The following is a 144,179-nucleotide window of genomic DNA, read 5'->3' on the forward strand; positions in this document are numbered from 1 at the left end:
TAAAAATTCCATTACCATGAAGGAAGAGGTTTTTAGAAATATGGGAGCAACTACTAGACCCTATAGTAATGTACCCAATGTCTCTCCTACAATTCTTTTGTAAAACTTCTTTTCTCCTTTCATTGGTATCAATTTTTTCTTTTTTGTATTTGTTTAATACATTTTGATTGAAATAGTTAATTTACAATGTTGTGCTATTAATAGATTCAGACATGAAGTAAAATGATTCAGTCATACATATGTTTAGATTCTTTTCCTTTATAGGTTATTACAAGATATTGAATATAGTTCCCTGTGCTGTACAGTAGATCCTCTTTGGTTACCTATTTTATATATAGAAGTGTGTATATTTTAATCCCAAACTCCTAATTTATTCCTTCTCCCCTTCTCCTTTGGTAACCATAAATTTGTTTTCTATATCAGAGAGTATACTTGTGTTTTGTAAATAAGTTTATTTGTATCATTTTTTTTAAATTTCACATAAGGGATATTATACAATATTTGTCTTTGTCTGACTTTCTTCACTTAGTAAGATAATCTCTAAAGTTTTTGCACAGCAAAGGAAACTATAAACAACAAGACAGCTTAAGGAATGGGAGAAAATATTTGCAAAGAATGCGACTTTCAAGAGCTTAATTTCCAAAATATACTGAAAAATCATAACTCAACATCAAAAAAGAAACAACCAGATGAAAAATTGGGAAGATATAAATAGATATTTCTCCAAAGAAATACAGATGGCCAACAGGCACATGGAAAGATGCTCAACATTTCTAATTATTAGAGGAAGGCAAATGTGAGGTGAAGTTATCACCTTACACCAGTCAGGATGGCCATCATCAAAAGTCTGCAAATAAAAAATGCTGGAGAGGGTGTGTTAAAAAAGGAATACTCCTCAACTGTTGGTGGCAATATAAACTAATATGTCCACTTTGGAGAACAGTATGGAGGTTCCTTAAAAAACTAAAATATTTTTACCATATGATTCAGCAGTAGCATTCATGGCATCTAGCTGGAGAAAACTATAATTTGAAAAGATACATGCACTCCAATGTCTATAGAAACACTATTTATGATAATCAAGACTTGAAAGCCACCTAAGTGTTCATCAATAGATGAATGGATAAAAAACACTGTGGTATATATACATAATAGAATATTACTCAGCCATAAATAAGAATGAAATAATGCCATTTGCAGCAACATGGCTAGATCTAGATATCATGGTTTTTTTATATTTGTCATAGAAGAATGTACCAGAAATTCTTTTCTTTTCTTTTTTATTTTTTACTGTCCCTAGGATTCTCTCTATATCCTCCTCAGAGGCAACCACTATCAAATCTTTTAGTATTACATTCAAAACATATTTTTACAAAACATTAGGTTTATGCTGCCATTTAAAAAATGTTCCTTTTTGCTATAAATGATAAGGATTTAGTGTTTTTCGCCACCACTCTCCCCCAACCACATATTTTCCATCCATCTAGGATCCAATTTACTCTTAGTTATATCGGCTTATATCAGTAATTATCAGCTTAGTTATATCAGGAATTATAATTCTTAGTTATATCAGCATTCATTTTTCATGTAATTATGAATCGGTAAATATTAAAAGCTGAGCCATGTAGTGTAAAATGATTTCATTTTTCTTTTATAACTTCTCACAACTAATTGTTTAGTTTTACTTAGTTTTCTAGTTTTTCTCAATATTATCTGCTGTCAGTCATTCTCTCAATTTCATCTTCTTAGACCTCTCTATATACCTCGGCCCCAATCTGCATTGATATATTGCTAGCACACATCTTTCATCCTTTTATTTCCCTTAATTATCACTAAGAGAACTCTTCTTACCTCTCTCCTGTGTAATACCCTCTGATTCCTGATCCTAGGTTCCTCTCTTTGGTTCAATCCCACTTTTTTGATGGGAGTAAAATCTGTCAGTAGGTAATGAAGATTTTGTTTGTGGGGAAGGATGGGGAAGGTTTTCAGAACCTTCCCTTTTGAAAGTATGATAGAAATTTGTTCTTAATCTATTTCGTGTTTGAAATTATATGTTGAAACTTTTGATATCTAAGTGATAGAAATAACTTCTGGACTTGTCATATGCTATGAACTACTTATAAGTCTCTCTTTTTTTTTTTTTTTTAGTCACTAAGTCATGTCTGGCTCTTTGCAATCTCATGAACTGTAGCCTGCCAGGCTCTTCTCTGTCCATAAGATTTCCCAGGCAAAAATACTGGAGTGGGTTTCAATTTCCATCTCCAGGGAATCTTCCCAAACCAGGGATAGAACCTACATCTCCTGCTTTGGCAGGCGGATTCTCTACTGCTGAGTCACAGCAGTGTTATTTACCATTGTTTTAGTCTATGGCAAGAGTGAACGTAAACATTCTAGGAAGCAGCGAACTAAAAATGGACTAGAATGGGTGAATTTAACTCAGATGACCATTATATCTACTACTGCGGGCAGGAATCCCTCAGAAGAAATGGAGTAGCCATCATGGTCAACAAAAGAGTCTGAAATGCAGTACTTGGATGGAGTCTCAAAAACGACAGAATGATCTCTGTTCATCTCCAAGGCAAACCATTCAATATCACAGTAATCCAAGTCTATGCCCAAACCAGTAATGCTGAAGAAGCTAAAGTTGAATGGTTCTATGAAGACCTACAAGACCTTTTAGAACTAATTCCCCAAAAAGATGTCCTTTTCATTATAGGGGACTGGAATGGAAAGGTAGGAAGTCAAGAAACACCTGGAGTAACAGGCAAATTTGGCCTTGGAATGCAGAATGAAGCAGGGCAAAGACTAATAGAGTTTTGCCAAGAAAATGCACTGGTCATAGCAAACACCCTCTTCCAACAACACAAGAGAAGACTCTACACGTGGACATCACCAGATGGTCAACACTGAAATCAGATTGATTATATTCTTTGCAGCCAAAGATGGAGAAGCTCTATACAGTCAACAAAAACAAGACCGGGAGCTGACTGTGGCTCAGATCATGAACTCCTTATTACCAAATTCAGACTCAAATTGAAGAAAGTAGGGAAAAACCACTAGACCATTCAGGTATGACCTAAATCAAATCCCTTATGATTATACAGTGGAAGTGAGAAATAGATTTAAGGGCCTAGATCTGATAGATAGAGTGCCAGATGAACTATGGAATGAGGTTCATGACATTGTACAGGAGACAGGGATCAAGACCATCCCGATGGAAAAGAAATGCAAAAAGCCAAAATAGCTATCTGAGGAGGCTTAACAAATAGCTGCAAAAAGAAGAGAAGCAAAAAGCAAAGGAGAAAAGGAAAGATAAAAGCATCTGAATGCAGAGTTCCAAAGAATAGCAAGAACAGATAAGAAAGCCTTCTTAGTGATTAATGCAAAGAAATAGAGGAGAAGAACAGAATGGGAAAGACTAGAGATCTCTTCAAGAAAATTAGAGATACCAAGGGAACATTTCATGCAAAGATGGGCTTGATAAAGGACAGAAATGGTATGGACCTAACAGAAGCAGAAGATATTAAGAAGAGGGGCAAGAATACACAGAACTGTACAAAAAAGATCTTCATGACCCGGATAATCACAACGGTGTGATCACTTACCTAGAGCCAGACATCCTGGAATGTGAAGTCAAGTGGGCCTTAGAAAGCATCACTATGAACAAAGCTAGTGGAGGTGATGGCATTCCAGTTGAGCTATTTCAAATCCTGAAAGATGATGCTGTGAAAGTGCTGCACTCAATATGCCAACATATTTGGAAAACTCAGCAGTGGCCACAAGACTGGAAAAGGTCAGTTTTCATTCCAATCCCAAAGAAAAGCAATGCCAAAGAATGCTCAAACTACTGCACAATTGCACTCATCTCACATGCTGGCAAAGTAATGCTCAAAATTCTCCAAGCCAGGCTTCAGCAATACGTGAACTATGAATTTCCTGATGTTCAAGCTGGTTTTAGAAAAGGTGGAGGAACCAGAGATCAAATTGCCAACATCTGCTGGATCATGGAAAACGCAAGAGAGTTCCAGAAAAACATCTATTTCTGCTTTATTGACTATGCCAAAGCCTTTGACTGTGTGGATCACAGTAAACTGTGGAAAATTCTGAGAGATGGGAATACCAGACCACCTGACCTGCTTCTTGTGAAATCTGTATGCAGGTCAGGAAGCAACAGTTAGAACTGGACATGGAACACCAGACTGGTTCCAAATAGAGAAGGAGTACTTCAAGGCTGTCTATTGTCACCCTGCTTATTTAACTCATATGCAGAGTCCATCATGAGAAATGCTGGACTGGAAGAAACACAAGCTGGAATCAAGATTGCTGGGAGAAATATCAATAACCTCAGATATGCAGATGACACCACCCTTATGGCAGAAAGCAAAGAGGAACTAGAAACCCTCTTGATGAAAGTGAAAGAGGAGAGTGAAAAAGTTGGCTTAAAGCTCAACATTCAGAAAACGAAGATCATGGCATCTGGTCCCATCGCTTCATGGGAAATAGATGGGGAAACAGTGGAAACAGTGTCAGACTTTATTTTTTGAGGCTCCAAAATCACTGCAGATGGTGACTGCCACCATGAAATTAAAAGGTGCTTACTCCTTGGAAGAAAAGTTATGACCAACCTAGATAGCATATTCAAAAGCCGAGGCATTACTTTGCCGACTAAGGTCCATCTAGTCAAGGCTATGGTTTTTCCAGTGGTCATGTATGGATGTGACAGTTGGACTGTGAAGAAGGCTGAGTGCTGAAGAATTGATGCTTTTGAAATGTGGTGTTGGAGAAGACTCTTGAGAGTCCCTTGGACTGCAAGCAGAGCCAACCAGTCCATTCTGAAGGAGATCAGCCCTGCGATTTCTTTGGAGGGAATGATGCTAAAGCTGAAATTCCAGTACTTTGGCCACCTCATGCGAAGAGTTGACTCATTGGAAAAGACTCTGATGCTGGGAGGGATTGGGGGCAGGAGGAGAAGGGGACGACCAAGAATGAGATGGCTGGATGGCATCACTGACTCGATGGACATGAATCTGAGTGAACTCCGGGAGTTGATGATGGACAGGGAGGCCTGGCATGTTGCGATTCATGGGGTCGCAAAGAGTCAGACACGACTAAGTGACTGAACTGAACTGAACCAAACCATCTGGCAGTGTTCAGGAAAAAGTTGGGAAATGTTAGGTTTGAAGCTCCAATTGAATCCAGTAAGATCAATACATCTCTGCCATGCAGTTGCCATATATAGCAATCTGTGTATATATATGTGTGTGAGTATATAGATATATATAAATATATATATATAATTATGTAGTCTTGTTCCATGACTAAGTTGTGCCCAACTCTTGCAACCCCATGAAATACAGTACACCAGGCTGTCCCATCCTTCACCAAGTCTTTGGAGAGAGATCCTTTAGATTCAGGAAGCATTTTCCTATATTCAGGTGAACCAACCATCGAGAAAAAAAAAAAAAAACAAAAACAAAAAAACAGAAAAGCCCACCATTAACAGGCTTTCTATTTGGATTAGCTATGTATTTGGTCTTTTCCTACTGAAAAATCTGAGTGAGTGCTGTTGTGGACTTTTGACAGGATGAGGGTTTACACTAGAGGGCTTTTATCCCTCCTATGGACTCTATGCACCTTTCCATGTACAGAGGTTGCTTAGATTTCCATTTCTTACCTCTCACAACAGCACATGGCTGTATCTGGAAGAAGAACTGGAGTTAAGCTGGTTTCACCTGTAATTACTTAGCCATATTAAAGTTTACAATGCAATATTAGTGGGGTTTTTTTGCTTCCTTCAGTAATTAGTTTCAATTAATATTGTTTACAGTGCCCTCCCCACCACTTTGATAATTGTAATCTTTTATTAGAGGAAACTTTTAGAAATTAGCTCCCCTTAGACTTCCCATTATTTCTGCAATTTTTAATTGTCTAGAGTAAAGACAAAATAATAGCTGTACATTAAGTTAGAATTTCATCATTTTGATTTGAAATTTTGAAGAGAAAATACAGCACTATTTTTAGAAATTAACAAAATGGTGATCTTGTTCTTTCTTTCTTTTTTTTTTTTTTTTTACTATTTCACCAGAACTGGTTACAAAAATCCATAATTGAGGACAAAACTTTGCCAAGTATCTGACATTCTGAAGATAGCAAAATTAGGGATGAAAAAAGAAAGACACTTCTGAATTCATTAGAAGACAGCCAAACAATTTCTATGACCTTCTACTCTTACCCCTGAGCTTTCTAACCCCAGTCTATATACACTGAAAACTAAATAGGAGAGAGTTGTGAGAGAGGAGGAATCACAAGAGTCCTGAGGCATTGATTGTGTTCAGAGGAAGAGTCCACAGAGAATCAAGGGGAAAGAGATCCTGAAGAATCCCTCATAACAGCTGAGGATGCCAGTGAATAAATGAGACCAGCATTTCATTCCTCTATTAGAATACTTCTGCAGCATCAAATTTTCTGATCTTCTCTCTGCATTTATTTGAACTAGAGAGAAAAGAAATAGAGACAGCAGGGCAGTGAAGAGTTCAACCATATAGCAATCTTCACTTCCATCACTTGACATGTCTAGTCTGTGGCTCAATTAGATACAAAGAAAGTTAGCCTGACCTTTACCCAAGATTATCACCTGCTGGAAAAATAACCCGAGTAACAAGTAGTTATGGGTACTCTGCTGGGGTATATATGAAAAAGCAGAAGTGAAAAAATCTTGGCAGTAATGAGGATGTCTCCATAGGGCAGCTGAAGAACTCAACCATGCCTTCAATGAAAATGATAGCATTTGTATTTCTTCTGGCAAGAGAATATCAATGGCCAGTCAGGACTCTCCAGAAGAGCAGCAATAGCAGAGAGAAGACCACAATACCACCTAAGAAAGAGACATTTGTCCTTTTCCACCTTTCATATTCCCTCTTACCAGACTCCAGCTTCAAAGAGATATTAATCTAGAAGGGAGAGTGGGAAAATGAATGGAGAAGACTGTTCCTCCTTTCCACTTCAAGATGAAGTTCAGGTATTCTTGGGAAGAGGGGAAGAGATGATAATGAAATTGAATATGAGGTGGATGCTTTTAAACTGGGTTCAACCAAAAATAACTTTTTAAGTAATGATCAAAGAGTTATAGGATCTATCTGAGATAGATTTGGGGGATGATAGCAGGTAAGTCTGCATGGTCCACTTGGGACAACAACTGGAGGAAAAGATTAAACAAGTATTATTATGTTCATATCCTCTTAGGTTTATCCTACTATGAAGAATAAATGTAGAATAATAATATAACTTGATAAGGCCAAAGAGAAAAGAATATAGATGAATTTGAGTTTTATTAGGAATAATAAGGATGTAGGCAAGGATGTCAAAAGAGGTACTGAAGAATTTTAACAATTTAAAATTGCCAATGAAGAATTTTATATCATGATTCTTAGAAATCAGCTTTTGGTTGTCATAAATTGAAACAAGTCTCAGAAATATTTTCATATTCTTTTTTCCAAATGATTGAACATCTCATGTACCAAACACCGACTAATGCACTGAGACATACCACATCTCCTCCTGTTCTCCTGAAACTTTTTTTCTTTCTTCGAGATGTGCAAAAGAAAAAACTTCTCAAGACACTTAGCAAGGGCAAAGAAATCTCTAGGATTGATGATCTTTCATGTGAGAGAGGAAAGAATGTCTAAGCACTTGCTATGTACTAGATATTTTTATGATCAATGCATAATTTAATCTTTGGTTTATAAGTATTTGTTCCCATGTAGGGAATGAACAGATTGAGGCTCAGAATTAAGTAACTTGCCCAAGTTCACTCAGCCATATAAATGCCAGATCAGTAATAAGACACCACATTTATCTGGTTCCAAACCCTGTGTTTTTTTCCACTACAATCAAGTGGCTTCTCTATGAAATAGCAACATAGAAGTAAACTAAATATGCAGAAGAGATATCTAATAATTTATAATTTGGGGATCAGAGCATTATGGGACCACATTTCTTTTGAGCCTTATAGAGAAAATTCCATATAGTATGAGGTCGTTTGGGATTTTATCCTTAAGGTATAATTCCCTACTACGTGTGTATGTTATCACTCAGCCAAGTCTACTCTTCGTGACCCCATGGACTGTAGCCCACCTGGCTCCTCTCTTCATGGAATTCTCCAGGCAAGAATACTAGAGTGGATTGCCATATCCTTCTCCAAAAATTCCTACTGAAGACCCATACAAAAATGAGTGCCTGTGTGAAAATGAAAGTGTTAGTCACAAAGTCGTGTCCAACTCTCTGCAACCTCATGGACTGCGGCCTGCCAGGCTCCTCTCTTCATGGGATTCTCCAGGTAAGGACTGGGATGCCATTTCCTACTTCAGGGTATCTTCCCAACCCATTGATTGAACCCGAGTCTCCTACATTGTAGGAAGATTCTTTACCCTCTGAGCCACCAGGGTATAGTTACACATGTACATGGGGTAAGTACTTACCAGGGTAAGTACATGTACATGTGTAACTAAAATTATATGAGGTAATTTTAATAAAGCATTTTGAATTATTTAGAGGAAATGTAATTATTTTAATGAGAACTTCCATTTACTATAGAATTTTCTAGTATAACTTTTATAACCATAATTTTCAAATACTTACAGAAATTAATTTCCTTTGTTGATTATCATATTGCCTAGAAAATGTACAAAATATTGCCTAGAATTTACAAACGTGAAAAAGAAAAAAAAGGCAAAAATAATATTCCCAGGGTAAATATTGCTGTAACTCTCATCACAGAGTAACACACACCATGGTTTTGTATTGAGGGCTTCCCTTGTGGCTTAGCTGGGGAAGAATCTGCCTGCAGTGTCGGAGACCTGGGTTTGATCCCTGGGTTGCGAAGATGCCCTGGAGAAGGGAAAGGCTACCCACTCCAGCATTCTGGCCAGGAGAATTCCATGGACTATATAGTCCATGGGGTGACAAAGAGTCAGGCACAATTGGGTGACTTTCACTTCACTTTGTATTGAGAAGTATTATAAAGACAAAGTAGTTAAAAAGGCTACATTCTGACCTTTGGTATGTACTGATGTTCCCAATTATTATATGATATCATAAGAAAATGCTTATACAGTAATTTTTATTCTTATCTATATACATCCTGGCATTTATAACTTTAATTAGGATGTACCTAATTTCAAACATTTATTTATTTGTCAAGCCTTTTTAAGGAAGCTACTCTCAGTTTCTATGAGAAATGAGAAATAAGAACAAATAGAATCTCTACCAGTAGGTGATTAGTATGGAGTAAACCACATGGAATGTATACATAATTTCCATAATACAGGATTATGTCTGAAAAGCGCAAGAAATAAATGCAGATATGAAAGTTCAAAGCAGCGGTTACTTTCAGCCAAAGGAATCAAGCACGACTTTTTGAAAGAGGCAGCATTTCAACTAGGCTTAAAAATGGACTTTTAAATATGCCCGTTTAGTATTTAAGTGAGGTTAAAACAATGTTTTTTCTGTTTTGATAAATTTATATAGCTTATTTAATAATTTCTTATTAGTGAGTCATCTGTATATATCCCTGTAAGGAAAAATACATTTTAAAATATGCTGGATTCAACTTACTCTTATTTTATTTTGAACGTCTGTACAACATTTATGTATATTCCAGGAGACTGATGGAGTTTTCTTTCTATGTACCATCTTTATCAAATGTTATTATCAGGTTAACATAAATCATGTAACATCCCATCATTTTCCATGCACTGGAAGAATTTATCATCGGGATCATAGTCCCTTGGAAAATAAGAAATGATTCTGGTAAACACATCCTGCTTTGGACCCATTTTCCTTTAGAAAACTCTTACAGAGTTTTCAGTTTCCTCCATTGCTACAGGCACATCAATAACACTGTTATTGTTTGTTATTTTTTTTCTAAGTTCATTGCAGTAATCAACATTCTATAGCAAATTGTCCATTTCATTAAGATTTTAGATTTCTCAATTTCACTGAGATTTTAGAATTCATTTTCATAGAATTTTAGTTTTCTTCCCCCTTGCAGTCTTTTAACAGACTTCTTTTCTGTCTCTGTAACTCTGTTCTTTCTCTAATTTTGTTAACTGAGTCTTTTAAAAAGTTATCTATTTTCACCAGAAGGGCTAGTCCTCTAGATGGCTAGATTGCAAGGTACAAACATGGGCAGGAAAGGATATGCTAATTGCATTGTAATAAAGACATTAGAGGTAGCAAAAAGAAAAATATTTTTAAAATGTATTTATTTTAATTGGAGGGTAATTACTTATAATATTGTGTTGGTTTTTGCCATACATTGACATGAATCAGCCATGGGTATACATGGGTCCCCCATCTAGAACACCCTCCCCCTTTCCGCCCCATCCCCTCCCTCTGGGTTGTCCCAGTGCACCAGCTTTGAGTGCCCTGTTTCATGCATCAAACTTGGACTGGTCATCTATTCACATATGGTAATATACACATTTCAGTGCTATTCTCTCAAATCATCCCACCCTCCCCTTCTCCCAGAGTCCAAAAGTCTGTTCTTTATATCTATGTCTCTTTTGCTGTCTTGCATATAAGGTCGTCATTACATTCTTTTGAATCCCGTATATATGCATTGGTATACTGTATTGGCAGAGAAGGCAATGGCACCCCACTCCAGTACTCTTGCCTGGAAAATCCCATGGACAGAGGAGCCTGGAAGGCTGCCGTCCATGGGGTCACTGAGGGTTGGACACGATTGAGAGACTTCACTTTCACGCATTGGAGAAGGAACTGGCAACCCACTCCAGTGTTCTTGCCTGGAGAATCCCAGGGACGGGGGAGCCTGGTAGGCTGCCGTCTCTGGGGTAGCACAGAGTCGGACACGACTGAAGCGACTTAGCAGCAGCAGCAGCAGCAGCATACTGTATTGGTGTTTTTCTTTCTGGCTTACTCCACTCTGTATAACAGGCTCCAGTTTCACCCACCTCATTAGGACTGATTCAAATGTATTCTTTTTAATAGCTGAGTAAGAAATGATTCATTGGAAAAGACCCTGATGCTGGGAAAGATTGAAGGACAGAGGAGAAGGGGATGACAGAGGATGAGATGGTTGGATGGCATCACTGACTCAATGGACATGAGTTTGGGTAAACTCTGGGAGTTGGTGATGGACAGGGAGGCCTGGTGTGTTGCAGTCCATGGGGTTGCAAACAGTCAGACATGATTGAGCAAATGAACTGAACTGGATATTCCATTCTGTATATGTACCACAACTTTCTTATCCATTCTTCTGCTGATGGACATCTAGATTGCTTCCATGTCCTAGCTATTGTAAACAGCACTCTGTTGAAAAAGAAAAATAGTACTTTTATTAAATGAAATACTTCTTTAGTAGTAAGAGAAAAACAAGATTGGTTTTCTGTGGATGAGCAATATTGTCTGTATTGGTAACATAATGTTTTTAATATTCTATTATCCCCGTTTAAATAACTATTGTATCTCAATAGGCAAGTATATTTATCAAAGAAAATATCTTCAAATATAGGCAGTATGGACTAAGGCTTATATTTATCCAGAAAAAAGTACACTGAAAATCAAGAAATGTGTTGGCTGGTCATGATACAAGTCTGGGAAAACTGTTTTAAGCATTTTAGCTTCTTCTTGTTCCTCCTGTACCAATACAGGATGATCCTGGCCCCATCTTCAGCCTCCAAGGGTATTTTGACAATGAGTAAGGAAATATACAAAGTATTTTGAATTTTTATAAATGGGTGGTTAATAAGAAAATGCTAAGTTGTTTAAAAAATATATATTTAAAGATATATCTTTCCTGGGTAACATTAATATATTTGGATCTTTACCAGAATATTTATCATGTGCTTTAATTTATCATGTGCTTTAATTTGTTTTTGACCAAGCTAAGTGAAATCAAGGTTATTAAAGAACTGCAGCCTCTCATCTCAAAGCAGCATTGTAATTCCTCCCTTAGGTACAGGGAACTGGCAATGTTCAACATCAGACTGTCTCCATATTGAAATAGCTAGAGCTGTTTCCCGAGGAAGCCTCCCTTATTTATATTGTTGGCCCTCTCTTCTTCTATCAGCAAGCACAAGTACAATGAGATCCCAGAACAAATGAGCTTATTAAGATCATGCTTAGACATATCGTTTTTCAAATCACACTCTACAAGACAGATATGCTGGCAAAGCTGTAATAAATGTCAAGGCTCAAGGCATCCACCATTCTTTTCAGCAGCCGATGGCTTGGCTAGAAAAGCTTTTCATAAATTTTAGTGCACACCTGTCAACTGGCAGGTGTGATAGTCTGCTATCACAGAGCCTTAGCTGTGATTTCTGGGCTGGCAAAGCCGTCATCGATTTCAGAGCAATCATGTGCTTTTCTCTGTCTGTGACCAATGAAATCTATGTGATCACACTGAGAATCGGTGCGTCTTGGCAGACCCGCAAGTGCTACTCATCACATAGAGATTATTTTAGATCGGCTGTCATGAAGTGTTATTTCCCATTTGTTAACACAATGGGGTTTCATGACAACAACTGAAATACATTCATTTGTGTATGGGTTTTGTATTCACAGTTACCAAACCCATTCCACCTTTCAAGTACTCTTTTAACCTTTCACAATCAATCTTCTACCTGAAACAACTGCGTGCTAATTATGTCACATTTTACATTAGGGGAAAAAAAAACTTTTATTTTAATAAGGTAAATTTGTGAGTTAGAAGTAAACCTTTGATCCAAATCACGTGAACTAAAATTGTATGTCATAGCATGCATATAGGTGTGTGTGTGTATGTACATGTGTATGTTTAGAAAGTTTCTGAAAGGAAATTCAAACTGTTAATTATCTTTAGTGCCACCACTAAAGATAAAAGGAGATTTGGAGATAGGTAAGTCAAGGATCTTCCATTTTCTTTTCTATATATTATGATAATACTTGGATTTCCATGATAATATATTCATATATTCCTGTGTAATAAAAAAGTAAATTTTAAAACAGAGAAACCTAAATATTGATATCAAGAAGAAAATAGGGCCCCAAAGGCCACAGTTAGATCAACAACGCCATGTATTTATGGAGTGCTTTCATATATATCGTATCGCTAAACCCTCACAGACACTTGGTGGGATGACTGAATGAGACACTAGCATTCTCACTTACATAGGTAAAGTCTGAAAGTTAATGAGGCTCAGAGACATGGCTAAGTTTTCAGTTAAGTTCCTAAGTTAGGACTAAGAACCTGAGTCTTCCAGGATGATTGAAGCTCCCATTGCCTTAAGTAAGCCCTACTCTCCTCTTCATTTTCTCCTCTGAAAATATCAACAGCAAGTATATTCTTACTGTCCTTATGTTTGTTATAAAACTCTTTTTTTATTTTACGTACTTCTGACATATATATATGTATATATATACACAGTATATATTTCAAGTTATCAATATAGTCACAGTTTTACATTAATCAAAACAGATCAATCACTTCATAGAATTGCTTAGACATAAAAAAATACAGGAACATGCACAAAAATTTTAATACTAAGCTTTCCACTTAAGAAAAAAATAACTGTAATTATGTTTAGCAAAACTTTTTTTTCAAAATCATGGCAAGTGCAAGACCTCTGATTTTTCTAATGGATGCTTGCCATAAATACCATTCAAGAAAATAGCTCCTAAGTGAATATATTAATTTCCATTAATGGCATAGTCCATCAGAATTAATAGCAATTCAGCAGTTGAGCACAGGTACACTTACAAAAAAGTAATCTATTAACCAATAATTACTTAAGACAAAAGTTTCATGTGAAAATTTTAGGAAAATAATCACCTTCCCACTCCTTCTATATCTCCAGGTCTCTACACCTTTATAGTAAAAAAAAAATTTATAATTATCTTCCTTTTCTCAATGCCTTTTGCAAATGATTTAGAGGAGAGAATAGATATCGGGAAAGGGTTCATATTTGTTTTGACACAAAACATAACAAATATGCCAATTTACATGCACAAAGACTGCGTTCGCATACTAAAGATTCCCTATATAGCCCATGGAATTCTCCAGGCCAGAACACTGGGGTGGGTAGTCATTCCCTTCTCTAGATGATCTTCCTAACCCAGGGATCGAACCAGGTCTCCTGCATTGCAGGCAGATTCTTTACCAGTTGAACCACCAGGGAAGCCCAAAGATTCCCTGGTGACCTACAAATCACACCTGTAGCCTTGGTAAGGAGTCTGCTACTGCTGCTGCTAAGTCGCTCCAGTCGTGTCCAACTCTGTGTGACCCCATATCCAGCAGCCCACTAGGCTTCCCCGTCCCTGGGATTCTCCAGGCAAGAACACTGGAGTGGGTTGCCATTTCCTTCTCCAATGCATGAAAGTGAAAAGTGAAAGTGAAGTTGCTCAGTAATACCAAACCCTTAGCAACCCCATGGACTGTAGCCAACCAGGCTCCTCCGTCCATGGGATTTTCCAGGCAAGAGTACTCCTGGCAAGGAGTCTGGTGATTGCTAACTCTGTTCCTGGCCCTCTGAGGAACTACAGTTGAGGGTGTGGATGAGGGGGAAATGTTTTGGAGGGGGATTCAAAATTTCCAAAGTCAACCACAGTGAACCATCACAACTACCAGATAGCTAGATCTAACATGCTTTATGAAAGCACCATGCTGTTCTTCAGCTCTGTCACTGTTTGAAACTGGCCCCCTTTAAGCTTTCCTCAGAAGACCAGGTACAAGCAACTAGCTGACCTCCCTTTGGGGCTGCTACCTGCACCTCTGAACGGGAAACATCAGCTCTGCTCTCTACCAGGTCATAGGGTACTCTCAGCCCCACACTCACTCTGGCAGACATTGACCAAAGCCATTATCGATTGAACACAAAGACATGTCACACTGTCATTTTGGAAACACAATTGTAAAGGGGAGATGGTAAGCAATGGCCACAAAACAAGGATTGAGAACTACTGGTGCATTCCTTCCCCAGTTGAGCCCACCTCTGCTGCTTGCCCAGTGACTTTTGGGAATGGGCAAGCATTTCCCATGACTACCTATTGAACTGAAACATCCAGGCCCTGGAGATGACTATGATTTTTACATCCTGTACCTTCTTCTGATGTCCCTAAATCTGTACTAGCAGTTAGCCAACTAGGGTCTTCCTGAATGGAAGAGCTACAAGAGTCCTGTCTTTTTGTTATGTGAATTTAGAGGCAACACAAATTCATCACATTTAACAAGTGATAGTCATTTGGATATTAGTCTTTATTTCTGACATTTTTATGTCTTCCAATAATTGCTACAATGTATTTAATGTGTATGAGGTATATTTTTAACAGCTTTACATTGGTTAATTAAATAATTTAATCCTGAAAACAACTCTAAGAAGATACTACTATTATCCATATTTTATAAATGAGCAAATCAAGCCCTAGAGAGACTGGGGAATTTTTAAATAGCAGATATATGGTAAGTATCATCTTGCTCTAGAGTCTGGGATCTGAACTGCCATGTGATGCTATTTCATTTCCTAATCTCTCTGCCCACTTGTTCTTCCTCTGCCTGTATTTCCATCTGGACCAGGACACTAAAAATTTCTAGGTTCCCTAGACATCTTATATAGTTAGCCTCATGTACTGAAAAATAAACTAATTAAAGAATTTATCCTGAAATTAAAAGCCTTGAGATTTTATCTTACTATATTTGAAAATCTGAAAGAGTAACTAAAAGCTGGCCTTAGCAGATGAATGGATAAGAAAGCTGTGGTACATATACACAACGGAGTATTACTCAGCCATTAAAAAGAATACATTTGAATCAGTTCTAATGAGATGGATGAAACTGGAGCCAATTAAGTAAACCAGAAAGAAAAACACCAATACAGTATATTAACACATATATATGGAATTTAGAAAGATGGTAATGATGACCCTGTATGCGAGACAGCAAAAGAGACACAGATGTGTAGAGCGGACTTTTGGACTCTGAGGGAGAGGGAGAGGGTGGGATGATTTGGGAGAATGGCATTGAAACATGTATAATATCATGTAAGAAACGAATCACCAGTCTGTTTGATGCAGGATACAGGATGCTTGGGGCTGGTGCACGGGGATGATCTAGAGAGATGATATGGGATGGGAGGTGGGAGGGGGGATTCATGTTTGGGAACTCATGTACACCTGTGGTGGATTCATGTCAATGTATGGCAAAACCAATACAGTATTGTAAAGTAAAATAAAGTAAAAATAAAAAATTTTTAAAAATAGTTAAAATATTTTCCCTTAGAATGCTTAGGTGGTATACTCCCAAAGCCAAGCAATTTATTGAGAAGTGTTATAGTTTATAAATTACTTTCTACCTCAGGGTCCTAAGAAAATGGGAGAAGGCACATCTAACCTTGAAATCCCTGCTGACCTTCTTAGCTCCTTGTAAGAAATGTTCTAGTTCTGTGCACATGCAACTTTCCTTTCAATAGCTATTCAAGTTGTCACTTGATGAGGGATTGAGAAGGCTTCTGAATAAAACAGAAAGGACACTTGCACTAATTCCATCCCCAGACAGTGACATTCTATCTCAGATGAAATAAAGCATCAAACGTGTTGGTTTTAGAAAAAGTTTAAAGGAAGCTCTGGCACTTAAATGAATCTACAGCTTGCTTTCCAGCATGAAAGGGATGTTTTAATTAATGTCTTACTCTGCTACATTTTGGTTGGGCATTTTCCTCTTTCCTTCTTCTCCCCTGGCACTAGGAGCCCAGCACTGGTCTGGGTACCAACAGCACAGAGACAGTGCCTATGGTATCATCCCTGCTCTCCAGGATTTCAATTGGTTTCTGCAACAATTTCAGCTCCCTGAGACACATCGTTTGCAGGGGCAGATTTATTTTCATATTTTAGGCTGCCAGCTTCCCAAGCTCAAATTTTAAGTCACATTAATTGTTCCATTGTTCTCTCTAACTGTCATCCCAATGGCCTCGGAAACAAATACCTACAATCTTGGCCTAAACTGGTGATCAAAAATTGTAGGTAAATGAATGAAGCAGTGGAGACTATCAATCCAAAGGAAATGCTCATTAAATGCTGACATGGAAACCATTAATGCTTGATTAGATGCAGGGAGTGTAATCAGACTCCTGATTAGTTCATAACTGTGTTCTGCAGGCAGACTATGCAATCCTGAACAAAACGAGGCTTTTCCCAATCGAGCTAGATTCCTATGAGGTAAAGATTTAAAGGAGACATAGGATCTATAAATAGCTTCTCTGCTGCAAGGATCGATAGTTGAGAAATTTAAGCAGACAGTAAATAGCTCAGCTGGTTCATTTCTCTGATGTTCTTGCAATAAAGACTTGGCTGACTGCCTTTTAACATTTTTCTAGGGCTTTGTTGCATTCAGTTTGATATGAAATGGTAGCTTTTACCGAAGGAAGGTGTGGGGCAACTTTTTTTTTTTCATTTGTAAAATATAACCACTGTGTTAGTTGTCAAATTGTAAACAAGCTAATGTTTCCCTAGCTGCACTGCTAGAGGTTTTCCTCACACGTTAGGTCATCTGCTGGCTGCAGTTCTAATATCCTTCACTGAAGGTAGGCTAACGCAACATACACACAGCTTTATGATCACCCCAAGGCTCTGATTCCATTATTATTTGGCCAGGCTGGTGTGAAGAAATAATATAAAAATCTGAAGTACCTTTATAGACGACTAGGTGAGGAAAATGCTATTTAAAAAAGGCAAGAGAAAAAGAAAAACAAAACAAACAGGTGCCATGAACTGAGCCCAGTCACATAGTAAATGCTCAGTAAGTGTGTGATTTCATTGTAAACACCATTACTGACTCTAACAGAACTGTGCTACTACATTATAGACTTTACAAAAATCACTTTTTACAAATATGTGAGATAAGTACTATTGTTGGTTCCATTTACAGATAAAAAAACTGAGTCTAAGAAAGACCAAATGATATAAGTTCACTCAGCTAGTCAGCTATCCAAACAAAATGGGAACTCCAGTCTGTTTGATTCCAAAGCAAAACTCTAATCTGGATCAGGCTGCTATTGACAATGAGATACTAAGTCAGTATAAGTTGTTAGTTTCTTGCATAGCATAGAAAGTCAATTTGCAGTTACTTTGGGGTTAAATAATACACCCAAGAAAATTAGAAATCCAATACATCCAAGAAAATTAGAGATACTAAGGGAACATTTCAAGCAAAGACGGGCACAGTAAAGGACGGAAATGGTATGGACCTAACAGAAGCAGAAGATATACACAGAAGAACTTTACAAAAATATCTTCATGATCACTCACCTAGAGCCAGACATCCTAGAATGTGAAGTCAAGTGGGCCTTAGGAAGCACCACTATGAACAAAGCTAGTGGAGGTGATGGAACTCCAGTTAAGCTATTTCAACTCCTAAAAGATGATGTTGTGAAAGTGATGCATTCAATATGCCAGCAAATTTGGAAAACTCAAAAATGGACCCAGGACTGGAAAAGGTCAGTTATTATTCCAATCCCAAAGAAAGGCAATGCCAAAGAATGTTCAAACTACTGCACGATTGCACTCATCTCACAAAGTAATGCTCAAAATTCTCCAAGCCAGGCTTCAACAGTACATGAGCCATGAAATTCCAGATGTTCAGTTTGGATTTAGAGAAGGCAGAGAAACCAGAGATCGAATTGCCAACATCCACTGGATCACTGAAAAAGCAAGAAAGTTCCAGAAAAACATCTTCTTCTGCTTTATTGACTATGCCAAAAAGCCTTTGACTGTGTGGATCACAACAAACTGTGGAAAATTCTAAAGAGATGGGACAGACCACCTGACCTGCCTCCTGAGAAATCTGTATGCAGCTCAAGAAGCAACAGTTAGAACTGGACATGAAACAACAGACTGGTTCCAAATAGGAAAAGGAGTACGTCAAGGCTATATATTGTCACCCTGCTTATTTAACTTATATGCAGGGTACATCATGTGAAATGTCAGGCTGGATGGAGCACAGGCTGGAATCAAGATTGCCAGGAGAAATATCAATAATATCAGATATGCAGATGATACCACTCTTGTGGCAGAAATGGAAGAAGAACTAGACAGCCTCTTAATGAAGTGAAAGAGGAGAGTGAAAAAGTTGGCTTAAAGCTCAACATTCAGAAAACTAAGAACATGGCATCCAGTGCCATCACATCATGGCAAATAGATAAGGAAATAGTGGAAACAGTGACAGACATTATTTTTAGGGGCTCCAAAATCACTGTAGATGGTAATTGCAGCCACGAATTTAAAAGACTCTTGCTTCTTGGAAGAAATGCTATGACCAATCTAGTCAGCCTATTAAAATGCAGAGTCATTACTTTGTCAACAAAGTAATGGTGTGAAGAATGGTTTTTCCTATAGTCATGTATGGATGTGAGAGTAGGACTATAGAGAAAGCTGAGCACCAAAGAATAGATGCTTTTGAAATGTGGTGTTGGAAAAGACTCTTAAGAGTCCCTTGGACTGCAAGGAGTTCCAACAAGTCCATCCTAAAGGAGATCAGTCCTGAATATTCATTGGAAAGAATGATGCTGAAGCTGAAACTCCAATAGTTTGGCCACCTGATGCGAAGAACTAACTCACTGGAAAAGACACTGATGCTGGGAAAGATTGAAGGCAGGATGAGAAGGGGACAACAGAGTATAAGATGGTTGGATGGCATCACCAACTAGATGACATGAATCTGAGTAAGCTCCAGGAATTGGTGATGGGCAGGGAATCCTGGCGTGCTTCAGTCATGGGGTCACAAAGAGTTGGACACGACTGAGTGACTAAACTGAACTGAATACACTTAAACCCTACTTGCCCATTGTGGCAGCTCACAATAGAGTAATTGTATGCGTGTATATATATTTTTTAAATAAAAATGGGGTTGCTTTTTATATTACATATGTAATTTTTCTTCTTATAACAGTATTTCAGTGCATTCTTTCAAGTTAGCACATACTGATCAATGTATTTTCCTCATAACTTCATTCCACTTCATAGTAGAATAAACTATTTGCATCTGAACATTCCTCTATTAGAGAGCATCCAGGTTGATTTCAGACTTTACTTTGACAAACAATGCTACTATAAAGAGTATCTATATGTGTATACAAGATATACACACACACGCACAAACAGACACACATATACATATATTTTTATTTATTTATATGTGTTTGTGTGTGTGTGTATATGCAAACACACATAGACAAATACATTCGAGACTGTATTCCCATTGATAGCTTCCAAATGTAGAATGACTGGCCAAATAGGTACAATTTTTTCTGAACTATTTAATTACATTTTACATCCACCATAAATGCAGGTATGTTTCTCCATTTCTTCTCTATATCTGACTTATTCTTATTTTTGGTTTTTGACAATCTGGTTGTTAAAAAGTGACTTCAATATTATTTTTATATTTCCTGATTAGTCAAGATGTTCCCAGGTGGCTCTGTGATAAAGAATCCTCCTGTCAACGCAGCAGAGGCAGGTTTGATCCCTGGGCCGGGAAAATCCACTGGAGGAGATAATGGCAATCCACTCCAGTATTCTTGCCTGGGGAATCACATACACAGAGGAGCCTGGTGGGCTACAGTCCATGGGGTCGCAAAGAATCAGACTCAGCTGACAAACGGAGCACACAAAGATATTCAAGTACAGCTACATTTTACTATTTCTACTAAGTATTCATTATAAAGTTGTCCCTTTTTATATTTGGCTGTGTTTTTATTTAAGTTGTATAAACTCACAGTGTGGTACTGTTAAGGGCTGTGAAGATCTGAGATTTTGTCCTATTTTCAAGCAAACAATTAGTCTACTGTAGTTTTGTGGGTGCTAGAAGAAGACACAAGATACCTAGATCAGAGACCAAGGGCACTATTTCTCATATCACAGGAGGCCTCATGAGTGTCAGCATATTTGTGTCAGTTCCCTGCCTCCAAATCCTTTCAGGGTACCAGATGATGTCTGCACACACAGTGGGTTGTACCACAGGAAAGAAACCCGGCCATAAGCATGCCTGTTCTTTGCCTTGGAGGGAGATACTATCTCTATCTTCCAAGGATATTTGCTAGTCATACATCTTTGAAAAAATTAGTCCTGAACAAAACACAGTTAATGCCTCATTCATAAGACTGGCAGAAACACAAAAGACCCAAGGAAAATAGGCTCCCAGCTATTAGTGAAATCAGCCTTTGATCAAATATATTGCACACTTTTTCTCTCAGTCACCACCTATAATAGCATTTCTATTTTGTCAATGTCTCTCCTCCTCCCTGTGGTCCTTGGTCTGCTATGCATACTATTTTCATGTTAGATTTAAAGGTGTTCTTGTTCAGTCACTCAGTTGTGTCCAAATCTCTGCAACCCCATGGACTGCAGCACACCAGGCTTTCGTGTCCTTCATCATCTCCCAGAGTTTGCTCAAACTCATGGACATTGGGTCAGTAATGCCATCCAACCATCTTATCCTCCTTTGTCCCCTTCTCTTCCTGCCTATAATGTTTCCCAGCATCAGAGTCTTTTCCAATGAATCAGCTCTTTGCATCAGGTGGCCAAAGTATTGGAGATGCAGCTTCACCATCAGTCCTTCCAATGAATATTCAAGGTTGATTTCCTTTAGGATTGACTGGTTGGATCTCCTTGCAGTCAAAGGGAGAAGATTCTCAAGAGTCTTCTCAACACCACAATTCGAAAGCGTTAATTCTTTAGCATTTAGCCTTCTTTATGGTCCAACTCTCACATCCATAGATGACTACTGGAAAAACCATAGCTTTGATTATATGGACCTATGTCAGCAAAGCAATGTCTCTGCTTTTTAATACCCTGTCTAGGTTTGTCATAGCTTTCTTTCAAGGAGCAAACGTCTTTTAATTTCATGGCTACCATTACCATCCACAGTGATTTTGGAGCCCAAGAATATAAAGTCTGTCACTCTTTCCATTGTTTCCCCGTCTATTTGCTGTGAAGTGATGGGACTGGATGCCATGATTTTAGGTGTTTTTTAAAATATAAATTTATTTATTTTAATTGGAGGTTAATTACTTTACAATATTAAGTCAGCTTTTTCACTCTCCTCTTTCACCTTCATCAAGAGGCTCTTTAGCTCCTCTTCACTTTCTGCCATTAAGGTGGTGTCATCTGCATATTGAAATATCCCTAATTTTGGCACAAATTATTGCTTTCTTCCTGGTTTAAATGAAAACAGGTTATTTTCTAATTGCCACTTTATGAAAGCTGCCAATTTATGTGTCCATTATTTCTGTTTTTTGCACTGATAAATGTGGAATAAAAGGCATAGAAAGGGAAGCCCATGTGGACTTTTGCCCCATCAAAATAAAGACCTAAGGTTACTAACTCCTTTCTATCAGCTAAATTGCCACAGATTCAAATGATTAGCAAAATTAGAATCATGCACAGAAGAAGATATAGATACCGAAGCAGATCAATGTTTTGTGACACTTGATGTGGTGTTTGAAGTATGAAAACACAAAATTACAAATACAACATCTCTCTGGCCTGTACAAATGTGAAGTTATGAAGTGTCAGCCAAGCTCGTTCAGATTCACAGTAAATCTGCTCTATCTGGTAAAGGATATGAAAAAGAAAGTTGAAGCCAATTACAAGATGATGTTTTTGCTTTTCTGGGCCATAGTACTGCTTTATAGCTCAGCTAAGTATATAGCTTTGATCCCTCATGGAAAATTTTCCACAGTCTCTGCCCTTTCTGACCTCATATTATGGTGAACGTCAGTTCAAGGTGAATGATGTTTTGTGGAGTATATTCACTGGGTACAAGAGTAATCACATCAGATCCAGCAGGATTACCTTAGTACTGGGGGGCAGGGGGGACAGGAGTGGATCCTAAAGCAATTTATCCTACAGGTGCCTTCCCGTGACCTCTCAACAGTTTGTAAGGATGCTAGGATCTGTGCTAAATGGATTTAGCAAGATTCAAATGGATTTGGAAGGCAAGCAGAGAGTTTCAGAAGTACCAGAATATATGGAATGATCTTTAAGAATGTGCATGAAATGAACTGGGATGAAGTATTTTCAGACAACCTTAGTTCTTCCTATATATCTTTATGTCTCCATATATAAATGTATATAAATATGTGTGTGTGTATATATATATATATGTGTGTGTGTATATATATATAATCTTAATACAACAGCAATTGGCCTAGCTGTCTCTTTTTCTCTGAGTTGCTCCAGTCACTTGGTTCATGTTTTACAGTTAGCTGTAAAACATAAATAATACTGGTTGAGTGCCTAATATGTACATGGTATTCTATAAACCATAAACACATAAAAATTATTACAACACTCCCAAATGGCAACCCACTTCAATATTCTTGCCTAGAGAATCCCATGACAGAGGAACCTGACTGGCTATAGTCCATAGAGTTGCACAGGGTTGGACATGACTAAAGCAACTCAGCATGCATGCCCAAGTTTTATAAAGCTTACAGTCTTCTTACAGAAATAAGGGCTTCCCTGGTGGCTCAGTTGGTAAAGAATCCACCTGCAATGTGGGAGACCTGGGTTCAATCCCTGGGTTGGGAAGATCTCCTGGAGAAGGGAATGGATACCTACTCCAGTATCCTGGCCTGGAGAATTCCATGGACTGTATAGTTCATGGGGTCACAAAGAGTCAGACACGACTGAGCAACTTTCATTTCACTTCACTTATAGAAATAAAGCCAGTACACAGATATCTCCAGTATTGGTTAGACTATGCCTAGTGGCATGAGAGAGTAATGGACAGTTCTTTCAGTTTAAAGTAGAAATGTTTCTTAGAGGGAGTAGCATTTAAGATGATATCTGAACAATGAGGTTGCCTACAATGTAGACACAGGGAAACTGTTCCAGCCAGATTAAAAGGGCAAAGCCCCGGGGAAAAGAAACTTGCCAGGAACAGTAAGTAGTCCAACTTTACTTGGAAGATACAGTAAAATTAAAGAGAGTGAGCAAGTGGTGGCATGACATCACTGAGATCTTTGCACTCCTGCCAAGTGTAAAAACATTAAGGCAATATAGTCAATGGGGAGACATTCTTCAGGGGAATAGACTGAACAGAGAAGTAATGTTGGGAAGTTACCCTGAAAGAAGTATGTAGAATAAGGGAAAGAGATGGGAAAGTACTTTGAGGCCAGGTTAGGACTTCAGTAGAGTACACAAAGCATCGTGTTAGGTATGGAGGTGAAAAGGTCACTTTCAGATCTCCTTAGAGGATTTAAAGTCATGACAGGAATGGGAGGTCCAGGGAGAAAGAAGATGAAAATTTTCTGGGAATCTTGCAGCTTTGAGATCCGAAAGGGCAAATTATTTTATTTGTAGGATGTTATCATGTTGACTTATACATTCTCTCTCTTTTTTTTATCATATTATATTTACCACTGCCCTAGTGCTCTCTCTCCCCGCTTCTTCTGTGACTTTACAAGTCAAGTGTGTCTGCCAGCTTACGTAGCTTTGATAGTTCAGTTCAGTTCAGTCGCGCAGTTGTGTCTGAGTCTTTGCGACCCCATGAACCGCAGCATGCCAGGCCTCCCTGTCCATCACCAAACTCCCAGAGTCCACCCAAACCCATGTCCATTGAGTCAGTGATGCCATCCAACCGTCTGTCATCCCCTTCTCCTCCTGCCCTCAATCTTTCCCAGCATCAGGGTCTTTTCAAATGAGTCAGCTCTTTGTGTCAGGTGGCCAAAGTATTGGAGTTTCAACTTCAACATTAGTCCTTCCAATGAACACCCAGGACTGATCTCCTTTAGAATGGACTGGTTGGATCTCCTTACAGTCCAAGGGACTCTCAAGAGTCTTCTCCAACACCACAGTTCAAAAGAAACAATTCTTTGGTGCTCAGCTTTCTTTATAGTAGCAGGTGGATTAAAGCCCCATAAAATCATAGACACTGCACAATTTCACCAAAGCAAAGGAAAGTCAATTAATTTTAAGGGGCATGCAACTTCCTTGAGATATCAAAATAAGGAAGTACAAGTGACCAAACATGCAAACAAAGTTACCACCAACTACCTCCGTGTGTGTGTGTGTGTGTGTGTGTGTGTGTGTGTGTGTGTGTGTGAAGAGCACCAAGGGATAGCTCCCCAGAGAGTAAGGGAAACAAATCATAAGTGTGCAGAGAATGATGAGGTGGCTGATGTCAAGTGGTGATGCTGTGCAGTATCTTCATGCCCAAAGAGAGTCAAAAGGCTACAGAATTACTATGAGGTTTGGGAAGATAGTAGGGTATTAAAGACAGACACCTTGGTAGGGAGCATGGTTTACTGAGGGGTTTCATATCAACTATGAATTTCTTGGTCCCCTACTTTCACTTCCATCTTGCTATTATTGTCATAGTCATTCTTAATTAGAAGTGATGGATTCAACAGGAAAGATAATCTAGCATGAAATATTACTCAACGCCATATCCCGATATGTGCTCAGAAGCTCAGTCATGTCCAACTCTTTTGCAACCCCATGGAATGTAGCCCTCCAGGCTCCTCTGTCCATTGGATTCTCCCAGCAAGAATCCTGGAGTAGGGTGCCATTTGTCCTCCAAGGGATCTTCCCAACCCAGGGATCAAATTTGTGTCTCTTACATATTATGTGTTGACAAGGAGATTCTTTACCACTGTGGCAAGCTCTCATATCCCTATGAAGTACATCTTTTCATGCATTTTCATACCTCTCAGTTCTTTAAGGCAGAATCATGTAATTTTGATGTTGCCTACAAAAATATCAACAGATTCACTTATAATTAGAGATAGAATGTGAGTCAAGAGTTCACAGTAATTTATTTTTGTGCCAGGAAAGTAGATCACACACTGAGAAGTAGGTCTATCTGGAATCATTTAGAAAGGACTTAATAAATGTTGCCACTAAAACTGGCACATTTGTTCAAAATTTCAGTGCGCCCCTTACCAGATAATGTGGTGGGAATAGTCACTTAGGCTAGAAATCAGGATTCTAGGAGTGGTCTCTATATTACTGAGTTTGTGATATCCTGCAGAACTGTTTTGAATATGTAGTGTAGCAAGGTAAATACAAATATCCATAAACTACAAAGGCATATATAAATGAAAACTCTTATACTATTATTACAAAATATTTCATAATTTCCTATGGCACTTGAGTTCTAGTGTTGGTGAACTCTGGCGAAGGATATTAGAAATGGCTGTAATCCCTGAGGCATCCAGACCTTCTCTATGACCCAGTCCCTATTTACCAAATGCACAGTGACCATCCAGGGACAGCAGGTAGTTTTCCCTCACAAGAAACTAAGTCTGAAAACCGTTAGAAAATATATCCAAAGGACACACCCGGGTTTTATCTGATCTAATGACCTTTTATAAGAAAAATAGATAAATAATAAATACATAATTTGGCAGAAAAGAGTGAACATGCACTTAGAACGAGGAAAGAAATAACAATCACAAATTTTAAAAGACTGACGAATAGCTCAAAAATGCAAGTTCTAGGATAATAATAAAAATTTAATAAACATCTGACATACAATCTACAGAGTTTTTCATAAAATTTTCAGCTTATACTTTTATTACCTTTTCATATAACCATAATTTTGTGATACCATTTTCGATAGAGAAAACAAAATGACAATTTAGTCTTTAATATAATAGATTGAAAACTATTTTTTTTTACTATTGATAATTGAAATGTATAAAATATGGCTCTTCACACTTCAGTTCACTTCAGTCTCTCAGTCGTGTCCGACTCTTTGCGACCCCATGAACTGCAGCACGCCAGGCCTCCCTGTCCATCACCAATTCCCAGAGTTCACCCAAACTCATATCCATCGAGTCAGTGATACCACCCAGCCATCTCATCCTCTGTCATCCCCTTCTCTTCCTGCCCCCAATCCCTCCCAGCATCAGAGTCTTTTCCAATGAGTCAGCTCTCCACATGAAGTGGCCAAAGTACTGGAATTTCAGCTTCAACATCAGTCCTTCCAATGAACATCCAGGACTGATCTCCTTTAGGATGGACTGGTTGGATCTCCTTGCAGTCCAAGGCACTCTCAAGAGTCTTCTCCAATACCACAGTTCAAACGCATCAATTCTTCAGCACTCAGCTTTCTTCACAGTCCAACTCTCACATCCATACATCATCACTGGAAAAACTATGGCCTTGACTACACGGACTTTTGTTGACAAAGTAATGTCTCTGCTTTTTGAATATGCTATCTAGGTTGGTCATAACTTTCCTCCCAAGGAGTAAGTGTCTTTGAATTTCATGGCTGCAGTCACCATCTGCAGTGATTTTGGAGCCCCCCAAAAATAAAGTCTGACACTGTTTCCACTGTTTCCCCATCTATTTCCCATGAAGCGATGGGACCAGATGCCATGATCTTCGTTTTCTGAATGTTGAGCTTTAAGCCACTTTTTCACTCTCCTCTTCCACTTTCATCAAGAGGGTTTTAAGTTCCTCTTCACTTTCTGCCATAAGGGTGGTGTCATCTGCATATCTGAGATTATTGCTATTTCTCCTGGCAATCTTGATTCCAGCTTGTGCTTCTTCCAGCCCAGCGTTTCTCATGATGTACTCTGCGTAGAAGTTAAATAAGCAGGGTGACAATAGACAGCCTTGACGTACTCTTTTTCCTTTTTGGAACCAGTCTATTATTTCATCTCCAGTTCTAACTTGATTCCTGACCTGCATACAGGGTTCTCAAGAAGCAGGTCAGGTGATCTGGTATTCCCATCTCTTTCAGAATTTTCCACAGTTTATTGTGATCCACACAGTCAAAGGCTTTGGCATAGTCAATAAAGCAGAAATAGGTGTTTTTCTGGAACTCTCTTGCTTTTTCCATGGTCCAGCAGATGTTGGCAATTTGATCTCTGGTTTCACTGCCTTTTATAAAACCAACTTGAACATCTGGAAGTTCACAGTTCACGTATTGCTGAAGCCTGGCTTGGAGAATTTTGAGGATTACTTTACTAGTGTGAGATGAGTGCAATTGTGTGGTAGTTAGAGCATTCTTTGGCATTACCTTTCTTTGGGATCAAATGAAAACTGACCTTTTCCAGGCCTGTGGCCACTGCTGAGTTTTACAAATTTGCTGGCATATTGAGTGCAGCACTTTCACAGCATCATCTTTCAGGATTTGAAAGAGCTCAACTGGAATTCCATTACCTCCACTAGCTTTGTTCGTAGTGATGCTTTCTAAGGCCCACTTGACTTCACATTCCAGGATGTCTGGCTCTAGGTGAGCAATCACACCATCGTGATTATCTTATCTTCATCCTTATATGTACCCTTTTTGATACCTCAGGTTTGTGCTTCCTATACTAGCAATTGTAATAAATTTAGTGGTCTCTTTAAATTATTGTATGCATAGTACATGTGTGCATGGTAAGTCACTTCAGTTATGTCCAACTCTTTATGACTCCATGGACTATAGACCACCAGGCTCTTCTGTCCATGGGATTCTTCGGGCAAGAATACTGGAATGGGTTGCCATGCCTACATCCAGGGGATCTTCCCAATCAAGGGATTAAAGCTATGCCACTTATGTCTCTTGCACTGGCAGGTGGATTCTTTATCTCTAAAGCCACCTGGGAAGGCCAATATGCATAGTACATTTGTAATTATTGATACTCATTATTGAAAATATTTCTGATGGGAGAGAAACTTCTGTTTAGACATGATATCAGTAAGAGCTGTATCTTCTGCTTACAATTGCACACATCAGCTTTTTGGAAGGATTTACCACAGATAACTCTGACTCTATACATTTCTACCCTTGTTTCTCTTGTCTTCCGCATATATCCCACAACAGGATCTCTGGGACAAGTTCATATCAAGATATGACCTCAAATCCTACACATTTCTGAGAAGACACCAGGTGAGGTGGTACAGTGGAAAACTTCTAGAAGCAAACCCTACTTTGATTCACATATGTGAAAGCATACCTCATAAATATATCTCCTAAACTACAAACAGAAATATGTCTACCCAAACTAAATGTATCCATGAGTTTACTTCCCTTGCCTACATCCTCAAAATTTCTGTAGTCATACAAATCTTTTCATACAGGACAGGAGAGAATTAGGATCCGAGTAGGATATAGAATTCTCACTGGGAATAGTCAAAATGCCTTTGTCTGCAAATATTTTTAAAGCATATGCCATATGAATACACTACTAAGGTCATCTCTGGTCCTTGGAAGCAACCCAAGCAAAAGAGGGATCTGAGCTTATGATCAACTAGCCTCATAATCAGTCTGTCTCTAAATCAATGATGCATGAAGCCAAGGAACAAATATTCACTTTGTTGGCCTTTATCATGAGTATCACTGGAGAATAATACAGGTGTAGATTAGTGATAGTCAAATTATACTTCTTCAGGCTTGAGCAAGGATTAGGGTGTGAAATCAAGCAGATACAAAAAAGGAATTTTAACAAGAAAATAGGATGACAGAGTTGAGATTCTGATGAAGAGGTAGGAAGTATCAGATGAAAGAGATGAGAATATGAAAATGAGTATCAGAGTTCAGGATTACCAAATGAAACCACAGATGCCACTACACCCGGAGATGCCTTCTCCACTGAATGCTAGTTTTCTGGTAATACCTGGATACAGCCAGAGACATTCAATGTAAGAACCTGTCCACTCCCAGAATATGAAAGAGAAGGTGTTAGTCTAAGTGGTTAAAGAGTGACATACATCTCTAATCTCCCTGGTTTGGTTGACACTCTAGTGGTTTTAGAGGAGTTTCTTTCAGATGTGTTACTCTGAATGAGTAATCCAGCTGAGGAGATTAGTGCTTATATGGGTCTATTAGTAATGGCACTGACATGTTAAGAATTTCTAAACATTATCTTTTAGAATTATCAGATGTTTTTGAGCTTGGGAATTTATAGTCACCAGATATGGAGGGTTAGGGTTAGCACCATCAGAGAGAATCTTTTTATTACCAAAATGTAAGCAATCTTCCCTAACCACTCTCCCCCCCCAAAAAAACACCTGACATTTCCAGAAAAACATCACCATACTCTTTGAGTTTAATGTCAAATCTGTGAAGGGAATACCAGTAGTGAAGTTTAGATTACAGGCCCAATACTTAGTGTGGGTAATCTAACTGCTCTTCTTAAAATAATCTTTCCTGGGAAAACTACAAAAATTTACAGGGTTCAGGCAGGAGTCAGATAGCAAACTGAACTACACACCCCCTTCCACTGAAACAATGTTGTTCAAAGGGATGACCCTAGGTTCACTTGTATTGGAATTTCTAAGGGTGCTAGTTTAAAATGAATAAATCACCAGCTCACAGAGACTTAAGGAAATGCAAACTCTGCATATGGGTCTCACAAACATGCATGGCTGAAAAGCATCCCAGTGAATTTCACAACCTTGCACTAACACCTGAAAAGTGGCAAAGGCTGCCATTAAGGAGTGAGGATGGATTGAAGGAAGGATCCTTAGCCACCATTAAACAGTTCAAGGAATTGCCTCAAATTACATGGCCAGAGTCACAGAGAATTCCAAAGTGGAGACACTCACTTTGAATTGTTGAATTGTTGAATACTTTGAATTGTATTTGAATTGTCTCTTCCCTCCTCCCTGAGCTATGCTTGCTGAAGATTAATGCCTTACTCGTTGCAACACCAATTTGACTTTGCTGTTTCCCATTATTGCTTTCATTCTCTACCTCTTTTGTCAGATACAACTTCATTTGGATGTTCCCATGGTCCTCCTGTGGAGAAGGAAATGGCAACCCATTCCAGTGTCCTTGCCTGGAGAATCCCAGGGACAGAGGAGCCCGGTGGGCTGCCATCTATGGGGTCGCACAGAGTCGGACACGACTGAAGCGACTTAGCAGCAGCAGCAGCAGCAGCAGCAGCATGGTCCTCCTGTGCTTTCTGGACTCCCTAGATTGAATGGAATCTCAAATCCAACCAATGCTCAGTGATATTCTCTCCCTCTGTGACATTCCTAAAATGTTACCATGTGATTTTGGCTTGATTGGAAATTGAAAGGGAACTCTGGGACACTTCTCTCTTTTTAAACACTGCTAATCATCAAAACCATGGTCCTTATCACATATCAAACTATCTCTCTCTATAATTAGCACCATTCCTCATAGGTCTGCCTTCTGGTAATATCCTTCAGGCAATTGAGTTCCTCTTCCACATGACAGCTATGGCTATATTCTAACTGATGAGTCTTTAGCTTTGCATGTTTTATAATGTATTCTGTGTACATGAAATGAGAATTGTCTCAATTGCCATCCCTATGATTATACATTCCTAACCATGCCGTCATTAAATAAAAACTCCAACAAAACTGTCCTCAGAAGAGTTTTTGTTTGTGCTGTTTCAATGTGTGCATGCTCAATCAGTTTAGTCATGTCCGAATCTTGGCCACCCCATGGACTGTAGCCCACCAGGCTCCTCTGTCCATGGAATTCTCCAGGCAAGAATACTGGCGTGGATTGTCGTGCCCTCCTCCAGGGAATCTTCCTGACCCAGTGATCAAACCTGCATCTCTGTGTCTCCTGCATTGCAGGCAGATTTACTAGCTGAGCCGTCGTTGCTTCAACAGTGGTTCTCAAACCAGGGCAATTTTCTCCCCCACTTCCCACTCTGACTACAGGGAACATTTGACAATGTCTAGAGACACTGACAGTGCCTACACTTGAGAGGGGTGCCACTGTCTTTCGTGGACAGATGCCAAACATACAAACATCCTGCAATGCCCAGAATGTTGCCCCAACTTCCCCTTTCATCCCTACAACAAAGAATTAAAGAATTATCCAGACTAAACTGTTAAGTGTTGAGGCTAAGAAAACTTTGTTAGAAAACCTCAAGTCAATATAGAAAAATGTGTACAATGATTTACTTGCTATTCACTCTTCTTTGAGATTCCTTTCAAAACAGGCAAAATTTTCATGTTCCATGTCACCTTCACCTGGAAAATTGTTAAAGCATATTTTTACAAGTTAGGATCATCACTGACAATGTTATAAGCTACTTACAGGTTTATCTCAGTGGAAAGGGGGAAGATTCTGGTTCTTTGGACATACTCCGTTGAATGTTTTGTCTATACATAGTCTCCAACTGGTCTGAGAGAATCATTTGCCCTTGACTTCTAAAACAAAGCAAACAAACAAAAAGAACAAAAATGAAACAAATGCCAGCACATGAGAATCTGGCTTGGAGATAAGATATTCAAAATCAGCCTTCTGTAAACACTATCTTTAACTCTACTCCAATAAAATAGACATTAAACACGTTTAAATTGCCCATGAAGTAAAGATGAAACCCACTTTAATTCATTTACATTTTACAATCATTCATGAGGTATTTAATGTGTGCTGGGTGTTGGGTCAGATGCTAATGATAGAGAAAACAAAATCTCTAACTTTGACAAAGAGTCTGCTGAGGGAGAGAGAAATATAAACTGTTCTCAGAGCAGATGACATTCCTGTTCCATCAAAAAGATGAATTAGAAGAGTCGTTCTTCATCTTCTGCCACCAAATCTTCCAACCCACCAGCATCTCTAAAACTGTATGCTTTGCCTCTGCGGTGACTCAGTGGATTCACTGTCCATGTTCTACATAGACCAACCTCTCTCACACACCGTGTCCCAGCTCTGTCTAGTCAACAAGTTTCCTCAGGCAATTATCTCCTTTCTCTTCTCTCTCATTACGCCATGGTTTGCTCCTCTTTTCTGTATCACTGCTGCTGCTAAGTTGCTTCAGTCGTGTCAGACTCTGTGCGACCCCATAGACATCAGCCCACCAGGCTCCCCCGTCCCTGGGATTCTCCAGGCAAGAACACTGGAGTGGGTTGCCATTTCCTTCTCCAGTGCATGAAAGTGAAAAGTGAAAGTGAAGTCGCTCAGTCGTGTTCACCCCTCAGTGACCCCATGGACTGCAGCCTACCAGGCTCCACCGTCCATGGGATTTTCCAGGCAAGAGTACTGGAGTGGGGTGCCATTGCCTTCTCTGTCTGTATCACTGACATCATCAGAAAAGCATGCTACACTATCTATCAGGCCCAGCCTCATCTCTCTACCCTCACCTCTTTCTGCTCTCCTTTCACTCTCTTAGCTCAAACTATCAGTGTCATTTGATACAGATCATCTCTGTCTCCTCCTTTAAATATATATATATATATTTTAAACTTGGAATTTTGTACACCATATATTTCTGATTTTTTTTCTTACCTATATGGTTGCTACTTCTCAGTCTTCTCTGCTGGAACTTCATCTCCTCAACCTTGAAATGCTATAGACCCCTTACTCTTAGATGATCCTATCCACTCCAATGGCCTTCAACATGTTCTATGTGCTGATGACCCTCAGATTTCTATTTACAGAATGAATCTTTCCTCTGAATAGTAATACTTTGTACTAGAATGTCTAATGGGTGTTTCAATCCTTGCAAATCTGAAACTGGGCTCTTGATTCACCTGCCTACCCCTTGTCAAACATGTTTTTCCTCTAGAGATTCTTATCACAGTAGTTACTGCCATAAAGCATCTTATGTCCAAAATCTGGTGTCATAACTTTTCTTCAAACCCATCAAATGAATATTGATAGAATTAGATTTGAATAATACCCTGCCCTAACCTAATGTCTCTCTCTTGGTTTCATCACCTGGTACTCCAAGAAGTCTTCAGCCTCTGCTCTGGTAAATCAACAGCCAGGTCTCCCCATAGTAGCCAGAGAAAAATATTTTTAAATGAAAATTATATCACATCACCCAGATCCTTATGACAGAACACAAAGAATAACTAAAGAGCCTCTTGATGAAAGTGAAAGAGGAGAGTAAAAAAGTTAGCTTAAAACTCAACAGTCAGAAAACTAAGATCATGGCATCTAGTCCCATTGCTTCATGGCAAATAGGTTGGGAAACAGTGGAAACAGTGACAGACTTTATTTTCTTGGGCTCCAAAATCACTGCTACTGCAGCCATGAAATTAAAAGATGCTTGCTCCTTGAAAGAAAAGTTGTGACCAAACTAGACAGCATATTAAAAAGCAGAGACATTACTTTGCCAACAAAGATCCAGCTAGTCAAAGCTATGGTTTACCAGTAGTCATGTATGGATGTGATTGTTGGACTATAAAAAAAGCTGAGCACCAAAGAATTGATGCTTTTGAACTGTGGTGTTGGAGAAGACTCTTGAGAGTCCCTTGGACTGCAAGGAGATCCAACCAGTCCATCCTAAAGGAAATCAGTCCTGAATGTTCATTGGAAGGACTGATGCTGAAGCTGAAACTCCAATACTTTGGCCACCTGATGGGAAGAACTGACTCATTGGAAAAGACCCTGATGCTGGGAAAGATTGAAGGCAGGAGGAGAAGGGGACAACAGAGGGTGAGGTGGTTGGATGGCATCACTGACTCAATGGACATGAGTTTGAACAAACTTTGGGAGTTGGTGATGGACAGGGAAGACCGACATGCTGCAGTTCATGGGGTCACAGAGTTGGACACGACTAAGTGGCTGAACTGAACCCAGCTCCTGGACACTGTGTGGTAGTTTTCCAACACTCAGAATAAAATCTTAGTCTTTACTTTATCGGGCTCAATTTAAATTCTCACTTCCATTTCCTGTCATTTTCTCCTTGCTCGTGACACTCTGTTGGCCTTCTTACCCATTTTACTTTTTTACCTCAGAATCTTTATAATCACTGTAACTACTTCCTGAAACAATCTTTCTCCAGGAAATCACATGGCTCATTCCCTTACTATGTTCATTTACTACCCAAATATCATTTCCTAAGAGACAACCCTCTTAATACCGACTCTTCTCTAACCCCATAACTTGTTATAATTTTTTCTAGCATTTATCACCACCGATTTTGCATTCTAAATTACTTGCTTGTATATTTACTGTTTATTCCACTATTATAGAAATGCCATAGCCACAGGATTTTTGTTTTGCTCTCAACTCTATCCCTAGAGCTAAGAACTGTCATTGGAATATCTTGGGCACTCAAATATTCATTTGACTACTGAATGAACTAGTCTCCATATTCAGCAAGATAGCACCTGGTACATGTTTTCCTAATTTTGGAAGCTTTATTCATTTCTCTTATTTACCAATCTTATACTTTTGGAAGCAGTATATTAACCCTATGTTGTTTATAGGTAACTGGAATTAAGCATTCATTTGTAATACTTTCTATATTTGGGCACATCTTACCCTGAGGTGGAAATCAAACAATATATGACTCAGTGAATAAAACATACCACAGCACATCAATTAAGTAAAAATAAGTGATTTAAATAATTACCAATACAATCACATTATTTTAAATAATCTAATTTTTAATAATTTTAGTAATTAGCAAAAATATATTTAGTAATTAGGAAAAATTATATTTATATATATATTAGGAGTTTGTATATTTAAGGGATGAAACAAGATGACCCAAGATGTCATTCTAGAGATGGGTGCAATTTGAGCTCTTCAAAGAGGAGGGCATGGCAACCCACCTAGTATTCTTGCTTGGACACTTCCATGGACAGAGGAGCCTGGTGGGCTACAGTCACAAACAAATGGACAGGGCTGAGCAACTAACACTTTCTCTTTCAAAGAGAATTGTAGTATATCTTGTGGCTGGTCTTAAATATTTGATATAAAATCAATGTCTGTCTTTCCTGAATTAGGTTTTGATGTGTTCCCTAACATGTAGGATTTGAAGTGCGATGAGCTGACAATACTAGAACTTTGCTTTCTTAGTAACAAATGAAACATGTACTTGAAAAGTAGCCTAACAACTGTGTAACCTAAAAAGAATCTGAATAGTGGTAACGAGTCATAACCTGCAGAGATAAAGAGATTGAGCTCCCACTGTTCCTGAGCAGACTTAGATTAATTGTCAAACTTCCAATGAAGGAGTGAAGAGCTGCTTGCCTCAATCTTGTTGAGAATAAAGATTCTGACTGACACTTCTTATTTCACATTACAAAGGTAAATAAACATATTTAATGCAGTATATTAAAGCACAGGGTTGGGAGGAAAGAGGAACTGGCTTCTAATTTTTGCTCATCCCGGGAGAAGTAGTATGGCCTTGAGCCTCAATTTCCCCATTTTTATCATTAATAACAGGTGAGGGGAGTGAGATAAAATAATTATTTGTGTCTTCTACTTGAGGCCAATCTGCAATGTAAACCAAAAATCCACTTATTGGCAGTTCTACAGATTATACTGAATGTGAGATTATTTTTGTGCCTTTTAACATGGATGAAGATATAAAATATATCCATGGCATAAAATTGTTCATAATATCAATTAGAACAATAGGAAAATCCCCCAAAATCAGCTCCTTCAAAACTCAGAAAATTAACCAATGGTCTGTAATAATCCAAGGAATATTCATTCAATAAAACTGGCTCAATCTTGATTAAAAGCAGTGAACTTTGTGGTGTCTTAACTTGCTCTGTCCCCATCTGCTCTTACCACCCTCTGTGATATCCTTGAAAACCAAGAGCTTTGCAATCTACTGTGAAAATCTTCAGTTTAGCAGTCACTTGGTGGAGCAGAATGAATTCAGGGCTCCCCACAAAGTCAGAGAATTATTGTTAGTTGATCTGCCTGACAGCTGCCTGAAAACCACCACTTAAAGGACTTGTATTTATTTCACCTGATTTACAACTTACTTGATTAGAAAAGCCCTTTGGGAGGGGTGGTATTTGTCTAAAATAATTAGGGGCAATTGTTTAAGATTGCAGCTACCTGAAGTATTGAAAACAGCTAGGGAAATCAAGAGGCTTACCAGAAAATATAAAAGGAAACACTAGAAATTAGATGTACATATGGGACTAACCTAGATAGCATATTCAAAAGCAGAGATATTACTCTGCCAACAAAGGTCCATCTAGTCAAGCTATGGTTTTTCCAGTGGTCATGTATGGATGTGAGAGTTGGTCTGTGAAGAAAGCTGACCGCCAAGAATTGATGCTTTTGAACTGTGGTGTTGAAGAAGACTCTTGAGAGTCCCTTGAACAGCAAGGAGATCCAACCAGTCCATTCTAAAGGAGATTGGTCCTGGGTGTTCATTGGAAGGACTGATGCTAAAGCTGAAACTCCAATATTTTGGCCACCTCATTTGAAGAGCTGACTCATTGGAAAAGACTCTGAAGCTGGGAGGGATTGGGGACAGGAGGAGAAGGGGACAACAGAGGATGAGATGGCTGGATGGCATCACTGACTCAATGGATGTGAGTTTGTGAACTCCGGGAGTTGGTGATCGACAGGGAGGCCTGGTATGCTGCAATTCATGGGGTTGCAAAGAGTCAGACACGACTTAGTGACTGAACTGAATTGAACTGATGGGGCTTTTAAAAGTTCTGACATTTTCTTGGAAAAGAAGGTCATTTATGTGCAGAGCTGCACTCAGGAAAGACTATATTCAGGACTGTGTAAGTACTGAGGAAAGCCTCAAAAAAGTCCTAAGCTCTCACTGATAGCTCTGCATAATCAGGAAGTGAAAGTTAAGACATGGTGTAATTTGCCAGAGCATTTGTGTCCAAACATGCACACAAATCCCCTTAGAAAATACTGGGAGAATTATTGATTCATTATATTTGAGGAAATCTCTATCCAATCATCAGCTGACCACTGAGGTAACTAAACAGACATTAGAGGCTACACGTGACAAAGAGTACAGAATTGGTTCAGTTCAAACAGAAAGACAGTTCTTTGTGAAGATGGCAAGAGTGGGTGGGATGTGATTTCTAGAGTAACCGCATATTAGTAAAGATGCCCAGTTTTCAATAAAAAAATCATGAGACATGAAATGAAACAGTAAAGTATATTGCATATGGAGGAGAAATTAATAGAAACTGTCCCTAAAGACCAGATGTTACTTAATAGAAGAAGAGATTAAACCGTTCATTATACATATGTTGAAAGAACTAAAGGAAACAATATCTAAAAAGTGAATGGAAAAAAGAGGAAGATGTCCCAAATAGAAAATAACAAAAAAAGAGATGGTTTTTTTTTTTTTTAAAGAGTGAAATAGAAATACTGGCATTAAAGTCAAACAATTTAAGTGAGGAAAAAAAAAAAAAAGTACCAGAAAGTATCAATAACAGCTATGAGCTGAACAAAGGAAAAATTAGCAAACCTGAAGATAGGTCAGTTAAGAATATATAGTCTGAGGTACCGAAAATAAAAAAGAATGAAGAAAAATGAGCAGAAACTCAGACTTGTGGGATAACACGTAAAAAAATGAGAGTTCTGAAGGAGTGAAGAGAAAGAAAGGGGGCAGAAAGAATATGTGAAGAATCAATGGTATAAAACTCCTAAAATGACACAAAAATATTCCTCTACCTATACAAGAAGCTCAATAAATTCCAAGTAATAAACTCAAAGAGATCCACAGCTGCACACATAACAGTAAACATTTTGAAAGCCTAAGACAATAATCTTCAGTGTAGCAAGAAAGACATGACCAAACATGTACAAGGGACACTCAATAAAATTAACAGATGATTTTTCATCTTCAGCTATGAAGTCCAAAAGGCAGTGTGATGATGTTTTCAAAGCGCAGAAATCAATAATTCCATACTCAGCAAAACTATTCAAGAATGAAGATATTAAGATATATTATGGATAAATAAAAACAGAATTAATTGATAACAGAGGTGTCCCACAAGAATTAACACAAGGAGTATTTCAGACTGAAATAAAGGACACTAGCAAGAAATTCGGAGAAGGCAGTGGCAACCCACTCCAGTAGTCTTGCCTGGAAAATCCCATGGACGGAGGAGCCTGGTAGGCTGCAGTCCATGGGGTCTCTAAGAGTCGGGCACGACTGAGCGACTTCACTTTCACTTTTCACTTTCATGCATTGGAGAAGGAAATGGCAACCCACTCCAGTGTTCTTGCCTGGAGAATCCCAGGGACGGGGGAGCCAAGTGGGCTGCTGTCTATGGTGTCTCACAGAGTCAGACACGACTGGAGCTACTTAGCAGCTGCAGCAGCAAGAAATTTGAATCCACAAAAATAAGAAAGAAGTTAACTATACAGGTATAGAAAAAAGAGACTAAGTATGTTTTATATTCTCTTACTTTGTTTAACAACAGTTGAATAAAGCAATAATTATAAAACTATGTTGATGCTTGTAAGCACAAATATGTAATATAAGAATATTAATGTATAAAGATTATAATAATAGCATAATAAGGGAGAGGAAATATAGATATGTTGGTGCAAAATTCCTGCCTTCAATTGAATTTAAGCAGGTATGAATTTGAACTAGATCATTGGTGTCAACATGTTGATTGTAACACTCAGGGGTACTTGGGGGCCACCATCACCCTAATACCAAAACCTGACAAAGATGTCACAAAAAAAGAAAACTACAGGCCAATATCTCTGATGAACATAGATGCAAAAATCCTCAACAAAATTCTAGCAATCAGAATCCAACAACACATTAAAAAGATCATACACCATGACCAAGTGGGCTTTATCCCAGGGATGCAAGGATTCTTCAATATCCGCAAATCAATCAATGTAATTCACCACATTAACAAATTGAAAAATAAAAACCATATGATTATTGCAATAGATGCAGAGAAGGCCTTTGACAAAATTCAACATCCATTTATGATAAAAACTCTCCAGAAAGCAGGAATAGAAGGAACATACCTCAACATAATAAAAGCTATCTATGACAAACCCACAGCAAACATTATCCTCAATGGTGAAAAATTGAAAGCATTTCCCCTAAAGTCAGGAACAAGACAAGGGTGTCCACTTTCACCGCTACTATTCAACATAGTTCTGGAAGTTTTGGCCACAGCAATCAGAGCACAAAAAGAAATAAGAGGAATCCAAATTGGAAAAGAAGAAGTAAAACTCTCACTGTTTGCAGATGACATGATCCTCTACATGGAAAACCCTAAAGACTCCACCAGAAAATTACTAGAGCTAATCAATGAATATAGTAAAGTTGCAGGATATAAAATCAACACACAGAAATCCCTTGCACTCCTATACACGAATAATGAGAAAGTAGAAAAAGAAATTAAGGAAACAATTCCATTCACCATTGCAACAAAAAGAATAAAATACTTAGGAATATATCTACCTAAAGAAACTAAAGACCTATATATAGAAAACTATAAAACACTGATGAAAGAAATCAAAGAGGACACTAATAGATGGAGAAATATACCATGTTCATGGATTGGAAGAATCAATATAGTGAAAATGAGTATACTACCCAAAGCAATTTACAAATTCAATGCAATCCCTATCAAGCTACCAGCCACATTTTTCACAGAACTAGAACAAATAATTTCAAGATTTGTATGGAAATACAAAAAACCTCGAATAGCCAAAGCAATCTTGAGAAAGAAGAATGGAACTGGAGGAATCAACTTGCCTGACTTCAGGCTCTACTACAAAGCCACAGTCATCAAGACAGTATGGTACTGGCACAAAGACAGACATATAGATCAATGGAACAAAATAGAAAGCCCAGAGATAAATCCACACACATATGGACACCTTATCTTTGACAAAGGAGGCAAGAATATACAATGGAGTAAAGACAATCTCTTTAACAAGTGGTGCTGGGAAAACTGGTCAACCACTTGTAAAAGAATGAAACTAGATCACTTTCTAACACCGCACACAAAAATAAACTCAAAATGGATTAAAGATCTAAATGTAAGATCAGAAACTATAAAACTCCTAGAGGAGAACATAGGCAAAACACTCTCAGACATAAATCACAGCAGGATCCTCTATGATCCACCTCCCAGAATACTGGAAATAAAAGCAAAAATAAACAAATGGGATCTAATTAAAATTAAAAGCTTCTGCACAACAAAGGAAAATATAAGCAAGGTGAAAAGACAGCCTTCTGAATGGGAGAAAATAATAGCAAATGAAGCAACTGACAAACAACTAATCTCAAACATATACAAGCAACTTCTGCAGCTCAACTCCAGAAAAATAAACGACCCTATCAAAAAATGGGCCAAAGAACTAAATAGACATTTCTCCAAAGAAGACATACGGATGGCTAACAAACACATGAAAAGATGCTCAACATCACTCATTATTAGAGAAATGCAAATCAAAACCACAATGAGGTACCACTTCACACCAGTCAGAATGGCTGCGATCCAAAAATCTGCAAGCAATAAATGCTGGAGAGGGTGTGGAGAAAAGGGAACCCTCCTACACTGTTGGTGGGAATGCAAACTAGTACAGCCACTATGGAGAACAGTGTGGAGATTCCTTAAAAAATTGCAAATAGAACTACCTTATGACCCAGCAATCCCACTTCTGGGCATACACACCGAGGAAACCAGAATTGAAAGAGACACATGTACCCCAATGTTCATCGCAGCACTGTTTATAATAGCCAGGACATGGAAACAACCTAGATGTCCATCAGCAGATGAATGGATAAGAAAGCAGTGGTACATATACACAATGGAGTATTACTCAGCCGTTAAAAAGAATTCATTTGAATCAGTTCTGATGAGATGGATGAAACTGGAGCCGATTATACAGAGTGAAGTAAGCCAGAAAGAAAAACACCAATACAGTATACTAACACATATATATGGAATTTAGGAAGATGGCAATGACGACCCTGTATGCAAGACAGGGAAAGAGACACAGATGTGTATAACGGACTTTTGGACTCAGAGGGAGAGGGAGAGGGTGGGATGATTTGGGAGAATGACATTCTAACATGTATACTATCATGTGAATTGAATCGCCAGTCTATGTCTGACGCAGGATGCAGCATGCTTGGGGCTGGTGCATGGGGATGACCCAGAAAGATGTTCTGGGGAGGGAGGTGGGAGGGGGGTTCATGTTTGGGAATGCATGTAAGAATTAAAGATTTTAAAATTAAAAAAATAAAAAACTAAAAATAAAAAAAAAATAAATAAATAAATAAAAAGTTAAAATGAAAAAATATATATATATATATTAAAACAAATGAAGTGAAGTGACGTTACTCAGTCATGTCCTTACTCTTTGTGACCCCATGAACTGTAGCCTAACAGGCTTTTCTGTCCATAAAATAAATGAGGGAATGAAAATGAAATATTAGAAAATATTTAACACAAAAGAAGAATGGATGAGCGAAGGAAGAAAAAATATACAAATGACATATGAAAAATCAAAAAACAAGTTAGCAAAGTGGATAAGAAACAATTTCCAGCTACATGCTGTTTAAAAGAAACACACTTTAAAAGACAAGTTAAAATTATGAAAATTAAAAGGATGGAAAAATATATACCATGCAAATAGCAAAAGAGGTATCATAGCTATGTTAATATCAAACGAAACTTAAAGACAAAAGTCGTTACTACAGAAAAAGGAGGATATTTTATAATAAGATGGTCAATATATTAGGAAGGCATAATTATAACCAATATATATCAAACAACAGAAACTCAAAATATATGTTAACAAAAACATATGAACTTGATAAGAGAAATAGAAAATTCAACAGGAATAGAGAATTCAAGACTCCATTTCAAGTAAGTCTTCTACTGCATGATTATATCAGAAGAAATACGGGATGTAAAACTTGAACAACCCTACAAATCAACTAAACTTAACGGGTATATATGTATTTAAAATATTCCACATAGCAACAAAAGAGTACACATTTTTCTCAAGCCCACATGGCTATACTCCAGTAAAGAATGTTTATGAGGCCATAAAAAAGCCATAATAAATGTAAACTGTTCAGAATCATTTAAAATATGTTATTTAATATCCGACTACAAAAATAGAATCAAACTAGAAATCACTATCCAATGAGAACCTAGGAAAGTCACAAATGTTTGAAAATTAACACTCAGTGGGGCAAAGAGAAAGTCACAATTAGAAAATATGTAGGTATGATTGAAAACAAAAACACAACATGCTAAATTAAGAGCAGACTGTGAAAGCAGCATTTAGTGGGAAACTTACAGCTGTAATATTCATATTTAAAAATAAGAAAGATGCAAAACAAAGAATATACATTGTATAGTCCTTCTGTTTCTGTCATTTCTCAAGGATTTATACACCACATTCATTGTTCTTCATAAATCTGACTTCATTTCAGTTACTGACCCTTCATTTGAGAGAGTACCAGCAATTGTGATTAACTCTGTTAACTCCTGTACTAGATCCTGAATAAAGCATAGACTCATCAGATCAATTTCTTTTATCATGAATATTTGTGATGTTATAATTCAACAATTTCATATGCAAGTGCTAGCTTCACTGCTCAAAATTTAGAAGAAGAATAAAAAATTTTAAATGAATTTTTAAAGGCAAAACTGACACATGTATGAGGTGCATTTTGCTGTTGTATAATTGCAAGCACGCCCATAGGGATAGCCACTTTTTATTTACTGCACTACACTCATAAGAACCCTTTAGGTTAGCTGTCTTAAAATTTAAATCAAGACTATTTATTTGAAATATATAGTATCTTCCCATTCTATTTCATTGCAAATATTGAGATTTGTCTTCTCTACCTACTTAACTGATATTTCATATTTGATTCTCAAATACTTTGACATGGTGATTAATCATACCTGAGAAATTGTACTTCATTCTTTCAATAATATAACCTGTTTTCTAAACCCCCTTTAGCAGATTAAAATGAGCACACTTTCAGTTATTTAATGTTAAAAATTGGTGTACTTACATGAGGTCTTTTATGGCCATAGGTGATGCAATAATCAATTCTACTCCTGTATCATTCACAGTTACTATATATACTGCCATGATGAATATGTGGAGGAAAAAATATTCAGGTTTATACACTTGTACAATTTTGTATATTCTGATTCTGTAACAATTGATGTATTTTTTACAGGAAAGAAAAAAAGATGGCTGTGATAAAGCAGCAAGAAGACTGAGAGTTTTATCATCAGTGCTCAAGGTCATTGAAACTTTGCTAGCTTACCAATTCACACGGCTGACTTAATATACTAAAGTAATAATTTTTTAAAAGCCATTCTTTTCTGCAGCTTTGGTATTAAAGTGCCAATACTATTAATAATAAAGGGAGAATCATAAAGGTGAGAACCAGAAAGTTTCAGTTGTGTTTGTGTTACCTAAAGAAGCAAAGGGGAGGCAGACGTAACCAGCCAACTATCACTTGGGTAGTATTGATTTATAACCATCCATGCTTGCATTTTGTGTTTTTTCATACATAAATGTATTACCAAAGGTGAACTATTTTACTATTTACTTAAATAATACCATCCCAGATATACCAGAAATTTCTGTAATAGATATAACTGAGTTGCACCTATCAAAGAAAAGAAGAAAAATCTTACATCAATAACCTAAATTTATATCTTAAGAATCTAGAAAAGGCAGAGGAAACAAAATCCAAAGCAAGCAGAAGGAATGAGGTAATAAAACTTAGAGCAGAGTAAACAAAATAGAGAATAATGAAATAACAGAGAAAAATCACCAAAACCAAAATATTTTGCTTTGAAAAATCAAAATTAACAGTTAACACATTACACGACAAATGAAATTTAGAAGTTCTCATTAAGAAATAGCTACTGACAGATGCAAGAGGAAAAAGGAAACCTCAATTGATGTATTAACAAGTAAAGAGATTAAATAAGATAAAAAATATATCACAAAGAAAACCTGAGCCCAGATGGCTTTAGCAATGACTACCAAACATGTAAGGAATAAATAAAATGAATCCTTCACAAATTCTTCTCAAAAGTAGGAAAAAAGGGACTACTCCCCAATTCACTTTTAGAAGGCCAGTATTACAATGATAACAAAAACAAAAACATAACCAGAAAACTATAGACCAGTATCTGTTATAGATGCAACAGATAACTGAATTCAGACACATGAAAAAGATTATACATGATGACCTAATGGGATTTATCCCTGGGAGGCAACATTGAGCTGACATTCAAGAACTATTAATGTAAGTCACCATAGCAAAAGACTAAAAACAAAAGTATATGATAATTTCAGTTAGTAGAAAACATACTGATAAGTATTCAAGATCTAAATAAATGGTAAGATATCCCATTTTCACAGATCAGAAGAATTAATACTGCGAAGAAGGCAATACCTGCCAAATACAGATTCAATACAATCCCTCCAAAATTCCATCTGGCTTATTTATAGACATTGACAAGTTGATCCTAAAATTCACAGAGAAATTCAAGGGTCAAAGGTAGCCAAAACCATCTTGAAAAATAGAAAAAAAAAATTGGAGAAATCACATATCCTGATTTCAAACCTGACTCTAGATTAACTTCCAGTTTTCAGTTCTGCATGTAAAGAACTTGAAGTCACCAGTCAATGCTAACGAGTAAAATGCTAACCAGAATGAAAAATCAGTAACTCTCCTGTGATCTATAAGAGAGGGCAGTACACAACAAACAGCTGCTCTCAAGACAGGAGAGGTGAGCAGGGAAGTACAGAGATTTGCGGCTTGTTAGAACAGTACCTGATGAGTAATACCTACCACAGGAACCAGTGCTGGGGTAGGACAAGCTGAACAATAACTTACGAATTACTTGAACAAGTCTCAGAGTTAAAAACTCCAGAAGCAGAGAGTCATGGGGACAGGTAGGGGTGCTCCACAATATGGTGAGATTTAGCTTCAGTAAATCAACTAGATACCCACAATAAATAAAAAATAATAAATAAATAAATTTTAAAAAATAAATAAAAAATAATAAATAAATAAATTCTGTCTTGCCTCTGGAAGGATGAGGGGAAAAGGGAAATATTTTTAAATGGGCCAGAGCACTCTGCTTTTCTTAACAAGGCCTGCCTTCAGGCAAAGCTATTTAACCAAAGTCTAACTTACTGGGGTTTTATCACAGTCTAACTGAACCAGGAAAGGAAAACACCCAAATTACACTCACTATTGCTGTCCTGTCCCATCTAAGCTGTGAAAAAGAAACTGAGAAACACATGTTAAATTCACAGTTCTAAGGCGCAGACATTAAAAGACTGACCTAATCAAAGACCAGAGAATGTTTTCCCTATTCCCATATCTCACCACCATACTAGTAAAGGCTTATCTAAAGAGGTTTCTTTTACCCAGTACATAATGCCTAGCTATTCAGAAACAATTTTAAGACACACCGAAAGGCAAACAACAACAAGAAAAAATAATTTAAAGAGACAGTGTCATAGGGAAGAACAAATCTGACTCCATCGTGGATGTTTCTTTTACCTTAACCTTTGTACTCTATTGCTTTTGGTGCAAGTTAAGAATGTTGCCTCAAAACACTCTCCGATATAAATCACAGCAGGATCCTCAATGACCCACCTCCCAGAATACTGGAAATAAAAGCAAAAATAAATAAATGGGATCTAATTAAAATTAAAAGCTTCTGCACAACAAAGGAAACTATAAGCAAGGTGAAAAGACAGCCTTCTGAATGGGAGAAAATAATAGCTAATGAAGCGACTGACAAAGAATTAATCTCAAAAATATACAAGCAACTCCTGCAGCTCAATTCCAGAAAAATAAGTGACCCAATCAAAACATGGGCCAAAGAACTAAACAGACATTTCTCCAAAGAAGACGTACAGATGGCTAACAAACACATGAAAAGATGCTCAACATCACTCATTATCAGAGAAATGCAAATCAAAACCACAAGGAGGTACCATTTCACGCCAGTCAGAATGGCTGCTATCCAAAGTCTACAAGCAATAAATGCTGGAGAGGGTGTGGAAAAAAGGGAACCCTCTTACACTGTTGGTAGGAATGCAAATTAGTACAGCCACTATGGAGAACAGTGTGGAGATTCCTTAAAAAACTGGAAATAGAAGTACCTTATGACCCAGCAATCCCACTGCTGGGCATACACACTGAGGAAACCAGAATTGAAAGAGACACATGTACCCCAGTGTTCATCGCAAGACTGTTTATAATAGCCAGGACATGGAAGCAACCTACATGTCCATCAGCAGTTGAATGGATAAGAAAGCTGTGGTACATATACATAATGGAGTATTACTCAGTCATTAAAAAGAATACATTTGAATCAGTTCTAATGAGGTGGATGAAACTGGAGCCTATTATACAGAGTGAAGTAAGCCAGAAAGAAAAACACCAATACAGTATACTAAGGCATATATATGGAATTTAGAAAGATGGTAACAAAAACCCTGTATGCGAGACAGCAAAAGAGATACAGATATATAGAACAGTCTTTTGGACTCTGTGGGAGAGGGCAAGTGTTGGATGATTTGGGCGAATGGCATTGAAGCATGTATAATATCATATGTGAAATGAATCACCAGTCCAGGCTCAATGCATGATACAGGATGCTCAGGGCTGGTGCACTGGGATGACCCAGAGGAATGGTATGGGGAGGGAGGTGGGAGGGCGGTTCAGGATGGGGAACATGTGTACACCCATGGCGGATTCATGTTAATGTATGGCAAAACCAATACAATATTGTAAAGTAATTAACCTCCAATTAAAATAAATAAATTTATTATTTTTTTTAAAAAGAATGTTACCTCAATATGTAAGAAAATTTGGAAAACTCAGCAGAGGCCACTGAACTAGAAAAGGTTAGTTTTTATCTCAATCCCAAAGAAGGGCAATGTCAAAGAATGTTCAAAGTACCACACAACTGCTCTCACTTCACAGGCTAGCAAGGTAATGCTCAAGATCCTTTAGGCTAGGCTCCAACACAGTATGTGAACTGAGAACCTCCAGATGTACAAGCTAAAATTAGAAAGGGAAGAGATAGCAGAGATCAAATTGCCAACATCCATTGGATCATAGAAAAGCAAGGGAATTCCAGAAAACCATCTACTTCTGCTTCATTGACTACACTAAAGCCTTTGACTGTGTAGATCACAACTGTGGAAAATTCTTAAAGAGATAGGAATACCAGACAACTTACCTGCCTCCTGAGAAACCTGCAGGCAGGTTAGAAGCAACAGTTAGAACAAAAAGCTGCAAGAAGCAACAGTTAAAACCAGACATGGAACAATATACTGGTTGGAAATTGGGAAAGGAGTACTTCAAGCATGTATATTGTCATCCTGCTTATTTAACATATACGCAGAGTTCATTATAGGAAATGCCAGGCTGGATGAAGCACAAGGTGGCATCAAGATTGTTGGGAGAAATATCAATAACCTCATATAAGTAGATGATACCACCCTAATGTCAGAAAGTGAAGAGCAACTAAAGAGCCTCTTGACGAATGTGAAAGAGGAGAGTGAAACAGCTGGCTTAAAACTTGACATTCAAAAAAGCAAGATCATGGCAACCAGTCCCATGACTTCATGGCAAGTAGACGGGACAAAAATGGAAACAATGGTAGATTTTATTTTCTTGGGCTCCAAAATCACTGCAGATGGTGACTGCAGCCATGAAATTAAGAGGCTTGCTCCTTGGAAGAAAAGCTAAGAAAAACCTAGACAGGGTATTAAAAAGCAGAGACATCATTTTGCTGACAAAGGTCCCTACAGTCAAAGATATGGTTTTTCCAGTAGTCATGTACAGATGTGAGAGCTGGACCATAAAGAAAACTGAGCAATGAAGAACTGATGCTTTTGAACTGGTGCTGCAGAAGACTCTTGAGAGTCTCTTGGACTGCAAGGAGATTAAACCAGTCAATCCTAAAGGAAATTAACCTTGAATATTCATTGGAAGGACTGATGCTGAAGCTGAAGCTCCAGTACTTAGGCAGCTGCTACTGCTGCTGCTAAGTCGCTTCCGTCGTGTCCGACCCTGTGCGATCTCATAGACTGCAGCCCACTAGGCTCCTCCGTCCCTGGGATTCCCCAGGCAAGAACACTGGAGTGGGTTGCCATTTCCTTCTCCAGTGCATGAAAGGGAAAAGTGAAAGTGAAGATGCTCAGTTGTCAGAGTCTTAGCGATCCCATGGACTGCAGCCTACCAGGCTCCTCCATCCATGGGGTTTTCCAGGCAAGAGTACTGGACTGGATTGCCATTGCCTTCTCCCATAATTTGGCTGCCTGATGTGAAAACCCAACTCATTGAAAAAGACCCTGGTGCTGGGAAAGATTGAGGGCAGGAGAAGAAGGGGATGACAGTGGATGAGATGGTTGGGTGACATCATTGACTCAGTGGGCATAAGTTTGAGCAAACTCCAGAAAATAATAAAGGATAGGGAATCCTGGTGTACTACAGTCCACGGAATTCCAAAGAGTCAGACACAATTGAGTGACTGAACGACAAGAATGTTGCCTATAGCCTGAAATATACAGGATAGCCAAGGCTCTGACCCTTAAAGATATAACATTTTCCCATTCAAATAGATGCAAAAAGTTTCATAACAGGGAATAACATTTGTCTTGGAGGTTTATAGGAACACTGTGACTGGACCTACATGGACAGATGCAAGAACGAAGGATTCTGGCACCAAGAAGTTTGCAACAACCAATTGCAGCCATTCTCTCTTACCATTAAAGAAAAGCCTGAATTCTAACTCAGGTAAGATGGTTCTTTGGGACCCTAGTCCACCGTCTTCTCTGTCTATGTGCTTTCAGAATTAAATTGCTCTTTCTTGCTCCAACAACTAATCTCTTGATTTATTGGCAGTGAATGGTACAAGCCTGGACTCAGTAACAGTGGCAAGCACTAGAACCAAACATTGCAGGGCTGGTGGAATTATCAAACTGGAATTTTAAACAACTGTGATTAATATTCTAAAGACTCTAGTGGATAATGTATACAGAAGGCAAGAAAATATGGGCAATGTAGGCAGAGAGAATGAAGACACTAAGAACACACCAAAAAGAAAGTCTAGTGATTGAAAAGAAAAACAAACAAAAACTGTAGCAGAAAAGAAGAATGCCTCTAATGGACTTAGTACTCTGCGCATGACTAAAGAAAGACTCTTTCAACTAAAAAGGATATATCAATAGGATCCTCAAAGAAAAAAGAAAAGGCAGGAAAAAAGAAAACCCACAATAGATTATCCATGGACTATGGGACTGTGGAATGTCTAACAAAAAATGTGACGTAATTTGTGATGGGATGACCAGAGAAGAAGAGAGAAAAGGAGTATTTGAAGCAAATTTAATTTCAACATTAAAAAATCAATTAATGTAATCCATCACATCAACAGCCTAAAAACTAAAAACCATATGATCTTATTAATAGATGTGGAAAAGCAATCAACAAAATGTAACACCCATTAATGATTAAAAAAAAAAAACTTCAAATTAACAATGAATAGAGGAGAATTTTCTCAGTTTGATAAAAACTATCTACAAAAAAATCTACAGCTAACATCGTATCAATGGTGGAAGACTAGAAGTCTTCCCATTATGATAGGGTACAGGACAAGGAGGTCTCCTTTCATAGCTCCTTTTAACATTGAACCAGAAGTTTTTACTAATGCAACAGTGTAAGAAAAGGAAATAAAAGGTATACAGATAGAGAAAGAAGACACAAACTGTCTCACTTCACAGATGGCATAGATAGAAAATACAAAATAACTGACAAAAAACCCTTGGAAGGAATAAACAGTTATAGCAAGACTGCAGGATACAAGGTTAGTATAGAGAAGTCAGTTGCTATGCACCAACAAACAAGCAGAAATTGGGTGCTAATATAAATACTATTGTTTTAAATTCAATTCAATTGTTTTAAAACAATAGTATTTATATTAGCACCCAGAATGAAGTACTTACATATAAATATAAATATATATGTGTGATTTATATAGGGAAAGTTACAAAACTCCAATGAATGAAATCAAAGAAGAATTAATTGGTAAGACATTCCATGTTCATGGATAGGAAGAATCAATATGGTCAAGATGTTAGCTGTACCCAACTTGTCTATAAATTCAGTGAAATCCCAATAAAAATCCCAGCAAGTAATTTTATAAATAATGACACACCAAATTTAAAGTTTCAGTGTGGAGGCAATAAAAAAACAACTCAGAACCAACACAGTCTGGAAAGAAAAGAACAAAGTTAGAGAACTGACAGTACCCAATTTCAAGACATATTATAAAGCGACAGTGATGAAGACAGCTGGGCACTGGTGAAAGGACAAATACATCAGTGGAAAAAAATTTAAAAGAGCCCAGAAATATACCCCATAAATGCAATCTACAGATATTTGACAAAAGAGCAAATGTGATACAATGAAGTAAAGATAGTCTCTTCAACAAATTATGCTGACATTCATATTTTGTATATGAATATAGAGACAGATGTTAATGCCTTCACAAAAATTAATTCAGAATGGATCATATACCTAAGCTAAAAAACCCTCAGAAGACAACATAGGAGGAAATCTGGATGAGCTTTCTTTTATTATACAAAAAAAGATACTTTGCATGAAAAAAAAACTAATTTATAAGCTGGTCTTCATTAAAACTAAACTTCTTTCTCTGTTAAAAAAAAAAACTGAAAGAAAGAGAAGACAAATCAAATACTGAGAGGAAGTACACCTGCCAACACACGTTATATCTTTTTTATTACAGCCATTCAAACAGATGAAGCCAGATATAGAAAAGCAAATACTGTATTATACCACTTATATGTGGACTCTGAAAAAAAGAAATCAAACTCACTTAGAGACAGCAGATTGGTGGCTGTCAGAGGTAGGGGTAGGGGTGGGCAAAATGAGTAAAGGGGATCAAAAGATCCAAACTTCCAGTTATAAATATGTCCTGGGAATGTAATATACATCATGGTGACAATAGCTAAAAATTCTCTTCCGTATATTTGAAAGGTTCAAAGGGAATAAATCTTAAAATTATTTTTTTCTTGTGATGAGAACTTTTAACTCTTTGGGAAAAGAAAAGAAAGAAAAACAGTGAGACACTTTTGAGTGAAAAGTGTGAAATAGTGTGAACAGTTACTAGCCATTTAATTTAACTCTGGCTCTTAGAACTTTTCTGAAATATATGGAAACTTCCAACATGAGAAATAGTTGTAATTAACCACTGACAAAGGAAAACACAGACAATGGAAGTAATCAACTCTGTCTGCTAAATAAAGCAGTTAAAACTACTAGAATCATCATAGACACTATTAGGCTGGACAACATTAAGTAAGAATGGAGCTAATGTTTCCAGGAGTGAAGAAGCAGACCTCTAGATTTGATCTTCACTGTTTACTTTTTGGGGATATTTCAGGTACTTCTGCAAATATGTTAACTCCTTCTTACAACAGGAGACAGCATGATTTGAAAGAAAAAGTAAGTATTAGAAGTGTCCCCTCCCCCTACTCAAGTTCCAGTTATCAAAAACTTACCCTGAGGCAAGTCACTTAACCTCTCAGAGGCTTAGATTTTTCATCTGCAAAATACATCTAATAATATATTATTGAACAATATGTGAGGATTAAATGAGACTTTTAGGGTACGTTAACAGAACCTGGCATATAGTAAGGATTAAATAAATGCATGTCAAACAGATTAATGTATCAAATTAAATAAATGGCCTGTAATTTGGGATATTTTTCAAGATATAGAATTTATTTTAGAAATTCCAGTTCTTATACCAGTTCTTACGCTAAACTCTAGTGATCTGAAAGAGTACATGCTTAATGCAGAGATGTCCAAAGTAGTTTACCTATTGGGAGAACCTAGTTCAGTGACCTGTAAAAGTATTCCACACTCCTTGCTGAGCTTTAATGGATTTTATATCTGTACCTTCATACGGAAAAGGTTCTTGAGATTGTCAGGTTTATAGTGCACAGTCTCCTTCTTGAGGATAAAATGTCCATTTACAGCCCTAAGTTAAGGATTCTCCACAATAATGCTGTTTCTTCTTAAAAAGAGAGGAACAAAGAGAGTATTTACCTATCTTAAATAGGCCTTTTTTGAAATATGCTCAAAGCTTAAGTAGATCTGTCAGAAGCTGAACCTATGTCCACTTGAGGTTTTTTTTCATTATGTGACTGTCTATTTCAATCTCCCAGATATATTAATATTTCAAATAAAAATAATACAGAGAATGAAATATTGTCACTTGCAGCAACAGGGATGAACCTAGAGATTATTAAGTAAGTCAGACAGGGAAAGACAAATATCATATGATATCACTTACATGCAGAATCTAAAAAAAGTTTTACAATTCAACTTATTTACAAAACAGAAACAGACTTACAGGCATAGAAAACAAATTTATGATTACCAAAGGGGGAAGGGGAGGGGGAGAGATAAACTAGGAGTTTGGGATTAACAGATACAAACCATTATAAAGAAAATAGGTGATCAGCAAGAATTTAGAGTATAATCAATATGGTAACCTATAAAGGAATAGCCTCTAATGGAAAAGAATCTGAAGCTGTACACTTGAAACTAGCATAATACCAACTATTGCTAAATTAAAAAAAAAAAACAACAGAAAGAAAAGCTCTAATTTAATATAATTTATTTTTGAAATTATTTCAAAATGACCAAATATATCAAAGAAAGCTACATGAATGAAAGAGAAGAGGAATTTTAAAATATAGAGGTGTTAATCAGAGGGAACTAGGTCAACTAATAGAAGTCAGTTAAAAGTTAAGCTTATCAAAGTTTAACCTAATTTTCATCCAGTCCTAGAGATGTAATATGATCCTCAATTGCAAGTTATTTCAGTTTAACAATGTAGTGCTTACTATGTACATGGCACTATTGCTAGCTACCTGACTTCTCTCATTCCCTACTCTGAGTATTGTTAGATGTGGTCCTTTTAAAAATCCATTGCTACTTTCTAAAGAAAAATAAATAAACAAATGGGACCTAATTAAACATAAAACTATTTGCATTGCAAATCATTGACAAAATGAAAAGACAATCTACTGAATGGGAAAAAATATTTGCCAATGATATGATCTATAAGGGGGTAATATTTTTTAATTAATTAGTTTAGTTAATTGAAGGATACTTAACTTTACAACTTTGTGATAGGTTTTCTCTTTCAACATGACTCCATCATGGGTACACATGCGTCCTCCCATCCTGAACCCCCTCTCATCTCCCTCTGCACCCCATCCCTCTGGGTTGTCCCAGAGCACCAGCTTTGAGTACCCTGCTTCATGCATCAAACTTGCCTTGGTCATCTATTTTACATATGGTAATATACATGTTTCAGTGGTATTCTCTCAAATCATCCCACCCTTGCCTTCTCCCACAGAGTCCAAAAGTCTGTTCTTTACATCTCTGTCTCTTTTGCTGTCTTGCAGATAAGATCATCATTACCATGTTTCTAAATTCCATATGTATGTGTTAATATGCAGTATTGGTGCAGCTCTTTCTGACTTACTTCACTCTGTATAATAGGCTCCAGTTTCATCCACCTCATTAGAACTGACTCAAATGCATTCCTTTCTATAGCTGAGTAATATTCTATTGTGTACATGTACTATCAATTCCTTAGCCATTCATCTGCCGATGGACAGTCTAGCTTCCTTCCATGTTTTAAGGGGGTAATATTAAAAATATATAAATACCTCATGCAACTCAACATTAGAAATATACTCTGATTAAAAATGTGCAGAAGACCTGAAAAGACATTTTCCCAAAAACATACAGATAGCCAACAAGCATGAAAAGATACTCAACATCACTAATCAGAGAAAAAAAATTAAGACAAATAACAAATGTGGTAAGGATGGTGAAAAAAGGGAACCCTTGTACATTGTTAGAAGGAATTTACATTAGTGCAGCCACTGTGAAAAACAGTATGGAGATTTCTCAAAAAACTGAAAATAGAGCTACAATATTACCAAGGAATTTCACTCCTGGGTATATACCCAAACACCACAAAAACACTAACTCAAAAGGATACATGTACTCCAATTTTCATAACAGCATTGTTTACAGTAGTCAAATTATGGAAGCAACCTAAGTGGCCATCAGCAGATGAATGGATAAAAAATGTGATATATTTATAGTGTATATTCCATATAATAGAATACCACTCAGTCATAGAATGAATTTTGCCATTTGTAACAATATAGATGGATTTGAAGGGCATTATGGGATCACCAATTCAATGGACATGAATTTGAGTGGACTCTGGGAGTTGGTGATGGACAGGGAGGCCTGGTGTGCTGTGGTTCATGGGGTCACAAACAGTTGGACACATCTGAGTGACTGAACTGAACTGAACTGATGCCAAGAGAAATAAATCTGAGAATGACAAGTACTGTATGATATCACTTATATGTGGGATCTAAAAGACAAACTAGTGAATATAATCCAAAAAGGAGAGGGAGAGAGACTCACAGATATAAAGAACAGAGTGTGGTTACCAGTAGGGAGAAGGAAAAGGGTAGGTGCAAGACAAGGGTAGAGAATTAAGAGGTACAAACTAGTGGGTTGGCCAAAAAGTCATTCAGGCTTTTTGTAGCATTGTAGGAAAAGCTGAATGAACTTCTTGGCCAACTCAATACTATGTATAAAATAAATGAGCTACAGGGATATATTGTACAGCATAGGGAATACAGTCAATACTCTATAGTAGCTATAACTGGAGTACATAACCTTTAAAAATTGTGAATCGCTAGGTTGTACACCTGAAGCTTCTGTAATATTGTACATCAACTACACCTCAATAGCTTTTTTAATTTAAAAAACCACTATTGCTTTTCACTTGCCTCTCAGAGTATTAAAAACAATGAATCATGATATTAAAAAAAAAAAAAACTTCGGGGTTTCAAAAAATAACTTCAAGTAAATGATAAAAACTATATCTGATAAGGGACAGCATATAAATCACATTCTGTAAAGCAGTTTGTATCCATAAAATATAGAGGACTCTTAAAAACACTAAAAAAGACAGCCTAATTAAAATATAGGCAAAAGGTTTACACTGACATTTCTCCAAAGTAGACATATAAATGGCCAATGAGCATATGAACAAATGTTCATCATTTATCACTTAGGCAATACAAAAGAAACATAATGAGATACAAGGTCACAATCAGTAAGATGACTAACATACAAAAGATAGAGAATATCCAGTGTTGGCAAGGATATGGAGAAATTGGAACCCTCAATAAATCTCTATAAATGTAAAATGCTACAACCAGTTTGGTGGTTAGTTAAAATACTGAACAAAAAGTTACTTATTACCTATCAATTCCAAGAGAACGGGAAAACAGAAAAATATCTCTACACAAAAATTTATACATGAGGGTTCATAGCAACATTATTCACAAGAGCCAAAAGGTGATAACAACCCAAATGTCTACAAATTGTTGAATGGATAAACAAAATTGTGTATACATAAACACAGTATCATTCAGTCATAAAAATAAATGAAGTTCTGGTATACATGCCATAACATAGATAAATTTTAAAAATGTGCTAAATGAAAAAAGTCAGACAGAAATGGGCGTACGCCTATGATTCCATTTATATGAAATTTCAGAATAGACAAATACACAGAAATAGAAAATAGAATAGCTTTTGCCAGGGCCTGGGATAAACAAGGAATGAGTTATTGTTAATGGATACACGAGTTCTTTTTTAGGGTGATGAAATGTTTTAAAGTTAGTGGCAATGGTTGTTCAACTCTGTGAATATCTGAGTTACACGCTTCAAAAGCATGAATTTTATGCTATGAGAATTATATTTCAATAAAGCTGTTATTATGGAAAGCAGTCTGAGTCATCTTTCATTTCAGATCTACTCTGTTAAAAAATGGACATTTTCACTCATCACCACACAAATACGTGAACAACCAAGTTCATGGTTTATGAAGATTTGGAAATGTGTATATCTGACTTTTCCATAATTGATGAAAAAATATCCTGGTGTTAAAAATCAGCCAGTCATTTCTGTGTACATCTATAGATCCTTGGACTGTCATAAAACTTATTTGACTATTTCCAGTATTCATCCAACATAGTATCATGCATATGTATCATTCATGGAAAGGCTTCCTATACCTTCAAAACTAAGAAGACATTAATAAGTTACATTGAATTTTAATAGGCCAAGGTTGTTGTTCAGTAGTTCAGTCATATCCAACTCTTTGTGACCCCATGGACTGCAGCACATCAGGCTTCCCTGTTCTTCACTGTCCCCCAAAGTTTGCTCAAACTCATGTCTATTGAGTTGATGATGTCATGCAACCATCTCATCCTCTGTTGCCATCTTCTCCTCCTGTCCTCAATCTTTTACCAGCGTCAGGGTTTTTTCCAAAGGGTCAGCTCTTCACATCAGGTAGTCAAAGTTTTGGAGCTTCACTATTCAGGACTGATTTCCTTTAGGATTGACTGATTTCATCTCCTTGTTGCCGAAGGGACTCTCAAGAGTCTTCTCCAGCACCACAATTAAAAAGCCATCAATTCTTTGGTGCTCAACCTTCTTTATGGTCCAACTCTCACATCCATACATGACTACCAGAAAAACCATAGCTTTGACTAGATGGACCTTTGTTGGCAATGTAATGTCTCTGCTTTTAATATGCTGTCTAGGTTGGTCACAGCTTTTCTTCCAAGATACCGGCATCTTCTAGTTTCATGGCTGCAGAAACCATCTGCCGTGATTTTGGAGCCCAGAGAAATAAAGTCTGTGATTGTTTCCTTTTTTCCCCCATCTATTTGCCATGAAGTGATGGGACCAGATGCCATGATCTTAGTTTCCTGAATGCTGAGCTTTAAGCCAACTTTTTCACTCTCCTCTCACCTTCATCAGGAGGCTCTTTAGTTCTTCTTCACTTTCTGCCATTAGGGTGGTATCATCTGCATGTCTGAGGTTACTGACACTTCTTTGAGCAATCTTGATTCTACCTTGAGCTATATCCAGTTTGGCATTTTGCATAATGTACTTTGATATAAGTTAAATACGCAGGGTGTCAATATGCAGGTTTGATGTACTCTTTTCCCACTTTTGAACCAGTCCATTGTTCCATGTGGGGCTTCCCTGGTGGCTCAGATGGTAAAGAGTCTTCCTACAATATTGGAGACCCGAGTTCAATCCCTGGGTTGGGAAGATCTGCTGGAGAAGGAAATAGCAACCCACTCCAGCGTTCTTGCCTGGGAAATCCCATGGACGAAGGAGCCTGGTGGGCTACAGTCCATGGGGTTGCAAAAAGTCGGCTATGACTGAACGACTAACACATGTTCTTCCATGTATGGTTCTAACTGTTGCTTCTCGACCTGCATGCAGGTTTCTCAGGAGGCAGGTAAGGTGCTCTGCTATTAGCTCAATGCCATTTTATGAAAAATTTAAGTATTTAAACTTTGTCAGCCAAAAGCATATCTTTATATCATTTAACATATGCCACTAGTTATACAGCTATGAGAGGTAGAAAAAAGTTCAAATTAAAATATTTGCAGTTATTCTTTCCCCCCAAATTAATTCAATCTGGACAGCATTATCACTTCTGCTGAGCAGTAAATTCATCCACTTTTATAGGTCATGCTTATTTTTCTCTTCTACAAATTTCTTATCTATTTCACACAGGCTCTCTCTGAGAAACCACTAGTATGAAACGAGCAACAGATGTGTGAATTTTCTAACACCTCTTTCTGTCCACATTTTCTTTTAAATTTTCCCTTGTTCAATTACCACTTGGAGCTCAAGTCATTTTCTAGTCAATAGCTTTTTGTAGCTTTTGACTGAACCAAGAAATAAGGAGACCCTGTAAGGAAAATCAAGTCATGACTGGACATTTACAAAAGAATCAATTATAGTCAGAAATATACCAGTTTGTTTTACTTGACAATTAAACTAGTGCAAGAAAACTAGCTTGTAAATACTGGGATTGACATAGTACACACTGAAGACAACAAATTGTCAGTTTCGTATGAGAAAATAGTACACAACTAATTAATATTTAGGATATTGTGATGCATGTCATATAATCAGCAATGTATAGTGGAATAATTTAAAATTTATTTTAATATTAACTCTAAAGAATTATTATAAGTGTTAGAATAAACTATCAACTTTATTCTAATATTTCAATCATATTCCATAATATTAAGACTCATTATTATATTAGTGGCAAATCATAAACTTTATAATAATAAAGATCACTTTGGGAAATTTTTATATATAAAATTTTTATGAATAGGATTATTATAAAAGTAAATGCATTTAGGGCTAGTATCATTAGCTAAACTTTTATAAAAGGAAAGTAAAATATTAAAATTATTACCTTAATTTCAATATACAATCAATTATGTAAGTCAATGACTTTAAATATATTTCATCTAAATCATTCATTATAAATGAAATCAATTGACTTATTAGTTGGATATCCTGATTTCCTCCATGTCTAATTATTGAGACTCCTATCTTTTTCCAATAAGATTGAGCCCTTTTGTGTATGAAGAGTAAAATTCCTTTTTTGACCCTTTGAGGTGTTTGAAAGACAAAAATAATTGATTGCCAAAAAAGGGATTTAAGTTGACATTACAATTTTAAGGTTGACCAGCTGCATGCTAGCATACTTGGAAAGTATACCACAACAGTCTGAATATCTTTTATTCCCCCTATGCGCAATGCCTTTTAGTTAGTTAAGGGTGAGGTGTGTCAAACTAAAACTGGCTTAAAAAAATATAACAATAAACTCATCAGAAAAGTGAACACTTCAATAAACAAAAGTCAAAATTTAGAACAGAAGTCATAGACTGAATCTATAAAGGCAAATATTCTCCATAAAAGTATGTTTTTTTCTTATAAAATTTTTCCACAATTTTAATTTATCTATGATTAAGAATTGGGATTTTCACAAAAATTTTTGAATATCTGGATTTTGTTTAAAAAAATTACTACTTGGCAACTACAGTCCCATTTTTCACACATAGCAAGAAATTAGAAAAAAGTAAAACATGCTTTTTTAGAGGTGGGCACATCAGAAGCATCTCTGATTCAAAGGACATGGACTTGGGCAAACTCCAGGAGATGGTGAGGGATAGGGAGGACTGGCTTGCTGCAGTCCATGGGGTCTCGAAGAGTCAGACACGACTTGCAACTGAACAGCAACAACATCAGAAGCATTGTTTTCAGTCTGTTTATAGGATTTGCAGCACTCATAATTTCTTAGCTTTCCTGATTTATATGACCTATACCTCTAAGCATCTAAATTTATGCCTCTCTCACCAAAATAGAAATAAATGTATCTATTAAAAGAATAAATAATTTGGTTTCAAAAAGTTTAAAATCCTAAAAGTATATCTTCAATGCACTTATTTTGGCATAAGTAATGATTCTGATCACTTTTTAGAAGTACTGTACACATTTCTGGACATACGTCTAGCTTTCAAAGCACAATGGAAAGGAAGCCTTAAAGCCTTAGGTACATTGTGCTCCCTGCTTGCTAAAAACTATCTCTGGAATCCACACTATGACTGACGACCAAACACACATGGAAAAGACTGGGGTTAGAGAAGGCAGAAAGGGAAGCAGTCCTTTCAGATTAGTCATATACAATATTTGCCCAAAGTTGAAACTACCTATTCCAAGATCTAACCTGGAACATAAACTACTCATAGCATTAATATATTAAATATTGATGTAAATATTGACAAGATGACATGCTGGAAGTTTAATAAAATTTTTCCTAGAACTAAGTTCTTTTCAAAAAGACATAAACACAGTCTATGGACCTGCAATTCAGAATATCAGATGGTGTAAGCTGAATATTATTAAAATGTCTTGGAAAAAATATATATTCTTGGACCAAGCAATTGTATATGTAGCATAGGACTTCATATCACAGGAAACAATCACTGATTTATCCAAAGATTTAAATACAAGCAAGTTCTCATAACCTCATTTATAATAGCAAAAAGGAGGGGGCAATATACCACCTAATTCATCAATAGAGTATTGGTTGATACTTGGTACACTGGAAATGTGAAGTGTAGATAATTAATTAACACCACAGTACCAATTCACAATATCAAATGAAGTAAGCAGATCCAAAGTGGTATGTGTACCAAGATCCCAGTTTCAAAATAGACCTGAACGAAATAAAAATGAAAGTATGTGTATCAAAATATTTTATACACCTAAAATTAGATTTTAGGTATAATAGGTTGAATAGAGTCCCCTCAAATGCCGTATACATGTGAAACCACAGAATGTGGCTTTATTTGGATATAGAGCCTTGGCATATATTATTGGAGAGGGAAATGGCAACCCACTCCAGTATTCTTGCCTGGGGAATCCTGTGGAGAGAGGAGCCTGGCAGGCCATGATCCATAGGGTTGCAGAGAGTCAGACACTACTGAGGTGACTAAGCACTCACGCATATGTAATTAGCTAAGATGAGGCCAGGCTGGATTAGGGTGGGCTCTAAATCCAATGGCTAGTGCCCTTATAAGAAGAGATGATACACAAAGACAAAGCAGAAGAAGGCCATGTGAAGACAAAGGCAGAGATGGGGGTGATACAGCCACAAAGGAATGCCAATGATTGCTGGGAGCTTCCAGAAGCTAGGAAGAAGCAAGGCAGGACTCTTCCCAGTGTTCAGAGGAAGCATAGCCTTGCTGACACCTTGATTTTGGATTTCTTGTCTACAGAACTGTGAGAGAACACATTTTTTTTTGTTGTTTTAAGTCACCAAATCTGAGGTCACGTGTTCAGGCGGCCCTGGGCAACTAAAACAATAAGTGATATTTATTTTCCTCTTCAAGCGTATGATTTTTATTCTATTTTATAAATTTAATATTAACTTTCATAATAATAAAAGCCAAAGATATATTGTGACCTAATAATTAAATATCTAATAACTGATAATTATATATTCTTTTGAACTGAAAAGTTCTAATCCACATATTTTGCAGAGAAAAATCTGTGTTCAAACATACTCTATAATACTAACGAGTATCGGAAGCCCCAATACTATCTTCTACATTTACAAGATTTGGGGATATGCAAGGAAAATCTAAGAATGAACAAACATCACTAAAATTTATTTATAATAAAGTCAAAGTAAACTAAGCAGCTCTGTAAAAGCGATAAAGAACTTCTGGAACAGCAATCATGTTTGGTTCATATAATATTGATTTGGTTTTAGTAAACAGAGTAATTTTTCGGGTGGGCATTGAGAGAATTCAATATGGAACAAATAAGATAAAATTCACTTGGACACAAGACAGACACAATACAAATAAACTTTAGAACTGGAAACCTTAGATTTCAACTAGTACATCTTCCAAAATTTCAAGAATCCTTGAAACAACAATCCTAACAGGAGATAATTCATTCAATGGAATGAAATTTTCTAGGTACCCATCACTTGCCAAGAATAAATAACTACACCATTCAGTGAACAGTTCCAAACGTAGAAGCTCACTTTGTCAGAAAGCTGTCTGTACTTCAACAATTCTAGTTGTTAGAAAATTCTTATGTTGAGATAAAATCTTCTTTCTGGGGTAACTAAAATATTTTTATTCTCCTTTTATACTCTTTCTTCATTTTTCTATTCATTATTCATAGACAACTTGGATCATAACTTGAAATTACACATTTAAAGAGTTTTAGAAAGGAAATAAAGAGATTACTAACTTCTCACCAATGACAACATTCCCTTTACAGCATTCTTTACCCAACTGCTACACCCTCTGGTTTTGAACACAACTTAAAAAGAACAAGTTCCCAAGTCTGTAAGCAGGTAGATCTATTTTAGGCATGTTTTATGTAGAGCTGAACTTCGCCTTTCTATGAATTTCACTGATTGGTTCTATTCCTTCCTGCCAGAGCACAGTCAACTCATCCGTATGAAAGCTAGCCAGGCATTAGAAAATCACCATCAGCTCTCACTTAGGTCTCTGCTTAACTCAGCAAAACATGCCTGGTTACCCTTCCCGGTTTCAAGAAACTTCAGTATTCACTCTCCTTCACAGTGTTCTGAATAAATCTAATACATCCATGTGTCTATCTACAGCCTAGTGCTTGGTACTCAATATATTTCAGGTGTGATATGCCCACTGGGAGTGATAGCACCAACATGGCCACTGTGTCAGAAATCCTATCAACCATAGTTAGCGGCAATAGCACATTTCCTATTGACTGTTTAGCTAAAATCCTGGAGTATTTTTCACTAGAATCCCCTTATTTCTTGTTTTCCCCCCATTTCTATAAACAGGTTGTTTTTTAAATAGAATAACTAAAATGCAGAACTTGGTATTTATCCCTATCGAATATCATTGTATTAGTTCCTGCCTCTCTTGCTGGTTTTTCAGCATCTCTCTGATCCTTAATTCTTCAATCCAAATGATATTCTTTAGAGACTTGCACAATTCACAAATTTAGCAAGGTCTTCCACATCTTCCCTTAAGCAGAGAATTTTAAACATTTTAACTAAAATTCTGAAGTTCCTCCAAAGCTCTTCAACTATTAGTCATAACGCTGCTGCTGCTACTGCTGTTGATAGACAATGAGTATCTCTTTCTACCAAACATTGTCCTAAGTGCTTTATTTATATTATCACATCTAATACTCATAAAAATGAGTGAGATAATGACTACTGCTACTGCTCATTTTACAGATAAAAACATGGCTAGTGGAGAGGCAGAGCCAGAGTTGGTTACAAGCTGGTGCAGCCATCTCAGGTCTTCACCGCCTCCATCCATTCTGACTGGACAATGCCCTCATTACCAGTTGTTAAATATTTATAAAATAACTGTTGTGTGGAGCCAGGATTTGGAATCCAGTTCTCTGATTCCACAGTCCATCATTGTAAGCAGATTCCATTCTGGTTCCACATTAATGGATAAAGGTACGGCCAAATAATCCCATCTCCCAAGTGTGATTCAGCTATAGATGCTCTTAATTTTATCTCATTGAGCATTTTCCCTAAGCATTTGATGATAAGTTAACTTTAAAAAATATCTGTTGCCAGAAGATTTAAAGAACTAAAGGATAAATAAAAACAGTAAATAACTGAACATAAAATGTATATAGCTCATCCTATACTACTATAAATTAATATCAAATAAGTCATTTAAAATAATACTGAAAGTACATGCAATATATATATTGTGTGTGTGTGTGTGTGTGTGTGTGTGTGTGAGAAAGCATTGCTTCTCCCTTGTGATATGTAACTTTTATTAGATGGGTTGCTGCTGCTGCTGCTAAGCTGCTTCAGTCATGTCCAACTCTGTGCGACCCCATAGATGGCAGCCCACCAGGCTCCCCCATCCCTGAGATTCTCCAGGCAAGAACACTGGAGTGGGTTGCCATTTCCTTCTCCAATGCATGAAAGTGAAAAGTGAAAGTGAAGTCGCTCAGTCGTGTCTGACTCTTAGCGACTCCATGGACTGCAGCCTACCAGGCTCCTCCATCCATGGGATTTTCCAGGCAAGAGTACTGGAATGGGGTGCCATTGCCTTCTTCCTTAGATGGGTTACAGATACACAAAAAGACGGCATTGTATAGGATCACCTATGATGAATTGTATACCGAAATTTGTCCTTTATTTCCAAGGACATGAGATAATAGAAAAATTCCTTGTTGAAATCAGATGAAGTGTGATCATAATTCTCAAGTTCAAGAATTTGATCTTGAGTAAATTTCTTGTTGCTTCTGAGTCTCAGTTATGCATCTGTGAAACTGGGAGAAAAGTACCTATCTCAGATCATTACAAGAACAAAATGAACTAATATATGTGAAGTAACTGGAACTATTTCTGACAGGCAGTTGGTATTAAGTATATATTAGTAAATTTTTATAAGGAATGTAGTGTGGCAGAATTATCAAAGCTAAGGGATGAACAAGGCGTATCTTCCTGTATGAATTATACTTGAATTGGGGAATTATTTATGTAGTAAAATAAATCATTTATTATTAATAATATAAAAAATCATTTGTTTGAATATTCAAAAACAAAATTGGGGACCTGGAAATCCCTTCATAAAGCAGATCTCTTCTGTTGGAACACATTAGTAGTAACTTCTGATAAGTACTAGAGTGGGAATTCTCTGACAGCAGTTTAATAACAATCTCAAAAAAGGGGAAACCTTTTCAGTCTAATAATAAAAGGAACTATTTAAGAGTGATAAATTCTACTGTATAGTTTTGGAATTATTTGTGGCACATATTTTCAGAATACAGTTCTCCATCAGTCCTAATATTTTTGCATGTTTTGGGAACCAAGACACTGAAAAGCTTTTCTGAATTAGCTTTTTAAGAATGTTTATTCAGCAACAGCCTTGGGAAATAGAGATAGGGTATGTTTGTCTGCTCTCCAACATGTATGTCTCCTTCTAGGGCAAATACCGATCAGAGTTCTTGCTTTATAAAATATTGGGGTTTTCTAAGCTTGGGGTTGCTGCCAAGTCACTTCAGTCGTGTCCGACTCTGTGCAACCCCATGGATGGCAGCCCACCAGGCTCCCCCGCCCCTGGGATTCTCCAGGCAAGAACACTGGAGTGGGTTGCCATTTCCTTCTCCAATGCATGAAAGTGAAAAATGAAAGTGAAGTTATTCAGTCATGTCCAACTCTTAGTGACCCCATGGACTGCAGCCCACCAGGCTTCTCCATCCATGGGATTTTCCAGGCAAGAGTACTGGAGTGGGGTGCGATTGTCTTCTCCAAGCTTGGGGTTACTATCCTGTAAAACAAGGATGTTACATGTGCAAACATCACCTGGTCCTTGTCATGTTGCCCTGTGAGAACTGGGGCTTGTAAAATCAGCTTAAGAAAATGCTGACATTCTGTCGACTACTATTGCTTTAAGTATTCAACTATACATTTTCTCTGATCTAGAATTCTTGAGTCTTTTGCCAGTGTCCGTGAAACTGTGACAAGCTAACTCATTAGCTTCCAAGTAGGATAAAATCTTAGATCCATCAGTTATTGATATATGTGCATGTATCACAAATAAGCTTGAAATATAAATGATAAACAAGAAGACATATTTAACCATATGAAGACAATGGGCTAATAGCCTAAAAAAAATTCCTGAAAATAAGAAAAAGATGAATATCTAAAAATATCAGCTAAACATATGAACTTACATTTATTTAAAAAGTAAATATAAATGTAAAATGCTAAAAATATACAAAATTTTAAATAATAAATATATATATATAACTACAGAAAAATTTAAACTTGGAAAAAAATTTTAAATTCAATGTTAACATTGAATTTAATATAAATGTTCAGAAAATATCTCCATCATTATCAGCTGGTAGGAGTATAAATTTTGAAATATTTTTTTAGGAATACTTGTATGTCACAGTCCCTAAAAAGCATGCGTACACTTTGATACTATCATCTCACTTGAGAATTATATCCTATAGACATAATTCTATATTTCATAATTTTTCATAACTTGTCACAATAGGAAACAGTATAGATTTCCAATGACAAATGAATTTTTAACTTTTAAATACTATATAGAAATATAGCATAATAAAACATGCTACTGGTAATTTAAATACACACATAAATGTGAAAGAAGAAGGCATTTATGTATTTTGAAGTGGCAAAAGAAACACCACTTGGGACTTCCCTGGCAATTCTGTGGGTAACGCTCACCCTTCCACTGCTGGGGCGGTTAGGTTCAATCTCCAGTGTGGAAACTAAGATCCCACATATTGTGTGGCAAAAAAAAAAAAAAAAAAATTTAAATAAACAACATCTTCAAAAAAAGACACCACTACAGGAAAATGTCTATACTAGAATCTCAATTTGATAAAGAATTTTTTATAAATAATATCTTATAAGGAATTTGAAAGCCTATAACCAAAATTGCTAATAGTCTTTATCTAATTGATAGGACTCAAAGTAGTTTTTCAGTTCAGTTCAGTCGCTCAGTCGTGTCCGACTCTTTGCGACCCCATGAATTGCAGCACGCCAGGCCTCCCTGTCCATCACCAAACTCCCAGAGTTCACTCAGACTCACGTCCATCAAGTCAGTGACGCCATCCAGCCATCTCATCCTCTGTCGTCCCCTTCTCCTCCTGCCCTCAATCCCTCCCAGCATCAGAGTCTTTACCAATGAGTCAACTGTTCACATGAGGTGGCCAAAGTACTGGAGTTTCAGCTTTAGCATCATTCCTTCCAAAGAACACCCAGGGCTGATCTCCTTCAGAATGGACTGGTTGGGTCTCCTTGCAGTCCAAGGCACTCTCAAGAGTCTTCTCCAACACCACAGTTCAAAAGCATCAATTCTTCACCGCTCAGCTTTCTTCACAGTCCAACTCTCACATCCATACATGACCACAGGAAAAACCATAGCCTTGACTAGACGGACCTTAGTTGGCAAAGTAATGTCTCTGCTTTTGAATATGCTATCTAGGTTGGTCATAATTTTTCTTCCAAGGAGTAAGCGTCTTTTAATTTCATGGCTGCAGTCACCATCTGCAGTGATTTTGGAGCCTCAAAAAATAAAGTCTGACACTGTTTCCACTGTTTCCCCATCTATTTCTCATGAAGTGATGGGACCAGATGCCATGATCTTCATTTTCTGAATGTTGAGCTTTAAGCCAACTTTTTCACTCTCCTCTTTTACTTTCATCAAGAGGCTTTTCAGTTCCTCTTCACTTTCTGCCTTAAGGGTGGTGTCATCTGCATATCTAAGGTTATTGATATTTCTTCCAGCAATCTTGATTCCAGCTTGTGTTTCTTCCAGTCCAGCATTTCTCATGATGTACTCTGCATATAAGTTAAATAAGCACGGTGACAATATACAGCCTTGATGTACTCCTTTTCCTATTTGGAACCAGTCTGGTGTTCCATGTCCAGTTCTTAACTGTTGCTTCCTGACCTGCATACAGATTTCTCAAGAGGCAGGTCAGGTGGTCTGGTATTCCCATCTCTCTCAGAATTTTCCACAGTTTATTGTGATCCACACAGTCAAAGGCTTTGGCATAGTCAATGAAGCAGAAATAGATGTTTTTCTGGAACTCTCTTGCTTTTTCCATGATCCAGAAGATGTTGGCAATTTGATGTCTGGTTCCTCCGCCTTTTCTAAAACCAGCTTGAACATCAGCAAGTTCACAGTTGACATGTTGCTGAAGCCTGGCTTGGAGAATTGTGAGTATTACTTTACTAGTGTGTGAGATGACTGCAATTGTGTGGTAGTTTGAGCATTCTTTGGCATTACTTTTCTTTGGGGTTGGAATGAAAACTGACCTTTTCCAGTCCTGTGGCCACTGCTGAGTTTTCCAAATTCACTGGCATATTGAGTGCAGCACTTTCACAGCATCATCTTTCAGGATTTGAAAGAGCTCAGCTGGAATGCCATCACCTCCACTAGCTTTGTTCGTAGTGATGTTTTCTAAGGCCCACTTGACTTCACATTCCAGGATGTCTGGCTCTAGATGAGTGATCACACCATCGTGATTATCTGGGTCATTAAGATCTTTTTTGTACAGTTCTGTGTATTCTTGCCAACTCTTCTTAATATCTTCTGCTTCTGTTAGGTCCATACCATCTGTGCTTTATCGAGCCCATCTTTGCATGAAATGTTCCCATGGTATCTCTAATTTCCTTGAAGAGATCTCTAGTCTTTCCCATTCTATTCTTTTCCTCTATTTCTTTGCATTGATCGCTGAAGAAGGCTTTCTTATCTCTTCTTGCTATTCTTTGGAACTCTGCATTCAGATATTTATATCTTTCCTTTTCCCCTTTGCTCTTTGCCTCTCTTCTTTTCACAGCTATTTGTAAGGCCTCCCCAGACAGCCATTTTGCTTTTTTGCATTTCTTTTCCATGGGGATGGTATTGATCCCTGTCTCCTGAACAATGTCACAAACCTCAGTCCATAGTTCATCAGGCACTGTATCTATCAGATCTAGGCCCTTAAATCTATTTCTCACTTCCACTGTATAATCATAAGGGATTTTAATTAGGTCATACCTGAATGGTCTAGCTGTTTTCCCCACTTTCATCAACTTAAGTCTGAATTTGGCAATAAGGAGTTCATGATCTGAGCCACAGTCAGCTCCTGGTCTTGTTTTTGTTGACTGTATAGAGCTTTTCCATCTTTAGTTTTAATTAGGCTTTTTTCTGTCTGATGTCTTTGTAACTTTTATGAACTTCTACAATTCTAATAAAAAAGAAAATTACATTTCAACACTCTGTTTTGTCTTTCTTGGCCCTTGTATCATGTTGTCTTTACCAAGTGGTCCAAATCCATCTGTTAACATGGAATTTTTAGTTCTCAATACACAGTCTTCAGTGTTACTTGTCTGAACAATCTGTAGTTTGCCTTCTCCCACACTTTAAAAACTACATGAGTCTTTCTCATTTTCTCCTCCTTGGAGTCATAGAGTATAAGTATACACCCTCATTTGTATAACAGCTCTTCAAATATTTAAAGGCCTTGCCTATTTTCCCTAACCTTTTCCCATTTTCTCTGATTAAAACCTATGGCTTTGTCAATCATTCCTTATATGACGTAATGCTAGATTTTTCTCCATCTCAGTCACCTGTTCTCACATTTCCTGAAACTCTGTGGTCAATGTCTTCTGAATACTTCAGAGAAAACATCCCTCTATATCCAGTTTCCAAATACAGAGTCCAAAGACCAATTTCCATCCCTTGTACATTTCTCTTAAAACGACTCTTTTTGCAACCTTTTAAAAGTAGTCATATCACTCTACTAATGTACATTGAACTTTTCACTTACTGATACTATCTTCATAAAAATACTGTCAAATTATATAGCAGTAGAAGAAGAAGAAGGGAAAGGCTACCCACTCCAGTATTCTGGCCTGGATAATTCCATGGACTGTATAGTCCATGGGGGTAGCAAAGAGTCAGACATGACTGAGTGACTTTCACTTTTCTTTCTGTCTTCTTAACTGAGCATTAATTCCAAAAGAATTTACTGAACTCCTTCTATAGTTTTTAATATTAGCAGTTAAAAAATTCAACATAATCAACTTAGTAGCATCTACTTAGAATATATTATAATTTCAAGAAAGTCCAATTCACAGTTTCAAGTATGAGTCCCTCTAAAAGCCTCCATAAAAATCTTAGGATCAGGATTTAGCATGAAAAATGTTTACTTAGTATCTCCTAATTACCATAAGGAATATTAAACTCATAATATGAGAATTTCATAATCAAGAGATATTTCAGTGCTTTAGAATTTTTTGTGAGACTTTCTGGGAACCTCACTTTGTTAAATATAACTAGTTATACAACCCTTGACACAATGTCAAAATTCCAAGAGGAAAAACACTCTCTTCTTTGACCCATAGCAACTGTACAATTCTATTTCATGCCTGACAGCTGATTCTCACAAGGCCTCTGACATGCCTAACATAATCCATGACAGCTGATTCTAGCAAACAGCAATCATAGCAGACAAATGACTTTTTTTGACTAGTTGTCTGAAAGAAGCAAGAATAAATAATATATTTGATCTGATCATGTATAGAGATAGCCTTTTATTAGATCCAAATCTGGAATTATTAAGCACATTTTTACTTGGTAAATTAACATGCACAAGAAATGCACACGAGTAATTTGATGCTTTATATTCCAATACCATTGTTTAGCTTTTTCTCCATCCTTCTCTAGTAGTCATTCTTTAAAATAAAGGGAATTCTGTTTAACATGCAGGTTCAGAAGTCAAAAACCCGAGTTTCAGTCTTAATCTAGAAGTGGCCCAGGAATCTTCATTTCATTAGACTCTCTAGGGGATTAGGAAACAAAACATCCTCAAAGTATATTTTGAGAGGCACTACCTAATCCCATCAATTCACTAAGTGTACTCACATTAAAACTGTGCCTACCCTCAATTCCCCAACCCTCTGATTTGAAAATTACATATTATTCATATCACTTTCAGAAAGCATAATATAAGAAAGACTTGGACAAGACAGGTACCAAATTGTCTAGCAACTGACAGTCTCTACTAGATTACCTCAACTCCTTCTCTCACCTCAGAAACTGTCTCCAAAAAACCGGCCAAACTTTGACTTCTTCCAGTATATAAGAGATTTTTAATAATGTGTAGAGATACACAATGAAGGTTACTACTCTCTCCTATATGAGTGACTTTAAAGCTAGCCCAGCTTCAGCTCCCAGCATACCTGATGGTACAAACTGCTCAATTCTGTCAGCCTCCATGACCAAATGACACATTGCCAAGAATCTAAGAAAGACAGGTCTGAAATATAAGAGTTTTGGCCCTAAACTAAAAGACCAATAGAGCAAGGTCAGACTTCAGGCATGAGTTTGTCTGGCACATAGTATTTACCAGCTGTGGATAGTGAAATTTGATGGAATATCCAGGCCCTTTTGATTGACTTTCTCAAAAGAAGTTTCAGCACTGGGAATAAGCACCTCTAAGTGGAGATGTGGGCTTATCTGCTGGTAAACAGAAAAAAGAATCAACTTTGTAGGTAAGGACATGAACATTGAGCATTACAAATTTCTCTGAAAAATAAGTAACCCAGTTGTGATACTTACTAGCCATTTTACCTAAGCAAGTATTGCTGCTGCTGCTGCTGCTGCTGCTGCTGCTAAGTCACTTCAGTAGTGTCTGACTCTGTGCAATCCCATAGATGGCAGCCCACCAGGCTCCCCCGTCCCTGGGATTCTCCAGGCAACAACTCTGGGGTGGATTGCCATTTCCTTCTCCAATGAATGAAAGGGAAAGGGAAAGTGAAGTCGCTCAGTCTGACTCTTCATAACCCCATGGACTGCAGCCTACCAGGCTCCTCCACCCATGGGATTTTCCAGGCAAGAGTACTGGAGTGGGGTGCCATTGCCTAGGTTGGTGTAAAAGCAGTTGCGGTTTTGCATTGTTGAAATTTGCCATTTGAAATTGGAATACATTCTTAAATAAATGTGGTTGTGCTATACACAGTTTTAATGTGCATTTCTTTGTTCATGGTTTTTGCTAATGGCCTTATTACTTGCTGTTTATTTTGTATGTATTTTAGACTATGGAAATGATATTAGACAAAAAGCAAATTCAAGTGATCTTTTTTTTTTAATTTTTATTTTTACTTTATTTTACTTTACAATACTGTATTGGTTTTGCCATACATTGACATGAATCCACCACAGGTGTACATGCAATCCCAAACATGAACCCCCCTCTCACCTCCCTTCCCACAACATCCCTCTGGGTCATCCCCGTGCACCAGCCCCCAGCATGCTGTATCCTGGATCGGACATAGGCTGGTGATTCGATTCTTACATGATAGTATACATGTTTCAATGCCATTCTCCCAAATCATCCCACCCTCTCCCTCTCCCTCTGAGTCCAAAAGTCCGTTATACACATCTGTGTCTTTTTTACTGTCTTGCATACAGGGTCGTCATTGCCATCTTTCTAAATTCCATATATATGTGTTAGTATACTGTATTGGTGTTTTTCTTTCTGGCTTACTTCACTCTGTATAATCGACTCCAGTTTCATCCATCTCATCAGAACTGATTCAAATGTATTCTTTTTAACGGCTGAGTAATACTCCATTGTGTATATGTACCACCGCTTTCTTATCCATTCATCTGCTGATGGACATCTAGGTTGTTTCCATGTCCTGGCTATTATAAACAGTGCTGCGATGAACATTGGGGTACATGTGTCTCTTTCAATTCTGGTTTCCTCGGTGTGCATGCCCACCAGTGGGATTGCTGTGTCATATGGCAGTTCTATTTGCAATTTTTTAAGGACTCTCCACACTGTTTTCCATAGCAGTTGTACTAGTTTGCATTCCCACCAACAGTGTAGGAGGGTTCCCTTTCCTCCACACCCTCTCCAGCATTTATTGCTCGCAGATTTTTGGATCGCAGACATTCTGACTGGTGTGAAGTGGTACCTCATTGTGGTTTTGATTTGCATTTCTCTAGTAATGAGTGATGTTGAGCATCTTTTCATGTGTTTGTTAGCCATCCATATGTCTTCTTTGGAGAAATGTCTATTTAGTTCTTTGGCCCATTTTTTGATTGGGTGGTTTATTTTTCTGGAATTGAGTTGCATAAGTTGCTTGTATATTTTTGAGATTAGTTGTTTGTCAGTTGTTTCATTTGCTATTATTTTCTCCCATTCAGAAGGCTGTCTTTTCACCTTGCTTTCTTATTCAAGTTCAGAAAGGTCATAAAGCCACAGAGACAACTTGCAATATCAACAATGCATTTGGCCCAGGAAAGACTAATGAACATACAGCATAGTGGTGGTTCAAGAAGCTCTGCAAAGGAGATGAGAGTCTTGAAGTTGAGGAGTGCAGTGACCATCCATTGGAAGTTGACAACAGCCAAGAGCATCATTGAAGCTGATCCTCCTACAAGTAAACAAGAAGTTGCCCAAGAACTCCACATTGATCATTCTATAGTCATTTGGCATTTGAAGCAATTTGGAAAGGTGAAAAGGCTCAGTAAGGAGGGGCCTCATGAGCTGACTGGAAATTTTAAAAAAAAATCATCATTGTGAAGTGTCATCTTACTTTGTGCAACAACAAAGGACCATTTCTCAATCAGATTGTGATGTGTGATGAAAAGTGGATTTTATACGACAACCAGCAATGATCATCTCAGAGGCTGGACCAAGAAGAAACTCCAAAGCACTTCCCAAAGTCAAACTTTCACCAAAAAAAGGGTCATGGTCACTGTTGGTGGTCTGCAGCCAGTCTGAGCCACTACAGCTTTCTGAATCCTGGTGAAACCATTATATCTGGAATGCTCAGGGAGAAGATGAGATGCTCTGAAAACTGCAATGCCTGCAGCAAGCATTGGTCAACAGAAAGGGTCCGCTTCTCCATGGCAATGCCCGACTGCACATCACACAACCAATGCTTCAAAACTTTAATGAATTGGACTACAAAGTTTTGCCTCATCTACCGTATTCCCCTGACCTCTCACAAACCGGCTACCACTTCTTCAAGCATCTCAACAGCATTTTTGCAGGGAAAATGCTTTCACAACTATCAGGTGACAGAAAAACGCTTTTCAAGTGTTTGTAGAATCTCAAAACAAGGATTTTTATGCTACACAAATAAACAAACTTAGTTCTCATTGGCAGAAATGTGTTGATTGTAATGGTTCCTATTTTGATTAATAAAGATGTGTTTAAGCCTAGTTATAATGATTTAAAATTCAGGATCTGAAACCACTATTACTTTTGCATCAACTTAATGGTGACTCCAGCCATGAAATTAAAAGACGCTTACTCCTTGGAAGAAAAGCTATGACTCACCTAGATAGCATATTCAAAAGCACAGACATTACTTTGCCAACTAAGGTCCGTCTAGTCAAGGCTATGGTTTTTCCTGTGGTCATGTATGGATGTGAGAGTTGGACTGTGAAAAAGGCTGAGCGCCGAAGAATTGATGCTTTTGAACTGTGGTGTTCGAGAAGACTCTTGAGAGTCCCTTGGACTGCAAGGAGATCCAACCAGTCCATTCTGAAGGAGATCAGCCCTGGGTGTTCTTTGGAAGGAATGATGCTAAAGCTGAAACTCCAGTACTTTGGCCACCTCATGCGGAGAGTTGACTCATTGGTAAAGACTCTGATGCTGGGAGGGATTGGGGGCAGGAGGAGAAGGGGACGACCGAGGATGAGATGGCTGGATGGCATCACGGACTCGATGGACATGAGTCTGAGGGAACTCCGGGAGATGGTGATGGACATGGAGGCCTGGCGTGCTGCGATCCATGGGGTCGCAAAGAGTCGGACACGACTGAGTGACTGAACTGAACTGAATACTTTTATAAGAGTGCCCACTATCACTCCTCTTATTAATCATAGTACTGGAAGTCCTAGCTAGAGACATCAATCAAGAAAATAAAGGCAATCAAATCAGAAAGGAAGAAGTAAAGTTGCCTTTGTTTGAAGATGATATGATCTTATATATAGAAGATCCTAAAGACTCCACTAGAAAACTGTTGGAATTAATCAATAAAATCAGCTGAGTTGCACAATATAAAATCAATATACAGGACTCAATTATAGTTCTATAAACTAACATGAAATATCATCAAAAGAAATAAAACAATCTCACTCTCAAAAGCAAAGAAGACAATAAAATACGTAAGAATAAATTTACCCAAGGAAGTGAAAAATCTATACAATAAAAACTATAAGACTCTGATTTTAAAAAAATTAAAGACACAAACAAATGGAAAGATATCCCATTTTCCTGGATCACAAAAACTTGGACTTTTTGTTTTTTAAATAAAGAATGGGATTATATTCAATGATGGTAAAAGATTTCTCCTCTGATACTCTCTTTCCTTCAAAGACAGATTGCCTTGCAGTATTATTTAAATATTTCATTAGCATATTTCACCAACAAAACTGTAAGTTTCATGATGATATTATGTCTTATACTTGTTTTCCTTATCACATCTGAAAGCACATGTTCTTTTCATTCACAGATTTTGGTAGATGGTTGAAAGTTATTCTCCTCCTTGGAACACACAACTAAATTCTATTTTCTGTCCCCACCCCCTCTTGATCATGTGACTGAATTGTGAACAACAGACTGTGAGCTGAAGTTAAGTTCTGGAAAAGAACTGAGCTGTAAGATGAACAGTACTCTGTTCCTGAGTTGTTGCCCATAAAGAGCTACCTAGATGGCTGCATAATATAGGAACAACCATGCTGAACTATAGAATGAGTAAGAAATCAACTCTTTATCATGTAAACACTCTGAAATGTGGAGATTTTAAAATATGAGCATTTAGGTACCCATTAATAATACTAGCACTTATCTCAATTGCAATTATACACTATTTATTTACTTATCTCCCTAAATAGTCTCAAAGCTCCCCTGAGCCTGAAACTGTGCCTACTTTTGCTCACCAGCAAGTGTCTAGCTCCTGGCCCTGTGCCTTGTATGTAGCAATGTCTCAGTAAATCCCATGGAATGTACAAATGACAGAAAACATGTTCAACAGGTATAAATTAATAAATGCTTGTTTTTTATTTTAATTTTTTATCTTATGTTAACTATAACAATGTTGTGTTAGTTGAAGGTATACAAAGTGATTCAGTTATATATATATATGTATATGTGTGTGTGTGTATATATATAAACAGATGTATATATTCTTTTTCAGTTTCTTTTCCCATATAGATGATTACAAGGCATTGAGTAGAGTTCCCTATGCTATTATACAGTAGGTCCCTGTTGATTATATATTGTATATATAGTGGTGTGTATGTTAATCCCAACCTCTTAATTTATCCCTTTCCCCCACTTTTCCCTTTGGTAACCAGAAATTTGTTTTCAAACTCTGAGTGTCTGTTTCTGTTTTGTAAATAAGTTCATTTGTATCAGGTTTTTAGATTTCATATGCAGGTAATATCGTATGATATTTGTCTTTCTCTGTCTGATTTACTTAGTATGGTAATCTCTAGGTCCGGCCATGTTGCTGCAAATGGCATGACTTCGTTGTTTTTGATGGTTGAGTGATAGTCCACTGTCTACATGTACCACATGTCTTCTATCCATTCATCTGTTGATAGACATTTAGGCTGCTTCCATGTATTGGCTATTGTGAATAGTGCTACAGTGAACACTGCGAGTGCATGTATCTTTTCAAAGTATGATATTCTCCAGGTACATAGCCAGGGGTGGAATCGCTGGATCATATGACTGTTTTATTTTTAGTTTTTAAGGAACCTCCATACTGTTTTCCATGGCGTCTGTACCAATTTATGTTCCCATTAGCAGTGTAGGAAGTTTCCCAGTAAATGCTTATTGAATTGAAGTGCACACAGAAGCAGAAAAAGAAATTCCAAAGTAAAATTTAGAAACTACATTTCACTTATCATTCTGTCTCTCCTCTTCTGACCCAAAATGTTTCAAAATACTTAGAAATGTATCTCGGTAGGTTTTGTAAGTGCTTGAATAAATTCAACCCTATCATGGTTACTTAGTGAGTAAGTGAAGTCGCTCAGTCGTGTCCGACTCTTTGTGACCCCGTGGACTATAGCCCACCAAGCTCCTCCATCCATGGGATTCTCCAGGCAAGAATACTGGAGTGGGTTGCCATTTCCTTCTCCAGGGGATCTTCTCAACCCAAGGATCGAACCCAGGTCTCTTGCATTGCAGGCAGGTGCTTTAACCTCTGAGCCACCAGGGAAGCCCACTACTTCATCAGTAGTCTATGATATTTCCTGTTCTAACACCATCCCTATGTACCTTTTTCTTCTTTTACTGAGTGTGATTGTGTTGCCATGTGACATATTCTAGCAGTCAGCCAATATTGCACCTGTATTGGTGCCATTTAACTGCTATGCTAATTTTGCCTGATGTGTTCTGATTTCCAATAACTTTCATTCAGCCAGACAGTTCCAGATGCCTGCCTAACACAACTTGCATCATTATATGAGCCCCTGTATAGATCAGATTAGATCAACAGCCCCAGCACACGATGCTGAAAGATGGTCTCTTTTGGTCTTCTGACTGTAAAGCCAAATCAGTGCCAAAAGTCATCTTTCATGTTACTGCACTTGCTGTCAGTAAGTGCGAAAACAACCACCTTAACAGGGTTAGGAGAAGCACTGAGGTACTTCAAGTTTGTGTGCTGCCAGGACAACAGGGTGTATTGCATCTGTTGCCTGGGATACACATCTACAACATTCAGCAAATAAACTATAGAATTTAGTGTTTGAGAAAAGCAAAGAACATGAATATCAAGCAAACAGTTGAGGAGGAATTGCCTTAGAAGCCAAGCAGAACCCAAGAGCTCACAAAAGGAACAGAGGTCAAGGTACCAGTGAAACAGCAGTTCAGTATGTGAGATTTTCATAGGGAGAACTCTATAATGATCTACTTTTTAAAATGTTATTTGAACCAGTGGTAATCTTCTCTAGACAGCCCTTGTTCAGCAGGACTGCACTTGTGCTCTGAGGTGAAAGAGTAGTTTGACCATAAGTAATAATTTTCCAGTGACCTGAAAAGGTCATGCAACTATACATATTCACAGTTTGGGATTTTTGGAAGATTTCTTTCCTTAGTATATTCTGTTTGTACGTGAAAGGAGCCAGATGCTTGGAAATCCTCATCAAGATATATAATTATATTTACCTTCCTTTTCAATTTGAGCTGGCTTATGACTATTTTAACCAAAAATGCACAGTGGAAGTCATGCTATTCCAGCCTTAGATCTAATCTTTAGGATGACTGGCAGTTCTCACATTGATCTCTTGGAGACCCGAGCCTCCTTGTAAGAGTTTGAAATCCCACTGAAGAGACTACATAAAGAGGTCCTACAGCTTCATGGAGAAAAAGGGGAGCCCAGTTGAGCCCAGACTTTCAACTGCTACCATCAAAACGCCAAACCTGTGAGTAAAGCAGTCTGGATTCCTTCAGAATGTCTAAGACAGCAACTGGGTACCACCAAGGGACCCCACATAATACCATACAAAGCAGAAGAATCAGACAGCTAAGCCCTGATAGAATCCTGATGTACAAACTTCTTATATATAAAGTTTCTATGTTTTGAAGAATTTTTCTGTACAGCAACACGGTAGATAACTGAAACATATGGACATCAAACACACAAATTTGGTGGCGTGGCTTTTATATGAATTTAGGATCTATACATTGATGATTACACAGGAAAATTACTCCATCAGGAGAATGAGGAAAGAATCTAGACAGACAGTTAATTGCTGCAGGGGTAGGTCACATCAGAGTTGGCCACCAGAAACAGCTAACAGTCCTAACAGTCAGCTCAGTCACCGTTCCTTAGCTTCTGCTGACTGGCCAAGGGGATTTTATTCCAAAAGCCATAAGCTTAAATTAGAATTCACTGCTTAAGCATAATGACTTCCCACTGTTTATGCTGGTTATCATTTACAACCAACTGGCATTTAATCAACCACTATTTTTTCTCAGGACCAGAGACCACAACATTGCGCTTTTTCTCTTCCTCCCTGTTGAGCTAAGTAGCTCCATCCAAGTTATGAAGGGATATCAAATTGCTTATGAAAAAAATCAGCATGCAATATTGTTTTCAAACATATTTATGATTTCACACCAACCTAGGAATGATTTAATTCATTTCATTGATGTCCTCAATTTTATATTTACATATATAATAATATCAAAATCTCCTGGAGGAAAAGAATTAAAGGATTAAAGGAATACAACCATATTCTGATATAAACTTACCTATAGAACTAGTTTTGTCTCCAGATTCACATTCTTCCCTAAATTGGAGATGTTGAGAATATGCACGTCATTGCCTCACCCAAGTGAACAATGTGTATTCTCACCTAAAGCCTCCCAAGCCCATACTCTTGCCCCTACCACTCTTTTGCCCAGATTCCCTCCCTCCCTCTGTATTTCTGCCTCTTAAAATCATCCAGAACCAGCTAAATACAAGGTCTGCTATGCCTACCCATGGGCTTATCTGCCCTGAACACCTCCTTGTAATTCTGAGGAATACTGCTCACTTTCTATCCAAGCTCTGTCCTCCTCCTCACACTGACCCCCAAATATCTGAACAACTCCAGCAAAACAAATCACATTTCTTGTTTTAAACTAACCAGGGTTTATTTCTGTCATCACTTGCATTCACACAAGTCCCAGCTTCTTCATTTGGAAGCTTTTCCTATCTCAAATGGAAAACTGTCATTTCTGAATGCCTATAGTTATATGTTTATTCCAGTCTCAAAGTTCTTATTTCAAGTTAACATGTAATAAATTAATGTTCCGTGTGGTAGGCACCTGATTGATTTTACTTTCCCCAAGTCTTCCTTGCACTTAGTATGTATTTATTTAGCAAATGATGTTAAATAATACAAAATCTGCCAAAATTTAACAAGTGAACTGTGGATGTTCTTTCCATTAATAAACTGTAATGGCAGTTGAAATGCAAAGTTGGTAATGTGCTAGTTGGTTATTATGAAAATTACCTATGCAACCCCACTCTCCTACTATCATCACTTAATAGTACTAACGCTGGGGGAAGGGAAAAATTCTGCCTATTGAATAACTGTTAATAATAGGTTTGCAGTGTCTGTATAATTTCAGCCATGGAATAACCAATATCATCTAACTATATTATGACAAGCCCTATTAATTTATTTACTAAAAATAATTCATTGGCTTCATAATTTCTTCAGAGCTCAAAAGAGAAAAGTTTTGAAAATGTATAAAGCTTGATGGTGTTTCAAGTACATCACTAGTTTAATAAAGCAGCTACAATAAGAAGGGTATCTGCATATATGAGCAATCTCAGTTCAGAGAAATGCACATTTTATTTTACATGTGCTGGTAGCTGTTATGGTCGTGCTACAGCTGTTAGAAATTACAGGTTTTCAGTAACAAGCGTCAGCCGTCGCTGTAATTAGTATTATTTCATCAAACAATTGCAGGGAGTATTTTAGGCTGACAACAGCTTTCTAGGTCTTTGTTTATTCACTGCACCGTATGCTCTGCCCTCCACACCGACTGAGTTAAAGTTCTCTTACTCCCGATTTGAAACCTATTATTAGAGAAAGCAAAGGTTCCCATCTTTAGCACAACTGAAGATTGGTGCTTGCACGGAGAGAACACTGGTCTGGGAATGTAAATAAGAGCACGCAACCTGAGAAGCCTTATTTAGTGGGTTCCCAGCAGCATTCCCAGATAGGGACCACAGATCATCCTGCAATGTCAAGAAATAAGAATTGAGGCAACAGGCAAATGCCAGTTTAAATGGATTTATAATCTCAGATGCAAGACTAGCAGCTCAAGGAGGTCACGTTTGCAATCTAAGCAGCATGCAAAGCAGAAGTTCTACCTCCATGCCCATATGTTGCCCTCTACTAGGGAAAGATTAGTGTAATGAAAAGGTTTTTATGGACAAGAGGAACTTCTCCTTTAAGCATCAGTCAAGGGAGAGAACTCAGTGATCTAGGAGAAAGGGACATCAGAAACCAGCTGCTGCACAAAGGAACTGCCAGCTGGCCACTGGATGTTCAAGTGGAACATTTCTAGTGGTGTACATTATAACCTCTATAATCAGCCAACCTTTATAATTGTGTATATGCATTAAGATTACACGTATTTTGGTGCCCAATTGTGCCAAGGGCAGAGTAGGAGGATGATGGTTTTATTTCTTAGCCTCTTACCTAGGAAGAGAGATGCTTCACCTCTGCTTACTGAATAAAATAGAAAAACTCTAAAGCCCTTAGTCCATGTTGCGCAAAGAACTTCAAAGGTTTCAATTAATGGTGTGTAGCCTCTGAGGAGCTGATGCCATGGAAGAAGAATGACATCACCCCCAGAAGGCTGTAGAACAGCGTGCTCAGGTGAAGCTGGATGCCATTCTTTGGCTTGTAGAATCTCGAATTCATGAATAACAAGACAAATTGCAGTCCTGCCATGATCTTTGGAAATGTGAAGCACATTTCCACACGCTTTTCTGTGTGAATTAGGTACTTTTTTCTAGTAGAACTCCAAGTTATAGTATTAAAGTTAATAAAGGTTTATAAAGATTTTGTGTAACAAACATAGCACTCGAGAACAAACAATCCATTCAGATGCTGAAATGCTATAATACCTTTGCCAAAGCTCAAATATCATTAAAGTATTATATTAAAATGTAATGTGCATCATTATATTTCAAGCTTATGTTTGCTGTTATTATTTGCTTCTCTTAAGAGCTTCCCACTTAATCCTATTACCATACTCAAAGTAGAAAGTTCTATTTGAGGCTCAGTTGCTGCATGAGCCAAAACTGGGCCTACTTAAAAATCACATAATTGCCCTTAAGTTGGAAAGGATGGTTCTCAGGAAAATCATAATTTAACTCCACTAGTCCTAAGAAAATTTTTATAAGAAGAGTCCAATTTGGGTCACTGGTCTGTCTTTTAGGTGCCAAATTGAAAGGCTGTTCTACAAGGTCATAGCTGAATATTTAACCAAGTCAAATTTTCTCCTTTTATTTTCACAGTCCAATGGTCTCACCATTAATTTCCCCTGAAAATTAACCTTGACATTTCTCCAAATGATTCTATTCTAAAATTAGCAATTACTCTCCTTTGTTTTTTTTTTAAATCGGAAAATCTGTTAAAAGACATAGAAAATAAAAATTCACACAAAAGTAGACATCAATATCATTTTCAGGAAAATATTCTAGCAAGGATAAGATGCACCATTTCTAAAAAGCATCTGGAAAGAAAAGTTTGGGGGACAATGATACTTTCTAAAGTAAGAACTGAACTAAAACATGATGCAAAAAAATAGCATAAGCTTTAAAGACATTGCAGTCAGCCATGGGAAGGAGTTAAGCTGTATATTACTCAATTTATATCAAGAACAACACCACAAATGTCCAAAGTGCCTCCAGACATAAAATGTTTATTGTTGGCAGTTTGATGAGATTCAAACTCCATGGAGAGGTATTGTGCAACCAATTTGTTATATCAAGGTAAATCTGAAAGAAGTACTCAAATGTGCCCAGAGCACTAGGAATAAAAATCAGATTCTTTCCTCTTCTGAGTCAGAGGACAGGCATCGTGCATCATTTTCTCAAGTCTCCCTACACAGATAGTTAACGCACAGAGATATTCCTGTGCAAAAGATGACAAACTCACATCATGGCTGTCTTCTAGTCACCTAGTCCTAACTCTGTGTAGAAATAAGAAACGAATACCACCAGAGAGAAGGAAAGAGATCTGCTCCAGACAACATCAGAAGGTACACCAAGAAGAAAATGTTACTTCCTCCCCATAATTCTCCAAACTAAAGTGTTTGAGAAGGAAAAACTGCACTAAATGCTAACTGACATTATTTTCTTAGGTGTGATAAAATACTGAAAATTATGTACAAAAATGCCTTTATACTTAGGACATGTACACTAATCAGGGATAGATTCTAGGGAAAAGAAATAGGAAGCAAGAAAGGAAAAAGGATAAAGCAAATATAGCCAAATGCTAACTTTTTTGAAGATGTGACAATTTTCAGAGCAAAAATGTCAAATAAATATTGCACAAGTAGAAGAATGTATTGGATGTTGTGGATCTAAATCCTTGTGAATCAATTTCTAGTTATAAGTAAGCTCCTGATCACTCCTTTTTAATTAGTATATTCATCATAAAGCATGATTTCTGGCATATATCTTTCAAATAACTACATTAGCTTTCAATCTGATAATATATCTTTCAAGCCACCACTTTAACCTTTTGATGGTATGCCTGGTGAGACCTGAATGGGGATAGCTCTCAACTCTGTGGAGCAGAATCGTGAACCAATTTGTTCTATCAGGGTTGATCTAAAATTGCACATAGAAACAGAAGTGCTGACAGGGGTCAGAGGCTCAGGGGAGGACTGCTACATTGCGCATTGAAGTAAAAGTCATTGATCTCTTAGGAAAACTCTAAATGAGGAATGGAAAACAATGCTTGCTAGACAGGATGAGGTGAAGGGGCCAAGTCAGAGGGAACAGCACAAGTTCTATAAAATATTTGGTTTTTTAAACACAATATATGTGAGTGAGTGATAGTTGCTCAGTTGTATCTGACCCTTTGTGACCCCATGGACTGTAGCCTGCCAGGTTCTTCTGTCCATGGGATTCTTCAGGCAAGAATACTGGAGTGGATAGCCATTCCCTTTTCCAGGGAATCTTCCTGACCCAAGGATTGAACTCATGTATCCTGCCTTGCAGGCAGATTTTTTACTGTCTGAGTCACCAGGGAAGCCATGATTACACTATTCTCTTAGGCAAAATTTATAAAAATATTAGGTTTTCTTTGGAAAAAAAAAAGAACCTGGGGTCTTGAATGAGATGTACTTAAATGCATGATTTGGGGATGATTTAAGTGTTTGAAATATTGAGGATTTTGTATCAAGGAATGTTTTCTTTTGTGCCCCAAATTCTACAACCATTTTTACATAGGCCCTGGCCATTTTTGTTAAGTTTATTCTGAAATATTGTCATAACTGTTGTTGATGTCATTTCTATAATGATTAATTTTTTGCCATTATATTTTTAGTTGGTTGTTATCTTTGCAAGTAAATTGTAAGAGATTAAACTCAGTAAAAGGAGAGAGAAATCCAGAGATATCTGACAGCTTGTGCCTCCCTCTACATAAGCACAGAAATCATAATATACCGTACTCCTCAACTTTGAGGAGTTGTTTTTTCTAGGAATAAACAAAACATAAATATCAAATGAAAAAGAATGTAGTTAAATTCTAAGTACAAAGGTAATGTTTTTATGTTACAAATAAATAGTACGCTTAACTCTATAAAAGAAATCCCAAGTTTAACTTGAAGTACTGAGCATTTTAGTGACAAATTCTCACACCTGAACTTAGTTCATCTCAACATTATTTCCTTAATTTACTTATCAAATCTTGTCAAAAGCCATGTAGTCATTCTGACCCCATAACTTAACCTTCATTATGCAGTCATACCTCATTTTATTTCACTTTAATTGCCAGTCACAAGGGACTTGCCATTGCTTCAATCAATGTGCTGTGACTATGAGAACTCAGTTATTTCTAGAAGTTGGTAAGGGATAAGAATTTTCCATTGCAATGGTTGACATCAGCCTTCTGTTTGTTGGCCCTGGATTTTTATTATTATTATTTTTAGGTAAATATTTCAGGCAAAGCCCTAATCGGCTGCATCTCTATTTCATTTCTAAGAACAGAATGCTCTATCAGTCATCGACACAGTTTCTCTAAAGTCAAGGTATCCTGGTTGTCGCTCTGACTTTACTGCCTATTTTACATCTTGCTGCCATTAAACAAATTCAGTCATTTGATCCATTTCTATTTTAGAAGCCTATTTATTCAACTAATACTAAAGAGCCTAGTTAAATGGCAATAACGCCTACTGTCAACGCTGGCTCGACAGTAGGAGATAACAACCCCCTGTAAGCTTTTCAGAAATGCAAACACTCACCAGGTCTTTATTTCTTGATGTCTTAATGAAGGAAGTTTCTTCCTGGCCCTGTTGAGGAATCTAGTCAGCTAGAAGGTACTCTCTTCTCATATAGTAAACCCAATCTAACATCTTCCCTTCTCAAGCCTTCAAATCCCTTTCTTAATATTCTGCCAAGGCAGTGCTAGCATCTCTCTCCAGTTAACTGCACGTCATTGTGTCCATATCAGGGCCAACTCCAAGTGTCCTTGCCAGAATATTAAACCATGAGTCATACAAGAGTGCTGCCAATACAGTCCTCCCTACCAGCCTTACATCTCCCCTCTCTGGTCCAATTCCCTCAACATCGTCTCCCACATATGTTACCATAGTTCCAGCTGGAACACATTAGCCAAACCTTATATTCCTTTGGGTCAGTGTATTGTTTCCTGGTCTGTGCTATCATCTGATTTTAATTAATGATATTGAGTCAATTGTTGGGGGAGGGGACAATGTTGCCAATAAGCATCATTTGTGAGGTAGCTATCACTGCCAGGATAGTTTGTAGGTCTCTGGCAAAGGGAAGAAGCTCACTTCTAGAAAGGCTAAGGAAGCTGCTGTTCCTCACTTGAAGGGCTTGGGAAAATAGGCTTACCAGATTACATCTGTTGCGTCAGTAACAGCCACAGCAAAAATGTACCAAAAATGTAGACTGAAAAGCTATAAGGCAGAATACAAGTATCTCACAAACTGATGAAGCATTTAAGGTGGGTTTTGGTTGTGAGGAGGTAAGCTATCAATACACTACCAAGGATTTAATGAAAGAACACCCCACAGTAAGTGGCAATAAACACAATCAAGTGTGAAGGAACAGGAGGTAGACCCTACTAGTGAACTGGCTGTTACTAAAGTGAAAGTCAGAGCAAAGAGCAGACAATGCAAAAAGGCAATCCTTGTTCGAAACACTAATAGAATCTTTCCTATTTAGTACTCAGTAAATCACTAGAGAGCAAATCTGAATTAAGAATTAGCAAAAGCCTCATCAGAGAGCAGCATGATAACTTGACATTTAAAGATTAGGAAATTGCACAGAAATATGCATTTAGGGGCTTTGAAATAGCTCTGACTTTCCCCCAAATTTCAAATCCAGGTTAAAATAGAAAAAAAAAAATGGCCATTTCAGAAAAATAAATAGATTTACAATCTATACATCTAGATTTCAATTGATGTATCCTTAAATGGTTTAATTGTAGAAATATTATCTATCATTTATTTTAAAAAATAATTATCCAGAGAAGAGGAAGGAGTTGGTTCTAGGCAACATTAGGCATCACATCCTAAAGCCCACCCTTTCCTCTTATTGAAACTAAAAATTCTGTATAAGACAGGAAAATCAACATCTCACTACCTAGTTAGGCTTCCCTGATGGCCCAGCTGGTAAAGAATCCACCTGCAATGCAGGAGACCTGGGTTCGATCCCTGGATTGGGAAGAACCTCTGGAAAAGGTAACACCTACCCACCTCAGTATTCTGGCCTAGAGAATTTCATGGACTGTATAGTTGATGGGGTCGCTACCTAGTCAACTACCTGGTTGAAAATTCTACAATAAACAGAGGGAGATCATTCAGGAGAAAGAAAACCTTAGAGAAATGACCAATCTGTTATTTTCTTTCCCAGCTTTACCTTTGTAACTGGGAAGAGTTGATTTTGAATTTATGTGGGATCTGCCTCTGTGACTTTAACCCCCATCTTTCCACTTTTGTTATTATAAACATACATAGTGACCTGCCTCAGGGAGATAACCTGACCCTGCCCACCTGTGAAGGACTATGTGTACATGCATACTAAATGGCTTCAGTTATGTCCCACTCTGTGCTACCCTGTGGACTGTAGCCCACCAGGTTCCTCTATCCATGGCATTCTCCAGGCAAGAATACTGGAGTTGGCTGCCATGCCCTCCTCCAGGTTCTGTTCGACCCTATGGATTGTAGCCCACGAAGCTCCTCTGTCAATGGGATTCTCCAGGCAAGAATACTGGAGTGGGTTGCCATGCCCTCCTCCAGGGGATCTTCCTGACTCATGGATTGACCCCATGTCTCTTACATCTCCTGCATTGGCAGGTGGGCTCCGCTTGTGGCTCAGCTGGTAAAGAATCCACCTGCAATGTGGTAGACCAGGATCTGATCCCTGGGTTGGGAAGATCTCCTAGAGAAGAGGAAGGCTACCCACTGCAGTATTTTGGCCTAGAGATTTCCATGGACTGTATAGTCCATCAGATTGCAAAGAGTCAGACACAACTGAGCTACTTTCACTTTCACTTGTTCTTCACCACTAGTGCCACCTGGGAAGCCCTGTGAAGGACTGTGACACTCTTGAATTCTTTGTGTGGCAAACGGCACAATGCCCTGCATTTCTCTTCTGCTACTTACCGGCATGGCCCATAAATTCACTTGTGGGGAGGCCAGAATCACCGATAAATGTGACATCTTTGTTTACTGATACAACAGGAGATATTCCATTTCACACCACCCATGAAATGACTGTAAGGAAGTGAAACTAATACATCCTCTATCCAAGGCTTGCCATTCTAGAAGACATTTGCAGAAATCAAATGATCTTTTTACTTTGTTTCCTCAACTCCCCCCATGTCTGATCATTAAAAGAATCTGGCATCCAGGCCCTAACAAGATGGTTATTTTGAAGCATGAGACTGCTATCTTCTCAGTCAGCTGGCTCCCAAATTAAGTCTCTTACTCTTCCCAATACCACATCTTGGATTCACTGACTTATCATGTGGCAAGCAAAGTGAGCATGGACTAGGTAACATCTTAAGAAAGGTCCCAGTTGCAGAGTAATGTGTCATTGTAGGCTTTAAAAAACCAGATAGAAAATAATCATCTTGGCCAGAATAATCAGGAAAGCCAGGCTTCAATAGTACGTGAACCATGAACTTCCAGAAGTTCAAGCTGGATTTAGAAAAGTCAGAGGAACCAGAGATCATCAAATTGCCAATATCTGTTGGATCATCAAAAAAGCAAGAGAGTTCCACAAAAACATCTACTTCTGCTTTATTGACTATGCCAAAGCCTTTTACTGTGTGGACCACAGCAAACTCTGGAAAATTTTTAAAGAGATAGGAATACCAGACCACCTGACCTGCCTCTTGAGAAATCTGTATACAGGTCAAAAATCAACAGTTAGAACTGGACATGGAACTACAGACTGGTTCCAAATTTGGAAAGGAGTATGTCAAGGCTGTATATTGTCACCCTGCTTATTTAACTTATATGCAGGGTACATCATGAGAAATGCTGGGCTGGAAGAAGCACCAGCTGAAATCAAGATTGCCAGGAGAAATATCAATAACCTCAGATATGCAGATGACACCACCCTTACAACAGAAAGTGAAGAACTAAAAAGCCTTTTGATGAAAGTGAAAGAGGAGAGTGAAAAAGTTGGCTTAAAGTTCGACATTCAGAAAACGAAGATCATGGCATCTGGTCCCATCACTTCATGGCAAACAGATAGGGAAACAGTGGAAACAGTGACAGACTTTATTTTTTAATCATGGCAGACGGTGACTGAAGCCAGGAAATTAAAAAATGCTTGCTCCTTGGAAGAAAAGTTTTGACCAAACTAGACAGCATATTGAAAAGCAGAGACATTACTTTGCTGAGAAAAGTCCATATAGTCAAAGTTATGGTTTTTCCAGTAGTCATGTATGGATGTGAGAGTTGGACTACAAAGAAAGCTGAGTGCTGAAGAACTGATGGTTTTGAACTGTGCTGTTGGAAAAGACTCCCTTGGACTGCAAGGAGATCCAACCAGTGCATCCTAAAGGAGATCAGTCCTGGGTGTTCATTGGAAGGACTGATGTTGAAGCTAAAACTCCAATACTTTGGCCACCTGATGTGAAGAGATGACTCATTTGAAAACACCCTGATGCTGGGAAAGATTGAGGGCAGGAGGAGAAGGGGACGACAGAGGATGAGATGGTTGGATGGCATCACCGACTTGATGGACATGGGCTTGGGTGGACTCCAGGAGTTGGTGATGGACAGGGAGGCCTGGCGTGCTGCAGTCCATGGGGTCATGAAGAGTCAGACACAACTGAGTGACTGAACTGAACTGAATCAGAAAAAGAGCTCTATGAACAGATAGTTTGGGGTGGGTGGGGGGGCATGTTAAGAAGTCTGAAGGAGAGAAATCTCCAGGAGACTGCCTAATTCTCAATATGAATCCTTACAAGGCTCAGCCTAAACCCTCAATAGCGCATTTACAAGATGGACCTAAACCATGATGCAAAAGACTTAAGAGACGTTAACCGAAATCTGACTGACTGCCCACAGAAGACACAAAGAGTTGTATGAGACAGCCCTAGAGAGGTTGATGGCCCGTTAACATGCAAAAAATATATTCTGAGACCTATGAGTCTGAACAACATCCAAGACACAATTGAAAATCACGTGACATAAAAAGAAGCAGAAAATGTCAAGGGAAATCTCAAGCGAAAAGATAATCAAAAGATAAAAACCCTGAGATATCCCAGATGTTAAAACTACTAGTCAAAGTCTTTATAGTCCATTATAACTGAGTCTCATGAGATTAATGAAAAATACTTAAAGTGAACAAAAAAGAAGTCTCCTCAACAGAATAATAGACACTACAAATAGAAAATATGGAGTTATGATCAAATATGGTAACATGGGAAGCTCTTGAAATTACCTCTTCCCATGGACACAAGAAATCAACAGCTACAGCTATACATGGAACAGATTCCTCTGAAAGAAATCCAGAAGATAGCCAAGAGACACCTACACATTGGGCAGATGAAAACAAACCTACATCAAAATGGATGGGAAAGGCTGAGACACACTCTTACCAAAAACCCCACACCCAGTGTAATGCCATCCGGGAGAGGACACACAGTTCTCAGCTTCTCCATGAGGCAGCAGGTTGCCATCTCCACATTCTCCCTGTGGCCCACTCAAGGCAGAACTGTGTTCAATATAGTCCCACACAACTATAACAAACAAATGGTTACTAACCATCTATCTCCCAGGGCTCAACACAGAGGGAATAGACAGAACTGGCCATTTTCAAGTCTTTCCCTGAAATAGGTGTATCTGAATACTTTAAAAGCTGCTGCCTAAGGGTCTCTTTTACAATCAACCTGCATTTCAGTGCTGACTGATATCCTCTATTTTAAGACAACGACAGGTTTTGACACATCTTCCACTACTGGGAGCCACTAAAACAACAATAGAAAAAGACAGTTCACACAATGAAATGATTTGAGAGACAACCTAGAGCTCAGACTGGGCTAAATAATAGGGTTCATCTCTACACAGGCAGACTCCAGTAAGACTGGGAAAGGTGACTTTTATCTAAGGCCAGAAACCAACCAAGAGAGTCAAGGATAATGAAGAAGAGAGAAAATTTTCCAAACAAAAGAACAAGATAAAACTCCAGAAACAGAGTTTAATGAAATGGAGACACATAATTTACCTAATAAAGAGTTCAAAATAATGGTCATAAATGTGCTCACCAAGATCAAGAGAACAATGCATGAACTAAGTGAGAATTTCAACAAAGAAGTAGGAAATATAAGAAAGAATCAAACATAAGTCACACAGTTGAATATTACAATAACTGAACTGAAAAATTCAATAGAGGGATTCAATGGCAGACTACATGAAGTGGAAGAAACGATGAGCAAACTCAAAGACAGGGCAGTTTAATTCATCCAGTCGGAAGAGCAAAAGAAAAAACAGCAAAAAAGGGTGAAGACAGCTTAAGAAAATCATGGTATATCAGCCAGCAGATCAACATTTGCATTATAGCAATCCCAGAATAAGAGAGAGAGTAATGGGTAGAAAGTTTATTCAAAGAAATAATGTCTGGAAACTTTCCTAATCTGGGAAAAACGCAGATATACAAATCCAGAAAGTTCTAAACGTTCCAAATAAGAACCCAAAGAGACCCACACCAAGACACACAATTAAAATTATGAAAAGTTAAAAACAACTTGTCACATGACAAGGGAACCCCCATAAGATCATGAGAAGAGTTTTTAGCAGAAACTTTGAATGACAGATGGGAGTGACATGCTGTATTCAAAATACTGAAAAAAGCCCTGCCAATCAAGAAAGTCTCAAAGAGGTATTTGCACTCCAATATTCATAATAGTATTATTCAAAATAGTCAAGATTTGGAAGCAATCTAAGTGTCCATCAATGGATGAGTGGATAAAGAATATTGATTATATATATATGTATATGTATAATTAAGTTTATAATATATATGTATGCTCAGTTGCTAAGTGATGTCTGACTCTCTGTGACCCCACAGACTATAGCCCACCAGGCTCAGACTCTGTCCATGGGATTTCCTAGCCAAGAATACTGGAATGGGTTGCCATTTGCTTCTCCAATAGAGTTGTCAGATAAATGTACAAATCAAAAAACTGAAATTAAAAACAGAGTCAGAATTTTAAAACTGAAAAATACAGTTGCTAAAATTTTTAAAAAGCTTCTAAAGTAAACAAGGGGCTTCCCTGGTTGCTCAGATAGTAAAGAATCTTCCTGCAATGCAGGAGACCCAGGGTGGATCCCTGGTTTGGGAGGATTTCCCGGAGAAAAGGAATAGCTAAGAGTAAAATTAGAAATCTTAGAATACAACTGAGTTTAAAGATTTAGAATACCTGATTTCAAGACTTATTATAAAGCTATCATGTAACCAAGACAGTTTGGAATTCTTAAAATTCTGTTCCATAGATCAGTGCAACAGAATAGCGTCAAGAAACAGATCAATACATGTATGTTCAACTGAGTTGTGACAAAGGAATCAAGGCAATTAAACTAAAGGAGAGTCTTTTGGGAAAAAATAACCCTAAATAAACAGGGTATCCAAATGGTAAGGGCAGGAGGATGTGGCAAACACAACTCACACAACACACAAAACTTAACTCAGAATGAATTAAAGACCAAAATCTAAAAGTACAAAACTTTTAAAGAAAACATGGGGAAAATTATTGCTTTCTTGAAGTACACACAATGTTTCTTCGAAAATTGAAATTATGAAACATTAAAAACAACTGATATATTGGACTTCATAAAAATTGACAACTCCTTCTTCAAAAGAGTACTGTTGAGTAGCATTGTCATATATGTTTGGTTGAATTTTAAAGACATTATGCTAAGTGAAAGAAGCCCATCTCAAAGGTTACATATTGTATGATTCCATTTATAAGACATTCTAGAACTGCTGATGTTTCCCACAGTTATGAGTGAGGAAAGGAGTAACTGTCATAAGGGAGTTTAGGAAGAGAGTTAGAACTAATTTTTTCCCTGAATATGATGCTATGTTTATGAACCAACATACAAGTTATAATTCACAGAACTCTACACACACAAAAGTCAAACTGGGTGTAGGGTAATTTTAAAAATTAAAAATATACCCCCAAAGTGGCTGATCAAATAAATACTCCACTGCATTTCTATTAATAGTGTGAATGTCTCTTTGTGTTGCAATTAATATCCTGGTAAACAATAGAAAATAATAAAATTTTTCTATCTGAAGTGAACATATAGTCCTAATATTTTGATTTGTATCTATTTAATTTTAACTTTAAATTCTTTTCCCATATAATGAGAATTTATTGTGCTCTGTTGTCTATTTTATTTACAGGAAAGGTGTGTATGTGTATATATGTTGGAACAGAGTATGGGGAGTTCTCTTGTTAATTTTCTATTTATTTATAATATATTTCTGGATCATTTTCCCTACCTTTTAAACTATTGACTTGTATAACCTCCATATAAAACTTGAAAATGAAAAAAGTTGAGTCACTTATTTGGCAGGATTGTAGAAAACATTAATGAGAGTAATTGGAGTTGAGATTAGAGATATTCTGGTGTTTTGTTTTGTTTTGTTTCAAAGGTCATAAATGGCCTTGAATGTCATGCTAAGCAGATATTTAGAAATCCGGATCTGAGTTGGTAATGACCTGTATTCTAAGCTATACCATCAGAACTCTTGGCATGACTACTGAGCTTTATCTGGGGACTGAAGTGAATTTGACAGGTATTTATTAAGCCGAAGAAGTCTAAAAAAAGGAACCATGCCTAGAGTAACGTGTGTACCATCATTTTTAAAGCAGGTGGATAGGCAATCTAAGTGGAAAAACTGGAGTTCAATGATGGCACACTCTTGATTAAATTTCTGTCCCTGATTATTAAGAAATGTTTCTCTATTTGGTATCATCACTAGACCATAAATTTCAAAAGGAAAGAAACTTACTGCTATAATTCCACTGCTAATGTGAACATGAGTTTTGACCCTTAACCAGATTAGAGCTCCGTTTGGTATTCCAGTATCCAACATCCTCTGTGCTTCATCCAAATGCTTATCTAGCTTAGTGCCTGGAACTTTACCTGAAGTTCTTCTTCTTCTTTTTTTGGAGATAAAAAAGAGTAATACCACCTCCTTCTTTCACAAATATTTCAATCACTGCTTTTTATTGTTCTCTAGACAAACTCACTCCTTTTAAAGTATACTTTTTTTAAAACAAGATAGGGTTTCCGCATTCCCAAGAGCTGTTGTATTAGCCTATTTATTGGTCTAGCTTTGTCGCTCATTCTTGGCATTCTGACTTCTTTTGTATGAACAGGAGCTGACCAGCAGAAGATGGAAGGAGGAACACTTCAATTACTCATACCCACCTCAGAATGAAAACTGTGTTGCCAACTATGACTGCTGAAGTGGATGGCACATTAACTAAGATCAAACTCTAAATCAAATCATTTAATTGCTGAAAACAAACACAGTCACATTTAACCACAGAACTAACAAAATAATCTATAGCTTTTCAACTAAAACAGTAAAACACCAATAAAACATCCTCTCTTCCTTAAAATTCTGTATAATAATATGATTAAATACACTCTCTCCCTCTATCCCATGTAAATTAGAATAATGGAATGCTTGGGGAATACTTTCAACCTAAATATTTATTCAGGGAAGTGAATTACTTGTCGTTTGTATAAACAACTTGTTTAGGCATAATGTTTATTTCTAAGTAGTAGTGTAATGATATAAAACTCTTTGAAGCTGAGTTCTGCAACCGTCTATAATGTTTGCCATTTTGGAGAATATTACTTTTTCCCTCCTGTAAACATTTTTAATGAAGAATTTAAATGCATGCAACCATATGTCTCTTTGCCAAGCAACAACTACTCAGAGGAAACAAAGTCCCCAGTGATCAGTTAGCTTATGTACTAAGTAAAATAATACCCTAAGGAAGACACATGCTAGAGCACTTGAAATATAATGTAGCCTTTACCATATTTCATGTAAATATAAGCTCTAGACTGTTTCCACAAGTACACTATTCAAAAAAGAATAACTACATATTTTTATTAGAAACTTAACTTCCGAAATTAGATCCATGCCAGGCAAAAAGCTCATGGGATGACTCATAAAGGACACCACATAAAGCATTAAAACTTGAAGAAAATGCCATTATAGACCACCTCATCCAAGTTTCTGTTATTACTGAGAGACCCCGAATAGCCCACCACTCTGCCAAGGGTATGTTTTTCCCTCGAGCGAGACCTACATACAGACCTTGTATATAGAGATCCCTTTGCTTCCCTCTGTTTCTATCATAAAGGAGGACTGCTATTGAAACTTATCACAAACATTTTCTGTAATAAAAATCTTGGCAGCCTTAAAACAACTCTAATTTGTACCTTACTTTACAGATGGTCTAAATATCAACAGCAAGTTGCAGAAAATCTTCTATTGGGGTCAAGAATATTTGACTAACATGTTGCTTTCTGCTGACAATTTCAGTTTACTAGTTATGATTCCTTTCAAATGACCATTGACCCTCTTTATGCATTAATGTTTTTCTAAGTGGCACAGATATTACTTGATGGTATAGACTAGAGTTAAATTTTATCTTAAGAGTATTTATTTATATCTCAGAAGTATCTGCTGCTGCTAAGTTGCTTCAGTTGTGTCTGACTCTGTGCGACCCCATAGATGGCAGCCCACCAGGCTCCTCTGTCCCTGGGATTCTCCAGGCAAGAATACCAGAGTGGGTTGCCATTTCCTTCTCCAATGCATGCATGCATGCTAAGTCGCTTCAGTTATGTCTGACTCTGTGTGACCCCATGGACAGCAACCCACCAGGCTCCTCAGTCCATAGGATTCTCTAGGAGTGGGTTGCCATTTCCTTCCCCACAGATGTATCTAATAAGGCTCAAAAATACACTTCTTTCCCACTTCTTACCTCATAATATTCATTTATCAAACTTTTAATTCTAATTATACTTTTAGTGCTCTAGTGGAAACATGGAATATCTTTGATTTGATAATATTTTCCAAATATTATATTTATAGTAGTAATGAAATTTATTGTTTACATAATGCTATTTATCTGCCCTGAATTTGTCTTTATAGTCCTCTAGGTACTGTGTCATTATAGAATTGACTAATGTTCTGATTTTCAAGTCAGAATCCTGCTGAAATACAATGAATATGAATACAACCAGTAATCTCTTTTTAAACACAGTAATATTGAATTGCTTCCACCAATTTCTCTACTCAAATTTGTCTTTGACATTTTACACCTGAATGTAAATTGGCATAGAAGAGCATAAATCCTTTTAAAGTGAGATTGGTAATAATATGACTGCTGAGTATCTGAAAGATTGATTTAAAAGAAGCTTGTAAACAGAACAAGACAAGATCAGTGCAGTCTTCCATAATTCAAATAGACGATTAGTCTATTTGCAGAAATCAATACTATAATTCACATCAATAGGGGGTTTTTTAAATTAAAAAAAAGCTTACCATTAATAAATAAGTTAAATACTAGTAATTATATTAGAAAAATACACAATGAATAATAGAAATTTTGGGGCAGTATCATTATCACCAATTGTTTTTCTTTCTGAATAAATGCTGTAATTTACATAATGTACTATAATAATAACAGAACGATGACACCTGTTTTGTTTCCTAGTAGCATCACTACCGGAGAAGGCAATGGCACCCCACTCCAGTACGCTTGCCTAGAAAATTCTATGGACGGAGAGGCTGGTAGGCTGCAGTCCATGGGGTCGCAAAGAGTTGGACATGACTGAGCGAATTCACTTTTGCTTTTCACTTTCATGCATTGGAGAAGGAAATGGCAACCCACTCCAGTGTTCTTGCCTCGAGAATCCCAGGGACGGGGGAACCTGGTGGGCTTCCATCTATGGGGTCGCACAGAGTCGGACACGACTGAAGCGACTTAGCAGCAGCAGCAGCATCACTACATTCCTATTTATTTTCAACTTTAATAAACTTTATTTTTATTAGCTAAGAATGTACTAATTAATAATCAGCCAACAGGAATTTAACTGCATGCATCCTTTTCATTCAGATTGAAAATATGAGGGATAAAAAGCTAAGTTTTAGAAGTACTGACAATGCATAAGATAATAAAAACAAAACAGAAATAGTCATAGCAAGTAAAAAGCTATGGAAAACACTACACAGTTCAGCACTGAATTGTGTGATTCCAACTACAGAATGTAGGATCAGTGAGTGAGAAATATGGGGGAGTGGAAGGTAGTACTATGGGCTTGATGGAGAAGGAAAAAATTAAGTTGAGACTTGAAATTGGGAAGATTTTGAAGCGATGGGACTAAACCAAGAGTGTTAGAAATGTAGCTTAAGAAGGATACTGGGCAGAGGGATTGTAAATATGATTTATGAGGGACTTCCCTGGTGGTTCGGGTGATAAAGAATCTGCCTGTAATGTGGGAAACTCTAGTTCGATTCCTGGTTCTAAAGATCCCCTGGATCAGGAAATGGCAACCTGCTCGTGTTCTTACTTGGAGAACTTCATGGACAGAGGAGCCTGGCGGGCTACAGTTCATGGGGTCACAGAGAGTCGGACTCGACTGAGCAACTAACACTTTCACTTCACTTTCATTAGGAAAAAAACAGTCTAATAGTAAGTTATTGCTAAAGATGATACACCAGGTAAGTAGGCATTGGATAAACACACAAACCATATACATGTATGTATGTGTATGTGTGTGTGTGTATTTTATATATATATATATATATATATATATATATATATATATGGAGAGAGAGAGAGATACACAGAAATCCTAATAAAATTCACAGTTGCTGTACTCAATGGCCATTTTAACTACTTGAATTGAAACAACTGTTGAAAGATAATGTGGAACAAAGAAGTCTATTATGCAAAAGTTAATTTCATTGTTTCAGTCCTGTGGTGTGATTCCACTGACATCCACTGGTGTAATTTAAACTTCTTTAGTCAAGCCCGTGAGGATTTAGAATAAAAAAGAATACTGATCTAGTAGTTGCAGTGCCTATAGCTAAAATTAGAGATATGAATACTATAGCTTATTCATGCTAAATTAGTATTTTCCTATGCTATCCTTTCCTTATTATCATGGAATTGCCTGGGTGGACATTATTTGGATTCAATTCAACAAACAGTTATTAAGTGTTAAGTACATCGGGGGTCTTAGTAAGTACCAGCATGGTAAGAAATGCACAGAAAGCACTAAGATATTTCTCCCCACTAAGTTCCAAGATTTCAGATATATAATATTCAGTAGGTGAGAAAGACATGGGAATTAAGTTGCAAGTGAATGTAGGACTCAAATAATCAGGGAGAGAATTCCAGACACAAGCAGGAGTGGAATACCAAGGTGGAAATGAGTAGATGGTGTTAGAGGAAAAATGAGAGATACTGCTCAAGGGTAAGGGTTTCTGTGGTTGAAATACTCTGACTTGACTAGAGAACACATGACCTAAATGAGTTGGAAGCAGACTTGGGAGTTTCTGAAAACAAATCAATTGAGAAGAAATAACATATAATGTGAAAAGCAGACTCTGATTCAAGAGTTGAACTCTGGTATTGGTAATATTGGCATTGATATTAAAGGCTGACAAAAGGTAAATAAACTGTATTTCTCTCCTTTTAGAGCTTAATCTTAGAGTGATGAGGGGCTTCCCTGCTGACTCAGATGGTAAGGAATCCACCTGCAATGCAGGAGACCCAGGTTTGATCTCTGGGTCAGGAAGATTTCCTGGAGAAGGGAATGGCTACCCACTCCAGTATTCTTGCCTGGAGAATTCCAAAGACAGAAAAGCCTGGCAGGCTACAGTCTATGAGGTCACAAAGAAATGGACACGACTGAGTGATTTATACACACACACACACACACACACACACACACACACACAGGAATGATGAAAGGATTTGAGAAGATACAATTAAGTATAATTTAAGGGAGTTCATTAAGTATCAAAAAAAGGTACTACATAGAGTATGCTGTGTGTTCTAAGTCTTCTGGATGTGAAAAAATTATTTTTAATATAAATGGAAACAGTTTGAGAGATAATTCTGAAATCTCTGATATCAAGTATCTAGTTTTCAAAGGTCATCTTTTTCTCCAATTTCCAAATCAGCTATAATTCATATTGAGCTCTGTTGAATAGGAAGTAAAGCTCCATCTAGTCAAAGCTATGGTTTTTCCAGGAGTCATGTATGGATGTGAGAGTAGTGCTATAAAGAAAGCTGAGTGCTGAAGAATTGATGCTTTTGAACTGTGGTGTTGGAGAAGACTCTTGAGAGTCCCCTGAACTGCAAGGAGATCAAACCAGTTAATCCTAAAGAAAATCAGTCCTGAATATACATTGGAAGGACTGTTACTGAAGCTGAAGTTCCAATACTTTGGCCACCTGAGGCGAAGAACTGACTCATTGGAAAAGACCCTGATGCTGGGAAAGATTGAAGGCAGGAGGAGACAGCGATGACAGAGGATGAAATGTTTTGATGGCATCACCGACTCGATGGACATGAATTTGAGCAAGTTCCAGGAACTGGTGAATGGATAGGACGGTCTGGCATGCTGCAGTCCATGGGTTTGCAAAGAGTTGGACACGACTGAACAACTGAACTGAACTTTCTCCCCAAAGCCATCCTCATCAGATGTCTTGCTCCAGATCAATGCTTTGGGAAACCCTCAGCCCCAGTCACTTCTGGCCATTCCATAACTGCTTCTCAATAATGCTACTGCTCTCTTTAGTTCTCCTTGATCCCAATGACTACACAATGACCACTTGCTTTGGTTTCCCAAGCACAAGTAGATTGACAATTAGATACAGGGATGTAAAGTAAATTTAAAGCTAAATATGCCCCCAAACCATCTCTCTTCTGAATTTCAACCTCCCATCCTAGTCTTTGGGCCTGCATTCTCCATAGACCAACTTGAGTGTCCCCTACCTATGTGCTTATTTCTGAAGGCCCACCATCCCAGCCAGTCTCTAAGCCTCACCAAATAAAGCAAAAATAGGTTAATATTGTAATATCTGCCAACTATGAAAGTAAGTAGTATTTTATTTTATTTATTTTATTTTTTAATATAAATTTATTTATTTTAATTGGAGGTTAATTACTTTACAATATTGTATTGGTTTTGCCATGCATTAACATGAATCTGCCACAGGTATACACGTGTTCCCCATCCTGAACCCCCCTCCTTCCTCCATCCCTGTACCATCCCTCTGGGTCGTCTCAATGCACCAGCCCCAAGCATCCAGTATCATGCATGAACCTGGACTGGCGATTCATTTCATATATGATATTATACATGTTTCAATGCCCTTCTCCCAAATCCTCCCACCCTTGCCCTCTCCCACAGAGTCCAAAAGACTGTTCTATACAACTGTGTCTCTTTTGCTGTCTTGCATACAGGGTTATCATTACTATCTTTCTAAATTCCATATATATGCGTTAGTAAACTGTATTGATGTTTTTCTTTCTGGCTTACATCACTCTGTATAATAGGCTCCAGTTTCATCCACCTCATTAGAACTGATTCAAATGTATTCTTTTTAATGGCTGAGTAAGTAGTATTTTAGATAGCTGAATAAATTGTTTAATACCTCAAATATTCCTAACTTCTTTTGGAATCCAAACATTCCAAATTTGTTTTGGAATCATCTATTTTAGGTTTCTAAATCCATGAGTAGGAAGACTGAATGGCTAAAAATCTCATCAGAGACTTTTAGCTTTCACTCAAATTAAGAGTGCTGTGCTTTAGAAATCTCTTCCTTATTTCAAAAGTAGAAAAGGTAAGAGTCACGCTGTAAGTAATTTAACATTATTTAAGACTTTAACTGGGCTCTCAGGTTTCTTTTTTTTTTAGCTTTCTTAAAAATTGAAAATAGGTAATATTCCATTACATAAGTCTCAGGTGTACACCACTGTGATTATATTCTGTATCCACAACAGAGAGATCACTATCAAAGGTCTACTTTCCATCCATCACCATACAACTGACCCCCTTCATCCATTTTCTGACTCTTTTTGCACATTGAAATAAAATTACTCATGTGATGGGCTGTGATAAGGCCACCTTCAGGGTTCCTAAAATTAAAATTAGGAGAGAGGTTTGTAGGAAAATTGTGGCGCTGTTCCCTGGATCTGCTCAGCCTGGGTTATGGATGAATTTCTGAACCCTTGTCTCAACATCACCAAACTGTACTGGTTTTTGTCAGCTCTGTCTACTTTCTTGTTCCCGTCAGTTTCTCAAAGTTGCTTTTGCCTCTCCCACATACTCATGTACTCATCCATCCTAACTCTCTCACAATTTTGATTCCACCCTGCCTCATAACCTTTCCACATTCTTCTAACAATGCTTCTCTCTCTCCTTTGCCTTTTCTGTTACTGGCGACTTGACTATCTCCTTCCTTTCATTCAGTTATCAACTTTATCAAGTTTGTCTAATCTTTATTCTCAGACCCTGCATTCCTGTTCCTATCCAGATTCTTCTTTTCTTCACTGACAGACTTTTTCAATATTTGGTTTCTCTGTGTTTGATAATGTAATTTAACCTTCCTTCTTGAATGATAGGTTAGTTTGGTACACTATGTACTACGCACAGGGGTAATGAGCCCCAAGCCTTGCTACTAGTGTAAAAAAGTAGTCACAGCCTGGTACAACCTCTTGATATTGAGAAAAATCAAACATAAGATCCTTGTGAATGATTCAAGATCAACCCCAAACTTATAGAATACCAACAGTGAAGTTTCATCCAACATTTATTCAAAATCCAAAATGACAAAATATATATGGAAGCAATACACCAGAAATGGGAGTCAGAAGATTTGACCAACACTAGGAGAAAAGCATTAAAACCTTCATGTAATGGAACAAGATCAGCAACAAGACAAGTGTTCCCATTCTCATCACTGTTACTCACCATAGGTTTGGAAGTCCTAGTCATGGCAATCAGAGAAAAAAATAAATAAATAAAAGGAATCTGGATTGGAAAAAAAGTAAAACTCTCCTGCTTGCAGACAATGTGATATTATATATAGAAAACCCTAAAGATACTATCAGGAAATTACTAGAGGTAATTAATGAATTTAATAAAGTCTCAAGATACAAAATCAATACACAAAAATCACTTGCATTCTTATACACTAACAATGAAAAATCAGAAAGAGATATTAAGGAATCAGTCCCATTTACCATTGCAACAAAATGAATAAAATACCTAGGAATAAACCTACCTAAGGAGAGAAAAGAGCTGTATACGGGAAACTATGACACTGATGAAAGAAATCAAAGATGACATAAACAAATGGAGAATAGTCCATGTTCCTGGGTTGGAAGAATCAATATTGTGAAAATGATTATACTGCCAAAGGCAATCTACAGATTAAATACAATCCCTATCAAATTACCAATGGTGTTTTTTCATAGACTTGAACAAAAAATTTCACAATTTATATGGAAACACAAAAGGCCCTGAATAGCTAAAGCAATCTTGAGAAAGAAGAATGGGGCTGGAAGAATCAATCTTCCTAACTTCAGACTATACTACACAGCTATAGCCATCAATACAGTATGGTACTGGCACAAAAACAGGAATATAAACCAGTGGAACATGATAGAAAGCCCAGAGATAAACCCACACACCTATGGACACCTTATCTTTGCCAAAGAAGGCAATAATATATAATGGAGAAAAGATAGCCTCTTCAATAAGTGGTGCTGGGAAAACTGGACAGTTACATGAAAAAGAATGAAATTAGAACACTTCCTAACACCATACACAAAGATAAACTCAGAATAGATTAAAGACTTAAATGTAAGACCAGAAACTATAAAACTCTTAGAGGAAAACATAAACAGCACACTCCATGACATAAATCACAGCAAAATCCTCTATGACCCACCTCCTAGAGTAATGGAAATAAAAACAAAAATGAATAAATGGAACTCAAATAAACTTAAAAGCTTTTCATAGCAAAGGAAACAAAGAACAAGGCAAAAAGGTAAAAAGACAACCCTCAGAATGGGAGAAAATAAAAGCAAATGAAACAGCTGACAAAGAATTAAACTCCAAAATATACAAGCAGCTCATGCAATTCAATAGCAGAGAAATAAACAACCCAATCAAACACTGGGGAAAAAGGCCTAAAGAAACATTACTCCAAAGAAGACATACAGATGGCTTACAAACACGTGAAAAGATGCCCAATATCACTCATTATCAGATAAATGCAAATCAAAACTAGAACAAGATATCATCTCACACCAGTCAGAATGGCCATCCATCATCAAAAAGTCTACAAAAAATAAATGCTGGAAACTGTGTGGAGAAAAGGGAACTCTCTTGCACTGTTGGTGAGAATGCAAATAGATACAGCTACTATGGAGAACATTATGGATATTCCTTAAAAAACAGAAATAAAACTACCATATGGCCCAGCAATCCCACTACTCGGCATATATTCTGAGAAAACCACAATTCTAAAAGACACATGTACCCTAATGTTCACTGTAGCACTATTTACAATAGCTAGGACATGGAAGTGGAGAAGGCAATGGCACCCCACTCCAGTACTCTTGCCTGGAAAATCCCATGGATGGAGGAGCCTGGTGGGCTGCAGTCCATGGGGTCACATAGAGTCGGACACCACTGAGCGATTTCACTTTCACTTTTCACTTTCATGCATTGGAGAAGGAAATGTCAACCCACTCGAGTGTTCTTGCTTGGAGAATCCCAGGGACAGGGGAGCCTGGTGGGCTGCCGTCTACGGGGTCACACAGAGTCAGACATGACTGAAGTGACTTAGCAGCAGCAGCAGCAGCAGCAGCAGGACATGGAAGCAACCTAGATGTCCCTTGACAGATGAATGGATAAAGAAGTTATGGTACATAATCACAATGGAATATTACTCAGCTATGAAAAAGAATGCATTTGACTCAGTTCTAATAAGGTGGACAAACCTAGAGCCTATTATACAAGGTGGAGCAAGTCAGAAAAACAAATATCACATATTAAACACATATACATGGAATCTGGAAAGATAGTACCGAGGAACCTATTTGCAGGGCAGCAGTGGACAGAGACCAGACTTGGGGACACAGTGGGGGGAAGGGGAAGAGAGGGTGGGACGAGTGGAGAGAATAGAATAGAAACATATACGCTGCCATATTTAGAACAGACAGCCAGTGGGAATTTGCAGTATGACTCACGGAGCTCAACAGTGCTCTGTGACAATCTAGAGGGGTGGGATGAGGTGGGAAGGGGGATTCAGGAGGGAGGGAACATATGTATACCTATGGCTGATTCATGTTGATATATGGCAGAAACCTAACACAACATTGTAAAGCAAGTATCCTCCAACAAATTTTTTTAAAAAAATTATGTAATATTCTGCAAATCAAATTATACATATATGATTCATACTATTTGTGGACTAAAAGCTTGTGATTTCTGAACTAACATTTGTTCTGATATAAGAGCAAATTCTAATGTCTAATAAAGATCTGAGACACAGTGGATCTCAATAAAGGATTTTTGCACATGTACAGAACAGGGCACAATGTTATTAATACCTCAGTTTAAAAGGTAGCTGAGAATATTGGGAAACTCTGATTGAAATAGAAGATTCTTTCCTAGACGTTAGTCTGTATCTGAGGGACTTTTCTTCTTGCCCACTAGTAGGATTCTGAAACAAAAACACTTGGATGACTATCTATGACATATATCTGTAAGAAGATTTGAATCATTTAATTTGTTTTCAGTAACATAAGTCAGAAAAAGGAAAACTGAAGAGGAAGCTGGTGCCTGGGTCCAATATACAAGCATCTTCTGTCCTGAATACAGTATTTTCTTAAGGCATAATAGAGGATCTTTGAATGTTGAAGATGTTTTTACCAGCTTTGACAATACAGGAAATGTCTAGATTAAACCCTGAGCCTTTGGAGTGGGAGCACTGACTCCAAGACCCTAGACTACCAGAGAACTAACCCTAGGGTATATCAGATAGTGAAAACTCACACAAAGGAAAACACTGGAATAAAAGGTGGCTGGAAAAATTTTTTTGAAATATTTGGGGATTTTAAAAGTAATAAAGGTATCACATTAACTCATTATTTTTATTCAGAGCACATTTTAAATATTTCGTAGATTCTCTTTGTTTTCCTCCCCTCCCCAACAAATATATTTCATACAATTAGCAGAAAAATGAGGTTGATGTGTTACATGTTTCTCCCTTACCGAGCCCCCTTTGCCTCCACTTCGCAATTCTACAACTTGAATAAACATAAAATGAAATTAATAAAATCCCTTTCATTGTAACTGGCCTCTTATAAATTATTTGTGACTCCACAAATAGGAACACATGGCAAGCTTCAAGGTTGCTAAATAGGCAAACAAAATATTTACATAAATGGTCTTATGATTTGGTTATAAATTACACAAATTACTGAAACAAAAGGTGCTGTGTAAATGTGAAATAATAAGGGTAATGGAATATCCATTTTTAACAATATAAGAAGAAAATGAAATATTTTGTGTATACTTAGCACATAAGCAAATTCTTTTACTAGAAACAATTAAACAGCAAATAAAATATGCTTATGTGCTGGAAATGGACAGCTGGATTTATGCCACTCTTGCAATATCTCCATCTCAAGCCATATGGTTCTTGCTCATTAATGCAACTTTTAAAGAAAATCTCACTAGAGAGGGAGTCTGAAGTATGATAAATAAACAAAAACTTATTACATCATTGTCCCTTTTTTGCATCTTAAGTGTTTTTATTTAATTTACATTGGCAGTGGGTTTACTCCCAGCAACACCTTCAGATACAATCTGACATGTACGCATCCTCTTTAACTTAGCAGATCTTATAATTAGGTTTCTCTTTACTAACAAAAGGTGATTTAGAACAATGAGGCTAATCCCAGTTGATAAAGGCAGCAATAAAACAGCAGTATTTTTAGACATTCTAGGGATGCTAATAATTTAGTTCAGGTATCTATATTGTTTCAGTTCATAAAGTGATTATATTAAAAATCCTGATATCCATGGAATGGGCTTCCCTGGTGGCTCAGCTGGTAAAGAATTCACCTTCAATGCAGGAGAGCTGGGTTTGTTGCTGGGTTTAAGGGAACAGCTACCCATTCTAGTATTCTGGTCTGGAGAATTATATGGACAAAGGAGCCTGGCAGGCCATAGTTCATGGGGTCGCAAAGAGTCGGACATGATTGAGTGACTTTCATTTTCTTCCATGGACTACCTAGGGGTCCAGTGTTTGGGACTTTGCCTTCCAATGGAGGGCTTGTGGTTTTGATCCCTGGTCAGGGGAGCTAAGATCGCACATGACTCATAGCCAAAAAACCAAAACATAAAACAGAATCAATATTGTAACAGATTCAATAAAGGCTTTAAAAATGGTCCATATTTTTAAAAAATCTTTAAAAAATCTTTAAAAATCTTTATTATCCAAAAAATTTCTTGAATTTAAGGTTTATAGATTTTTGTTTTTCATTCTAAGACAATAAATTTTAAAATAAAACTACTTTGTAGGGATCTTTTTTTAAAAAATAGCCAGTTGTTCTTTGAAAAGGGATTTAGTCAGAGAATAATGGTCATTAAGAAGCCTTTCACAAGTTATATATAAGGAGAGAAATATCTGTGGAAACTGCTGTACAAAATTCAGTATTTTCTCTCTTCCAATAGCTTTATATTTGAAGAAACATGTATCTTTCTTCCTAGTGTATTTAACATGGGCTTTTTTTTTTAATGTAACTTTTTATTTTGTATTAGTTCAGTTCAGCTCAGTTCAGTCGCTCAGTCATGCCCGACTCTGCGACCCCATGAATTGCAGCACGCCAGACCTCCCTGTCCATCACCAACTCCCAGAGTTCACTCAAACTCACGTCCATAGAGTAGGTGATGCCATCCAGCCATCTCATCCTCTGTTGCCCCCTTCTCCTCCTGCCCCCAATCCCTCCCAGCATCAGGGTCTTTTCCAATGAGTCAACTCTTCCCATGAGGTAGCCAAAGTACTAGAGTTTCAGCTTTAGCATCTTTCCTTCCAAAGAACACCCAGGACCAATCTTCTTTAGAATGGACTGGTTGGATCTCCTTGCAGTCCAAGGGACTCTCAAGAGTCTTCTCCAACACCACAGTTCAAAAGCATCAATTCTTCAGCACTCAGCTTTCTTCATAGTCCAACTCTTACATCCATACATGACTCCTGGAAAAACCATAACCTTGACTAGATGGACATTTGTTGGCAAAGTAATGTCTCTGCTTTTGAATATGCTGTCTAGGTTGGTCATAACTTTCCTTCCAAGGAGTAAGCATCTTTTAATTTCATGGCTGCAATCATCATCTGGGTATAGCCAATTAACAATGTCATGACAGCTTTAGGTGAACAGCTAAGAGTCTCAGTCATATATATATATATATATATATATATATATATATATATATATATGTATCTATTCTCCCCAACTCTCCTCCCTTTTAGATTGCCACATAACATTGGGCAGAGTTCCATGTGCTATACAGTAGGTCCTTGTTAGTTATCCATTTTAAACATAGCAGTGTTTACAATCCATCTCCAAATCCCTATCCCTTCACCCCATCCTCCACCTGGCAAATGTAAGTTTGTGTATCATGTGCATTTCAATAGATGGTAACAATGGTAATGATAAAACTAATATCAACATTTTTACATGTTTCCACTTAACTATACTGAATATTATAGAAAATAAACATTTAAATTTAAGTTCACCCTAAAATTTGTGGGTTGCATAATTCTGACTTATAGATATGTATCAAAACATACAGATTTTAAGGGCCAAAATTATCTTTATCCTTATCTGCCAAATAACCATAAAGCTACCAAAAAGAAAATACCTCAACAACATAGGAAATAAATCTAGTATATTCTATATTTTGGTAGGCATTTAACATTATTTAAGAAATGATGTAACAATATTCAGTCTATATGGGTTCTTGGGAAAGATATTGAGCCAAAAGCCACAGAAGTAGGAATCAGTCAGAATCAGCCTCAATTTCCTGATTAATGGTCACAACACAGAACACAAAGTTCAACTTTGAGCGGGGCTGCCTTCTATAAAATCTTCTCCACAAATGAGAGAGTAAAATTGCTAAAGGTATAATCCTTAATTCCAATTCTTGGGAAACACTGTAAGTTAAGAGTGTGAAAGTGCTAGTTGCTCAGTTGTGTGGACTCTTTGTGACCCCATGGACTGTAACCCACCAGGGTCCTCTGTTCATGGAACTCCCCAGGCAAGAATACTGCAGTGGGTAGCCGTTCCCTTCTCCAGGGGATCAAACTCAGGTCTCCTGCATTGAAGGCAGATTCTTTACCATCTGAGCCACCAGGGAAGCTCAAGAGTAAACAGTCTTTAATTCCCATCAGGCTGTAACATCAGCTGAAGCTGGTGTAACAGGAAGTGGTAAATTAAAGCATTATCTCAAAGTGATTTTCTTCCTGACTCCCAAAATATAGAAGTAATTTCCCTGAATAATCTTGAGCAATCAGTATAGGTTTAGAACCCACTTACTAGCTTCAGCCTTCTTAACCATGGATTAATCTTTCACCAAAATGAGTGCCAGCAACTCACCACTGGTCACCGACTCAGGTGATTGAAAAAGCACTTCAGAGCTGGCTTCCCATGAGATCATTCTCTAAGAACTAGTGAAATGTTTACAAGAAAAAATAATGACTAGTGGAGAGGGGGTACTAGCAATCATTTCAATATATTGACCCCCATGAGAAAATTCTGTATTAAAAAAAGTTTCCTTCACACTTTTATTATGTTTTGCTTTTTTAGAAGTACAAGCCATATTTATATTTGCTTTATTTTTCTCTCTTCATTTATTTACATGGGGTCTTTTAAAATGTGTCACAATTAGTATAGAGCATTGAGCAAGTGCCATAGCCTATGTACCAGACTTTTTCAAGCTGTAAAGTATGAACAGATGCTGAGGGCTCTGTGAAGTGCTCTAGGATAAACTTTAGTTTGGGATCTGAAAAGCTGTGGGATATTGAGTCAACACAGCATACTCAGTAGGATAAAGATGATGGACTATGATATAATCAGTACTTTATTCACATTTTAACCAGAAATGCCTTGTCATCAAAGCAGCATCATTTACTTTATTATATTTGTGTTTAAATTTTATTATGTTTACAGTTTTTATCTTGAATTAGTATATTTACTTGGATTTCATGTTTATATAAGATCTGTTAGCATTTGGGATTTTATGTTATGTTTGGACATGATTAATTACCATTATGTTAAAACCAAGTTAAGTCAATACAGAGTTCTATACATATTTGGTGGGGGGCGGGCTTCCCTTGAAGCTGCATTGCAGGCAGATGCTTTACCAACTTCCTGATTCCTGGGTCGGGAAGATCTCCTGGAGAAGGGAATGGCAACCCACTCCAGTATTCTTGCCTGGAGAATCCCATTGACAGAGGAACCTGATGGGGTACCGTCTAAGGGGTCACAAGAGCCAGTTACAACTGAGAGACTAAGCACACACACACATACATATTTGAAGGAGGGTTTTTGAAAGTAGAACAAATAATAAGAAACTTTTAGATTCAACCATATCTAATAATAGAATTACCTTTTCAAGACTATTAAAAAAAAATCAGCTCAGACCCCAAGGGACTAAATCAAAATGCTACATTAATCATAGATCTTACTTAAGAAAAACATTAGAAATGTGAAAGATTTCCCACTATTATTTACCTCTAATCTATTGGAATTCATGCAGTGAAGTCCCAGGAAGCAATATTGTGTTTACTCTGTAGATAATAAAGCAGCTTATGAGCTTTGCCTTCTCAGATCCTTGTCAAACAAATGAGGCAAGTGTTTCACCTTCCTTCAGTGCATCTACCAGAATTGTGATTTTATTTAACACAGCTTTCAGTTTCATGTGTTCCTGCATGCTCTATCAGTCCTGAAAATTCACTGGAAAGGACTAATGCTGAAGCTGAAACTCCAATACTTTGGCCACCTGATGTGAAGAACTGACTCATTTGAAAAGACCCTAATGCTTGGAAAGATTGAAGGCAGGAGGAGAAGGGGACGACAGAGGATGAGACGGTTGGAGGGCATCACCAACTCAATGGCCATGAGTTTGAGTAAACTCTGGGAGTTGGTGATGGACAGGGAGGCCTGGCATGTTGCAGTCCATGGGGTCACAAATAGTTGGACACGACTGAGCAACTGAACTGAAATGAACTGCATGCTAATTGCTTTGGTTGTGTCTGACTCTTTGCGATCCCATGGACTGAAGCCCACCAGGCTCCTCTGTCCATAGGATTCTCCAAGCAAGAATACTGGAGTGGCTTGCCATGTATTCCTCCAGGGCATCTTCCCAACCCAGGGATCAAACCTGTATCTCTTAAGTCTCCTACATTTGCAGGCAAGTTCCTTACAACTAGTGCCACCTGGGAAGCCCTTTTCAGTCTAATACACCTACCCAAATACAGAAACTGTTTAGTGTCCCAGAAAACAGCACAAAATAATATATTCCTACAAGTCATAGAATTGACCAGCTTGTCTACTTGTAAACATTTTCTTCTCCTCACCTTATTTACTTGATGTTAGCTGCTTTTCTTTCTATAGACAGGAATGCACCCAGCTGTCTTCCAGATGAGTAGACAAGTCAAATTCGCCATCACTCTACAGTATGTTAATACTTATTAGATAAAACATGTTTTCTTGGGCCAGTGTTTTCCAAATAACAAGAAGAGGGAAAAGACATCCTGGCTTCGCTCATCTTTCCTCTTAACTGCCTCACTTAGCTTTGCAGAGGGGAACTCTTTGCCTAGTTCATAAATTTGGTGTAATCCAGAGAAGCAAGCTTCCTTTAGGTGATGAACACTGCTCTGATTTGGGGAGTACTGCCTGATAATTTATTAAATCCACAAGAGATTTTTTGGCACTGCTGTAATCTTAGCTGCAAAATATGTTTAGCAAGATCTTAGGACTGAGGCTCAATTACTAGCTGGCAAGTAAATATGTCATATAAGAATTGATTATATGACATAGTAAGAGACGTAGATGTAAGTAATGAAACTGACCGTTTTGGTTACCTTACTGGTAAAATGTCATTGACATGGGCCTGGTGGTGAAGGAGAACCTGGAACCCACAGGTCCATTTAATTTGCCTGAACATTTATCTTTTAATTTATATTTGAAAAGTCTTTACACAACGTACTCAAAGCTCACCACTTCCTATTGTCTTACAGCAGGCTAGTTTCACCCATTTGTTACCTACCCAGTACTTAGAGGTATGACTTTGTTTTGTAATCCCTGGATAGCCTTTAACAATTCTCTGTTAGAGTTTATGGCTTCTGCCAGTATCTGAAATACTTTTTATGCCTAACAATCCTCTTTGCTATTTCAGATTGGTATAATATTCAATGTACAATAAGTCCTTAGGGGATTTTATGGGAAAGGTCAGCTGTAAGAGCCGATTATTGCTCATTATTATTAAGACTCCTTTGTTGCATACAATCCCTTCATCCAGTTGGGGAATATCCCTCAAGGGATGAGTTTATCTTTGTGTACTTTTGCAATAAAAGCAGTATTCATTTGTGGTCTTTGCCTTCTTTTAATTCCTGCCTAGTCAAAGAAAGACTGTTTTTCTGATTAATGCTTTTAAATTATTATATTAAAAATCTATCCCTTGTGAGATGTATTAGATTTATCTTTACCTGCCACCTCTGGACTTACAGTGACTCTGCCCGCAATAGACACATGTAACCTCCTGGCTTATATTTTTCCTAAGTGTAGCTCTGACTACTGGATACCAATTCCTGGTCTAAAAGACAAAATTAATGATTTTAAAACTACTTTAAAAATCATGTAATCATGACCAATCTTATAAAAATCATCATTAAAATTCCTATATTTTGTTATGAAGTGCCCCCTCCCCTTTATCCCTCACTAAGAGTCTTATCTGTTATCTTTTACGGTATGTGGATTTTTTTTTTCTTCTAATAGAATATTTTATTCTGTTGAATCTGTGATAACATTATTATGAAGACCACTTTGAACATCAGAATGATGAATCAGGAAAGGGAGTCTGAAGAAGAAAGAAACATATTGCAAAGTCTAAATACTAAGCTGTCTCTACCCTGCCAGCTGCAAGCTGGAGGCATCCTTCACAAGGAAAGTACACTCTTGTGAGATGATCAATGAACCCTATCCCTTTAGAAGAGGAGTTTTCAGCTGTGAAAGTAGCTGACATGATACATAAGATCTAGAAAAAGCCTCTGAGGAAAAGAGGCCAGAACTATGAATGAGGAGGATTGATTTCCATGAAGGTGGAATTAGCCTTAATACTAGCCATGTTTCCCCACTTCTGCTAGACATGCAGAAACCTGGGAGAAGGGATGTTCACCCCCTAACAAGGCTAAGGTAGAAGTCATAAAATCCTAACTTTAATTGACTGAAGAGTTGATAGACAGGGCCAACAAATTGACTGAATTCCAAATAGGAAAAACCGTCTCTAAAGAGAACATGTAATCTACTTCACTTGTGATAAACCATGAAAGCTAGGAGCAGTCCACCACACCTCAGTGAGGTTAGAAAAAATCAGCTACAATTTCAGAAATTGTCTTCCAGTATCAGCTAATGCATCTCTCTGGAAGAGCTGATGACCTCAAATATTGTTAATTTACTATTTTACTCACTAGCAGATTTAGAGATTTTTTGTTTGCTTGTTTGTTTTGTGGGTGTTTCTCCTTTTTCCCTCCTGATGAACCTCCTCTGTGTACTCGAAAGAAAGAATGAAGCAGAATAGTTCAGAGAGGGAACCCATGGGCATAACAGACCTGGGAGTGATTAGCAGATGCCTGGCCCTTTCTCTCACTTCAGCAAAGCCTTGAAGCCACTAAGGAAGGAAAGGGGATGTAAAATCCATGGTCTTTAAGAAACAGAAAAGATCCTACTGTGTTTGAAGCGAAAGTAGAAAAATACCTCTCTTTATGCTTGGGGGAAAAGCAGAAATGTATCCAATCCCAAGGATCCTAACCCAGTATCAAGCAGAGGTGATAAGGAAAGGGCAAGAAACGTTTGCCCAAGATTAACCACAGAAACAGAGCATAGTTTGACTGCCATGAGAACAAGAGGCCGGAACACCAAGAAAACCCAAGGCCCAGTGCACAGGGCCAAACTAAGACCAGGACCATAGAAACCCACTGCCATCCCCTCAGTGAGTGACAAACAGCACAGTCTACACTGGGTGAGGAATCACAGTATGGACAAAAATTCCAGGTAAGCATGCCAGAATGGTGCCTTCTGGGAGTAGAATACAAACCCTCAGAATGTTCTTCAGCATCATAGCCCTCCCTTTACGTACAAGGAATGACAGCCCACCACTCGTGGAATTCAAAGAGGTGTTGAAAAACAAAACCTAGGGGCTGTGAACTGAATGTGTGTTTCCTCCTAAAACTCATATGCTGAAATCCTAGTACCCAACATGATGATATTTGGCGGTAGAGCCTTCAGGAGGTTATTAGACCATGAGAGCAGGGCCCACCTGAATGGGATTAGTGCCTTTATGAAAGAGACCCCAGAAAGATCTTTTGCCCCTTCTGTCATGTGAGGATACAGTGAAAAAAATACACTCCTTATGAACCAGGAAATGGGTTCTCAGCAGACACAGACACCAAATCTGCTAGCTCTTTGATGTTAGACATCCCAGCCTCCAGAACTGCAATGAATAAATTTCGGTTGTTTATAAGCCCCCAGTTCTGTGGTATTTCTGGTATAACAGCCTGAATAGATAAAGACACTAAATTTAGCACAACTCCTAACAAGATTGACTCAATTTCCCACACCAATGACCTGACATAAGAAAAGCCTCTTTCTGGGTATAAATAATATTTATAATATTTATCTCAATTTTATATTTTGTTTTAAATTCAAATAAATATTATAAGACATACCAATAAGGAAGAAAACAAGCTACTGTCAAGAGATAATAAAATGTATATATAGAACCAACCTCAGAGATGGCCCAGATATTTGAATCATTACATTGGGCCTATAAAATAACTTATTCATATGTTAAAAAATCAAGACTTCCCTGGAGACTCAGCAGTAAAGAATCTGTCTGCCAATACTTGCCAGTGCAGGAGACATGGGTTTGATCCCTGGGTTGGGAAGATCCCCTGGAGAAGGAAATGGCAAACCACTCCAGTATTCTTGCCTGGAAAATCCCATGGGCAGAGAAGCCTGGCAGGCTACAATCCATGGGATTGCCGAGTCGGACACTACTTAGGGTCTAAACAACAATATGTTAAAAGCCCAAGTGGAAAAGGTAAACATCATGCATAAGCAGATGAAAAATTTTTAATAAAGAGATGGGAACTATCAGCAAGAATTTAGTAGAAATGGTAGAAATGAAAAAAGTATCAGAGCATTACTCTGATAGACTCAAAGACCTGATATAACTTTAAGAACTATTGAACTTGAAGATAGATCTATGTAAATTATCCTCATTAAGAAAAAGAGAAAAGAATGAAAAAATAAAACCAGAGCATCAAACAGTTGAACAATATCAAATGCATATATATATATATATAATATGTATATGTATTATATATATGTATATATATGCATAACTTAATTCATATAGGAGATGAGAGAAGATAGAGAAATACTTGAAGAGACAAAAGCCAAGAATTTTTTTAAATTGTTAAATACATCCAACCACAAATCCAGGAAACTTAGAACTGTAAGAAGGACCAAATTCAAACAAAACAAAATAAAAATAAAACAAAACAACAGACACAATCACACAATAGTCAAATTGCAGTAAACCATAAAGAGAAAACCTTGAAGACAACTGAGAAAGAAAAGGACATATTACATACTTTAAACAAAAAGAAAAAAAAATTGGTTAGAGCAGACTTCTTGTCAGCAACCATGCAAAGCATAAAACAATGATGTGACATCTTTAAAAAACTAAAAGAAAAATCTGTCAACCTAAAATCCTAAAATCAGTGAAAATATCTTCCCAACAATGAAAGCAAAAATAAACATTTCAAGAAAAAAACAAATTTTTAGAGATGTCTCATTGCCAAGAGACACTAAAAAACATTAAAAGATGTTCTTTAGGCAGAAAGAAAATAATATGAGATCAAAACTTGGATCTACACATATAAATGATGATCCATGAAACAGAGCAACAGAGGTAAATAATTTTTCCTTATTTTTAATTGCTACCAAATAACAAACTTTATAAAGTAATATTATTAATAATCTATTGTGGGTTTTATAAAATAAGTAAAAGTAAAACATATACAATAATAGCAAAAAGGATCAAAGGGAGGGTTTGGAATTACATTGTCATGAGCTTTTTATACTGCAAGTGGAATGGTGTAATAATACCCTGTGAACCATGTTACATGTTCAAATATTATTTTAAATGAGACAGAAAAAGCTATCAGAGTGTTTTAAGCAAAGACATAACAAATAATATGTTTAATTTTGGTAATAGTGGGCTTACATACAGGGTCCAGTTAAATAGTAAAAGTGTTTGAAACTGTTTCCTCTATTATTGCTTCTAACACTTAATGTTTATTATGTTCTAGGAATTTTGTCGAGAAATCTCCCATGTATTACATACAAGCTTCACAACAGTCCCGACAGGAAATTGAGCCTTAGAAATTTTGTCACAGGGTCATATAGCATTTAAGTTTCTTACTGCAAACAATTACCAGAGAGTGGATTAACACACTTTATTGTCTCACACCTGTGAAGGCCAGAAGTGTAAAATGTGTCTCCTGGGCTGCATTCTTCCTAGAGGCTTTCGGGAGAGTCTGTTTCCTTCCCTTTTCCAGCTTCGAGGCTACATTGCTTAGCTCATGGCCCCTTTCTCCATCTTCCATGCATGTCAATCTAATATTTGTGCTCGGCTTCCATTATATTCTCTCACACCCTAACTTTACTGCTGTCCTCTTTCATTAACCCTTGTGATTACACTAAACCAACTGAAATAATCCAGGATAATCTCTATCTCAAGATAGAAAATTTAATCATATGCAAGTCTCTTTTATCATATAAGGTAATATTTTCACAAGATCTGAAGATTCGGATGTGGAAATCTTTGGGGAATCATTATTTGGCCACACACAGTCAGAATTTACCCCCTCCTCCCATCTTTCAGGGGCAAGATGAAAAAGAAGTTAATTTTAAGAGGAAGGAATCTCTGAACAAAGGATAAGAAAATGCATTCATTTTCCAAGAAAGACAGTGAACTGAAAATGATTTACAGGTAGATGCAGAGTAAAAATGTAACCTGGCGGGAAAGACTCCGCATGTATGGACCCGACTGGTACCAACAAAGTAAACAAGGAAAGAATTAATGTTTATTGTGTTGCCTACCCTATGCCAGACCAAATAAATATGCCATAAATATATATATTCCATTTAATTCTCACAGTCAGTAAGTAAAATACATATTATACTCCCAGTTTTACAAGGGAGGAAACCTGAAGTCTGTCCATACAAGTCAGCGAAGTAGTAGGCCATCATCTATATCTAGCTCAGATTCCAAAGCTTATGTTACATTATTTTTTTTAAATTCAAAATATCAGAAAGAGAATTTTAAGAGAAAATCTGTCAAACTGGATTACTAAACTAGGAAACCGATTATTTTGAAGACGAATTGAAAGAATTGGGGATAATTAACTTGAAAGAAAGAAGGCTTTGAGAAGACAGGATGATATTGTCATGTGGAAGAGGGCTGGGCCCGGCGTATAAAAGTTAGAAAAGAAAAAGTCATACAAGCAGTATAGATTTAAGGTGTTTGAATTGCATTGGTGAAAAAACTGCAGAAGGCTCTAGACTAGGCTGGATGACTGGATTTTTTCCACTAGGGTTGTTAATAACTCGGCTCTGGAGCCGGAGTGCCTCTGTTTGAATACTGGCCCCACAAATCACAAGCTATGTCCTTGGGCAAGATATTTAACTTCTCTGTGCCAGGATTTCTTTTTCTTAATTATATTTATTTGGTTTTAATTGATTGATTGCTTTACATTATTCTTTCGATTTCTGCCATACATCAACATGAATTAGTCATGGACGTACATATACCCCCTCCCTCTTGAACCTCCCTCCCACCTCCCACCCTCTTCCACCCCTCTAGGTTGTTACAGAGCCCTGGTTTGAGTTCCTCAAGCCCTACAGCAAATTTCCACTGGCCATCTATTTCATATGTGTGAGTGTATATGCTTCCGTGCTGCTCTCTCCGTTCATGGCACCATTTCTTTCCTCTCCCGTGCCCTTGTCCGTAAGTCAGTTCTCTGTGGCTGTGTCTCCATTGCTGCTCTGCAAATAGGTTCATCAGTACCATCTTTCTAGATTCCATATATATGCATTAACATATGATATTTGTTTTTCTCTTTCTGACTTACTTCACTCTGCGTAGTAGGTTCTAGGTTCATCCACCTCATTAGAACTGACTCAGATGTGTTTCTTTTTATGTGTGCCCAGATTTCTTTCTTTTTTTTTTTTTTTGGCCCTGATTTCCTGACTGAGCTTAGTCATTCAGTCGTGTCTGACTCTTTGTGACCCCAGGGACTGTAGCCCACCAGGCTCCTAAATGGGGATAAAAATAGTACCCTACCATATAGGTTATGAGCTTCCCTCATAGCTCAGTTGGTAAAGAATCTGCCTGCAACACAGGAGATCAGGATTCGATTCCTGGGTCAGGACAATCCTCTGAAGAAGGAAATGGCAACCCACTCCAGTATTCTTGCCTGGAATATTCCATGAACAGAGGAGCCTGGCAGACTACAGTTCATGAGGTCACAAGAGTCAGACACAACTTAGTGACTAAACCATATATAGGTTATACATATTCAATGAACTCAAATATATAAAGGGGTTAAAAAAGTTTTTAGCAATAATAATTTCTCCATAGGTATTAATTATTATGATATCTGTAGGAAGCTGAACTAAAGTACTGAGTACTAGGTACAAAGAAATATCTGGACATATGGGATTAGTATATCTACATTACAAGAATTTTTCAAACCAAAATTAAATAGTCACAAATAATAGATGCTAAAGAGAATATTCCTGTGTTGTGTAGAAAGAGTATATCATCTTTTCTATATTGCATTCCATGAAATGTTGGTGAAATGAGATCTTGAAAACTGATCCATGAGTTGGAAATGAGGATATGGTAGTTGGTTAAATACGTTTTAAATATGCTATAAATTATATTCTTGTCTTGAGAATTCACCATGTATTAACATGCAAAAGCTCTAAGTCCTACAGAAAAGAAAGTCACAAAACTTCTTCTAAAATCCTGCTTTTCAACTGTGTGTGTCTGTGTAATGCTTGTTATATCCAATGAAATATTTTTTGAAGTATAGTTTGTGATGTAAAAAATTAATAGACTAGATAATTTTTAAAGTGCCTTCTCCCTCTAAGCCATTATGAGTCTAGGTTTATATAATGTGGTTCCAAATGTATTGAAATAACATGCTCTACAAGGATATAGATTCTTAGGATTTAACTCTATTTCAGTATAGCTTTAGGATATACTGCCCAGGATAAAACTATTTCACTAGAGACTGAGGATATACCTCAATTCTTTAAATACTTATGCATAGATAGGTGAAATTTTCCAGGAAGACTATTCCTAAATAACAACTTCCTATGACAAGGGTACTTTGGATTCTGAACAGCTGCCTTTGGTTTTTACAACCTGTCTCAACAGTAATTACCTTCTAATTTAGGATGAGCCATAAAGAGATAATGGTATGCTCACTGGCAAATGACCAGATCCATAAAATTCTGACCAGGAATGCTGCACACTGATTCCAAAATCTAATATATTGTATAAGATACATGGAAATGTTTTGCAAAGTATAACTATAAGCTGTTCATCTATCCTTAAAAAACTGGAAATAGAACTGCCATATGACCCAGAAATCCCACTGATGGATAGACACACCAAGGAAACCAGAACTGAAAGAGACACATGTATCCCAATGTTCACTGCAGCACTGTTTACAATAGCTAGGACAAGGAAGCAACTTAGATGTCCATCAGCAGACTAATGGATAAGAAAGTTGTGGTATATATATATGCACTGGAATATTACGCAGCTATAAAAAGAATACATTTGAGTCAGTTCTAATGAGGTGAATGAAACTGGAGCCTATTATACAGAGTGAAGTAAGTCAAAAAGAGAAATACCAATACAGTATATTAATGCATATATATGGGATTTAGAAAGATGGTAATGATGACCCCATATGCAAGACAGCAAAAGAGACACAGATGTAAAGAACAGACTTTTGGACTGTGTAGGAGAAGGCAAAGGTGGGATGATTTGAAAGAATAGCATCGAAATATGTATATTACCATATTTAAAGTAGATGACCAGTACAAATTCAATGCATGAAGCAGGGCACTCAGAGCTCGTGCTCTGGGACAACCCAGAGGGATGACGTGGGGAGGGAGGGGGGTTCAGGATGGTGGGACCCATGTACATCCATGGCTGATCCATGTCAATGTGTGGCAAAAACCACCACAATATTATGAAGTAATTAGCCTCCAATTAAAATAAATTAATTAACTTTGAAAAATAAACTGTTTGTCTATTCAAGGGTAAAATATCATAATTATGAAAATTATATACTGAGCATGAGTCAGGTCTTTCTTGCATGCACCAAACAAGAGCATGTATTTATAGTTCACATCATTGGCATTGGCACACAGTAGGTGTACTCCCATTCTCTTAACAACACAGTAGGTGTTCTCCCTTCTCGCTTATGAGGGAGGTGTTATAATCTTTATTTTACGCTCAGCAAACTAGGTTCAGAGAGCTGCGCCCCCTTGCCCATGAGAGTCTCGCCATCTCCACCTTGTCTCACACCTCAGGCTTTCCCCATGGTCTCTCTGCTTGCTGTATCCTCTGCCTGAATGTCTTTACCCTTGACTTTGCCTTAGCTGACTTTCTTTCACTCAGATCTCAGTTCATAGTCACCTCCTCAGAGAATCCTCCTCTAACTGCTCTTATATAAGAGCCAACATGCCGATTTAGAAACTGCCTATTCTTTGTACTTGTCACTATTTGAGAGTATGATATAAATATCTATTTATATAAGTTACCTGGACCACACTATCATATATGCTTTATGAGAGCTAAAACCTTGTCTAAGATGGTTCACTGCTGTATTCTCTGTCCCTAGAACATTGCTTGTACATCAGAGGCTCTGTTGTGTCCGACTCTGTGATCTCATGGACTATAGCCTGCTAGGCTCCTCTGTCCATGGAATTCTCCAGGCAAAAGTACTGGAATGGGTAGCTATTACCTTCACCAGAGGATATTCCCAAGCCAGGGATTAAACGCCAGTCTCCTGAATTGCAGGCATTTCTTGACCATCTGAGCCAGCAGGGAGGAATAATACTTAACACATAGTTGGTTCTCAATAAATATTCCTTAGTTAATGAATGAAGTATATCTGCCATTTTGATTAAAACCAGAGAAAGTACATAAATAAAAAGAAACTCTTCTCATAGAAAACTTATTTTAGTTTCAGTATACCTCAGATCAACTAAAAAAACTGTTACTTTTTCACTCTGTTTTTCTGATTACTGCTAAGAACAGTGCAGTGCATGCATACCAATAAAAAAAAAACTGCTCAAGAAGCTTTGGCATATTCGGGCCTCTTAGGCACAAATGGCATTTAAAAGAGTTTTAAAAAAATAACTTGGAATCTCTCCAAATAACTGACAACACAATGCAATATCATGGAAACAACTGCCAAGTAAAATCACTGATCATTGCAAAAATTGCTTTGACAAAAATAGTATTGGGAAAAATGTTCAAAGACTATACAAATCTATTAATAACATTCAGTTCAGTTCAGTCACTCAGTCGTGCTCGACTCTTTGCGACCCCATGAATTGCAGCACGCCAGGCCTCCCTGTCCATCACCAACTCCCACAGTTCACTCAAACTCACGTCCATCAAGCCGGTAATGCCATCCAGCCATCTCATCCTCTGTCGTCCTCTTCTCCTCCTGCCCCCAATCCCTCCCAGCATCAGTCTTTTCCAATGAGTCAACTCTTCTCATGAGGTGGCCAAAGTATTGGAGTTTCAGCTTCAGCATCAGTCCTTCCAAAGAACACCCAGAACTGATCTCCTCTAGAACGGACTGGTTGGATCTCCTTGCAGTCTAAGGAACTCTCAAGAGTCTTCTCCAACACCACAGTTCAAAAGCATCAATTCTTCACCGCTCAGCTTTCTTCACAGTCCAACTCTCACATCCATACATGACTACTGGAAAAACCATAGCCTTGACTATACGGACCTTAGTCGGCAAAGTAATGTCTCTGCCTTTGAATATGCTATCTAGGTTGGTCATAACTTTCCTTCCAAAGAGTGTCTTTTAATTTCATGGCTGCAGTCACCATCTGTAGTGATTTTGGAGCACCAAAAAATAAAAGTCTGAGACGCTGTTTCCACTGTTTCCCCATCTATTTGCCACGAAGTGACGGGCCATGATCTTCGTTTTCTGAATGTTGAGCTTTAAGCCAACTTTTTCACTCTCCACTTTCACTTTCATCAAGAGGCTTTTTAGTTCCTCTTCACTTTCTGCCATAAGGGTGGTATCATCTGCATATCAGGTTATTGATATTTCTCCTGGCAATCTTGATTCCAGCTTGTGCTTCATCCAGCCAAGTATTTCCCATGATGTACTCTGCATATAAGTTAAATAAGCAAGGTGACAATATACAGCCTCTATGTACACCTTTTCCTATTTGGAACCAGTCTGTTGTTCCATGTCCAGTCTAACTGTTGCTTCCTGACCTGCATACAGGTTTCTCAAGAGGTAGGCCTGTTGGTCTGGTATTCCCATCTCTTTCAGAATTTTCCACAGTTTATTGTGATCCACAGTCAAAGCCTTTGGCATAGTCAATAAAGCACAAATAGATGTTTTTCTGGAACTTTCATTCTGTTGTTTTCCTCTATTTCTTTGCATTGATTGCTGAGGAAGGCTTTCTTATCTCTCCTTGCTATTCTTGGGAACTCTGCATTCAGACGCTTATATCTTTTCTTTTCTCCTTTGCTTTTCACTTCTCTTCTTTTCAAAGCTATTTTTAAGGCCTCCCCAGACAGCCATTTTGCTTTTTTGCATTTCTTTTCCATGGGGATGGTCTTGATCCCTGTCTCCTGTACAATATCACGAACCTCATTCCATAGTTATCAGGCACTCTGTCTATCAGATCTAGTCCCTTATATCTATTTCTCACTTCCACTGTATAATCATAAAGAATTTGACTTAGGTCATACCTGAATGGTCTAGTGGTTTTCCCTGCTTTCTTCAATTTAAGTCTGAATTTGGCAATAAGGAGTTCATAATCTGAGCCACAGTCAGCTCCCAATCTTTTTTTTGCTGACTGTATAGAGCTTCTCCATCTTTGGCTGCAAAGAATATAATCAATCTGATTTTGGTGTTGACCATCTGGTGATGTCCATGTGTAGAGTCTTCTCTTGTGTTGTTGGAAGAGGGTGTTTGCTATGACCAGTGCATTCTCTTAGAAAAACTCTATTAGCCTTTGCCCCACTTCATTCTGTATTCCAAGACCAAATTTGCCTGTTACCCCAGGTGTTTCTTGACATCCTAATTTTGCATTCCAGTCCCCTATAATGAAAAGGACATCTCTTTTAGGTGTTAGTTCTAGAAGGTCTTGTAGGTCTTCATAGAACCTTTCAACTTCAACTTCTTCAGCATTACTTGTTGGGGCATAGACTTGGATTACTGTGATATTGAATGGTTGGCCTTGGAAACAAACAGAGATCCTTTTGTCATTTTTGAGATTGCATCCAAGTACTGCAGTTTGGACTTTTTTGTTGACCATGATGGCTACTCCATTTCTTCTAAGGGATTCCTGCTCACAGCAGTAGATATAATGGTCATCTGAGTTAAGTTCACCCAATCCAGTCCATTTTAGTTCGCTGATTCCTAGTATGTTGACATTCACTCTTGCCATCTCCTGTTTGACCACTTTCAATTTGCCTTGATTCATGGACCTGACATTCCAGGTTCCTATGCAATATTGCTCTTTACGGCATTGAACCTTGCTTCCATCACCAGTCACATCAACTGGGTATTGTTTTTGCTTTGGCTCCATCCCTTCATTCTTTCTGGAGTTATTTCTCCACTGATCTCCAGTAGCATATTAGGCACCTACTCACCTGGGGAGTTCCTCTTTCATACCCTATCATTTTCCCTTTTCATACTGTTCATGGGGTTCTCAAGGCAAGAATACTGAATTGGTTTGCCATTCCCTTCTCCAGTGGACCACATTCTGTCAGACCTCTCCACCATGACCTGCCTGGCTTGGGTGGCCCCACAGGGCATGGCTTAGTTTCATTGAGTTAGACAAGACTGTGGTCCATGTGATTAGATTGACTAGTTTTCATTAAGTCAGAATAAAATATGTCATATGTATTTCCTGATAGAGGATCACGTGAGTCAGATCACAGGAATGTATGTCAATGGCACTCTGAAAATATTACCATTACACTGCACCAGTACTTACTATGACTACCAGCAGACCCTGACGTACCATGCGCTTTAGCTCCGTAGATCAGTCTTCTCAGGACCTGATAGTCTCTGGACTAACTATACTTCAAGGTTTTTTTCATTTTAGCTTTTGACCCCTTCATCCACTTCTCTCAACGTTATCGTCTACCACCAATCTGTTTTCTGTACCTAGCAGGTTGGTTTTTGTTTATTTTTTAAAGTTATTTGCTCATTCTTTAGGTTTCCCGTATAAGTGAGATAATATGCAATTTGTGTTTCTCCATCTGACTTATTTCACTTAGCATAATGCCTTGCGGTTCATCCATTTTATCACAAATAGCAAGACTTCATTCTTTCTGTGGCTTAATTATATTCCATTGTGTATATATACCACAATTTCTTTATTCATTCATCCATTGGTGGACACCTCAGTTGTTTCCATATCTTAGTTATTGTTAATAATCCTGCAGTGAACATAGGGGTTCATATATCACTTGGAGTTACTGTTTTCATTTCTTTGGATAAATACCCACAAGTGGAATTGCTGAATCACAAGGTAGTTTTATTCTTAATTTTCTGAGGGATCTCCATACTGTTTCCCATAGTGGTTGTACCAATTCACATTCCCACCAATGATGCACAAGCGTTCCCTTTTTCCACGTCCTTGCCAACACTCATTTCTTATCTTTCGATTAATAACCATTCTAACAGGTGTGAGGCTGTATCTTATTGCAGTTTTGATTTGTGCTTCCTTGATGATTAATGATGTTGAACATCTTTTCATGTACCTGTTGGCCATCTGTATGTCTTCTTCAGAAAAATGTCTATTCAGAGCTTCGGCCCATTTTTAATTGTTTTTGCAATTGAGTTATGGATTTTTTTTAATGTATTTTGGATATTAGCCCCTTATCAGATATATGATTTGCAAAGATTTCCTCCCATTCAGGAGGTACCTTTTCATTTTGCTGATTTTCTTTGCTGCACAGAAGCTTTTCAGTTTGATGTGGTCCCACTTTCTTATTTTTGCTTTTGTTGCTTTTGCTTTTGGTGTCATATTCAAAAAAATCATTGCCAAAACCTATGCCAGGTATTTTACAACCTATATTTTCTTCCAGGACTTTTGTGGCTTCATATCTCACATTCAAGTCTTTAATCAATTTTGAGTTAATTTTATGTATGGTACAAGACAGTGGTCAAGTTATATTCTTTTGCAAGTGGCTGTCCCAGTTTTCCCAGCACCATTATTAAAGAGATTGTCCTTTTCCCATTGTATATTCTTGGAACCTTTATAGTATATTAATTTTGGCCATATGCATGCATCCTAAGTTGCTTCAGTCATGTCTGACTCTTTGCGATTGAATGGACTGTAACCCACTAGGTTTCTCTGTCAATGGAATTCTCTAGGCAAGAATACTGGAGTGGCTCTGACATAAATCACAGCAAGATTCTCTATGACCCCCCTCCCAGAGTAATGGAAATAAAAACAAAAATAAACAAATGGGACCTAATTAAGCTTGAAAGCTTTTGCACGATGAAGGAAACTATAAACAAGGTGAAAAGGCAGCCTTCAGAATGAGAGAAATTAATAGCAAATGAAACAAGTGACAAAGAATTAATCTTAAAAATATACAAGCAGTTCATGCAGCTCAATATCAGAAAAATAAACGACCCAATCAAAAAATGGACCAAAGAACTAAACAGGCATTTCTCCAAAGAAGACATTCAGATGGCTAACAAACATGAAAAAAAAGCTCAATATCACTTATTATAAGCAAAAGGCAAATCAAAGCCACAATGAGGTACCGTCTCACACCAGTCAGAATGGCTGCCATCTAAAAGTCTACACAAAGTAAATGCTGGAGAGGGGGTGGAGAAAAGGGAACCCTCTTACACTGTTGGTGGTAATGCAAACTAGTAAAGCCAGTATGGAGAACAGTGTGGCAAGTCCTTAAAAACCTGGAAATAGAACTGCCGTATGACCCAGCAATCCCACTCTAGGCATACAAAGAGGAAACCAGAATTGAAAGAGACACATGTACCCCAGTGTTCATTGCAGCACTGTTTACAATAGCTAGAATATGGAAGCAACCTAGATGTCCATCAGCATGGGAATGGATAAAGAAATTGTGGTATATATACACAATGGAATATTACTCGGCTATAGAAAAAGGAACACGTTTGAGTCAGTTCTAATGAGGTGGATGAAACTGGAGACTATTATACAGAGTGAAGTAAGTCAAAAAGAGAAACACCAATACAGTATATTAGTGCATATATATGGAATTTAGAAAGATGGTAATGACGACCCTATATTGCAAGACAGCAAAAGAGACACAGATGTAAAGAACAAAATTTTTGGACTATGCGGGAGAAGGTGAAGGTGGGACGATTTGAAAGAAAAGCATTGAAATATGTATATTACCATATGTAAAATAAATGACCAGTTCAAGTTCGATGCATGAAGCAGAGCACTCAAAGCTGGTGCTCTGGGACAACCCAGAGGGATGGGGTGGAGAAGGAGGTGAGAGAGGTTTCAGGATGGTAGGACAGATGTACACCTGTGGCTGATTCATGTTGATTTATTGCAAAAAGCACCCCAATATTGTAAAGTAATTAGCCTCAAGTTAAATAAATTAAGAAAAAGGAAAAAAAAAGAGAGAGAGAGAGAGAGAGAGACTACTAAAGTGGGTTGCTATTTCCTTCAAGGGATCTTCCCAAACCAGGGATCAAAGCTGTGATTCTTATATCTCCTGCATTGGCAGGTATGTTCTTTAGCAATAGCACCACCTGGAAAGCCCTTTGACCATATACGTTGGGTTTATTTCTGAGCTTTACATTTTGTTGCAATCATCTATGGGTCTGTTTTTATATCAGTAGCGTACTATTTTAATTACCATAGCTTTCTAATACTGTTTGAAATCAGAGGCATGATATCTCCAGCTTAGTTTTTCTTTCTCAAGATTACTTTATTTGGAGTCTTTCATGGTTCCCTACAGATTTTAGGATTATTTGTTCTACTTCTGTGATAATTACCATTAGAATTTTGATAGAAATTTCGTAAATCTTTGAATTGCTTGGGGTAGTATGGATATTAACAATATCGATTTGTCCAACCCATGAGCATAGAATTACTTTCCATTTGTGTTGTCTTCAATTTCTTTCATTATTAAGGTCATATTTTTCAATATACATGTTTTTCACTTCTTGGTTAAATTTATTCCTAGGTGTTGTATTCATTTTTATGCTGTAGTAAATGGGATTGTTTTCTTAATTTCTTTTTCTGATCATTTGTTATTAGTATATAGAACCATAACAGATTTTTGTGTATTGATTTTGTATCCCATGACTTTACTGAATTTAGTAGCTTGAACACTTTTTTGATGGAGTATTTAGGGTTATATAATATCACATCATCTGCAAATAGTGACAATTTTGCTGCCTCTTTTCCAACTTGGATGCTTTTTTTCTTCTTCATGCCTTCTTCTGGCTAGGACTCCCGGTGCTATCTTGAAAAATTGGTGAGAATGGACATCTTTGTCTTGTTCCTGATCTTAGAGGAAATGTTTTCAGCCTTTCACCATTGAATATGAGGTTAGCTCTGTGTTTGTCATATGTAGCCTGTATTATATTGAGGTACATTCCCTTCATAGCTATTTTATTGATACTTTTCTGGCAAAATGATGCTGAATTTTGTCAAAAGCTTTTTTTTTTTTTGCTTTTATTGAGATAATCATATGATTTTTATCCTTCATTTTGTTAATGTGATGAAAACTATTGTTTTTTAAAATTCTTGTAATCTTTATTAAATATAGATTTCTCACAAAATGACCAGAAATAGCTTACTTAGAGACTATTAAATAAGATTAGGACTATTTTCAACAAGATCAGTGGCAAAATGGTTCTAAGAAATTTTGCAACTCTTACAAGTGAACCAGGTAATGAACGACCCTACTGTCCGATTCAAACTAGAAATGTAGTTTGAGGACACTCAATCTGATGCAAAGACACAGTTAAATGGATTTCGTTTTTTTTCTAGCCTCATGTGCAGGTAAGCCTACATTTTTTTCTCATGGACTCAAGAATAAGACATGTTCTTTTTTTCCCTAATAACAAGAGCTCTGAAATATGCTCCCAGTAAGTAGGGAAGTCATTCTACTCAATCACTAGATCAGAACCAGATGGACGTTGGCCTCATTTACTATAACCTCTTCCTTCAGTGGATGTGAAAACTAGATGTCAGAGTTTGTGACATGCTGAGGGCTACAAAGTGGTAGGAGATAGAGAAAGAAGTACTCAAATCCCCCTCCACTGGTTCATACCACCCTCTTCTGCATTTCTAGGATTCTTCCTACCATATCCAACTTCTTTACTGCCTCTTCATTACCTCTTTTATCTCCCTTTGGATGAAAAATTCCTTGAAATCAACTGAAATACTATTATTTCATTCAAATTTATATTCACTTGCTAAATTCACACTATATCCATACCCAACTATGTTCAATTCTATTGCTTGATCAGTGCCAAATTCATTGATGATCTTAAATTATTCCCTTACTAAATCCACAGAAATGTTAATCATATATGCTTGGCTTAAAGTTCAAAATCAACTTGTAATGCATTTATTTGTGTGAGTCTATTTTTCAAGGTCAGCTTAGGCACTTGTAATGTAAGCCTTGCTTTAGAAAAGGCTCAAATGGCCTAGCCATAACCTTGGAAAACATATGCTTAAATGCTGAAAGAGGCATTTTGACTAACAGGTGCAGTTGAAATAAATGCCTTTATGAACTACATCCTAGTAATGAACTTCCTGCATCTTAAGAGCTTCATTTGCTATTTCCATAATCATCATGTTCCCAGTGCCACAGGAAATTAGTGTGTACTCATCTTGCTATCTGTCCTTCATGGTAATTATATTATTGTTAAAATAAACTAATGATTGAATTGACAGAACAAGCCCACAATTAAATGGCTTTCAGAAGAGAAACTGAAATTAGTAAATTTTATAAAACTAAAGAATCTTTGAAGTATAAAATTGGTTTGTTGCTTTTTTCCTCATAAAAATCATGTGGTTAAGAGGGATTTATTGTGGGTGTCATGATGCCTGAAAATGTCTTAATCAAGATTGATTTAGACCAATATGGCCTCACTGAAGATGGACAAATACTATCATAAGACTAGCATCAATGTATCACAGTCTCTGAACCACTAAAAAGAGCTGCTTTGTGAAGAAGTATATAAAATTTTTATTGACATAATCCCATTGCTGAAATATGAGTTTGAATTCTGATGTTCTATATTTAAAAGTACCAACATAGTAATCAAAATAATAATAATAGAATTGGCTAATAAACAGGAAAGTTCAGTAATACATATAAATTATCTGTTCTTCATCTACTCAGCAATACCTATCAGTAATTCTGCTTTGATGAAGAAATCTTAGGCACGGAAGTCAGACCAACTTGAATTCCAATTCTAGCAACAGTGTAATCTATAGCAACTAATCTCAACCTCAGTCTCAGCTATATCATAAATTATATACAATATTTTCTACTTCTGAAGACTATTATGAAGCTTAAACATCTTTAACATAACAGTACCTAGTAAGTGATCAGCAAAGATAAGCCGAAAGTGTTAATGAGGTATTCATTCTATTATCTAAGTTTATATAAGTTACCATAATGGCATGCATAAGTTATATTTTAAAACCTTGCTTTGGAGATCAGTCAGTTCAAAATTTTCTTTGTGGAAAATTCTAAAGAGATGGGAATAGCAGACCACCTTACCTGCCTCCTGAGAAACCTGTATGCAGGTCAAGAAGTAATCGTTAGAACCAGACATGGAAGAACAAACTGGTTCAAAATTGGGAAAGAAGTATGTTAAGCCTGTATATTGTCACCCTGCTTCTTTAGCTTATATGCAGAATACATCATGAAAAATGCTGGGTTGGATGAATTCTGAGCTGGAATCAAGATTACCAGGAGAAATATCAATATCAGATATGCAGATGATACCACCATAGTGGCAGAAAGTGAAGAGGAACTAAACAGCCTCTTAAGAAGTTGAAAGAGGACAGTAAAAAAGCTGGCTTAAAACTCAAAATTCAAAAAACTAAGATCATGTCATCTGGCTCCATTACTTCATGGCAAATAGATGGGGGAAAAATGGAAACAGTGACAGGTTTTTTTTTTCTATGGTTCTAAAATCAGTGTAGATGGTGACTGCAGCCATGAAATTAAAAGACACTTGTTCCTTGGAAGAAAAGCTATGACCAACCTAGACAGCATATCAAACATCAGAGACATCACTTTGCCAATAGTCAGTATAGTCAAAGCTATGGTTTTCCAGTAGTCATGTATGGGTGTGCAAGTTGGACCTAAACGAGAGCTGACCACTGAAGAATTGCTGCTTTCAAACTGTGATGCTGGAGAAGACTTTTGAGAGCCCTTGGACAGCAAGATCAAATCAGTCCATCCTAAAGGAAATCGACTGAATATTCATTGAAAGGACTGATGCTGAAGCTCAGGCTCTAATAATTTGCCCACTTGATGTGAAGAGCCGACTTATTGGAAAAGACCCTGATGCTGGGAAAGATTGAGGGCAGGAGAAGATGGTGACAGAGGATATGATAGTTGGATGGCATCACCAACTCAACAGATAAGAGTTTGAGCAAATTCCAGGAGATAGTAAAGGACAAGGAAACCTGGCATGCTGCAGTCCATGAGGTCGCAAAGAGCTGGACGTGACAATATACACAACAATAAAGGAGTGACTGAACTAGTAATATACGCAACATATATGTATCTCAAAATCATTACGGGTAAAAGATGCCGTGCATAAAAAGGTACATAAAATAGAACTCCATTCATATCAACTTTGAACAAAGTGGAAGTAATCTATGGTGGTAAAAGTTAGAACAGTGCTACTTCTGCAGAGCAGGAATGCAGGCACTAACTGGGAAGGAATGTGAAGGAATTTTGTAAGGTACTGAAAATGTTCTATGTATATCTTGATATGGGTGATGGTTTTGTGTGTCTATACAGAAGTAAAATTCCTCAAACTTTAAGATTTGGGCACTTCATAGTATAAAGACTGTTTCTCAAAAAGTAAGTAAATTTGAAAATATTGGCTGATGCCTGGCAACTAGCTTGCATATGCATAGTGTCTTCACCTCTTAAATTTACTCGCACTAGGACTTCCACTTCTGAGTGAGGTGGAGTAGCAAAGACTAGATTTACTCACTCACCGGAAACAATCAAAAGTCCAGACACAATATGGACATTATTTAGTATAATACACTGTTTCCCCAAATTCTGGAAGACAAAGAAGAAAGCCTACAATTTTCCATATTATTGTCTAGTGCTTTTAGACTCGGAGAAGGCGATGGCACCCCACTTCAGTACTCTTGTCTGGAAAATCCCATGGACGGAGGAGCCTGGTGGGCTGCAGTCCATGGGGTCGCTAAGAGTCGGACACAACTGAACCACTTCACTTTCACTTTTCACTTTCATGCATTGGAGAAGGAAATGGTAACCCACTCCAGTGTTCTTGCCAGGAGAATCCCAGGGACGGGGAACCCAATGGGCTGCCGTCTATGGGGTCGCACAGAGTTGGACACGACTGACATAACTTAGCAGCAGCAGCAACAGCAGCAGCTTTTAGACTTCAGCACAGGAAAGGATAATCCAGGTAGAACTCAGCGGGTTATCTGATTTGAGATGGAGCTAAAAGCCTAGGCAGACCAAGACATTTCATTTGCAGGGTACGGTATTAGAATGAAAAAGCATCCCACAGAATGGGAAGTCAAGAAATCTGTTCAGTGCCTCCTTGGGTCTTCATTTGATTAATGATCAGTGCATATATATGATAAAACTACCCAAGTCTGGGGTAAAAATTACCTGAAGTATTAGAAAGTATTAGTCAACTGTCACGTCTGACTCCTTGCGACCCCCAAAACCATAGCCCACAGTCTCCTCTGCCCATGGGATTCTCCAGGCAAGAATACTGGAGTGGTTTGCCATTCCCTTCTCCAGAGGATCTTCTAGTCCCAGGGACTGAACCAGTGTCTCCCACATTGAAGGTAGATTCCTTATCATCTGAGCCACCAGGGAGGGATAATAATTACATTAAATGTAAATAATCTAAAGACACAAAATAAAAGGCAAAAAATCTCAGACTGGTTTAAAAATAAAGCAATACCCAACTATATGCTGGCTACAAGAATCTTACTTTAAATATAAGGACACAGATTGATTCAAAATAGAATGATGGAAAGAGACATACCATACTAACAACAATAAAAAGTTGGAGTGACTCAATATAAACCAAAGTAATTTTCAGAGCAAAGAATATTTCCAGGGATAAAGATTATTTCATAATAATAAAATGAATCAAGAGGACATAATAATCAAGAGGACACATTAATTTGTATATACATAAGAACACAACTTCAAAATATATGAAACAAAAACTTAGAGAAAGGGAGAATAGACAAATGCACAATCACAGCTAGAATATTTACCATATTTATTTTAATAATTGATACAAAACTAGAGAAATAAATCAGTAGGGTAAAGTATCTCAGAATTATACTGTCAACCACTTTAATCTGTTTGACATTTATAGACTATTACCACTTAACAACTGCAGAACACACATTCATTTCAAGTGTATAAGACAGATAATAGCAGGACTATAAGCAAGTCTTTAGATTTCAAAAGACTAAAGCTTTACAGAGAATATTCTCTGACCACTACAAATTAGAATTCCACAAAAACAAAAGCACCAATTATACAGAAAATAATTCACCTCTTTGAAGCAATGGATCAAAAAATTAATAATATTGGAAAACATTTTGAATGAAATAACATCTAAAGTACCACATAGCAAAATTTGTGGGATGTAACTAAAGTTGTACGTACTTAAAGATATTTAAAGCATTAATTGATTATTAGAAAACAAGAAAGCTTTCAAATTCAGTATAAAAGTTTTCAATCTACCATATTGGAAAAGGAGTGGTAAATTAAATTCAAAATAAGTGGAAAGAAGAGAACAAAAATATGGCAGAAACAAAATAGAAAGACAATAAATAAAATCAATAAAATCTAAAATCCACCCTTTGAAAAGATTAATCAACCTCCTGCCAGACTGATAATAGAGATGGGGGGGATACACAAATTACTAATATTAGGGGTAAAAAGAGACTCATGACTATAATCCTATGGTCATTAATAGGATAGTAAGGGAATATTATATACAACTTTACATCAATGAGCTATAAAATTTAGATGAAATTTAAATATTCCATAACAGAAAACTATATCAAAGCTTACCAAATTAAAAATAAATATCTGATATGGTCTTATGGTCAGTTCAAGTCATAGCCTTACCACTTAATCCTTAGTTCTGAAACTTTGAGTAATTCTTAAACACTCTTTGTTCCATAGTTCTTACATATAAAATAAATATGATAATATTGACAGGAGTGCCAAAGTATAATCAAACTCATAACTCTAGAATTTCTGCCAAAGCATAAACAAACTCATAACCCTAGAGTTATGAAGAGTAAATGACTTAATGCATATGAAGCATTCTCAATATCAAATACTTGGTACACATTAGCTATCAGTACTATTGCTATTATTATTCCTGATCAAAGGACAAACAAATACTTGGTAATTTTGTGGCACTGAGGGAAAGGCTATTGGTAGTACAACTCAAATTCATTTTTGTAACCATTTAGTTGGCTAGTTGGCTAACTAAAAAATTGGTCTTTCCTCCATGTATTTTCTTAATATTCCAAGATAGATTGCATTCCTTTTTATTAAATATCATTACAAGAATAATGCATTCTTTTTTTTAGCTGCTGGTAAGGGGTTCAGTTCAGTTCAGTTCAGTCACTCAGTCGTGTCTGACTCTTTGTGATGCCATGAATCGCAGCACGCCAGGCCTCCCTGTCCATCACCAACTCCCAGAGCTCACTCAGACTCACATCCATCGAGTCAGTGATGCCATCCAGCCATCTCATCCTCTGGCGTCCCCTTCTCCTCCTGCTCCTAATCCCTCCCAGCATCAGAGTCTTTTCCAATGAGTCAACTCTTCACATGAGGTGGACAAAGTACTGGAGTTTCAGCTTCAGCATCATTCCCTGCAAGGAAATCCCAGGGCTGATCTTCAGAATGGACTGGTTGGATCTCCTTGCAGTCCAAGGGACTCTCAAGAGTCTTCTCCAACACCACAGTTCAAAAGCATCAGTTCTTCTACACTCAGCTTTCTTCACAGTCCAACTCTCACATCCATGCATGACCACTGGAAAAACCATAGCCTTAACTAGATGGACCTTTGTTGGCAAAGTAATGCCTCTGCTTTTGAATATGCTATCTAGGTTGGTCATAACTTTTCTTCCAAGGAGTAAGCGTCTTTTAATTTCATGGCTGCAGTCACAATCTGCAGTGATTTTAGAGCCCAAAAAAATAAAGCCTGACACTGTTTCCACTGTTTCCCCATTTATTTCCCATGAAGTGACAGGATCGGATGCCATGATCTTCATTTTCTGTATGTTGAGCTTTAAGCCAACTTTTTCACTTTCATCAAGAGGCTTTTTAGTTCCTCTTCACTTTCTGCCATGAGGGTGGTGTTATCTGCATATCTGAGGTTATTGATATTTCTCCCAGCAATCTTGATTCCAGCTTGTGCTTCTTCCACCCCAGCGTTTCTCATGATGTACTCTGCATAGAAGTTAAGTAAGGAGGGTGACAATATACAGCCTTGACGTACTCCTTTTCCTGTTTGGAACCAGTCTGTTGTTCCATGTCCAGTTCTAACTGTTGCTTCCTGACTTGCATACAGATTTCTCAAGAGGCAGGTCAGGTGGCCTGGTATTTCCATCTTTTTCAGAATTTTCCACAGTTTATTGTGATCCACAGAGTCAAAGGCTGTGGCATAGTCAATAAAGCAGAAATAGATGTTTTTCTGGAACTCTCTTGCTTTTTTGATGATCCAGCGGATGTTGGCAATTTGATCTCTGGTTCCTCTGCCTTTTCTAAAACCAGCTTGAACATCAGCAAGTTCACAGTTGACATGTTGCTGAAGCCTGGCTTGGAGAATTTTGAGCATTACTTTACTAGCGTGTGAGATGAGTGCAATTGTGCAGTAGTTTGAGCATTCTTTGGCATTGCCTTTCTTTGGGATTGGAATGAAAACTGACCTTTTCCAGTCCTGTGGCCACTGCTGAGTTTTCCAAATTTGCTGGCATATTGAGTGCAGCACTTTCACAGCATCATCTTTCAAGATTTGAAATAGCTCAACTGGAATTCTATCACCTCCACTAGCTTTGTTCTTAGTGATACTAAGGCCCACTTGATGTCACATTCCAGGATGTCTGGCTCTAGGTGAGTGATCACACCATCGTGATTATCTGGGTCGTGAAGCTTTTTTTTGTACAGTTCTTCTGTGTATTCTTGCCACCTCTTCTTATTCTGGTATGACCTAAATCAAATCCCTTATGAATATACAATGGAAGTGAGAAATATATTTAAGGGCCTAGATTTGATAGATAGAGTGCTTGATGAACTATGGCATGAGGTTCATGACATTGTACAGGAGACAGGGATCAAGACCATCCCCATGAAAAAGAAATGCAAAAAAGCAAAATGGCTGTCTGGGGAGGCCTTACAAATAACTGTGAAAAGAAGAGAGGTGAAAAACAAAGGAGAAACGAAAGATATAAGCATCTGAATGCAGAGTTCCAAAGAATTGCAAGAAGAGATAAGAAAGCCTTCTTCAGCTTCAGGGATCAATGCAAAGAAATAGAGGAAAAGAACAGAATGGGAAAGACTAGAGATCTCTTTAAGAAAGTTAGAGATACCAAGGGTGAACATTTCATGCAAAGATGGTCTCAATAAAGGTAAGGAGTTACTTCTCATTATGTTAGAAGTATCCTAGCCAGCAGCTCATGGTATTCTTAGCTGAGGAGTATATTATATGACTTCTTTATGGTGTTCTCTGAAAATTAACAAGGTGAATACATTAAAATGTTTATTAGTGTGTTTATGCTTTGGCACTCCTGTTAGACTTCTATTTAATTTCAAAAAGAGATAACGATTGGGAGGACGGTTTCATACAAACAGGTAATGTGAATGGCAAAGGAAACTAAGTATTTTAATAGGCTGCAGATGCCCTGAGTACTGTGGAAATGCTGCCTCTGACACCATAAAATGTGAGTCCAGAGATTTCTTAGATTACAAAATTTGAGTTGGATTGTATCTCTGGGGTTGTTTTTACTTATTGCTCATTTTACAGATGTGGAAAGGAACCAAGAAAAAGAAAAGTTCAGTAACTCATTCAAAGTCAGATCTCAAAACAAGTTCTTGGACCTCTTGACTCAGAATCCAATCTTTTCCACTATGCCAGTTTTCCTCTCTTGTTGATTTTCCTTTCCTGAATGATAGTCCCTAAGCTTGCTGCTGAATTTACTTTTCCACAGCTCAAACAGACTATTCATTCAGAAGTGTTTCCATTAATCATTAAAATAGTTGATTGAGGCTTAAGCCAAATGTTACTCTGTTTAAACTATTTTGCATTTACCTAACTAATCCCGCTTCAGAAAGAACAGAACTCCAAGTTACTTATAATAGACAGTTTCCAAACTTTCTTAGTGCATAACTAAGCCATCAATAAGAAACCAAGGCAGTCTGTGAGATTTCTTTTCAACAATTATCTCCTTAAGGGGAATTGGAAATTATTTCTCAAAGATTTTGAGTTCAATTACTCTGATTCCACGTGAAAGAGTAGTCAGGATAGCTCACTTGCACCACTTCATCTATTTAACTCCAGAGATGATTTTTATATATGGTCAACCCTGAGGCAAGTCATTCCGTTTGGAAAACCTTTGATAGAGATTTTAGGAAACTTTACCTCTGCACAGAATCAAACAACTACAAACTGAAGACTTCTCAAAAATATGTAGAATATGCCTACCTAGAAAACAAATCTAATAAATTTAAGTATGGAGTAGGGGAAGGGAGTCAACAACCAATATCATACTCAGTGTTCTCAGCTAAGAAGGCTTTATTCACTTATGCAGCACACTGTTTCAAGGCCTAAAATTAAGGTTTAATATTATGTGCTGCCCTGATGCCTGGTGACGTTGGCAGAGGTTCATAAGGCCTACTACAGGCAGGCCATCCTCCTCAGTCTTCTACCAAGTATAAGTCCCCCGACCCAAACAATTTTCCTTATCAAGTAGATCAAGTACAGGTCTTGCTTATCCCTGAGGAGCAGTTTCAGTTCCCTTTCAGCCTGCAGAATTATCCAAACAAGGTAATCACAGCCTCCTGGGAATCCGGCAGCACCCTCACTATTATCATGAACGCTGCCGACCACAGCTCCTGGCTGTTCACCCTGTCCCCGAGGACAATCCTCCTGTGGCCCAGCACCGTGTGCCCTGTCCTCCCCCCAGGTTGTGGGTACATGTGACCAGAAAACTGCTGTGATCTCATCTGCCCGATGTTGCGTGTCACATGTCGGGCTTTCCGCATAACGCTGGGGCTGGACTCCCTCCAACAATGGAGTGAATAGGTGGTGACTGAAATACACACACGAATGGTTCTGATGTGTTGCAGGTGAGCCCAACTGAAAGAGGAGAGCCCAGTGGGCTGGTCCTTTTCCACACTATCTGCACTTGCTTGGCTCAGGGGCCACTTTCAAAGGTATGAAACCACTAAAATTATAAAACAAACCTTTTGTAATTTTCATCCTTTTTCGGTGAGAGTCTAGCTATTTTCCATTTCAGACAACAGCAAGAACCAAGGAAATGAATGAAATGCTAGATGAGATTACACAAAGAAAGTGCCAGGTGTTAAACACTTTACTGGCTATGCTTCATTATCATCTACAAAAGGACAGATTATCATTTTTAATTTGATGAAAGAAAAAGAATAGTAAATGATTTCACATGGATTTTAATACAACGATTATACCATAATGATGAGATAATTTTTACAAAACACTTATAGGAGATTTACAGGTTAAGATAGCAGACTTAAAAATAGATTTATATCCTTCTGATATAATCTTACCTCCTGAGTAATATATGATATACATATGATATATGATATATATAAAATCTTGCCTCCTGATATATATCTTACCTCCTGAGAATAACAACAGCAAAAAAAAAAAAAGATTAAGAAATGGGGCCATGAGATCAAAAGTAATTTTAATGAATATATAAAATGAATGACTACATTTTGTCCACCAAGGCAGAATAGAAGTTACACTCTGAAAAATGAGCAAATGTCTGGAAAGTGACCCAGAGAAAGTGGTAACTCAGAACCTACAAGTCAGAGAGAGAGAGAAACATGAGCAAAAGTGAGGACAAAAAAATGAGGGGGAATATTTATGGGTCTGCAAAAAGGATATTATGATCCCACACTCACTTTCAACTAAGAGGGCATGATACAACTGACAACCAAGCAAAAGAATTACATCTCTGTATGGCTGGAACGGGAGAAGGTGATGGCACCCCACTCCAGTACTCTTGCCTGGAGAATCCCGTGGACAGAGAAGCTGGTAGGCTGTGGTCCATGGGGTCCTAAGAGTTAGACGACTGAGCGACTTCACTTTCACTTTTCACTTTCCTGAATTGGAGAGGAAAATGGCAACCCACTCCAGTGTTCTTGCCTGGAGAATCCCAGGGATGGGGAGCCTGGCGGGCTGCCGTCTATGGGGTCGCACAGGGTCTGACACGACTGAAGAGACTTAGCAGCAACAGCAGCAGCGTGGCTGGAATGTGAAGTCAAGTGGGCCTTAGAAAGCATCACTATGAACAAAGCTAGTAGAGGTGATGGAATTCCAGTTGAGCTATTTCAAATCCTAGAAGATGATGCTGTGAAAGTGCTGCACTTGATATATCAGCAAATTTGAAAAACTCAACAGTGGACACAGGACTGGAAAAGGTCAGTTTTCATTCCCCCCAAAGAAAGGCAATGCCAAAGAATGCTCAAACTACTGCACAATTCACTCATCTCACATGCTAGTAAAGTAATGCTCAAAATTCTCCAAGCCAGGCTTCAGCAGTACGTGAACTATGAACTTATAGATGTTCAAGTTGGTTTTAGAAAAGGCAGAGGAACCAGAGATCAAATTGCCAACATCTGTTGGATCATTGAAAAAGCAAGAGAGTTTCAGAAAAACATCTATTTCTGCTTTATTGAGTATGCCAAAGCCTTTGACTGTGTGGATCACAATAAACTGTGGAAAATTCTGAGAGAAATGGGAATACCAGACCACCTGACTTGCCTCTTGAGAAACCTATATGCAGGTCAGGAAACAACAGTTAAAACTGAACATGGAACAACAGCCTGGTTCCAAATAGGAAAAGGAGTATGTCAAGGCTGTATACTGTCACCCTGTTTATTTAACTTCTATGCAGAGTACTTCATGAGAAATGCTAGGCTGGAAGAAGCACAAGCTGGAATCAAGATTGCCGAGAGAGATATCAATAACCTCAGATATGCAGATGACACCACCTCTTGCTCAAAGTGAAAGAGGAGAGTGGAAAAGTTGGCTTAAAGCTCAACATTCAGAAAACGAAGATCATGGCATCCAGTCCCATCACTTCATGGGAAATAGATGGGGAAACAGTAGAAACAATGGCTGACTTTATTTTTCTGGGCTCCAAAATCACTGCAGATGGTGACTGCAGCCATATTAAAAGACACTTACTCCTTGGAAGAAAAGTTATGACCAACCTAGATAGCATATTCAAAAGCAGAGACATTACTTTGCTAACAAAGGTCCGTCTAGTCAAGGCTATCATTTTTCCACTGGTCGTGTATGGATGTGACAGTTGGACTGTGAAGAAAGCTGAGTGCCAAAGAATGATGCTTTTGAAGTGTGGCATTAGAGAAGACTCTTGAGAGTCCCTTGTACTGCAAGGAGATCCAACCAGTCCATCCTAAAGGAGATCAGTCCTGGGTGTTCATTGGAAGGACTGATGTTGAAGCTGAAACTCCAATACTTTGGCCACCTGATGTGAATAGCTGACTCATTGGGAAAGACCCTGATGCTGGGAGGGATTGGGGGCGGGAGGAGAAAGGGACGACAGAGGATGAGATGGCTGGATGGCATCACCAACTCAATGGACATGGGTTTGGGTGAACTCCGGGAGTTGGTGATGACAGGGTGGCCTGGCGTGCTGCAGTTGATGGGGTTGCAAAGAGTTGGACATGACTGAGTGACTGAACTGAACTGGGTCAGAACCAGTTACTGATCTTGGAGAGCCTCCTGGAGAGACAAAAGGCAACAAACAGCAGCTCTCCCTGGGGACAATGGCACTAGTGGTAGCCATTTGGGGGAGCATGTTCTAAATGGGAACGTTGGTGCTGGCAAGTGCCACTTTGGCATCCTTTTCTAATTTATTAATGCCAGGATCCAGCTCCACATATCATCAGTCCAACATAAGCTTTGGGACACCCTGAGTCCCCCTGCCAGCTGTGTCAGAAAATGACTCTGCCTGCCACCAAGTCAATACCATCTTTGGGACCCCCAGGGTTGGGAAACCAGAGATCTTGGGACCTAGGTTTGTTCACCAGTGGGCCAAGACTAGACTTGGGACCCCTTGAATCTCAGCAACCGGCTATCTCATGACGGCTCAGCCCGCAAGCAGCCAGCAGCTTCCACAAAAAGCAAAGGCTGAGTACCAATTGGACCAGGGGCCAGCTACACCTACCAGACTGCCTGCAGTAATTAGCCTGCCGCAATAGAAGGACCCATGCAGCCCACATAGGAAGAACCCCTAGAACATAAAGCTCTGGTGACCAGAGAGGTGTGTGCTGCTGTAATGCACAGAACATCACCTACAAAAGGCCACTGCAAAAGTGGGAAATGTAGACAATTCATCAAGTACATAGAAATAAAAATGGAAAATTAGGCAAAATGAGGAAGCAGAAACATTTTTTCAAAATAAAGAAGAAAGATAAAACTACAGAGAAAGAACTAAGTGAAGCGGAGATATGCAATCTATCTAATAAAAGAGTTCATAAAAGTAATGATCACAAAGATGTTCAAAGAACTTGGGAAAAGATTTGATGAGCAGAGTGAGAAGCTAACATTTTTTAACAAACAGAAAATATAAACAGAACCAAATAGAAATGAAGAATAACTGAAATTAAAAATAAATTAGGAAGGAATCAAAAGTAGATTAGACAATACAGAGGATCAGTGAGATAGAAAACAAATTAGTGGAAAGCATTGAAGTTGAACATAAAGAAGAAAAAAATAAAAACAAATTAGGATTCTGTAAGACACCTGTGAGACAACATTAAGTGTACTAATTTACATTATAAAGGTCCCAGAAGGAGAAGAGAGAGAGGCACAGAAAACATAGTTGAAGACATAATAGCTGAAACCTTCCCTAACTAGAGAAAGGAGCAGACACCCAAGTCCAGGATGCACAGAGTCCCAAATAGAATCAACCTAAAAGGACCATACCAAGACACACTGTGAGTAAAATAGCAAAACAATAAAAAAATTAATATGAGAGAATATTAATGTGGCAAAGAGAAAGCAACAAGTTATATCCAAGGAAACCCCCATAAAGTTATCAGTTGACTTTTCAGCAGAAATTCTGCAGGAAGAAAGAGTGGCACAATATAATCTAAAGTGATAAAAGGGGAAAACTACAACCAAGAATAGTCTAGCTGGCAAGGCTATCATTTAGATTTGATGGTGAGATCAAAAGTTTCACAGACAAGCAAAATCTAACAGTTCAGCACCAACAAATCAGCTTTACAATAAATGTTAAAAGGACTTCTCTAAGTAGGAGAAAAAAAGGTCAGAACAGAAAAAATGAAAGTTGTGAAAGGAAAAATATCATTGGTAAAGCAAATATTCAGTAAAGGTAGTTAATCAATCATGTATAAAGCTAGTAGGAAGGTTAAAAGGTAAAAGGAATAAAATCATCTCTGTCCACAATAAGTAGTTAAGAGATTCACAGAATAAAACATGTAAAATATGATATCAAACACAGTCAATGGGCAGGGAGTGATAAAAATATAGGGTTGTTAACATGCTTTTGAAGTTGAGAGATTAGCATGTTAAAATAATCACACACAAAATAGAGAGAGAGTGATTGATATATAGAGATACAGGTATAGATATAGATTGCAATATATAAACCTCATGGTAATCATAAGCCAAAAATCTGTAATATAATAGATACACAAAAGAAGGTAAATGAATCCAAACATAGTATGAAAGGCAGCAATCAATTCAGAAGGGAAGAGGGCAAAAGAATGAAAAAAGAACTACCAAAAAAAATTCCAAAACAATTTTAAAAATGGCAAAAAAGTACATATCTATCAATAATTAAATATAAATGGACTAAATGCTCCAATCAAAAGGCATATAATGGCTAAATCGATACAAATATAAGGCCCATATATTTGCTGCGTATAAGAGATACAGTTCAGTTCAGTTCAGTTCAGTCCATCAGCCGTACCCGACACTTTGTGACGCCATGAATCGCAGCACGCCCAGCCTCCCTGTCCATCACCAACTCCCACAGTTCACTCAGATTCACATCCATCAAGTCAGTGATGCCATCCAGCCATCTCATCCTCTGGCGTCCCCTTCTCCTCCTGCCCCCAATCACTCCCAGCATCAGAGTCTTTCCCAATAAGTCAGCTCTTCACATAAGGTGACCAAAGTACTGGAGTTTCAGCTTTAGCATCATTCCTTCCAAAGAACAGCCAGGGCAGATGTCTTTCAGAATGGACTGGTTGGATCTCCTTGCAGTCCAAGGGACTCTCAAGAGTCTTCTCCAACACCACAGTTCAAAAGCATCAATTCTTCAGCACTCAGCTTTCTTTAGAGTCCAACTCTCACATCCATATGTGACCACAGGAAAAAACATAGCATTGACCAGGCGGACCTTTGTTAGCAATGTAATGTCTCTGCTTTTGAATATGCTATCTAGGTTGGTCATAACTTTCCTTCCAAGGAGTAAGTGTCTTTTAATTTCATGGCTGCAATCACCATCTGCAGTGATTTTTGGAGCCCCCCAAAATAAAGTCTGACACTGTTTCCCCATCTATTTCCCAGGAAGTGATAAGACCAGATGCCATGATCTTCGTTTTCTGAATGTTGAGCTTTAAGCCAACTTTTTTGCTCTCCACTTTCACTTTCATCAAGAGGCTTTTTAGTTCCTCTTCACTTTCTGCCATAAGGGTGGTGTTAGCTGCATATCTAAGGTTATTGATATTTCTCCTGGCAATCTTGATTCCAGCTTGTGTTTCTTCCAGCCTACTGTTTCTCATGATGTACTCTGCATAGAAGTTAAATAAACTGAGTGACAATATACAGCCTCTATGTTCTCCTTTTCCTATTTGGAACCAGTCTGGTGTTCCATGTCCAGTTCTAACTGTTGCTTCCTGACCTGCATATAGGTTTCTCAAGAGGCAGGCCAGTTGGTCTGGTATTCCTATCTCTTTCAGAATTTTCCACAGTTTATTGTGATCCACACAGTCAAAGGTTTTGGCATAGTCAATAAAGCAGAAATAGATGTTTTTCTGGAACTCTCTTGCTTTTTCCATGAAGCAGTGAAAGCTGGCAATTTGATCTCTGGTTCCTCTGCCTTTTCTAAAACCAGCTTGAACATCAACAAGTTCACAGTTCACGTATTGCTGAAGCCTGGCTTGGAGAATTTTGAGCATTACTTTACTAGCATGTGAGATGAGTGCAACTGTGCAATAGTTTGAGCATTCTTCGGCATTGCCTTTCTTTGGAACTGGAATGAAAACTGACCTTTTCCAGTCCTGTGGCCACTGCTGAGTTTTCCAAATATGCTGGCATATTAAGTGCAGCACTTTCACAGCATCATCTTTCAGGATTTGAAATAGCTCAGCTGGAATGCCATCACCTCCATAGCTTTGTTCATAGTGATGCTTTCTAAGGCCTACTTGACTTCACATTCCAGGATGTCTGGCTCTAGGTGAGTGATCACACCATCGTGATTATCTTGGTCATGAAGATCTTTTTTGTATAGTTCTTCTGTGTATTCTTGCCACCTCTTCTTAATATCTTCTGCTTCTGTTAGGTCCATACCATTTGTTTCCCTTATCGAGCCCATCTTTGCATGAAATGTTCCCTTGGTATCTCTAATTTTCTTGAAGGGATCTCTAGTCTTTCCCATTCTGTTCTTTTCCTCTATTTCTTTGCACTAATCGCTGAAGAAGTCTTTCTTATCTCTTGTTGCTATTCTTTGGAACTCTGCATTCAGATGCTTCTATCTTCCCTTTTCTCCTTGGCTTTTTGCTTCTCTTCTTTTCAGAGCTATTTGTAAGGCCTCCTCAGACAGCCATTTTGCTTTTTTGCATTTCTTTTCCATGGGGATGGTCTTGATCCCTGTCTCCTGTATAATGTCACAAACCTCTGTCCATAGTTCATCAATCTAATTCTCATTTCCACTGTATAATCATAAGGAATTTGATTTATGTCATGCCTGAATGGTCTGGTGGTTTTCCCTACTTTCTTCAATTTTAGTCTGAATTTGGCAATAAGGAGTTCATGATCTGAGCATAGTCAGCTCCTGGTCTTGTTTTTGTTGACTGTATAGAGCTTCTCCATCTTTGGCTGCAAAGAATATAATCAATCTGATATCGGTGTTGACCATCTGGTGATGTCCACGTGTAGAGTCTTCTCTTGTGTTGTTGGAAGAGGGTGTTTGCTATAACCAGTGCATTTTCTTGGCAAAACTCTATTAGTCTTTGCTCTGCTTCATTCTGCATTCCAAGGCCAAATTTGCCTGTTACTCCAGGTGTTTCTTGACTTCCTACTTTTGCATTCCAGTCCCCTATAATGAAAAGGACATCTTTTTTGGGTGTTAGTTCTGAAAGGTCTTGTAGGTCTTCATAGAACTGTTCTACTTCAACTTCTTCAGCGTTACTGGTTGGGGCATAGACTTGGATAACTGTGATATTGAATGGTTTGCCTTGGAAACGAACAGAGATCATTCTGTCGTTTTTGAGATTGCATGCAAGTACTGCATTCAGACACTTTTGTTGACCGTGATGGCTACTCCATGCCTTCTAAGGGATTCCTGCCTGCAGTAGTAGATATGATGGTCATCTGAGTTAAATTCACCCATTCCAGTCCATTTTAGTTCTCTGATTCCTAGAATGTCGACATTCACTCTTGCCATCTCTTGTTTGACCACATTCAATTTGCCTTGATTCATGGACCTGACATTCCAGGTTCCTATGCAATATTTCTCTTTATAGCATTGGACCTTGCTTCTATCACCAATCACATCCACAACTGGGTCTTGTTTTTGCTTTGGCTCCATCCCTTCATTCTTTCTGGAGTTATTTCTCCACTGATCTCCAGTAACATATTGGGCACCTACTGACCTGGGGAGTTCCTCTTTCAGTATCCTATCATTTTCCCTTTTCATACTGTTGATGGGGTTCTCAAGGCAAGAATACTGAATTGGTTTGCCATTCCCTTCTCCAGTGGACCACATTCTGTCAGACCTCTCCACCATGACCCGC

General features: G+C 37.7%; 1 long non-coding RNA gene across 1 annotated transcript; it reads right to left on the minus strand.

Annotated features, from left to right (window-relative positions):
- Window positions 1-10,245: 10,245 nt before the first annotated feature.
- LOC138434660 (uncharacterized) lies at window positions 10,246-84,900 on the minus strand. Its single transcript, XR_011254830.1, has 3 exons — window positions 84,699-84,900; window positions 32,003-32,115; window positions 10,246-11,328 (listed from the first exon to the last, which is right to left on the minus strand). It is a non-coding gene; the product is annotated as an uncharacterized lncRNA (long non-coding RNA).
- Between the last annotated feature and the right edge of the window lie 59,279 nt (window positions 84,901-144,179).

Source organism: Ovis canadensis, chromosome 2 (genome assembly GCF_042477335.2).
Source record: "Ovis canadensis isolate MfBH-ARS-UI-01 breed Bighorn chromosome 2, ARS-UI_OviCan_v2, whole genome shotgun sequence".
Lineage (NCBI taxonomy): Eukaryota > Metazoa > Chordata > Mammalia > Artiodactyla > Bovidae > Ovis > Ovis canadensis.